The following is a 114,332-nucleotide window of genomic DNA, read 5'->3' as shown; positions in this document are numbered from 1 at the left end:
ATTAGTATTTTCATATTTAAATTTTATTTTTCTAGCTTTGCTATCGTGCTATGCACTTTCGTTAATTTTAAATTTCTTTACATAACTTTTTTTGAGAAACTCTGACCTGCTTATGAAGATCAACTTGACCTGTTTGTAAAGAATAACCTTGTCCTCCGCTGTCTCTTTTTTAGGCGATCCTATTATCTTATCTTATATGATAAGACGTTACTTAAAAAAAAAAAGATGATTACGTCATGCATTTAGTCATGCATATTAACCAATCACTTAAATTCTGCCAAGTCACTGGTTTTCCTGGCTAGCTCAGGCAACCCATTCCATGCTCTAATAGTTTCAGCTTGAGATAAGAATAGTACTTAAGAAATATTTCAGATAGTTCCTAAAACTGACAAAAACGAATGTTGATACACACTTTAATGACAGCTAATGATTTGTAGTATTATTAGTAGACATTTAATAGATATAAATATATATTGTTACGAATCTCACTATCCAGGCTCTCTGCAAACTGCACCATACACCACCAACCTAAAGAACTTGACAACTCAGGGCTCCAAAATAACGTAAAGGTTTAATGTCCATAAATAACAGCCAATACTGTACAATTGGCAGCACGTAGAACAGTACAAATAGCTCTGCGATAACAAATATCTCTCCGATAACACCGTTCCGCCGTATCAAATCTTGCACTGGTCTCTCCGTCTCGTTCCGGGCTTGCTCTGGGTTCATCAGTTCGGGACTGACTTCACACACTTGGGCTCGTTGTGTCGGACTCGATCACAGACCAAGATCAAGACGCCGTTCGTCTCAACTGTACTTGACAGTACTCCGCACTGAACCGTCGTAATGCTCCGTACAGGACCACACCGTTGAACTGTGCTGTAGTCGACCGTGTTCTGAACTCCTGTCGTAAACCCGCTTTATGAACCGTCTTGACTGCGTCGCCTCCGCTCTTATATAGGGTCCCTACTGGCCTTCTCGAACCGGACAGAACGCCGCTCGACGTTTCTAGGTGGTCAGATGACTACAACTCTCGTGACGCTCCTGAGCTCTGTTCACGACGTCGATCCTTCCCAGACCGCCGTCGATCCTTCCCGAACCGCGGTGTTGACACTCGTCTCGGCTGACCGTCGTAACTCGTCACGGTTGACCGCTCTTCTAGCGCTGGCCTGGGGCGATTTGCGTCGGCTGACTACACTCATACCACTACCCCCATCTGTGCTACCACCAGGTTTATAACAATATATATTTTACAAGATCAGCTGTCGTCATCGAGAAGTTCATAGAAGTCTAATTCATAAAGCGCTGGTTGTGAATGTGTATGTGTTTCGTGAGTGAATGTTGTTCGAATTTTTCATCCATATTGTTTTTGTAAAGTAGTTACTCTGAGGTTGTCAATTGTAGTCAAACTGAATTTACATTTGATTGGATCAATAAAATTATCTTATCTTATCTTATATTCAAGTAAAAAATCAAAAGTTCCCTTTTGTTTTAGACCTTGCGATCAATGCGGCAGATGATGTAAAGGTCATCTTTTTCTGTGGCCCACTGTTAAGTAGCGTGTCATGTGGCCAGCACAACGACCAACCGCATTTACGTTTCTTTCCCCCGCCAATGTCAGGTACCCATTAGAGCTGGATGAACCCAGAGGCGTCCAAAGATCTCGAAATTAAAAATCCCAGTCGTTAACAGGATTTATTCATTAGTCTACCTCAGTGGTTGAACTACAATGAGTCCTCGATCTTATTGCTTAGCGAGATGAAATGCAGGGAAATTGTTATGGTCGATACGATGTCGCCCTGTTTTCCCACGCCGCTGATGTGTCCGAAGAAACTGCAAAACTCCGATTACAGTGTGGGATCAGCGGCGTAGCAGGCTTTACCAGGTTGTAGCTCTGTTTGCCGCATGCTGCCTAAGAGTCTGGATTTTTCCTCAGGGTTGTCGGCCGATGTTGTTATCATGATTAGAGGAGTGCGCTTGAAAAAAAAAAGTTGTTTCTTTTTTTTTTCCGAGGTGATATAGACAATGCTAGCGAACTCTTGGTCTTCAAAGCTGACTGGTTTAGGCACGGCGAATATATATATATATACAGGGTGAGTCAAAAAAATGTATACACACTTTGAACTGTCTTAAACAATTTATTTCCCGTTCTACAATGCTAAATTTCTGGACATGGAAAGCTCAATGTCTGACTGGAAAAATAAATGTGATTAATGTGAGTAATGTTCAAACTGGTGGCAATTAGCATCAATATGATAGTGCGGCGGGGGGGGGGGCATCTTGTTTGAAATAAAACTCATCATCACCGTGTAATGCACGAATGGCTGGGAATATGGAATCAGCAAGACCACGTCTCCACTGTCTTCAAACCGCAGCTACATTCTCAAACTTCCAGTGCCACTTAATTATCTGCTTCCGCTCTTCAAAACTCAAACGCACGTCCTCCATGTTGCAGTTACTTCCCTTGCCACTGCTGCAACATGTTGAAGATACATAACATTACTTCCTCACAGAAATTTAGCATTGTAGAATGGAAAATTAATTGTCTATGGCAGTTCAAAGTGTGTATACATTTTTGACGCACCCTGTCTATCTATATATATATGCCCATGTCATGTATACAGACATAACTCCACCAGTGAGATAAACAGAGACCAATTGTTATAGTTGAACTCAACGTTGATGTGCGACGTCACAACCTGTGGGCAGTTTCGGTTATTAACTCGTTGCCAAGTGACAACCTCCGTTATCCTATGTCCCATATACTAATGACATTTGCGGTGTCAATGTATGTATTAGCAATGTTTGGGGCCTACTGACTGTCCCATATACTAATGACATTTGCGGCGTCAATGTATGCATTAGAAGTGTTTGGGGCCTACTGACTGGACTCTATTACTAATGTAACGTGGATGGTCCACGCGGATGATTTCAGGTCCGGAAAGAGCCATCCGCCAGTCACGACTGACCACAGCACAGCGTCACAAGACCAGTCTCAATCCAACGAAGATCGGACCACTACGTCGAACGAAGGTACAGTTTCCGAGTTGTCAATACCTACAGGTAATGATACTTTGCTTGCTTTTACTAACATCATTTTGTGGGTGTTAACTCTTTTCTCTCCGTAACTATTTTTCCACGATTTGACGGAATTATTCATTTTGCTCATTACTACTTCACTACCCCTGTTATGATTAAGCTTCAATAACTTTGTTGTTTGTTATCATAAAATGTTTTATTCAGTATAGAATTAAAGGGGAAAGCATGATCTTTTTTTACATGACAAAAAAATAAAGTTTATAAAATTAAACATTAATTTAATTTAATGAGGTCAAAAACAACGATGGTATCGTCAATTAGGAGAGAGATAGAGTTAAGAGTCGTGGTTGAGTGGAAGAGCTCAACGCTTCGAACAGAGCTGTCTTGAACTACAACACGGGTAAAGACTTGGTTTTGAGAATCGGGATCTTTAGGAAGCCCCACAGTTTATGCAACTGCAATGAATACTGAGACTGAACATAGGTTTGGGAAAGTCGGTCGTTGTGCTGGCCACATGACACCCTTGTTAACCCTCGTCCATAGAAACAGATGAGCTTTACATCATCTTCCTCAAAGATAACAAGATCTGAATGGGCACCTTTGTTTTTAGGTGTCTTTAGGGCCGGATTTACGATAGTGCATACAATGTGACCGCACAAGGCCTCATACATAAGGATGTCCACAAGCTTAAAAAAATATACTATCGAGGACATGGCAATATAATCATAAAGTTTCGTATTAGTCTGGCATATTTACACTAATTATATGCAATATTTTGTGAAAGATTTTATAATGAACAAAAAAAAAAAAATTTTATATAATATTTTTTTTTTTACCCAAATGGGCCTAAAGTTATTAAGTAATACTTCAAGGGTATTTTAGTTAAAGCTTTTGAAAGAAGGTCAAGGCCTCCACTTACCTACATCTGGCACTGGGTATATTCAGTGTACAATTGGCAGAATCAAACTGTTGAGCTTGTACAGCTAATCAATTTGGTCCGTACTGCCATTTTAAGTATAGTGCGCTTGAGATTGTTTATACTGTCTATTTATTTCAAAGTAACTTCTAACATTCTTTGTATTCTTAACTGACAATTTTTAACGTAAGTTTCCATTATATCGACCTCCACATTTAAACGCATCGCTTTCTCTTTTTTTTTTTTTTTTTTGCTCAAGTTTTGTAGTGTCCACAAGAGTCAACACCGTAATGTTCGAAAAGTTACGTCAAAGACTTTTGCTACTTCCGCCTCTCCCTAGCGGAATCCCAGGCAGAAGTGAATAGTCATAAAAACCAGCTTTAGCTTTCGGGCTAGCCGAGGCCGAAGGCCGACCACGGCGAGGCGAGTTCATCGTTATATTTGTCCAATTATCAAAATTAATGAGATTACTTTATAAACATAGAGGATCTACTGACGAGATTATCGAGCTAATTTCTTGAGGAGCATAGAGGACTTGGCTTATAAAAGTAGGGAGATTACAACATTTATTGTGTCTGGTTACAGTAGGAAATTAGTGTTGGCCTCCCTCTATCGTAGAGCAAATACGACTTATCGCGTAAAAAAAAACTTTTTTCATGTGATGTGGAGTCATATTCTCGATAGGCATTCTAGTCCATTCTAGTCCACATATAACGCAGGATAAGGTTGCATTCTTATTGGTGATAGTGGATCCAGGCGTTTTTTTTTCGCTGTTCATAGATTTCTTGATCACCATCTCTCTGAACACAGTGTGTTCTTCCCAGCAGTCAACTTCAATGTCCACTGCTTTGAGATCACGATTGATTACATCCGTGGTGGCGACGTCCAGTTGTTTTCTTAAACCTGTCACGAGTTGTCCAGAATGGACGACTTTTGGTACACGATTGTCCTCTATCCGGCGGACATGACCAAATCAACGCAGGCGGCGTTGTGTGAGTTTTGTAAAGGTTCTGGGAACACCCTTTTGAGCAAGTATCTTAATCCTTATTGCCAAGTGATTTTCAAGATCATTTCTCTCTTGCTTTGCGTAGCTATTCCATGACTCTCTTCCATACAGTGAAATTAAAAGGGTTTTAATGATGAAGTTCGTCGGGCTTGCTTTATAACATTAGAGGGCTTATTTATTAGTAGAATGACTTTATTTAAAAGCTATAGTCTATGTTGTTTGTTTTTTTTTCCATAGCATCTAATTCACAAATATTAATGTCGGCACAGGGAGCACAGACTGAATGACTAGCGCTTTTGTTTTAGATCTCGACTTCAGAAGTGTATGAAACATGTAAATTAACTGCTATGTTGTTGTTGTTTTAAATATGAAACATAAAATTACATGTAATCTTGAACTGTAGTTGTTTTTTTCTCTATTGTTCGTGTGTGACATTCTGTGTTGGGGTGAACTGGGGCATCTTCAATAATTGATTTATCAATTTTTATTAAGGCTGGTTAATAATAATAATCGATGAATTGTGTTTCTCTTTAAACGAAAATTGACCCTGGCAGCACCGCAGAATGAATACTCGTTCGTTTCTAACATAATAATAATACTATATAGATTGCAATATAAAACGGAGGGGATAATGACAAGTAACGTTTTTTTAAAGATATCTTCAAGACCCTTAACATTCCTAAGAAGATTCTCGATGTCTGTCATATGCTAACAGCATAGTGCATTACTATCCAGAAGTAGGCCAACTAATCCTGATCATAATATTGGCCTAACCCTAGGTGTAGTAATTTTAAGATTAAATGTGTAAAGTCTTACGAATTATATTCTAGACTATATATCTAGATTCTAGTTCTATTCTAGATTCTAGATCTAATCTGAATTTCTAGATTAAGTTATAAATCTTCATCTAGGCCTAGTCTAGATTCTAGAATAGACTTAGTCTAGATTCTAGATCTAGACCTAGTCTAGGTTCTAGATTTAGACCTAGTCTAGGTTCTAGATCTAGATCTAGTGTAGGCTCTAGATCTGGGCCTAGTCTAGATTCTAGATCTGGACCTAGCCTAATTCTAGGATCTAGACCTAGTCTTGATTCTAGAAATAGGTCTATACCTAGTCTAGATTCTAGGTCTGGACCTAATAAGTAGATAGAGTGATTATGATCAGGATTAGTTCGCATGGGAAACCGGTTAGTTGTGCGGGCTAATTTTTTTTAAAAATTTCCTAGCTCGTCTACTCCAATATATTAATCGACATTGTTGGGGAGAGGTACGCATCTGGGAGCAGTAGCGTCACTAGGGGGTGGAGGAGTGCGGTCGCACCGGGTGAAACCATTGTGGGGAGGACTACCAAGTTGAAAAATTATATCTTGACATAAGCACACCCATCGGAAAAGATAATTATATTAAAATATCTAGATATATGTCCAAACATGCCTAAACAAGTTTAGATGGTAGTTTAAGTTAAATGACAAAGCACAACGTGAAACCATTTCTGTCTTAAAGTATAACAAATGAAACCTGTTTCTAATTTTAATTAAATATTATTGTAAAATTTATTATAACATTTGAATAATTGTCATAAACAATGAGATTTTATAATAGAATTGACACTCATTTTATATTTGAGTAAAAATCAATAACAAAAAGAACTAATTAGTAATAGTGCTTATTGGAACATATTTGAAGAAAGTTGATCGGAAAGGGATGACTCCCTGGGCTATCGCACCAGGTTCCACCGACTTTGTCTGGGTGGTTTCAATTTTGTTTTTAGATGATCAGTAAAGACGAAAAGTTGTCATGTTTGCTTTTATGTAAAAAAAAAACGCCAAATGATTTTTTTTACAATATTACCCTTATTTATTTAAACGATCAAAACAATACTATGGCTTAAATATGCCTGGACCATTGGTCTATTGGTGACTTCGATGGGGGCCGCCTCTGAGTTTATGTGATAACACAAACTCTCTTTTAATCTTTGTTTTTTTTTTTTTTTTTTTTCTAGAATCTATTTAGCATTTTTATGGATGTTTGTCTCAAACAGCTGCCAAATGTTGTTTTTTGTTTTTGACAAAATAAAAAAAGGGAAGGGATAACAATGGTGGGGAGAAAAAGATAAATACTAAAATAATATGTATACGAATAAAGATGTAAGTCATATCGTCATATTGACTGCTGATGGTACAGATATGAGTGCTCTATTGTTGACTTAGACTTAGCTCTAATAGTCTTGCGTTCAGTTGTTGTCCTTTCAGAAGCTTATCCCCCCCTGTCTTGATGCTGTAGACTGTTCTAGTCAGTTAGGTTGACGATCAGCATTGGCAGGTGCCAGCTCCAGCTGAAAATTCAGACGAAATTAGAATGGTCCGCCGGTCGATGTTATGCGTCTTTGAAGTGTGAAGGACGCAGAGGTGGAGGGCCAAAATCAACGATGAAGAGGCACAATGCGAGGGCTGAGAATTGACTTCAGATGGTCGAGGTTGGGTTCGGTCAAAAATTCTGCCTCTGGGGCGCTAACAGGAATGACAGGAAAACATAAAGAGAACAGGAACAAGATCCAGTTTCAGGAACCAGTTAGGTGGCGCGGTGGCTTAGTGGTAAAGCGCTTGGCTTCCGAACCAGGGGTCCCGGGTTCGAATCCTGGTGAATACTGAAATTTTTAATTTCGGGACCTTTGGGCGCCTCTGAGTCCACCCAGCTCTAATGGGTACCTGACATTAGTTTGGGAAAAGTAAAGGCGGTTGGTCGTTCTGCTGGCCACATGACACCCTCGTTAACCGTAGGCCACAGAATCAGATGACCTTTACATCATCTACCCTATATACCACAAGGTCTGAAAGGGGAACTTTACTTTTACAGGAACCAGTTGGTGTCTCAAGCCATAATCAGGCTGAAATAAAACCCCACCTAACTTAATATTCTCATTATACAAAAGGGGCATTATGTTTTCCTAGGGCATCGCCGTCAATCAGAGAGTCACTTAAGTTCAATTTACACTTACACACAATGCGAGTCAATGAGAACAAGGGGAATGATCATAACACAGCAGGGAGATAATTATCAACATATGGATAGTGGTCAGCGCCCACGACGTCATTGTTTACTTACGGCCGTTGGCCATGAACAATGGACTGAAACTTAAATGTAGAGAGATCCCGTTCAAGGGGCGCAACTCTTATCCTAGCAATCATAGACAAGGGGAAATAATTCTTAATTACTTTCTAAACGCGATGTTATTACGTTAAAAAGATCATCAAGGCGTTCAGCCGAGATTAAAGAAATGAAAATAAAATGTACAAATATCTACAAGATTGCGTCGATGGTCAATCGAGCAATGTTGAAATAATAATGGCAACACATGGTGGACATAAGTCGATGCAATAAATAAATATGTACACATGGAATAATTATGTTTCTTACTTACATATCATATATATACAGTTTGAGATTAGTTGCGCCGCAGGATCTGCCAGGCTGTAGCACGGTGTGCCACAATCTGCCTAGGGGTCACCAGCTCCTAATTTTCCTCAGGGTTGTCTGTCGAAGCCCTTCCCGCGTTTGGGTATAGTCGCAAGGTAGCGAAGGTTTGGATTCACAGTTTTCCTTATCCTAGATGGGTAGTCAACCAAGGCTAACGAGCTCCTCCTCCCCAAAGACAATGGGTGCGCCCAGATGAGTCACTGGCTTTGGTTTCGTCTTGAGACGGGCCAAAAATCTGGAGTGACTGATCAAACCAATTCTGGATCGGCAGAATTTGCCACAGTACCTGCTTATATAAATGCATCTGTCCTACATATGTGTGTTGTGTGTGTGTGTTAAGATGAAATCAACTATTGAGCAAATGAGCCAATCACATTCAGTTTGTTTTAAATTTAAAGAAAAGGAAAATAGAAATCAACAAACTCCAGTGTGTGTATTGTGTATGCATTGTATTTTATGAATCACAAATACAAGGCTGTCTTTGTATTGCCATTTGCAACACGAGGGTAAAAATGTCACTCCCAAAGCGTCCTGTCAAGCCTATTTATTTCTCCTTAGTGACGATAAGGGTCAATCCAATATCTGACTTCTTAAAGCTCTATGCTGATTGAATTTTACACCTAAAAAAAAATTGCAAAATTATAATTTAAACGAGTTTATCTACTATATAACGCAAAGGTTAATATTCATTTCTTGTTCACAATGTTTGTTTATTAACTCAATCTGTCTGAGTGGTAAAAAATTGAACACGTCATTTCTCCAACATTCAATTTTGGATCAACTTGAAACTTGAAAATTAACCAATTAGTTAATGAACTGCTAATAATTAAATATCTTGTTTGATACCGACCATGTTAACATGGAAGCCAAAACGAGGAAAGCGCAAACAGGGACGTCCTCGTATTACCTGGCGACACACCTTCATGGAGGACCTCAGAACAGTGGACACCAGGTGGGAGGAGGCTTCAGACATTGCCAGTGACAGATCATTATGGAGACAGCTTGCCGCCCAATGCGCCGAACGGCGCGGGAGGACCTAAGTCTAAGTCTAAGTTGATACCAACAACAGAAATTCATTGTTCAGTATTCACAGGTATGGCTAAATATCTAGTGTTTGGTCACGTTATATAATTATTCTCATTATTTTTCCCACACCCATTTTCGGATCAAGTTGAAAGCTTAAGCAATATAGTGCATAAAAAAATAGGAATCAATAAAACCAAATTAACCAATTATATAAACAAAGTTACAAAGACAGTTTGTTTGGAAACACAAACTCAAAATTGTCCCCCGAAAAGGTCCGCTCAGACAGTGAAAAATGCAGGTTTTAATATTTTCACAATAAATAGCAGAAACTATGAACTACAAACTACAAAAAGATACAAAATAAGAGACGTGCTCGAAAATATAAGAGATACAGGATACAACAGATTTATTAATGTTATCATTATTACATTGTTAATATTCCTATGTATTCGATGAGCTGATGGTTATGAAGATATAGTTAAATCCAAGTGTCACTTACAAAAACCGCGTCACAAAAAAAAAAGAGATTCAAAAACAAAACAAGATGAATACAGCAAAGTGGACCTAACGATGACCTGCTAACCACGGTCAAGAAACGTAAAACTCAAACTATATGGTGACTTCACAAGGTCGTCAGGGCTCACAAAGGCCTTCCTTCAGGGAACAGTACCAGGAAGAAGATGAGGAGGAAAACAGAGAAAGCAATGGAAAGACAACATAAAAGAATGGACGGGCCTGTCAGTGAATGGAATTCTATCGAAGGTGAAGCTAAATGTGAACGTGGCCTAACTGATGTCATTGAATGATTATTTCATTGATCTAATTGTTTTGTAAAGGGCCAATCTCTTATTTTAAGCCTTAACAAATACAACTATTCCCTTTAGTTAAGTGCTTTAGATCCAGCGTGTAACGCTGTAGTTCACGTCTTTCATATGAAACTATATATCTCAATAATGTAGAAGCTATTTCCTTATTCGATATCAAACAAAAATAATTAATTAGCAGTAATCAAAAGCAATTAACCTGCGATAGATGTGGACGGGAATGTCTCTCCGAAAAAAGGCTCGAAAGTCGCAATAAAAAAAATATGTTCTAGATGAACTAATGTCGTAACGACATCAAAAATGTGTTCTAGATGAACTAATGTCGTAACGACATCAAAAATGTGTTCTAGATGAACTAATGTCGTAACGACATCAAAAATGTGTTCTAGATGAACTAATGTGGTAACGACATGAAAATGTGTTCTAGATGAACTAATGTCGTCACGACATGATAAATATGTTCTAGATGAACTAATGTCGTAACGACATCAAAAATGTGTTCTAGATGAACTAATGTCGTAACTACATGAAAAAATGTGTTCTACATGAACTAATGTCGTAACGACATGAAAAATGTGTTCTACATGAACTAATGTCGTAACGACATGGTAAATGTGTTCTAGATGAACTAATGTCGTAACGACATGAAAAAATGTGTTCTACATGAACTAATGTCGTAACGACATGATAAATAGGTTCAAGGAGATGAACCCTAGTCGTTACGACGGAAGGAGGCCAAAATAGTGTCATTCTTACCTGGAAATACAAATCTCCGAACTAAGATTCCTTCTCGCTCGTTTCTGTATTATCTGTTGACTTTGAGCTCGTCATCTGAGAATAGGTCTTTGTCCCTAACGTTGAAGACTTAGCGACTCTCTTGGTGGAACTTTTACCCGCCACGTATCTGGGACAATGTTGTTGTTTTTTTTAGAAAACAATTTTTAAAAAATAAGGTTACAGAGCTAGTCTGTGGAAAAAGGCAAACTCCAAATTAGCCCCCGAAGTGGTCTTCCCAGACAGGTAAAACGCAGACTTGAATATTTTCATCATGAATGTCAGAAGCTAACAGCTACAAACTATCAGATGGCTGCCTGGTCGTGCGGTTTGCGCGCTGGACTGTCGTTCGGATTTATCGACGGTCGAGGGTTCAAACCCTGCCCGCTCCCATCCCCCGTCGTCCTGCGGGAGGTTTGGACTAGGAAGTAAACTATCTTTCAACTCTGAAGGAACATCCGAAACATGTCAAACACTTTACAAACAAACAAACATCAACAACCATAACACAAAAGGAAGCGAGGTTTGCTTATTCCACTCCTCAAGTAATCTGGCGCTCTAACGCACTGTGTCTACGTCACAAGATACGAATCTATAAAACAAACGTTAAGTCGGTCCTTCTATACCAGCGGTTCTCAACCTTTTAAGCTCGGCGACCCCTTTTTACAATCCCCCACTCTGCCGCGACCCCCCCCCCCACACACACACATACGGCAATAGAAGAATAGACAATACCAATCCATATTTTCGATGGTCTTAGGCGACCCCTGGAAATGGTCAGTCGACCCTCAAGGGGGTCGTGACCCACACGTTGAGAACCCCTGTTCTATACGGTCCAGAGACATGGAGAGTCACTAAAACAAATTTGAAAAAGCTGCAGACCTTTGTTAACAGACGCCTTCGCCGGATATTAGGAATTAGGTGGCCAGAAAAGATAACTACTGACAACTTGTGGGAGAGAACTAGACAAAAGCCCATAGCCCAAGACATCAAACAGCAAAAGTGCAGCTGGATAGGACACATCCTGCGAAAACCAGCTACCAATGCGGCAAGGCAGACACTTAATTGAAATCAGCATGGAAAGAGGAAAGTTGGTAGAGCCAAGAAAACCAGTTGCAGTCCCTTTTTATCGAAACAAATAACTTTTGGCGCCTAATTCCCAATCGTTTCCTTACACCATACATAAAGACTATGTCTTAGCCAGTAATAACATTAGATTGTAATCGCGCATTTCAAGAAACAATAAAAAAAATGAAAGTATGTGGAACCTACCACACCTCAAGCACCAGAAAAGTGGCTGCACTAGTACGAAAACTTTAAAACCTTTTTATCTGTAGTTGGAAGCGTGGTCGAGAGGCCAAGTGCGCTTGAACTTGGCTTGGCTACCTAGAAGGGGGCTCGAGGTTCGACACCCGACTCGGGCAGAGTTGTGTTTACTGAGCGCCAAAAGGCAGCACGGAAAACTAACTCCTAGATACCCCCTCCCCCCCCCCCCCCCACTGGTCCACAAATGAGATTGAACCAAAGCGCTTTGAGCATGCTATAAGCATGAAAGTAGCGCTATATAAAAGCTTTAAATATAGGCAATACACTGTCGTTGTATAAGTTATACCGAAATTATTCTCTCTAAATAAAAATGAATGGGTCGGCGTCACCTTGTTTGGGCCGAACCCAGCACCCCTCTAGCAACGCCACTAATATATGGTCTAATTAAAATATATGGTCTAATTAAGTCTTTTAACATCATTTTTCAAAAAAACAATTGCTCTTTTTAGAATAATTTTAGCATTTTTATAGCATAATATAGCTTATTTTAGCAGAATTGTGGTATCATTTTGTTTAAAATAAATATTAAATAATATTAGCATTGTTTAAGTTTAAATCTAGCTTGCTTTTGTATTTCTTAGCATTCTTTTTAAACTAGCGTTGGTACTTACAGGCAGAAAAATGTGAGGAGAAACAATAAAATGACACCAACAGTCCCCATGATAATACTCTTCTCGTAGTCATATTCAGCTGTGACCAGGAGAAAAAACATAGATCTAGGTTTTTTTCAAACAAGCGAAATTTTAGAGAATAGAAAAATCTAGTTATGGTATCACCCTTTTATATATTATTTTTAAAAAATGCAAATAAGATAAGATAATATATTTAACTAATGTCAGGTACCCCATTAGAGCTGGGTGGACTCAGAGGTGCCCGAAGATCCCGAAATAAAAAATCACCAGGATTCGAACCCCGGTCCCCGGTTCGGAAGCCAAGAGCTTTACCGCTCAGCCACCGCGCCTCCTATAGACCACAAGGTCTGAAAGGGGAACTTTACTTTTTTTAAATATATTTAAAATGTGTAATTACCTTCTCTGTTGCGATAAATAGTCATTCGATTCCGAATCCAGTTTAAGCGACATTGCTCTCTAACGCAGTGGTTCTCAACCTGTGGATCGCGACCCCCTTGGGGGTCGATTGACGATTTGCCAGGGGTCGCCTAAGACCATCGAAACGGATTGTTATTGTCTATTCCTCTAATGCTGTATGTGTGTGTGGGGGGAGGGGGAGGGTCGCGGCAGAGTGGGGGATTGTAAAGAGGGGTCGCCGAGCCTAAAAGGTTGAGAACCGCTGCTCTAACGTATTTAAGATTTTCACGATAAATTAAACAATGTCATAGACACAAACCTGATTTTCACTAATGCCAACTATACAAGAAAAATATTCGAGCTATGATTCTAACAATATTTGAAGGAGTGATAAGTGATCAAGCCCAACAAACCAGCGGCTATTTTACCTATACAAACTTTAGCTTTACGCTACACAAGCAAATTTTGCTGACATGTGAAATATCTTGTTGGTAAGGCAACGTTGCGTCAAGACTGTTGAGTCGCTGGGAAAACATTTTTAAAAAGCATCAGAAACCACACGCACAACACTAACATATTTAAAGAACTTTTTGAACAAAAATGTCTCAGAAAAAAGCAACCTCTCTCTGTGTCTCTCTCTGTCTCTTTCTCTCTCTTTCTCTTTCTGTCTCTCTCTCTGTCTCTCTCTCTCCGTCTCTTTCTGTCTCTCTCTCCGTCTCTCTCTGTCTCTCTCTCTCTGTCTCTCTCTGTCTCTTTCTCTCTGTCTGTCTGTCTCTCTCTCTCCCTCTGTCTCTCTGTCTCTTTCTCTTTCTCTCTCTGTCTCTCTCTCTGTCTCTCTCTGTTTCTGTCTCTCTCTCTCTCTGTCTCTCTCTGTTTCTGTCTCTCTCTCTCTCTCTGTCTCTGTCTCTCTCTCTCTGTTTCTCCCTCTGTCTCTCTCTCTCTGTCTCTCTCTCTCTGTCTCTCTCTCTGTCTCTCTCTGTATCTCTCTGTCTCTCTCTGTTTTTCTCTCTCTCTCAGTATCTCTCTGTCTCTCTCTGTCTCTCCCTCTGTCTATCTCTGTCTCTCTCTCTCTGTCTTTCTCTGTCTCTGTCTCTCTCTCTGTCTCTCTGTATCTCTCTCTGTCTCTCTCTCTTTCTCTCTCACTCCCTCGAAACTATTCAAAGTCGTCGCTAATTGGGCGACATCTGTCTATCAAGAATAGAACCGAGCGGTACAAATATTCACTCGTTCCTTACTCGGTTAGACTATTTCAACGACTGTGTATGTTACCGTTGTGTTGTTTTAACAAATTTCCATAAGGATCAATTAATCAATCTTAGTCTTAGTCTATATTACCACTAGTTAGTTGCCCTTTAAATTATTAAGTAAATTTTGTTTCAGAGAGTGAAACTCCTAAAGCTCCTCCTTTCAGAACTTGTGGTCTACAGGGCAGATAATGTAAATGTCATCTGTTTCCATGACTTACGGTTAACGAGGGTGTCAAGTGGCCAGCACAACGACCAAGCGCCTTTACTTTTCCCCATCACAGCCGAGTAGACTCAGAGGTGCAAAGATCCCGAAATACAAAAAAAAAAAAAAAATGAAGCCCCCCACCACGATTTGAACCTGGGATCCTCGGTTCAGAAGCCAAGCGCATAACCGCTCAGCCAGGTTAGAACATAGGTTACTAACGTTTCCTTACTTTATACACCGGATACGCCAGGTATAAAAATCTTCAATTTTCTTGGTACCGAAAAAGACCTCAAAAGAACTAATACAAAGGCACACATGTGAGACCAAAAGTAAAGCCACAGACAAAGACAGGAAAAGTCTGCGAAACAAATAATGAAACCGACTCCTGGCAATCCCACCAGACGATATTTTATTTACATGTGCCACAAATTGTAGATAACAGCTGGGTCTGTTTATCCGCCCGGATTAACGAATTTTCATTATGCATTGTACACGTCTGATCATTAGTGAAGTTTTGAGCTCAAAACGAGTCTACGAATTTAGAGAGAATGACAATATTTTACTTACGTATACGTATACCGCTGACACGGTCTAAACAATCAGTGGGGCATATCGACCTACAGTTGCCCTCACAGTTAATGCCGTATTCGTACTGTTCACACTCTGTAGGGATGAAAGGGTTAATGACTCGTCTAGTCATGTCATAATAAAACTCTTTCTTGCTCTCTATCTATCTATCTATCTATCTATCTATCTATCTCTCTCTATCTATCTATCTATCTATCTGTCTGTCTGTCTGTCTGTCTGTCTGTCTGTCTGTCTATCTATCTATCTATCTATCTATCTATCTATCTATCTATCTATCTATCTATCTATCTATATGTCTGTCTGTCTATCTATCTATCTATCTGTCTATCTATCTATCTATCTATCTATCTATCTATCTATCTATCTATCTATTTATCTATCTATCTATCTGTCTGTCTGTCTGTCTGTCCGTCCGTCTGTCTTTCTATCTATCTATCTATCTATCTATCTATCTATCTATCTATCTATCTATCTATCTATCTATCTATCTATCTGTCTGTCTATCTATCTATCTATCTATCTATCTATCTATCTATCTATCTATCTATCTATCTATCTATCTGTCTGTCTGTCTGTCTGTCTGTCTATCTATTTATCTATCTATCTATCTATCTATCTATCTATCTGTCTGTCTGTCTGTCTGTCTGTCTGTCTGTCTGTCTATCTATCTATCTATCTATCTATCTATCTATCTATCTAATCTTTAATCTCCCATTGTTTTTCTTTACTTTTCTCACTTTCTCATCAGTAAACAATTAGACAAAAGTGAGACCTGGTTCCCTGTTTGACAAAAGTGAGACATGGTTACCTGTTTGACACGCCGTCGTAAAACCTTTGAAGCCAGGCTCGCAGCGGTAACAGTGGCCAGTGAATTTATCGCAGTCGTCCAAACATTTCTCGCATGACTGAGCACAATCTTCCCCCCATTGTTTGATAAGACAGTCTGGAATCAGGAGGCAAGATTAATTCGTAGTTTTACTCTATCCATAAATAAAATATGTTTGAACTGATTTGATTTGACTTATTCCTGTGGACACTCGGGGTAGCTTAGGTCCGCAACCACACTTTTCCACCGAACATGGTTCTGAGTTCTTCATTTGCTCTTATGTAATTCCTGTATCATCAGCTTCAGTCCTGAGTAACCTCTTCAAGATTTGTTTTGTGCATGCCCACTTTCCTCTTTCCTTGCAGTTTCTTATCAAGTGCCTGCCTTGCAACATTGGTAGCTGGTTTTCGCAGGGTGTGTCCCATCCAGCTCCACTTTCTCTTTTTAATATCTTGGGATATTGGTTTTTAGTTGATTCAATAGAGATCATTTCGGGCCGCACAACTCACATTCTCCGGCGTAGTAAACTGTAGGAGATGGTCTGGAGTTTTATATCAACTCAGTTCATCTGTTTGTTTGGTACTACTTTTGTACACGTTATTTCTCCCAATTTCCATTCAGAGCGGATATGTATGGTTATGTTTCACTTGCACACTGCATCACACACACACACACACACCCTCACACACTAGTTCTTATCACTAGACACAAGCAATAGAAAAAATAAAACTTAAAAAAAGCAAAGCTTATTTAAGGAAAGTAACCGCTAAGTACTGCCAGATCATCTCCCCCTCTCTCTCTCTCTCTCTCTCTCCTCTCTCTCGCTCTCCCTCTCTCCATCTCTCTCTCTCCCGCTAAGTACTGCCAGATCATCTCCCTCTCTCTCTCTCTCTCTCTCTCTCTCCTCTCTCTCGCTCTCCCTCTCTCCATCTCTCTCTCCCGCTAAGTACTGCCAGATCATTATCTCTCTCTCTCTCTCCCTCCCTCTCTCCATCCCTCTCTATCTCTCTCTCCCTCTCTGCATCTCTCTCTCCCCTCTCTCTCTCTCTCCCTCTTTACATCTCTCTCTCCCTCTCTCTCCCACCCCTCTCTCTCTTTCTCTCTCTCCCTCTCTCCCTCATTCTCCCTCTCTCTCCCTCTCCCTCTCTCCATCTCTCTCTCTCCCGCTCTCTCCATCTCTCTCCCCTCTAACTCTCTCTATATCTATCCCTCTCTCTCTCCCTCTCTCCCTCTCTCCATCTCTCTCTCCCTCTCTCTCCCTCTCTTTCCCTCTCCCTCTCTCTCTCTCTCCATCTCTCTCTCCATCTCTCTCTCTCACTCTCTCTCTTTCTTTCTCTCTTTCTCCCTCTCTCCATCTCTCTCTCTCCCTCCCCCCCTCTCTCTCTCTCTCTCTCTTAGACATTTACCTGTGGGACACCTCTTCATGTAACAGGAGTATGCTCTGGTCTCTTTTTCTGCATGCGCGTCATTGCAACTGCTTTCTTCCATTTTAGCCAGTGTCTCATTACACGTCCTGTGGGGACAGCCGTCAAAAGTCTAGTATACACATTGTTGTAATGGAGGAGGGGTGGCTACCGGTGGGGGGGGGACAAATACATGAGCAGATTTAAAGTGAGATTTAATTTTAAAAGATTCTACGACAATAACATCCAATTCGTAAATTATGATCATATATATTATAAATTATAACATGGCTGGCCATAGGCATAGGCAAACTAGGAAGCCGCCCAGTACCTCCGAGCGTTGGGGACTATATAGTTGTTACGACGATGGTTTTTATAATAGAAATAGCGAAACTTCTTAATGTTAAAGACATCACAAAACTACGTTTAAATAAATTGCATAATTTGATTTTTTTTTTTTTGTTTTTCATTTCATTTGGGACCACCATATTCACTTCACCTAGGGCCTCAAATGATATAAGGCCGGCCCTGATTATAACGCTATTGGTAGCCTTTAACTTACCTAGCTCTACTCTGCTGGTGTTCAGAGCAAGTTGGAACGCACTGCCACTTACTCCAAGGATTCATATATTTGTCTAGTGAATGAAATATACAGATGTGAATTCTCTTTCAGGCGTAGAACTCTAGACCGCTAAACTTAATTTTATCCTTTATGTATTTATGTATTTTTTTAGGGTAAATCATCCGTGAATTGAGCAATATAACTTTTTAATTAGCTTAGTATTCTTAGTACACTTGCGCTCAGAGTGTAATATACATTAATCAATTTCTTCAAGACATAACTTATTACATTTATTCATCATCATTAAAACTTGTTTAAATAACTATAAATAACCCACATATTCATAACAGACATTAACGGACAACGAACACGCATGCGCCACACAATACATACAAATGTATATGCAGGCCTATATCAAATATATAAAGTGGAAATTATCGCAGGCATGTATGTATATTTGTCAGAAACAAAAATTCAAACCACTTGACCAGCTTGAAAAGATTTGGCATAAATGTTCCGTAGATCAAAACGGAGACCGTAGTGTGTTCCTCCCACATCCGGAGGGCTCCAAAAATAGAATAAAAGTACTCAATAATCATATCTCTATTAAAGAACGAAACTTTTTAACAAATCGGGTAAACCCGTATTTATGTTGACTATAAATATGTCAGATGAACTGAAAAAACAAAACAATTTTTATACTCTACTTTTATTTTAGTAGCAAAGTAGAAAGGAAATGTAAAGGGAACATTCTTCAACTTTGACATAGATTTAAATTCAATCCAGTAGATCAGTAGTACACAAACTAAGACCGCAGGTCGCAGGCCATATCCAAATAGTTTATATATTATAAATACCAAAAAAGAAAAGTTTATATTTTGTATGTTAGCGTAATTCACATTTTGCACTAGATGTATATTGATCATAATCTCAGAAATTATTACTAAAGGGAAGTAATTATCTAAATCTCTACAGAAAATTAAAGGGTTGTAACTTTATGAATAATTAATAACCTCTCAGCATTTCTTTCTGTGATTCAGAGAACTGTACATTTGTTACATTTGTTTGTGCAAGCAGTTTTCTCAATGCAACTTTTTCAATGGGAAAGCGGCGCTGTTGGTGAAAGAGCAGAAATATCTACGATCAATAAGTTAAAGATAAAATACATACAAATTTCCTATAAACACATACATATAGACTGCACTAGAGTGTGGTGTAGCATGCTCATATCTATAGGAGACATACATGATACAATGGCACAAAATGTACCGATAGAGAGAGAGAGAGAGAGAGAGAGTAAGAAAGAAGAGAGGGAGAAGGTATAGAAAATAGAGAGTACGACATGGAGAAAAGGAGAAACAGGAACAAGGTGAAAAAGAGAAAGAGGGACAAGGTGAGCAAGATAAAGAGGGACAAGGTGAAAAAGAGAAAGAGGGACAAGGTGAGAAGAGAAAGGGGGACAAGGTGAGAAGAGAAAGAGGGACAATGTGAGAAGAGAAAGAGGGACAAGGTAAGAAAGAGAAAGAGGGACAAGGTGAAAAAGAGAAAGAGGGACAAGGTGAAAAAGAGAAAGAGGGACAAGGTGAGAAGAGAAAGAGGGACAAGGTGAGAAGAGAAAGAGGAACAAGGTGAGAAGAGAAAGAGGGACAATGTGAGAAGGATAAAGAGGGGAAAAGGTGAAAAGGAGAAAGAGAGACAAGGTGAAAAAGAGAAAGAGGGACAAGAGGAGAAAAGAAAGAGGGACAAGGTGAGAAGAGAAAGAGGGACAAGGTGAGAAGAGAAAGAGGGAGAAGGTAAGAAAGAGAAAGAGGGACAAGATGAAAAAGAGAAAGAGGGACAAGGTAAAAAAGAGAAAGAGGGACAAGGTGAGAAGAGAAAGAGGGACAAGATGAGAAGAGAAAGAGGAACAAGGTGAAAAAGAGAAAGAGGGACAAGGTGAAAAAGAGAAAGATGGACAAGAGGAGAAGAGAAAGAGGGACAAGGTGAGAAGAGAAAGAGGGAAAAGGTGTGAAAGATAAAGAGGGACAAGGTGAAAAATAGAAAGAGGGACAAGGTGAGAAGAGAAAGAGGGACAAGGTGAGAAGAGAAAGAGGGACAAGGTGAGAAGAGAAAGAGGGAAAAGGTAAGAAAGAGAAATAGGGACATGGTAAGAAAGAGAAAGAGGGACAAGGTGAGAAGAAAAAGAGGGACAAGGTGAGAAAGAGAATCAAAAGGAAGGGAAAGAAGGAGCAGAAGGGACAGAGCACGAGGAGGGTGATAGAGACAAGAGATTTTTACCAAGGAGAATGAGAAAGAATAGAGAAAGGTGAAACATGAAGAGCGAGACGCAGGAGAAAGAGGCAAAAACAGAAAGAGAAAAACATAGGTAAAGAAAGACAAGAGATAGGGGAGAGTAAGGAACATATTCCAAAGATGGTAAACTAAAAAAAAAAAAAGAATAAAAAAGAGAGAAGACAAAGAAAAATAAAAAAAAATAAGATTAAGAAAGAGAGAGAGAGAGAGAGGAAGAGAGAGAGAGAGAGAGAAGATAAAAAAAAGAAAAAAGCATTGGATGTGTGATTGTATTTCAGATGTTGTAATATAATAATACAAGAAATAAAAGGGAAAAGAGAAACGTGGAGCTAATGGGAGGTTTTAATAAAGAGAGTAGAAAGCAAACCACTAACGAGAGAATTGATTTTTGAAGAGGGTGGAAGCGTTGGTGAATGGAATTTAAAAAAAAAGAATAACTACAAATAGAGACAGAAAATAGTAGAGAAAATTGTTAGAGAGAGGGGAAAAGGAGAGAGAAATGTAGATAATAGAAAAAGCGAGAAAAGAAAAGAGAGAAAGAGGGAAAGAGAGAGATTACAGCAAAAAAATTAGAAAGCAAACTTGACGAAAATAAATTTAAAAAGAAAGAAAAGAAGTCAGAGAAGAAAAAAAAAGAGATAAAGAAATAGGAAGTAGACAGAAATATAAAGAAAAAAGTTCCCATTTCAGACCTTGCGATCTATAGGGCAGATGATTTATAGGTCATCAGTTTATATGACCCACACTTAATGAGGGTGTCATGTTGCCAGCACAACCTTTCCCCAACTACTATCAAGTACCCTTAAGAGCTGGATGTACTCAGATGCACCCTAAGGATCCCGAAATTAAAAATCCCAGTCTTCGCCAGGATTCGAACCCGGGACATCAGGTTCGGCAGCCACGCGCTTTACCACTCAGCCAACGTGCCTCGAAAAAAAAAAAGAGAGAGGATTAAAAATATAAAAAAAATATTTAAAAAAATGAAAGATGATTAGAAGAGAATAAAATATGGTTGAAGACTTTGTGGTAAAGGAATAAAAAAGAGATTAAAAAAAAAAAGTGACTTAACATTTCTAACACACCTCCATACATGCACACACACACTTAGCGATAAATACACACACCTTAACACGTAGAAAATAAAACAGACAGATACAGATGTCCACCATATTTACAGGGCCGGCCTTAGATAATTGGAGGCCTTGAGCAAAGGGAATTAGGTGGCGCCTCCCCCCCCCCCCAAAAAAAAAAAAAAAATTAAAATTACTCAATTTTAAAAAGAAACAAAGTGTACTCCAACAAAAACTAAGCTAATCGGAGGCCCTAGGCGGCTGCCTAATTTGCCTATGCCTAAGTCCGGCCCTGATCTTTAGTTTTAATATGCGAACTCTTACAGGAGCTATTTGAAAGCCAAGATGTGTTATATGTGAAGAATAGTTGCCTAGAAAGTGGATATAACAGCCAAACGGTTTCTCATCCCTTCGCTGTAATCTATAATCACTTTTGGCTTCGAAGTTCCGAATATAAACGATTCTCCAATTGGTTGAATTTAGAACCGGAAATGTATCAAAGCTGTGGGAACACAATGAAAACAATTTGTGAGGAGGCCCCCGAAATGGGAAAAATCGCTATTAGATAAATAAAAAAGTAGATAATTTAAAAAAAAAATAATCACTAGTTATATAAAAGACTATTTAAAAAGCACAATACCGCTATGTATGCAATATATATGCAATCATAATTATAAAACAAATTAAAAGAGGCCGAGCTTAATGTTATTCTTTAACAAGACTTCCAAAAGTCAAATTTCATTAACATCAATGCAGGGGCGTAGCTGGGAATTTTCCAAGGTTTGGGGGCCCGGGGGGGGGGGGGGACATCACCTCTTTGAGGGGGCCTTTATTTTGTGTAATATTTAATTTTTAATGTAAAAAAACACTCATTTGGGGCCCTCCTCAAGTGGGAGCCCGGGTTGATTTTCACATTCTCCCCCCCCCCTTCTCCCTCACCCTGGCTACGCCACTGCATCAATGTTTCCCAAACTGTCAACATCTGCGTACCTCACAATAATTTTCGTAACTTTGAGTACCCCTCGCCCCCCCCCCCTCCCAAAAAAAAAAAGAGAACCATTGGAAATAATAATTTTAAAAAATTCTTCATAAAAAAATATTAATAAATATTATAATATAAATAACATAAATTTGCATCAATAAGAAGGAGAAGCCTACTTAATGCGTACCCCCGTTCAAACTCTTCCCGTACCCCTGGGGTGTATGCAGCACCTTACTTTGGGAAACACTGAATTAGATAATAATTTAATCACAGTTTGGTAAGGCTCATATCGTCTTAACAATCAGTTCATTGAATATTTACGAATATTAGCAATGTAATAAACACTACTATCAACGTCTGCCGGTCAATACTCTAACGACGTCTGCAACACTTTGGCCCCGCACACATTATGAATGGAGGAAGTGTATTGATGTTATTGGTAGTTTGTACTAAATAGTTTCAAGGTGTCGTATTAAAAATATTGAAACCTGCCCTTTTTTTACCTGCTTTACTCATAAAACAGGTCTTCCATTGTTGGTCCGAGGCAAATCGTTAAAGGGGGGCCCTCAAAACTGACATGAGTCAAAACTGCCTGCAGGTTGCGATGTCGCAGGTCAGTGTTTAGGCGTTCTATGTCAGTCGGTGTTGGTTGGACCCTCCCCCATACACAAGTACTGCACAAACTCATGTTGTACTTTTGTTTGAGTTCGTTTTTGTCTAATGCTGCAACTCATCAGTCTAAATTGTGTATCACTTTTCAAAAGTAAAGTTCTAATAGATTTTTATATATAATGTGGTCTTTATGTATGTTTGTTTGCGTGACTTTGTGTGTTTGTGTGTGGCGGCCGAGCGGTAAAGCACCTGGATTCCAACCCGGGGGTCCCGTGTTCGAATCCTGGTGATGACTGGGCTATTTAATGTCGGGATCTTTAGAGCGCCCCTGAGTCTACCCGGCTCCCTCGGGGGGAAAGTAAGACTGTTGGTCGTTGTGCTAGAAGCATGACACCCTCGTTAACCATCGGCCACAGAAACAGTAGCCCTTTACATCGTCTGCGCTGTAGATAGCAATGTCTGAAAAGTGGCTTTACTTTACTAACATAGTTTTATTTCAAACATTAACTTGTTTTCCAACAAGCAGAGAGTGTAATATTTTTTACTCAGACCAGGACTTTTGAGGCCTTAAGGCGAAGTGACTTTGGTGGCCCCAAAATGAAAACTAAAAATAAACACCGAAAAACTGAAATCACGCTAGGTTTTGAAAACATACCTTAATCTATATAGAGATCAACCTATATGATTTAGACATGTTTTTTTATTGCTAAAAGATGATAATCATGTGCCTAGATCAGCGGTTCTCAATCTTTTAAGCTCGTCGACTCCTTTTTACAATCCCCCACTCTGCCACGACCCCCCCCCCTCACACATACAGCAATAGAAGAGTAGACAATAACGTTCCACCATTTTGATGGTCTTAGGCGACCCCTGGTAAATCGTCAATCGACCCCCAAAGGGGTCGCGACCCACAGGTTGAGAACCCCTGGCCTAGATCTTTTCATTCAAAGCCGACATGCTTAATCTCCTCTGCATCGTTTGAACCTGCATTTCCTTTTGATGCACCAGACTTTTAATAACATCTTCACATTTTTACCGAAACGTATTCTAACGTTGGTAGTCTAACAAATAAATCTAAACTTTCTTTAATAAACCTCGTGTCATGGGAAAAGCTTTGAGCTAGTTTAGCAGACATACAGCTATATGACTTTGCTATTTTAAAGATTTGATTCAAGTTTCACTGTTCTTTCTCTAACAATTTATTAGTCCGTTTCGAGGGTCCCCCCTTCCCAATAGAAGGCCCTATGTGGCTGCCTAGCTTGCCTATGCCTAATGCCGGCCATGCTCAGACCCTATTTTTTTATCTACTTTTTTTGTTACCCGTACGACTCAAAACAACGTTCAATCAATTACGAAACTGAATGCATTGTGATTAATATTGTTACGATTCTCTCTCCCAATCAGGCCTTCTGTAATCACTGCTAAACACAACACAAAACATCAAGAACTTGACAACAAGAGCTCCAAATAATTTGGTACTTTAATAAGGGTCAAATAAAACAGCCAATACGACACAATTGGCAACACAATCAATTGCTACAACGTTAGACCGTATATCACTGTACTAAACTCATAACTCTACTGTCTCTTCCCGGACTCGTACGTTTCACTGGAGGACTGCACCAGGACCGACTTCATGGCTGACTAACAGTCCCGTCTCAACGCTCTCCGGTCTTGAACTGCCGCTTTCCTACACACTGTCTCTGGTCTGCGCAGGCTTATAATCAGATGACCATAACACGGGCGCTATTCACGTGCAAAGTTTATGCCAGTACTGTCTCTGCCTTTCAATATAGCACGTTAAACTGTATTACTGGCCTGGGTCACATATGTCAGCTGATCACACACAGTTAACCCTTTTGCGTCGCGAATAGGGTTATAACAATATATAACAATTAATGAGATACAGATAGACAATAAAGGCAGCACAAGACTTAAACTTGTAATTATTTTTCCAACGTAATAAATCGTCCGTAAAATTCTGAATGACTACAATCACAAAATGTGATTTAGGACTTCTGAAAAAAATACAACAAATGTGTTTATATTAAATATGATAATAAGATATACTGAAAATAATAGGATGTGCTGCTCTTGTATAAATTTATTAACTAACTCATTATAATCTGGGAAATGAATTAATTTAATGCTTTAATTCATTAACAATGTTTATCATTAAAACTGGGATATTGAGTAGAAGGAAGAAAAATACCTCGTTTAGGGCAATATGGGACAAATCTGAGGCCTTAAAGGTGACAGTGCAACAGTGCCTGGTGATTACAAATGTCCAACCACCTTTCCTTAACCCAACTTAAATTAAGTTAGGGTTAGGGTTAGGGTTTGAGTTAGATGGACTCGGTGCAGTGGCCCGATCGAGCTTAGTAACTAGGGGAAAGATCCGATCGAGGTAAAGTACGCTTGGCGATACCTACCCTACACCTCTTTGACCTCATATTTAATTTTAACTAAGCCTAGTGATACATTAAATTTGATCTATCTTTATTGAAAATAGGACGAGGAATTCAGAGCTACCATCAGTTTTTTCATAGGTCAGACCGTTACGGTGCTATAAAATCCAAACGTGAAAATTGATACTAGCGGTCTTAATGAGATCGAACTTCGCACTTTACTCGAAAAAATGTGTATTGCACTTTACTCGAAAAAATGTGTATTGCACTTTACCGAGCACGTAAAATTGACAACTTTACCTCCAAGTGTAGGTGTGATAGAAGAGTCGGTTAGGGAGGATACTGGTAATGGACGGCGCCCCATTCTCATAGTCAGACTCTGGACAACACTTGGTATACATAGCCAGAACGACCTGGATGGGGTCGCTAGAGTTCATGTACGTTGACCTTGTCAGGTTAACCTGAAAGTGTTCCGTTCAGCTCAGTCAAAAACTATTTAGGTGAACCAGTGTTTTCTTTGTTGGGTATTTTAACCAAGATCTCATCAGCGTTAATAAAATTTTATTTCAATAACATACAATTAAAACAAGAAAAAAAAACTACTTTAAAAAAAAAGCTTATTTTAAGTGTAATTGTATTAATTAGTTTAGATCAGTCATGTGTTTAATATTGTAATAGATCTAGAACCTTTACCATTAGAAATATTTTAGCCAATTTTTTATCGCAATTTCATGCTCTAAGCTTTCTCAATGTGATATGATAATATCACTTGTAAGGAACAATTGGGACAAAAAGCTGTCTGGAAGAGAATGGGATATTTATGTGAATGTTGCCGTGATCACATTTTAAATGCGTTTAAAAAGTTGCACAACTTAAATTGAACTCAATGGTGCAAGCCTTTTCAAGGGAACTAATTCAACTTATAACCACCGCATTTGTAAAGTACAATTTCTTTCCGTTGCTCAATGTCAAACTAAATATTTAATTACAAATAAATAATTAATAAATTGGTTAATTGTTTATTGATTCTTGTTTTGTTTTTCGGGTAGAAGAAATAAAAAATGTAAAATTTCAATTGCATGCGAGTTTGGGTGTGAGAGAAATAACGTGTACAAAATTTTTACTAGACAGACAGACAGAGTGAGTTGATATAATCTTTGGAAATACAAAAAAACATAGTATGAGTACTTTGAACGCTGTGTATGTATAAGATACAAGGCGTTCTATATATGTGAACAACTTGAAGAAACATGAAGAAAGGAAGATATACAATTGTACTAACAGTTTCGCCAACAATTTCTTTACCGACTTCCACACACTGGAGTCGTCCATGAACATCTTTGTAAACGGACTCATTAAAGTGATCACAGTTTTGTTTCTCTCTGCAACGAACCACAACTCTTTGTAAGGCAGCAGCAGAAATAAGAGAAACTCTGTCCCATAGTGATCGTTTGGCAATGGAGAATCTAAAGCAGGGATAAATATAGGCGTGTCTATGTATTGGATACACAAAACGGAATCCTATCTATCTATCTATCTATCTATCTATCTATCTATCTATCTATCTATCTGTCTATCTATCTGCCTGTCTGTCTGTCTGTCTGTCTATCTGTCTATCTATCGATCTATCTATCTATCTATCTATTTATTTCTAGTACTTTCCAATGGCTATATCAGCTACAGATCTATCGCATACTCTAATCGTTAACCAACAATTTCCTGATAAAACGCCCAGTTGCTTTGTACCAACAATTTTACTTCCTAAAAATGATCATTTAAAAAAAAGTAGATCAACATTCTTAATTGAATATCTTTTCAAAATTAATGTTGTTGTTTTTTTTTAATGAATAGGTATGTACACTGCTTCTTCTGTAAAGGAAAACAATGGATGCGCTCAGATGATTCTCAGAAGTAGCATCCGAAAAATCTCAAACATTTTACAAACATTGTTACTAGATTTTTTGAATGATAAGTTAAGAATAGTCATAATTATCATACTTCTTAAAAGCAAGTAGAATGTGTCATTACTTTCGTATGTAATAGAAAAGAGAAGATAAAAGAATGAAGCTGTTTGTAGGTTTGGTATAGGCGCTTCTGATACCTGTTAATGATCTCATTTCGTTCAACTTTGACGCTTCACAGTGTTCTATAGAAAATGATTGATCTCTGTAATACGTAAGTAAAATCATCAATAGTACAAAGTTAAGAAGATTAAAGATACAAGCAAAAGAAGCTTATATAAGGATTGATACTGCAATATATCAAATGTTGCAAGGTATATCTCCCCTTTTTTCCATCTAAAAAAGATTTAATTAATTTTATTTAACTGATCAAGTAATCGGCAACTTTTTTAAATTACTTCATGTCATGTCATCCATTATGAATAATTGTTATCAATTTCAGTTTATTCCGAGAATGGGAAGTGGGAGGAGAAACGTGTAACAGAATCCGCCTAGGCAGACAAACAAACAGGCAGAGAGAATGATTTGGTATAAGCTTTGTAAAAATATGCTTTAACATCGGGGAATTCCTATTGCATAGAACAGAACGTTTTTAGTTGCCGTTTCCTTGATGTTGCCCCTTTTTTTTAACAGACTCATAGAATTTGCCCCACTTCAATACTCTATTCACAAACTATATCACTACATAGTGATAATAATTAAGGTCATTATTGAATTAATTATAATAACTCCCTAATGAAACGTTGTATATATTCACCCGAACAATTCATCAATTATATTCTACAAATATAATCTAGCAAAACAAGCTGTGAAGTACAATACTTACCTTTGAAGATTAAATTGTAAAGTATCGCCCTCTGAGTACCACTTGCCCATATAGGTTATTTTTACCTCTTTCGGTTGTTCGATCATAAATTTGACGGTTATATCATTGTCGTTCTTACTAGAAGAAATCTGTAATGATGGGTTCACACTGAAGCGAAAATAATATTTGTAATGGCGGTTTGACACTGAAGCGAAAATAATATTTGTAATTGCGGTTTGACACTGAAGCGAAAATAGTATGTGTAATGGTGGTTTGACACTGAAGCGAAAATAGTATGTGTAATGGTGGTTTGACACTGAAGCGAAAATAGTATGTGTAATGGTGGTTTGACACTGAAGCGAAAATAGTATGTGTAATGGTGGTTTGACACTGAAGCGAAAATAGTATGTGTAATGGTGGTTTGACACAAGAGCAAAAATGATATTTGTAATGAAGGTTTGACACTGGAGCGAAAAAAATATTAGAAATGCTGGTTTGACACTAGAGAAAAAATAATATTTGAAATGGTGGTTTGACACTGGACAAAGGAGATTAATCCATTAGTATTTACACACATACGGATAAATATGTATGGTTTCGTCCTTTTGATAATTGAACATGTTATTTCTCTCATATTCATTCTTGGATCAAGTTGAAACTTAAAAACAATTATTTTCTTTTTACCTAACAAAACATGAATCAATTTTTAAAGTTCACCAATTAGTCAATTAATATTATTGATAATTAAACTTTTTTTTTATCGAATAAGGGAAATAACTTTTACATTATGAGAGATATAGTTGTAAGAACTGAGTCCTTTCTCTTAAATAAGGTTTGGGTTGTTTTTTTCTCTTATAAGGATCTTTTATATTTTGCTGGTTGTCTCTCAAATCACGTGACCTACGTTGGCAGTTCTAAGTTAAAATAAATTAGATCTAATCTGTCTCTATGAGTGACGGTGTCAGTGAATAAGCTCAAACTGTCTATAACTCTGTATTAAATAGCACGTGAGTCATATAGCCTTGGACAACAAGTTTGGTCGTTATCAGGGCTGGGTTCAATGTGAGGGTTCAATTTTAAAATCATAAAGAAATCTATTTTAAGTTATAAAATGGTTTAATTTAATAATTATACACCTTGAATTAGCGCGGGTCCTATGAAAGTGCGGGTCCTGTGAAAGTGCGGGGCCCGATGCGGTCGCATAGGTTGCAGTGGCATAAGGCCGGCCCTGCAAAATAGCGGCGTATGCTACGCCGCCGGTCGACTAGTTTTATATAAAGAGACACAGTCGATTGTCGTCTTTTCAGTGTATAGTTTCACTATCAAAAACGCACTTACTTGGCGGTCACTGCGTAATATTTGTCGCCCCAACTGCTGACTGGGAGCAGCTTGAAGGAAGATATTGACAAGTCAGTACTGAGGAACGCCACGACCTCAACTGGTGTCTCTGACGTTAAGATATAACTTCTCCTGACTCCTACCGCAGAGTCGTATCTGTGAATAATAACAGATCCCATTACTTCCCCTGTTTTAAGCCATTATGTATAACTGATGTTCTAATTTGCGACGCGGTGTTTGAGTGAGAAGGCGCTTGGCTTCCGAACCTGGGGTCCTGGGTTCGAATCGTGGTGAAGACTGGGATTTTGAATTTCGGGATTTTTAGGGCGCCCCTGAGTCCATACAACTCTAATTGTTACGTGACTTGAGTTGGGGAAAGTAAAAGCGGTTGGTTGTTGACCTGGCCACATGACACCCTGCTCGTTAATTGTTACGCAAAGAAACAAATGAAATTGACGTCATCTGCCCTGTAGATGACAAGGTCTGAAAGGGGAACTTGACTTTATTTGAGCCAATTGTTTTTAGCAATTTGTAGTAACAAGCAAAACATAAAAATCATTAAAAAAATTATATAGGGGAAAGAACCGCAGCTATATCTTGCAATAATTTATAAGTTATTTCCCATATTTTATGGGGAAAATGATTAATAAATTGGTTAATTTTTAATTTGATTGATGCTTTGTTAGGTACAATAAATATTATTTTTAAATTTCCACTTGATCGCTGAATAGGTTGTGGTAGAAATAACGACTGGTCATTGGTCTCGTTCTAACTTGAGATAACTTGAATTAATATACTCGCAAATGAAGTACAGTCAAGTTATCTATTAGACCTTATAATCTAAATAGATTAATTGATTTAAATGTCATCAGTTTCTTTGGCCGACAATTAACAAGGATGACATGTGGCTAACACAACGACCAACCTCTTTTATGCTCTCTAACTAAAAGTCAGACACCCATTAGAGTTGGCTAGACTGAGGGGATTCCTAAAAATCCTCACTTCTTAATCCCAGCCTTCACCGAGATTCGAACTCGTGATCCCTCTGTTCAGAGGTCAGGCGCTTTACCACTCAACCACAATGCCACCTTGAATACGGTACAAGAAAAATGACCGCAACAAACGAAACTAGTTTAAAAGTATTACTTTTTTATTTTTTTAAGTTTACTAACTTGTCCCGGACGATTTCCTCCATGCTGAAAGTTTCATTGGCCTTGATGCTGTGCGTTTGTAAACTTCCTTGAGGAGGCTCGTATCTAAGACTAAACTAAAACAAAACGGAGACATTGCCGATCAGAAGATCAAACCAAAGTTTACACAGACTCAAGTTACACTGCAGTAGAGTTAAGATAAAGAGGAATGTATTAGATCAACAATCTTTACGAAAATGATTTTTCTCTCCACCATTAGAAAAATTTTAATTTGTAAAGCAGGGTAATTTGTACATATTGTGTATAGCTTTTTTCTCGCATACGTATTCTCGGACCTTGTGGAAACTTTACATAATTATTTGTTGTACTTGACAAAACATAAACTTAACAAACAATTAATCAATTAATTATTAGTAATTAATTATTTTGTTTGTATCGATCAAGGGCAAAAAATGCTACTTAATTAGATGTGGCTGTATATATGGATTAATAACCCTTTTTACCTTGATTAACTAATTATTCTCCGTCTTCCGCTTTTGGATCAAGTTGAAATTGAGTACAATTATTGCAGTCGATTAAAATACATGAAGTAATAATAAATGGAATAATTAGTTCATTAATATTTGGTAATTACTTTGGTTTTAAGTAGAAGAAAAGGGAGATTATATATTCAGTATTAAAATATATACCAGTTATTTTTTGTTTTCTTAAAATATTGCTTTTTGTTGGAAGACGGATCTTTCAATATGTCGTCCTATTATTTAATTTGTCTATTTTGTTCAAGATCTCTCCCAATCTTTTTATTTTCGCCTTTAATGTTATCTTTTATGGGTCACTAATATTTCCACCACATTTCTTTATATTGCCTTCTCATTCTAACTTACTTAATTATACTGTTACAAGGATTAATACAAAATCTTTAGAATTTTTGAAACGAAAATGCAAACCAGGAGCAGAGAACTGTCATTAACTTTTGGTGTTGAAATCAACCAACAAGGTGGGAAGTAGAAACGAGGCGGGTCTTACCGTGGTGTTTCTGTAGGAGGTAAGGCACAAGGTCAAGACTGGGTCGCCATGGAGCAACCGTGGGAGAGAAAACACGAACCTCTTGCCCATTGATGTGAACTCTATATCATGAAAACATTGAAAAGTACACAGCCAAACTTACTATCTTATCTTATCGTGTCTTATCTTATCTTATGTACTCTACATCATTCACAGAGCTTCCGTTTCAAATTCAAATGGTCATCTTTCAGACCTTGCTATCTATAGGGCGCATGGAGTGAAGATCATCTCTTTTTACGGTGGACGTTTAGCAAGAGTGTCATGTGGCCAGCACAAGGACCAACAGACTTTGTTTTCGCCTACTCATGTCATTTTTCAGGGTTAGGGGCTACGGGCTTGTTAGTTTAAAAAAAATATTTAAAAAAAACAGAGCATGCTGACGAGTGTAGAGATCGTGTGTGTGTGTGTTTTTGTGTGAATATTATATGTGTTCTATTTACCTTCTTTCGATAAAGTTCCAGTCACCAAAAGAAAGTAAATTTTTAGCATTTTCTTTCTTTTCATTTTATTTATCCGGTTTTCACTCAAAAAATAGTCACCAAGCTCTAGTTCTCGTTCGAAACGAGACTTGATGAGCTCTTCCTATAGACAAGTTAAATAACTGTTGCTAGCGTCACAAGACATTGTCCTGAGTTACCGTTTCAAACGTTGTGGTCTTTAGGACAGATGATGGCCCACGGCTAACGAGGGTGTCATGTGGCCAGCACAACGACCAATCGCCTTTGCTTTTCCCCCAAGAAGAGCAGAGGCGCCCGAAAATCCCGAAATTAAAAAATCCGAGTCTTCACCAGGATTCGAACCCCGGACCTCGGTTCGGAAACCAAGCGATTTACCACTTAGCCACTGCGCCTTGTAATAATTCTGAGGTAGGACATAAAAAACGCACTCTACTACGGTAGGACATAAACATAAAGACGCACTGTACTACAGTAGAGCTATCGGGATTCTATAGGGCAGTGACGTCCAAACGTATATCTGCGGGTCATATTCCAACCGTCGTGAGATGTGATTCGGCGTTCCCACAGTGCAAAGCTTTGCTTCTTTCTTAATGCGACCCTTGCCGAAAATGTCAAAATGGTCACATGGCTGAAAACAAACTAATAAGCGCAACTCTTAAATAATGTTAGTTATATGTTTATATGGACCGCGTTTTTAATCTAATGAATTAATACAACAAAGTTTACCAACATTTAATTATACTGACTCTTTAAAGTGTGATACCAGAGCATGCTGATGAGTGTAGAGGTCGGTGTGTGTGTGTTTGTGTGAATATTATGTGTATATTATTATGTATTTACCTTCTTTATCATTGGCTTTCGATAAAGTTCCAGTCACCAAAAGAAAGTAAATTTTTAGCATTTTCTTTCTTTGCATTTTATTCAAGAATCCAGTCACCTGTTATGCTAGAGGAACAATTTATTGTTACATAATTGTTAGTATTAGCACACATATGTCAATAGACACACATATTATACTTAAAAAAAAAAGCTAATACGAAGAGTAATATTATCAATTAGTTTGAATCAGTCATGTAATTAAATTTGTATTAGATCTCTACCAACATCAATAAATCTGTGCGATTATAATTATTTTACAAACTGAATTTGTTTAGCGCTATTCCATGCTTTAAGCTTTCTCACTACGCTGTGATCCTATCACTTGTCTGGACCAGTTGGGAAAAATGGGGACGGGGGAAAAGAAAAGGATATCTGGTAGAATATTTTACCGTATTCACTTTTTAAAAGCATTTATTTAAAAAGGGGAGATCGACCTGCATTTGAACTAATAACTCATGCCTCTTTTAAGCCGACATACTGACCACTCTGCGAGGTGCATATGTGACAAACTTACTTTAAAGGGGCGATTTTTAAAGGGAACTAATTCAGACAGCCAAGTGCAATTTCTTTTCGTTATTCGAGACATTAAACAAAATAGTTAATTACCAATAGTTAATTAACTAATTGCTGAATGAATTTTTAAAATGGTGCTTTGTGTTGAGAGGTCAAAGAAATAATTGTGCAAAATTTCAGCTGGAACAAAAAAAAACGTTAACATACTTTTAAAAAGACAGACAGACAGACAGACAGAGCGAGTTGATACAATCTTTGTAAAAATAGTGTCATCTATTGTTTCAACCAATAAAAGGTAAGTGCACATCTATCCCTCCATTTATCCCCTCAATCCACGTGCTAGATCAATAATTTAACAGCTAACCTAGGCACATACCAAAACTATCCCATTTGACAACCTCAGATGATATAGAGAAATGTGTTTGAATTATGACACGCAATTGCATTGCCTGCTTTGCTATCTGCTAAATATCTAGGTCAAAGCAGGGTCTGTTCTAGCTTTAAGCAATGTGAACTTCCACTGTCCATCTTCGGACTTCAAGACACGCTTTACTTAATACCCTATTGAAAATAATCTAGATCTAATGCTCGATACGACGATAGTCACAGTGTCGATAGACCTGGTCTGGAGATTATCTCTAAATCAACACATTTGTCGATAGACCTGGGCTGGAAATTGATCTCTAAATCAGTACCCGTCAGAAAATCACTTTATTTAACATATATATATATATATATAGATATATATAGATATATATATATATATATAGATATATAGATCTATATGGATGGCTGCCTGGTCGTGCGGTTTGCGCGCTAGACTGTCGTTCGGATTTATCGACGGTCGAGGGTTCAAACCCTGCCCGCTCCCATCCCCCGTCGTCCTGCGGGAGGTTTGGACTAGGAAGTAAACCATCTTCAACTCTGAAGGAACATCCGAAATATGTAAAACATTTTACAAAACATTTTACAAAACATTGGCCACCTTCAGTCGTAGAACGACTATGGTTCATCTCGAACACTTTTTCTTGTGTCTGCCTGTGAAGCTTTATTTTGGAGAGACATATATTCTTATCTTATATAATACAGACGTTACTTCAAAAAAGAAGATGATTACGTCCTACGCGTAATGCCTCTTATCATGTATGTTAACCAATGACTTAAATTCAGCTAAGTCACTAGTTTTCCTGGCTAGCTCAGGCAACCCATTCCATGCTCTAATAGCACTAGGGAAGAAGGAGTATTTGTACACATTTGTCCTAGCATATTACTGCAGTATATACAAACTTGTAATTAGCATTGAACTATTTTTAATAACCTGCTTTTGTCTCTTTAGAAATAATGTATATTCTACCTCTTTATTTTGTTGAAATTGTAATGCCACTTTGTTTTCCAATACCTTATTATACAACCTTTCAAAGATAGTGCATTTCGGTGCGTAGTTAAAGTTAGTAAGGAAAAATGGTGATTAGAATCAGCATGGAATTATACTAAAGAATCAAGAGAAACATAAACAAAATATTGTAAAAAACGACAATACCTAATTTGTAAAACTTATCGAGCGATTGATTTTCTCTTAATAACTAATAAATGTTAGGTTTAAAAATAGAAATGTTTGACCCCGCCAACCTATTTCCCTTATGTCCAGTTATTTCTCTCGATCCCAGTCATCTTAGTTACGCCCAGTCGTCTCTCTCACGCCCAATCATCTCCTTTACGCACATTCATCTTCTTTACGCCCAGTCATCTCATTCACGCCCAGTCGTCTCTCTTACGCTCATTCATCTCTTTTACACCCTGTCACCTAACTCATGCCCAGACATCTCTTTTGCGCCCTGTCGCCTAACTCATGGCCAGTCATCTCTATTACGCCCAGTCTCCTAACTCATGCCCAGACATCTCTTTTGCGCCCTGTCGCCTAACTCATGGCCAGTCATCTCTATTACGCCCAGTCGCCTAACTCATGCCCAGTCATCTCTTTTACACCCTGTCGCCTAATCCATGCCCAGTCATCTCTTACGCACAGTCGCCTAACACATTCCCAGTCATCTAATTTACGCCCATTCGCATAACTCATTCCCAGTCATCTCTTTTACGCCCAGTTGCCTAACTCATGTCCAGTCATCTCTTTTACTCCCAGTTGCCTAACTCATGCCCAGTCATCTCTTTTACGCCCAGTTGCCTAACTCATGCCCAGTCATCTTCTTTTACTTCCAGTCGCCTAACTCATGCCCAGTCATCTCTTTACTCCCAGTCGCCTAACTCATGCCCAGACATCTCTTTTACGCCCAGTCGCCTAACTCATGCCCAGTCATCTAATTTACGCCCAGTCGCCTAACTCATGCCCAGTCATCTAATTTACGCCCAGTCGCCTAACTCATGCCCAGACATCTCTTTTACGCCCAGTTGCCTAACTCATGCCCAGTCATCTAATTTACGCCCAGTCGCCTAACTCATGCCCAGTCATCTAATTTACGCCCAGTCGCCTAACTCATGCCCAGTCATCTAATTTACGCTTAGTCTTCGCTCTCATCTCCAGTCATTGAGTTTATTTTGTCACGTGACTACGTTGACTCAGCGGTCAACACGAGTGTGAAGTGAGCGTACAGATGTGGACGTGTTGGGATAGGAAGTATCTGGATGCTTAGTTTTGGCTTATTTGTAAAAACAAAATATTGAATTTCAATAACACTGTTAAATTTAAAATTCTCAAAAACGGAGCAATATAAAAATAAATACACAAAAGTGTGCGGCTGATTTAGAAATACACACAGGCGTTTTGTTTTCTTCAACCATCTCTTATGAAAAAGCGGCATTCACATACTTCCTGTTCCGCTAAGGGAAACAACTTATATACAACATTACGTCACATATTGATACACTTTTTAAAACCGAAACAAAAACGTTACATGATATTCAGTGTTGTAGACATGGCTATGAAGCCCACCAGCCCACTCGCATTGAAGCCCACAAGCCCACTCTGGGACAAGGACTGAATGAACTGTAAGTGACCGTTTAACAAAATAGTTTAGTAGACAAACTAGATCTAACACCTAGTGCTAGTTATACTAACAGACTAAATCGGATGTGTTCAATCGTACTCTACAACACTAGTTGTAATGTTCAGCTAGATTAGAGAGTCTAGACTAGTCTATAGTCTAGTTCATTGATACCCAAGCTTATTTATCCTGGAGAGGGTGGGGGGAGAGATTTAGATGTCCGGCACTCGTGTCACAAGCCACATCAGCGAAACAAAAGGTCAAGGTCAATGAAACGTAGCGTGTCTAGCTTTATTTAGCACAGTGGTCAAGAGTATTGAGAGTATGACGAAGTGGACCAGCAGTCTTTAGAATGGACATCGCTGATCTATATATTTGTCAATTTAAAAAAAACAAAAAAACAACAACAATATATGCATGTAGATCAACGTTTCAGTTGATCGAGTTTCGACGTAAGCCTACGTTTCAGTTGATCGAGTTTCGACGTAGGCCTACGTTTCAGATGATCGAGTGTTGATGTAGACCTACGTTTTAGTTGTCCGATTTTATTTTTTTTTTTGTTAAATGTACGTTCCAGTTGACCAAGCTGCGATGAAGGCCTACGTATACGTTTCTATACTTAGCTTACATAGATCTGTGTTTCAGTGTGTTAAATTCGTGTTAGGCCTACGTATCAGTACATAAAGTCAGATGTACGCTTGTGTTTCATTTCATCAAGTTTCTATGCAGACCTACGTTTGTTTGTTTGTTTTTTTACAAAGTTGTGATAGGTATACAGTTCCACGTCTTATAGATTTTGAAAGTTTATTTATTTATTGACTTAATCCTTTTTTTTTTACCTTTACATATCCCTTAGTCCGTTGGGGCACCATGCAAGACTTGTCGACCGTCTTTCTCCATTCCTCCCTTTTTTTTTTGCCTTGTTTAGAACCTCTCTCCATGACAGGCCCGTCCATTCTTTAATGTTGTCCTCCCATCGCTTTCTCTGTCTGCCTCTTCTTCTTTTACCTGGCACTGTTCCCTGAAGGAAGGTCTTTTCGAGCCCCGTAGATCCTGTAGGTTTTAAGCTTTCGTCTTTTTAGAATAGTTAGCAGGTCTTCATGGGCTCCTATCGCTGCAGTTACCCTGTCTCTGATTTCTTGGTTTGTGATGCGGTCTTTGAATGTGATGCCTAGGATCCTTCTGTAGCATCTCAATTCCATTGCTAGGATCCTCCTCTCCAGCTCTGCATTCAACGTCTACGACTCGCAAGCATATAAAAATGTGGCCATGACCAGGGAGCGCATCAGTCTGATTTTGGTGCCGAGGGCTAAGCCCTTGTCTTTCCATATTATTATAATCCTACGTTTCAGTAAAGATAAGTCGAGGTCGATTAGTCTTTATCCAAAGTCTAGAAGAAAGAACTTGATCGGCTTTGAACGGGCAGTTCTTAGACACAAGTTACTAGGAGACTGCTAGCCAGCATTAAAAGATATATATTTGTATCCTAAATTCTATCAACTGGTAGGCTGTTATGTTTTATATGTTTTTATTGTGATTCTATGTTCATTTTACAATTCTATTCAGCTCCAAATTCTTCATGGGAACTGGAGCCTGGACATGGAACTCTAAACGAATCTTTCAAAATATAATCTTCTAAACTTAAATTTGGTCTAGACAATCTTTACCTTGAACACATATAGCGAGTAATAAATGTTGTTATGCTGTATAAAGAAGGAATTATTTTTCGTTGTTAACTTTTTGTATGTTCTTTCTTTATTCTCAAGTCTTTCTTGAAAAAGCAGGAGTAAAAGAATGATTATTGCATGGATTGGTCTTGTCTTATGTCAGTTCACACCAGAGACTTTCTCGACCAGAGGTAATATAGAAATTAATGCATGACAAACAACAAAAACAACAACAAAAACAGCATCAGTAACACAAAAAAACCATTACAATTAACTACAGCAAAAGCAACAACAATAACAATAGCATAAAACAACAACAACAGCAACAGCAGCTATAAAATCATCAACAGAAACAACCACAACAGCGGCGACAATAACAACGATGACAACATCAGTAACAACAACAGCAGAAGAAACAACAAGATTGACAGACTTGAATTGAATGCTAGAGACATTGCCCAGATGGTCAAGCTGGCAAATGTTTTGTGAAGAATGAAAGGAAGAAAGGAAGGCTGTGGGAAATATACTAGGCTCACACCTTTTCACGGCCACTAATATGGCACACCTTTTGCAAGCCTGCAGCCAACATAAAAAGGCAAGCCCTAACCCGGAACCCCCAAGGAAAGAAGAATAGGGGACGGCCCAGGAATACATGGCGCAGCGATTTTGAAGCAGAGCCCAAGCAGATGGGCAAGAAGTGGGGACAGTTGGAGAGACTCGCCCAGAACCGAGATGCCTGGAAGAAGCTGGTTGATGGCCTATGTCCCAGATGGGACCACATGCATAGACGAGATGGGATGAGATGGATATGGAAAAAAACAATTTTTTTAATAAAAAAAATAATTTCTGTGTGATTTATGAGGTCGATTGTTTTGGCTCAGCGTACGGACCCCCAACCCTCCCCTTTTCTCTCGTCATCAACTTTTAGGCAAATAGTTGTTATATTATATAACAAAACCTTTACCTATCCCTTAGTCTGTTGGACCGTTGGGGCACCTGGGAAGATTTGTCGACCGTCTTTCTCCATTCTTCCCTGTCTTTTGCCTTGTTTAAAACCTCTTTCAATGGTAGGCCCGTCTATTCTTTTATGTTGTCCTCCCATCGCTTTCTCTGTCTGCCTCTTCTTCTTTTTCCTGGTACTGTTCACTGGAGGAAGGTATTTGCGAACCCCGTGGATCTTGTAATGTAGCTAAAGGTTTTAAGCTTGCGTTTTTGTTTACGATAGTTAGCAGGTCATTGTGGGGTCCCATCGCTGCAGTAATCCTGTCTCTAATCTCTTGGTATGTGATGCGGTCTTTGAAAGTGTTGCCTAGGATCCTTCTGCAGCAAAACAAAACACTATATTTTAAATAACCGTCTCGACTGACGGGCCGAACCAGGTGAGGGTCAGCCAGAGCTAGACATCTGATGAAACTATGGTCTCTGTCCACCGCCAGCATGTGAAGTCTAGTTGCGGCTGCATGGCGCTCAAGTCGAATTGGACTACCAGGGCCATCAGGTGTCACCTAGCAAACGCCGTGGAACGTTTTGGAGCACTGTGGGCCATGTAGAGCACACTGGTCATCCACTGCACTCCAAACCAACACCAGTTGTCTGCAGTGGCGTAGCTAGGGTGGGGGGAGGAGGGGGGAGAATTTGAAAATCCCCCAGGGCCCCCACTTAAGGGGGCCCCCAAATGAGTATTTTTTACATTAGAAATAAATAATTACGCAAAAAGTAGGGGCCCTCCCAAAAAGGTCAATCCCCCCCGGGCCCCTAAGCAATGGAAAATTCCTAGCTACGCCTCTGGTTGTCTGGACTCTGTTCTGCCACTGGATTCAGTTGGTAAGGGGCAAGAGAGTGAGAGTGGCGCAGCGCTAATCTCTTCACTTTCATAAACTTTCATCGTGCAAGCCTCATTCTCATCTCCCACTTGTTAAGCAGCTCAAAGTTAATTGTGTGTGTGTGTGTTTTTTTAACAGTCAATATCACGGCACTAAGCACTGAGTTCTTACTGGCCTTCCCAAGACTTCAATACACGAAAATCAATCTTCTCATGTATACAAGAGCCGATGTGATTAAGGTAAGCGAAATTTGATTTTTTTTTTAAAAGTGCATCTGGATTTGCGTGTGATTAAATGACATACATTTATTGTAGATGTTGTGTTTAAAGCTACCAGAAAACTTCATCCCAAAAGCGGACAAAATGAAGGATAAAATGCTGACTAAGCCTGACGAAGTAGAACGAAATGCAGGACAGTCGGACAAAGGAGTAAAATAAGATAAGATAATTTTTACTGATCCAATCAAATGGAAATTCAGTTTGACTGTAATTGACAACCTTAGCGTAGCTACTGTACAATGCGGGCAAATCCTAACAAAAAAACCCGGAGGACTAAGAGGCGGACAATCTGACAAAGGAGAACAAATGGAGGATAGGAGAGGGACTAAAAAGGAGGACAGGAAAACAAAGCCTTACAAAGGAGGACGAACAATGACAAGAAAAAACTGTAACCTCTGCTTACAATCAATTTGATAAATGATGTCAGTGATAAGACTAAACTACCATTGTAAGTAACCCATTTCTCAGATTAAGTGACTTTTCACAGTAGCTTATCACTAGCGCAAATAAACTTGTATGTTTTGTGTCTTTAGAGAATACATTCTTATGTTTGTGTCTACAATATGTTACTCTCCGAAGTAATGTTTGATAAATTCCAGTAGGCAGTCGGCGACGTAGAAGCCAGTATCCCATTGATCGTTTAGAAAGGCTTTTATCCAGCGACCAGGGTTGGACCCGGAGCTCTTCCCCCCAAGTCCTGCCTGAAGGCTACAACAGTAAACGACAAAAACCGAGCATGGGATCCGTACCGCGTACACCGCGCACCTCGCCCCGGAACGGGCCTGCTCGCTATAAGCACAGCATTGTGGAACGGTGTGGCGGTTTTTTGGACTGGGTTACCGGGCTACTAGATCCAACCCCACGCCGAGTGAGATAAAAAAAAAAAAATCTCACCCAAGGTAGTCCGGAAGGGGCCTTGATTGCTTCCCGTTCTTAGCTATCTAGTTCCACTACTAGACGTTTCCAAGGAGGCGACGGTTTCTAAATTCTCCGTAGTAATAGAACAGCGAACTTCAATGTACATTTTATTCACATGGTACTTTGTGAGAAGAAAACATCTTACAGGTGTCTGTTGTATTTATGTATATTTTTCTGTTGTGTTGTCTGTAAATGAGAAAAGAGTCCTTGTAATCACAACAAATTTCCGTAAGGATCAATAAAGCGGTCTTAATCTTAGTCTTAAAGAGTACACATCTCTCTTTTGTCTCCTCTGCGTTGGAAGGGGAGAACAGGCTTTCGACATATTCTGTGGAATGCAAGCAAGAAATGTCGAGATCTTAAAGACCGCCAAGTAACTAGTTTTGTTTCTCATCAGACTTTTCAAAATTTCTGCTACTGACTGCTACTGTATGTGACCCAAAAGTTTAAATGATTTGTATTCGAAGCTTTAAAGTAAAAGTAAATGTCTTTTTTTTTCAGACCTTGCAATTTATATATATTTATAGCTTTTATATAGCGCTACTTTCATGCTTATAGCATGCTCAGAGCGCTTTGGTTCAATCTCAGTTGTGGACCAGAGGGGGGAGGGGGTATCTAGAAGAAGGATTTTCTGTGCTGCCTTCATGCGAACTGTAAACACAACTCTGCCCGAGTCGGGTGTCGAACCTCGAGCACCCATCATTGGTAGCCAAGCCAAGCCAAGTTAAAGCGCACTTAGCCTCTCGACCACGCTTCCCATGTAGCCGGCACACCGATCAACCGCCTCTATTTCACCAACGTAGGTCCGGTCCCCATTAGAGTTGGGTGAGGTCAGGGGCGTCCTGAAAAGTTAAATGGGTCAGTACAAGATCAGAGCGCAGAGAGAATGCTCTAGAACAGGGGTGGGCAACTTTTTTTGTATCGAGGGCCACATTAAGAAAAATTTGGGAATGGGGGGCCGCAGATAAATATATTTAAGTACTTACAACTTTGAAAATACGCTAACTGTGTATAATGTCTTTTAATTCATATTTATACCGTTACGGTGTTATACATTCACTTTTCATTTTTCACACTCCCAATTAAGGAATTACAACGTATTTTACGATTTAAAAAAATAGCTATTGTCTTTTTATATCACAACATTTCACCACAAATGCACCGCTGTACACAATGTGAAGTATTTAACTGTTTACACTAGTGCGTAACGTTTCCGAACAGTGAAACAAGCTTACTAGTTGTGATCCTTGTGACTGCCTTCATGCGCTCTGTCAGCATCGACCTGTGATTACACTTGCTTAGTTTCCACAAGAAAGTACATGTTCACACATGTGTATTTGTACCCAAATAATGTGAACGTTTAACTGCAAAGCTTTTTAAGTGTGGAAATACAGTTTCTGGCATTCTAAAGCACTTGCCTGTGCAGTCACTCGACTTGTATGGTAGCTATGAGGCACTACGCCGGACGGCTAAGTTTCTTGCCAGAGCACTACGGGAGGACTAGTCCTTCCTGCTCTGATTTTTCAATAGGAGTTCATCTCAGGCATTCTAAAACTCCCGCGGAAGAAATGACTGGAACTTCTCTTTCAGGTCATAATTTGCTTGGAGTTGTGTCTCCTGGAGCTGATGGTATTGAAAACTGGTTGTTGATATCTTTACATTTGCTTTTATAAATTACACAATTAAAGAATCTAAAGTAGTCTTGTAGTCTCAAACATTTCACTAGATATAGTTTTTCTAGCTTACAAGGGCGGCGGGATACAAGTTTGAGACCAAAAGAAAAATCCGCTGCTGATGACAAGCGTAGACGGCGAAAAGAAAATCTAAATCGACCACCTTCGGACAATGGTTATACTTGCGACAGTTGAGATAAAATATGTAGTTCGCCGCTGGGTCTGCGTAACCAAAGGAAGGACTGCTTTTACTGGCTTGTCTTGAGAAATAGGAAAGCTTTGTTTAAAAGGATTTAACATGCACTACATTTTAGGCAGAGAAATACTTTGTTTCTATCTCTTCAAGTACTTTACAGATCTGCATATGGTTAATTCCCTCAACTTCATTTCATTATGCCCAATGTGTTATGTTGAAATGTTAGTCATCTTTGTGCAAACTTTCCTGTTTAAAGTTTACGGTTGGGATATTCTTTATTTTAAAAAAATGTTTTTCTCAGTCAAAGATCGAGCTCCATCGGTTGTTACACTTGCCACCTGAGACTGAGTGTATTGAAGTATAGCCAATGAGAATAATCTTCGTTTACATGAAACTTTTTATAATTAGAAAGTTACTATAATTTTTAGAGAATATTTAGAAATATGTTAATATATTTGCATTTGTATATGTGTATACTGTGGTCACACCTAATTTCTGAAGGTGTTCGCGGGCCGCATAAAACACTCCGGCTGGCTGCATGTGGCCCGCGGGCCGTAATTAGCCCACCCCTGCTCCAGAAGAACGGAAACGCGTTATACACAAAATGCTATTTAAAAACAATATATTTTGATTGGTCTATGTTTAAGGTAAACGTATACTTAACAAACCCAGGAAGCTCTAACCATAGCAAGCTCAACGAGGTTTTAGTACAGGGATCAATGCCAGTTCAATATCATCAAAGCACGACCGAATTGTAAGTCTCTGTTGTTAGAATTTGTTTTCAACAAAAATTGTGTGGCTACTAAAATACTACATATTCCGCCTCATTTGTTGTAATAACGCTGTCTAAGCAGTATCCATAAGGTGCGTTGGTCCGACCACATACAAGACACAGAAATCTTAAAGCTGTCTGTGACATAATGGGGAAATAACTATTTTTGATTATTTGTAAAGACAGGAGTGATTCCCCTTATGTAGTTTATAAAAGGCCTTGCAAGCTGGTAACTCAGGAGCAAGTGGCAACTAAGCACAGTTTGCAAGGCCTTTTATAAACTACATAAGGGGAATCACTCCTGTCTTTACAAGTAATCAAAAATAGTTATTTTCCCATTATGTCACACTGTCCAACATGAGCAGTGTCAATGCGACAGTGAAAAGGTCCCAACTTCGATGGGCGGGACATGTAGCCCGCATGTCAGACAATCGCCTTCCAAAGCGACTTCTGTACGGGGAGTTGTGTGCAGGAAAGTGCTCCCAGGGAGGTCGATACAAGCGCTATAAAGACACTCTCAAGAGCTCCTTCAAGAAATGCGATATCGACATTCACGGCTTGGAAGCACTAGCTCTTGATCGCTCCCCAAGGCGTGAATCTGTCAGTCTCAGAGTCTCGAGATTTGAAGCAAGAGGAGTGGCCAGAGAGAGAAATATGTATATATATATATAGAGAGAGAGATGGTTATTGTTTTATAACAGAAGTACGTGGTTAGCTGTGTACAGTGTATATATATAAGCAGTGCACATAGTTTAGACCTTTAACATTTTTAAAGTGAACTAGCATATAATTTGTTTTTCATTTAAGATCTAAACCAGTATAGAAATAAATATAAACAAAATACTGTAACGAAAGAATTTTCGAACAGAATCAACATTGTTTATTACTGTTTAAAGAGAAAGGAACTGCAAGTATGTAATTAATAAATTTAAATGTTGGCTTTAAAAAACATAGTGTGCTGAATTTGCGAAAAAAATACATTTTTGGTGAATTTGACCGCTGCGATTTTCATCGTGAAAATGTGTTGTTGTTTTTTTTGCTCTAGTGTTGTGTTAAGACATTAGTGACCAGTGAGTCCATCATCAGAACTTTGAGATATTTTGTTAGTGACCAGTGAGTCCATCATCAGACCTTTGAGATATTTTGTTAGTGACCAGTGAGTCAATCATCAGAACTTTGAGATATTTTGTTAGTGACCAGTGTGTCCATCATCAGAACTTTGAGATGTTTTGAGAACGTTAAGTTATTTGTTACTATTACAAGCGATGGTCTTCTGTTCCGAAAATTCAGAAAGATCTTGTGTTTTATTTTGTTATTCTCTCATATCTGATGGAAAAGCCCCCTAGGTAATGAGCCCTAAACCTTATGGGATCTCACTTGTGACACTTTTGATTTCACTATTGACCGCCCTTTTCTCTTACTTAGCCTGTACGCTATTACCCATACTCAGGGCGACGTGGCCGAGTGGTTAAGCGCCTAGCTTCCAAACCTGGGGTCCTGAGTTCAAATCTCAATGAAGATTGGTTTTAAAAATTTGGGATTTTTAGGGCGCCCCTGAGTCCACCCAACTCTAATGGGTACCTGACATTAGTTGGGGATAATAAAGGCTGTTGATCGCTATGCTGACCACGTGCCACTCTACTCTTTATCCGCTGACCAAAAGAAACAGATGACCTTAACATCATCTGCCCTATAGATCGTAAGGTCTGAAAATGGTACTTTTTTTTTATACTTTTCATCCAAACGCACTCTGAAGCTAGTAATCTGGTCGTCTCATTTCTATGATGCAATCATCCTGCATTTTTGACCAGAGATATGCCATTGAAGGAATACAGTCACCTCAAGTGCTTGCTGCTGACCAGTGACCAACCGTTCGGCGTTTTTGTCCACTTGTATGATGGAAACGATTTTTTGAGCAGCTTCATGGCGCTTCCAGTTCAGGCTTTTGGGAAAGTTTATATGGTCATCACTCACCTGTAAGTACTGACCTAACACTCCTTTTTCATTGGTGCCATGTGGTGACCAATACTTGTAGTTTTTATTGAATCAACCGAATTATTTAATCTATTTTTCAAGATAAAAAGATGCTAAGGATGTCTATATCTTTTGTTTTTATTAAATTAACCGAATCATTCAATCTCTGTTTTAAGATAGGAAGATGCTTAGGATGGCTATATATTTTGTTGTAGTTTTCGTTGAGATTAAAGTTATTGCTCTTAAGCTAGTGCTACTGTTGTTTGAAAATGGAGTTTTTGTAAGTATGGATTTACTGCATTTAGGCCAGTGCTATTATTTAGAATGGAGTTATCACCTTTAGCTTAGTATTTCACAATTTCTTTTAAAAATGTGTATGTACCCCTTTTATAATTCTTTCAATTCTATAAACCCCCCACTTTAAAAAAATGGATTCATTCAACAATAAAATATATTTTTGTTCTCTTTTTGTTTTGTTAGTACTGACACAAAATAATAATAAATGAATGCTACGATAATGACATATTTCACCTAACGAATAAATCGATTTAAAAATTAACCAATTTTCACATCATTATTTCTAATGAATTATTTTATTTTAGTTCGAAACAAAAAATGAAATAAAATCTTCATAAATGATTATGTAGTTGACTAATTGTACATTGGAGTTCCCAGATATTTTTTAAAAAGTATTTTTATAATTTGCTTGTTACAATCTAACTTTTTAATTTCGTATTCCATTAGTAAAAGTTTTAATAACTTTTTGTTACGGAAGCTCATAAAATATAAGCAATCGGTACAATGCAAAAATAACATCGGTATTTATTATATTGTAATTTTGATATAGGAGGCGCAGTGGCTGAGCGGTAAAGCGCTTGGCTTCTGAATTGGGGGTCTCAAGTTCGAATCCTAGGATTTTAAATTACGGGATCTTTGGGCGCCTCTGGAGTCCACCCAGCTTTAATGGGTACCTGATATTAGTTGGGGAAAAAGTAAAGGCGGTTGGTCGTTGTGCTGGCTACATGACACCTTCGTTACCCGTAGGCCAGTGAAACATCTGCCGTATAGAACACAAGGTCTGAAAGGGGGACGTAATTATATATAACTGACATAATGCATGCCTGTTTCCAGGAAACGACCATTTCTCATAGTCATGGCTCAGCGGAAAACGAAACTCTTTGTCTCACTCAGTATCGATCCCGTCCATGATCTAGTGGTGGACGGGGAAATCCATCCAGTCGGCACCCATAACTGGAGAACAATACAGCTGGACAGGTATGCTGATATCTTCATTGGAATATTTCTTGGGTGATTGTTATTTGTTAACACTTGTAGGAAGTCTCTCTTTTGGATTGGGATTTCATTTTCGTTTACGATAGTCGAATGCTTAATTTTGCATGTTTTAACAAGACTCGTTGGTCTCTTAGTTATTGTTTGTTTGTAGACATACAGCCGAACTGAGACATTTAGCCAAGCTGAGACATTCAGCCAAACTGAGACATTCAGCCGAACTGAGACATTCAGCCAAACTGAGACATTCAGCCAAACTGAGACATTCAGCCAAACTGAAACATTCAGCCAAACTGAGACATTCAGCCAAACTGAGACATTCAGCCAAACTGAGACATTCAGCCAAACTGAGACTGTATTGATGCAATCGCCCCCAACCCACCAAATCGGCCTACACACTAGAGGGAATGGGTGACATAGCTAGGGCGTAGCCAGGGTGTGTGGAGGAGGGGGAGAATTTGAAAATCCCCCCCCCGGGCTACCACTTGTTGGGGGCCCCCAAATGAGTGTTTTTTTTTACATTTAAAATTAAATATTACTCAAAATGCAGAAGCCCCTAAGAGGTCAGGCCCCCAGGCCCCCAAACGATGGGAAATTCCTAGCTACGCCCCTGGCGACATAACTCAACCATAGGTTAAACTATAAATCATTGGTATATATTATTAATGTAAATAAAGAATTCGAATATAGATTGTGTGATTTCTCTACTATAATTCACCCTCCCCCCTCTTTAGGGGGGTCGATTGAGTGGTGAGAGCGATCCCCCCCCCACTCGATCCGCCGGTTTAGCAGAGTGGTTGCTGAATTGGTTTGATAAACCTGGGCCATGAGTTCGAATTCAAGTAGTCACTTTGTTTTAATTTTTTAAACACTTCTTATATTGTTTGTCTTGATCTATTACAAATTGAATGACATAACTGATCCAAACTAATTGATACAACTAAGCTTAATATTAGTTAGCTTTTTTTGTGTTTTTATTTAAAGTACTTTTGTTAAAATATTTTCTTGTTTACTTCATATGTTTACTTTTTTGTGACTTGAAAGAAAACAAAAAAGTCATTCTTACCATAAGGTATACAATGTGTTAAGTGTGGCTGAGTGACAAAAGTCGCTTGGCTATTTATCAAAGTATTTATCACGTGGGCTCGAGTTTAAATCCCGGACTCAAAAGGGGTGGTGTTTGCTGAGCGCTTAAAGGCAGCACGGAAACCTGCTTCCAGATAGACCCTCCCTAAGACTTTCCACCAGAAACAGTTGACCAGAGTGATTGCTCTAAGCGTACACATTGTGGTGACAGGTGACACTAAGTATGTGAAGCCTCAGGCTAATCTGTAAGGATCTCAGAGGATGTTTTGCACCAAAAAAGAAGCAATACATATATATATATATATATATATATATATATATTTATATTTCATGTTATTTTAAGATGTATAATGGACGTATTGTCTTAAGAAAAAAAAAACACAATTTTCTTTTTCATGTTTTACATTGTTTCTACTTTTTTTCTTTTTCTTTTTTTTTTTTTGTATTTTTCTATCTTTCCATTATTTTTTTTTAAAACTTTTTTCGTATGTTTTCCCTGAACCTAGCTACCAAGCTTTCTCTTTATCAAAGTGTCTTGACGAAAGTCTTTATCCAAATATCTCACTAACAGGTATGTATATACATTCCTGGGTTGGGGGGGGGGGTTAATATATTAGCCAGTAGGATGGCTGCCTGGTCGTGCGGTTTGCGCGCTGGACTGTCGTTCACATTTATCGATGGTCGAGGGTTCAAACCCTGCCCGCTCCCATCCCCCGTCGTCCTGCGGGAGGTTTGGACTAGGAAGTAATTATCTTCAACTCTGAAGGAACATCCGAAACATGTAAAACATTTTACAAAACATTTTACAGTACTAATCCTGTCTATCGTAGGAAAGCTTGCACAATATTTAAGGAAAAAAAAAAAAGCTAGCAACAGAGAGCGAGATGTGTTGTGTCAGCACAGTAAAACAGGGGACACTCTTTATGCAGAAAAAAGGCAGTCAAGAATGAGGCACATTGAAACTTGTATAAAATAGAAAAAAAAAAGGAACACACAGCAATGTTAGTATAGAAATATAGATCTATTTAAATAATAAATAAACAGAGAGATTGTCGAATTGAGACAATAACATGTACAATATAAAAAATAAAATCATTAAAAAACAAAGCTTGGCTATAGGGAAAGAAAAGTATAAAGCGACGTTATTTAATACTTGATTCAACATCGGACGATATTATACCAATCAAGCACAGAACAATTTTGAATTGTTAAAAAAAAATGTATTATTTTTCTGAATTAGATACCGACTCTATATGACCATGTACAACTCGTTAGAGGAACTGTCAATTAAAGGATCACAGTCGTCAAAATATCAAGGTTAAAATATAGTTTGTGTGGAAACACAAGCTCAGAATCAGCCACCAGGGGTAGTTCGCTTAGTTAGGTAAAAAGGCAGTTTTCAATATTTTCAGAAAGAATATCAGAAACAATGAACTACAAACTGTCAACAACTTACAATCCTATCTCCGTCGATACAAAAAGAAGAGACGTGCTCGTGTCGAAAGTGTTGACAATATTTCTGTATTGTTAGTTTAACTAACGACTTGATACCACAAGATACAGAAATTTATTTTTATTATAAATTTCATTACATTGTTAATATCCATATGTATTCAATGAGCTGATAGTTATGAAGATATAATTAAATGGGTGACCGGTCATTTCATCCCCCGGTCACTTCATCCCACCGTTCACTTCATCCCCCCGTCATTTCATTCCCCGGTCATTACACCCCCAATTAAATATTTTTCTTTTTTCATTGTTTAATTGTGCTGTTAAGGCTTTGACTTTAAGCCCTCATTTCATCTACTATATAAATATGATTATGTCGAATGCTTTTTGATATTTTTTGACATGTTACTAATGCGTTTATAGTGTTTCCTCTTCCACTTTGCATTCTTAATCAGAAATCTTATAATATATTGTTATAGAGAATTGTACCTTAAAATTAAATCTTTGTAACAGTGGCGTAGCTAGCTATGTGTGTGTGGTGAGGACCACACGGGGCATCAAGTGGTAAGGGGCTTTATACTCAGTAGAAACTAAACACATTTTTTATTTTGTCAATCTCCTATATTTTTTCTTAAATTAAATTAAACGTAAGTTGTAGACCAGGTCGAATCATATTAACTCAATGTGTTTACACTTTCAAGTGAAGCATATGGTACATGCTTAAATTTGGCTTTAGGCAAAAAAAGCTTTACCAAACGTTAATCAAGAATTACTTGTATTTAACGATGACCCGTTTACTACTCACTGTAGGCATCACATGATAAAGAATCAGTGGAAAAAACTGATTTCGATAAAACTATTGTTAGTTTGCAAGCAATAAAACATGTAAATTCATGTTCAGTATATTCTTGTAAATTTAGATTTTAAAAAAATTGCATTACTGTAACAATAAATGCACATTATTTTATGACGACAGTCTTTGCGCTTTACAAGGAGCTGCCGCACGGAGCATCAAGTACCCTAGCCACGCCACTGCCTGTTTTGCTTTGACCCTACTTCCTGCTGCGGAGATTATGGCTACTATAACAATCTTTTAAAAACTGTAGCGTATAAGCTTTTCTTTAAGCATAAGAACGGCTGAGTTAAGATTCGATGGATCACAGAATTAAAGTGTATGCGATATTTCTAAAAGCGACTATTATAAATATTTGTGACATTATTGAAGAGAGTAAGCCCTCCAAAGAGCAGACTTGTCTATACTTTTGGCCTACAAACAAGCTACAAAATTGAAATCAGTAAAAATATAGAGTGAGCCATTTCTAAAACAAAAATGTAGCCAGCGAAACTTGTTACATTGTACCAAGAAAGACGGCTTTATGAAGACAACGACTTGATTGCTTAGCATTATTCTATGTAAACACATCCCCTTGAATTTATACGAAGTGTTCACCTCTTTACAGGAAGTAGAATTGAGAGTACCCATCCTATTGGCGTCATTTCCGGCAGTTGCAGCTCAACTCAAGACAATTGTAAAGAGGACGACTATGCTATGCCTGACCTAAGCTCAGGTACTTTGTGTATGTGTGTGTGTCGCAATTTATTATTTAGTTGTTCTAGGAACAATGGATGCGTGAATAGAAATCATATTTTAAAATCTCTAATTTTCCCCAGAAATGCTCCTGCCCGAGAGGATGTACGGGCTGAGATTTGTCATAGTGTACTCCCATCAGAGAACGGATAAGGACCTTGCTTGGGTTACGCCTTCTGAATCGAACACCACCGTCCTCTACTACTACAAGACGTCGATAAATAGATTTCATGTAAAAGAACTTGTTGTAATGAGGGTAAGTGTTAAGATCTCAAAATAAAAATGAAGCGACTGAAAATTTGACCTAAAGTTACTTCTTGCTTTACCCCTGACCTTAATTTTAAACTCTACTTCTGACCCTAATTTTAAACTCTACTTCCAAACTTAATTTTAAACTCTACTTCCAAACTTAATTTTAAACTATATCCAACCTTAATTCAAACTCTACTCCTAACCCTAATTTTAAACTCTACTTCCGACCTTTATGCCAACTCTACATCTGACCTTAGTTCTTAACTCTACTTCAGTCGGTAATCTTGAGACCCATTTGCCATTACCTTCTATTAAATGTTCACGTTGTTATTAGTTTTAAGATGTCGCCGATCTCGTCTTGTCTGACAGCTCAATTTCTTTAACCTGAATGGCTATGCTGTCAGCGATAAGCCTGTCGCCATGTACCTGTATATTAATACTACATGTCAGTACCACCAAGATAAAGGCGGCCCCTCAATTTCAGTGGTAATACCGAATGAGCTTTTCTTCAACTTCTACGCGTGGGTGTAAGTATTAGGTTATATTTAAGTCTTTCTTTTACAACGTACATTTATTTTACCTACCTGTCTGTCGTTACTGTCCGTCCAGCGTGTTTTGTAAAAAAAAAACATAACGAGACTAGATCACTTGTTAGCGATAGGATAGTGTGAATAGTGCAAGATAAGCGTCATGTTGGGAAGCGAGGTCGAGAGACCAAGTGCGCTTGAACTTGGCTTGGCTTGGTTACCTAGAAGGGGGCTCGAGGTTCGACACCCGACTCGGGCAGAGATGTGTTTACAGAGCGCATGAAGGCAGCACGGAAAACCAACTCCTAGATACCCCCCCCCCCCCAACTGGTCCACAAATGAGATTGGACCAAAAGCGCTCTGAGCATGCTATAAGCATGAAAGTAGCGCTATATAAAAGCTATAATAATAATGGTCGTAAGCTGTCTTGGGTACGAGAGACGACTCCAGGATACCAGAGTCTATGGACGTGTTTTTAACTATTTAAAATATTTTTTTTATTCATATCATCTCAAGTTGACTGCGTTGTTACAAAAGTTTTTTATTTAGTTTCGTAAATAAAGAACGCATTCACGATATTTCAAAGTTTAAACATACTACGCCTACATCGGTTTGATTCTCTACAGACAGTTTGGTGCTACAAGTCAACGGCCTTCAATAACACTGTGTTCATTGAAACCCACGCCTTTGACGCCAGAGAAAAATTCGTTCGGGCATCGACCACTAAGGCTGTATGGCAGCGGTTCTCAACCTTTTAAGCTCGGCGACCCCTTTTTACAATGCCCCACTCTGCCGCGACCCCCACACACACACACTTTTGCTCACATACACAGCAATAGAAGAATAGACAAAACAATCCATTTTTTCGATAGTCATTGGCGACCCCTGGCAAATCGTCAATCGACCCCCTTGGGGTATCTAGGAGAAGGTTTATCCGTGCTGCCTTCAGGCGCTCAGTAAACACAACTCTTCCCGAGTCGGGTGAGGAACCCCCTTCATAGGTTAGCCAAGTTTAAGCTCACTTAGCCTCTCGACCACGCTTCCCACCAGTTTGCAAGACAATTCTAAGCCAATTGTTCATTAGAAATAGTTCTTCACAAAGCAGTCGAATTTTGGCGCTGAATGTCAAGCGTTTAGGTGTTTTGTTTTGTTTTTATATCTTCATAAATTCATAAATTCAATTCTAATTGCGTCCAGACTACATTTAAAAGTCAAGAGCGGTGAATATATATTTCAAGTATAACAAGTGGAAAGGGACAGAATACACTTTTTGTTGTTGTTTACAATCCTAGCTGATAAAATGCATTTTCTGGCGTCAAAATGAATTGTATAAAAATAAAGGTCAAACCAAGGTTGTTTTGTAGGATGGGCTTGTTTATAGCGGACCACTATAAATAAAATTAAATAAGTCATAGAAATAAAGTTTAGTGACAGGATATGTACAAAGGTTAATGAATAGTGATAATAATAATAATAATAGTAAGTTTAGAAAATAAGCGACCGTGAAAGCTATCCTGAAGCCTCAGTACCGCAAGGAAGCGGGGGTTTGAAGTCAGAGTACCACTCTCCTAGATGAACTGCCTTACTAGGCTGACGAGGCTCCATATGCCCGAAGCTCCCGGTTTTGTGGCGCCAGGTATCCGCCTTCACCCCTTCACCTGAGATGAACTCCTATTGAAAAATCAGAGCAGGAAGGACTAGTCCTCCCGTAGTGCTCTGGCAAGAAACTTAGCCGTCCGGCGTAGTGCCTCATAGCTACCATACAAGTCGAGTGACTGCACAGGCAAGTCCCCCCTTAGCTCGCGGAGCTGGGGACACTCGTACAAGACATGCGACACTGTTTCGACGCTCTCTCCACAGTGACGGCATCGGGAGTCAAAGTTAGTGCGGAACCGGGCAAAGTATGCCCCAATAGGACAATGTTCCGTCCTGCACTGCGCAACTATTGACTGCTCTGACCTCCTCAGTCGCCACCATGGATCGTCGCGATCTGGGTGACGCATGCGCTGCCAGACACCACGTGCTCTGTCGGATTCCTCCCAGGACTTTAACCACTTCTCATGAATGAGTGCTCGGATTTGTGCCGTTGCTTGTAAGTACGTGCTTGGTGCTTCGAGGTGTGTGGCTGCCATTGCACCCTCCCTTGCGAGGGCGTCTGCCGTTTCATTGCCCCTCACGCCGCAATGTGATCACCCCTTCACCTGTTAGTAAGAGCAGTTTCGCCGGGCTTAATATCTAAGCCACACGAGCAGGCCAGGTGCTGGACTTAGTTGTTAGAGGCTATTTGAGACACATGCCATTAGGAGTATTTTATAGACAATGGGAGCTTATTCGCGTTGACACCCCTGGCCATGACAACCTTTGAAACCAATGGAAGCTATCTAAAATAACAATGCACCACATTGAAATTTCAACCAAGGAGAGGATGACAACTGACCTCGTGAAGGCTTAAGCATTGCTAAGAGGCTCCTTATTACGTGTCAAAGGGCAGTACTGCTGCAGAGTGCTGACCTGCCACATCATCAGAACATTTCTCAGTGGACATTGCTGGAGATTGAAAATTAACTCATTTACAAATTAAAAATAATAGTAATTAAAAAAAAATAATAATAATACAGATCAAGCCTTGTCTAGGTGTAGACCAGTGGTTCCCAAACTTTTTTGTCTCGTAGACCCCTTACCATGTTTTCTGGTTTTCGGTAGACCCCCATGTGTAACTTGCAAATTTTTTCAAATTCATCAATATTTTTTAAAAAGTAATTTCTATCCGTAGTGAGTTGAAAAGTGAAAAAGTAATTTAAAACTACATACTAAGTTCTATAGATCTATCTTTTTTTATTGATAAAATTCAAATTGAAACCAATTAAAATAAAAATTAATATGTATTGCTGGAATCACCAACCACACTGGAAATGTCATTTTGCAGATTTATGATCCGTTGCTATGGATGTGATAATGTAATAAATGTAATAAATGATCCCTGTAATAATTTTTGCTAAACATTACTTACAAAATTAAATTATTTAAATAATTATTGAAATTAAATAGAATAATTTTTCATTTGAATAGCAGTATAAATATTTCAAGGATTAACTAAGATACTATTCATATATTAGTGTATGATAGACGTGCTTATAATGATATCTATTATCGTAGACCCCCTTGGACATCTCATAGACCCCCAATTTGTTTTTTCACTTTCGTAGACCCCTTGAAAGTCTTTGTAGACCCATGGGGGTCTATATAGACCACTTTGGGAATCACTGGTCTAGACTATAGTGTTTCCTAACGCTTTATTTGTCCTGCTTTTGTTTCATTCAGAATTCCCCCAATGGACGATATCGTAAACTTCATAAGCCTTGTTATACCAGTCTATTACACATTTGAGTATATGCTCTGGAACGGTGGCCCCATTCCCTATATGTGAGTATATGTAGTTTAGTTTCGAGTTTTTCGGGCGTTCCGTTTAAATTTCGGATGGCTGCCTGGTCGTGCGGTATGCGCACTGAACTGCCGTTCGTTCGTCTAAATGGTCCAGGGTGCATACCCTGCCCGCTGCTGTCACCCGTCGTCCTACGATTATAGTCTTCTTCTTCTTCTAGCCAGCTTTATTGCTGCTGAGCTGTCAGCGCGTTTGCAGACTGTGCCAAGGAAAAAATAGTGTGCTGTTTTCTTCAGTTGTTCGGCACTGCCGTACATGATATTGGTTATGTTGGGCTGTAGTGCTAGTGGGATCTGCCTATGGTGGATTAGGAAGGGGCATTCAAAGAGGATATGGTTTACGGTTTCATAAGGGTAGGCGCAGTGTCTACAAAGGGGGAGTTGTGTGAAATGTATTTTGTTCAGATGGTAAGATTATTTTCAAACAAACAAACAAACATTACGTGCTAGACGTTAAGATATATTATACTTACAGGTTTGCATCGTCTGCCGTTATTATAAGTTATTTGTTTTCTTTAAATATACAGAAAAAGTTCGTTTATTATTATGCTAAATACAATATCAAACAAGGGAATAGAAAAATATTTTAAATAAAGTGCGTGTAAGGAATAGAACTTAACACTTCACCGTGACTAACCTGTGACCGTGAATAACCTGTGCTCGTGACTAACCTGTGACCGTGACTAACCTGTGCTCGTGACTAACCTGTGACCGTGAATAACCTGTGCTCGTGACTAACCTGTGCTCGTGACTAACCTGTGCTCGTGACTAACCTGTGACCGTGAATAACCTGTGCTCGTGACTAACCTGTGCTCGTGACTAACCTGTGCTCGTGACTAAACTGTGCTCGTGAATAACCTGTGACCGTGAATAACCTGTGACCGTGACTAACCTGTGACCGTGAATAACCTGTGCTCGTGACTAACCTGTGACCGTGAATAACCTGTGCTCGTGACTAACCTGTGATCGTGAATAACCTGTGCTAGTGACTAACCTGTGACGGTGAATAACCTGTGACCGTGACTAACCTGTGACCGTGAATAACCTGTGCTCGTGACTAACCTGTGACCGTGACAAACCTGTGCTCGTGACTAAACTGTGACCGTGAATAACCTGTGCTTGTGACTAACCTGTGACCGTGACTAACCTGTGCTCGTGACTAACCTGTGCTCGTGACTAACCTGTGCTCGTGACTAACCTGTGCTCGTGACTAACCTGTGCTTGTGAATAACCTGTGCTTGTGAATAACCTGTGACCGTGACTAACCTGTGCTCGTGACTAACCTGTGCTTGTGAATAACCTGTGCTTGTGAATAACCTGTGACCGTGACTAACCTGTGCTCGTGACTAACTTGTGACCGTGACTAACCTGTGATAGTGATTGCGTATCTAAGTTCTGTGTGAAAAATAACAAAAAATGGGAAATTTTTGTATGAAATATAGAAAGTGAAAATCTTTTCAAATATTAAATCTATAGTCCGTCCAGAAAGATACCTGATCTTGAAGATCCTGTGTTAGATACTATACTTAACTAAATCCAAATTATCTCCTAAGTCCTAAATCATGGCTCAGATCTGTTGTTTTTTTAAACTTGTGCAAGTCTAGGTGCTGAAAGCAGCTGATGATACATACATATTAAACATAAATGAACAACAGCACCAGGGACCAAGTTTTTGAATGAGAGAAAGTTGTGAATTAAATGCGACGAAAAAAAAGGGACTGCGCCTACCAAGGCTCGAACCAGTGACTCTGGTAACGACAACACCGGCTAGCGATAACGCACTAAGTGAACTTAACCTCTAGACCAGGGGTGGGCAACCTTTTTGTATCGAGGGCCGCATTAACAAAATTTTGGGAATGGGGGGGGGGCGCATACATGTATGTGTGTGTGTGTGTGTGTGTATGTATACTTACAACTTAGAAAAATACGCTAGTTAACTGTATAATGTCTTTTAATTCATATTTATACTGTATCATTGTCAATGAACGTTGAATGGTGTAATACTGCAGAATGCGAATGTCGTGTAATACTGAGTTCTTGCTTCCTGAAGTACTCTAGACACGTGACAAGACAAACACTATACGACTGACTCAAGTCCGTTCAGCAGACAACATGAAGTTTATTTTACTAAAATAATAATATACTGCACTCCTTGTTAGTGCTACAAGTCAAGGAATGATAACAATCCTATCCGCATAACAGCGGTATCAAAAGTATCCAATACATGTCAGTTACTAATCAATCACGTCCGCATCTCAGCGGGTAACAATAAGAACAATTACTACTAGTGACACTGGAGCTTCAACTATAGATATCCATTGAAATACGAATAATACTTTAATATTCAATAAGCACGTAATGAAATCAACTCTCAAATATTATTAATCAACAATCACTAGTCCATCGACTTTCATGCTATATACATATATATACACCAGTCCAGGAAACAACGTCCAACCTTCCTGGACCGGGAGCAAGACCTTACTGACTTGACTTGACTGACCTCAAAGTCAACTTTATTCATTCTACTTCCTGTTTTCTACATCAGGAATTTAGATCATGCAATGTCAACTAAGACTGTGACAATCATACATTCACTTTTCCTTTTTTTCACATTCCAAATTGAGGAATTACTAGAGTTAGCAATTTCTGAAACCAATTTAACAATTTTTTTTTTAATTTGCTATTGTCTTTTCATATTACATTTCACCACAAATGTACAGTTGTACTTAATGTGAGAAATTTAACTATTTACACTCGTGCGTAATGTTCCTGAATTGTGGAGCTAGCTTTCTAGTTGTTATACTTGTGACTGCTGTCAAATTATAGTCATTCACCATCGACCTGTGATTACACTTGTTTATTTTCCACAAGAAAAAATACTTGTTCACATATGTATGTGTACCAAAATAATGTTAAAACTTAGCTGCAAAGTTTTTTTAAAGTGTGGAAATACAGCTTCTGGCATCCATTAAGCTACCGTGGAAGTACTGACTTGAACTTCTCTTACAGGTTATAATTTGCATGGCGTTAAGTTCTCTGGAGCTGAATCAGCTTCTGCACTAAATGGTGAGCTGATGGTATTGAAAACTGGTTCTTGACGTCTTAAAATTTGCCTTAAAAAATTTCATAATTAAGGAATCCAAATAAGTCTGGTAATATTAACCATTTCACTAGAAATATTTTCACCTTTCAACAAAGGAAAAACAAAACCTATTTTCCCCTGCTGGCCTGGAGAAATTGGAAAGCCTTGTTTGAAAAAATTAACATGCATTACACAAGCAAGCAGCCCATTGCAATAGCTACCATGAAAAACATAAAGTATCTTCCACTCTTCATTAGAAATATTAGTTTCAAAGTCACAGTCCTTCTAAGAATATGGACATTTCTACTTAGAGAAGTTATATTCTTCTCATTACCTTGCCCATGCTAAGCCAGCGGATGCATCGGAATATTTAGTTTATATATCTACAAGTACTTTTCTATACTGCCTGTGGTTATGACCATAAGTCCGATGTTTTTATTGATGTTGCTGCTTTCGAACGCTATGAAGAGAATTCAGGCAGCTTTGTGCAAACTTTTCTGTTTAGAGTTTATGGTTGGGATATTCTTTAAAAAAAAAGTTTTTCTCAGTCAAAGATCGAGCTCCATCAGTTGTTACACTTGCCATCTTGTTTCAAGCATACCCAACATTCAACACAGTTCTTCAAAGCATTGAAGAAATACTGGCCTGAGATTGTGTCTTTGACTTTATATAATGAGAGAGTTTCGATAATTTGTAGGGAAATTTAGAATTCTTTTTAATAGATTAGCATTTTTATATGTATATACTGTGGGTACACATGATTTCTGTAGGTATTCGCGGGCCGCATAAAACACTTCAGCGGGCCGCATGTGGCCCGCGGGCCATAATTTGCCCACCCCTGCTCTAGACCATCGAGTGTCCAAAAATCATTCTTCTGGTTCAGAGTCATTTCACTCGTATGCAAATTACCACACTGTTTATTTATGTTTAATATGTATGTATTTGACTAAAGCAGCATGGGTTAAAAAATAATCTTATTCACTTCGTAAACAGAAAAATCTCGACAAAAGGCTTCTAGCTCCCCATCTTGTGTTTTAAACCTTCGAAACATTTTCTAGCCACGCTCCTTGAGTTTTCAAACTTAGACCTTACTTCACGATCAGACTTTCTTTTAGTGGTCAGATTTTTACTATACCATTAACATTGTCAGGACGCTAAAAGGAACTTCTAAATTGCCAACTAAATAAAAACCACAAACAGATGAGTTTAAAATATGTGGTTCTTTAGTACTAAACTGCGCCAAAAGAAAAAATTATCTAGCTTTTAAAAAGCATAGCTTCGCAGCACTTCCTTTAGTTCGTACACCAGAGACACCAAATAGCTTGCTATTTATAGGCTTTCCTCATGCATACAAATCTTCAATAACCTAGATCAGATTTAAAATTATTTTTTTTTAAATATATTTCCAGTTTATTTTGTATGAATGAGATGTAGGCAGACCTCATTTCTGTAGGTGTCCGCGGGCCGCATAAAACACTCCGGCTTGTGGCCCGCGGGTCGTCATTTTGCGCACCTCTGAATCCAGATGTATGGACGTTAAAACTATTTGTGTTTAACTATTCTAGAAATGTGACTAAGGATGAAGGTTTGGTTAACTTCAGCTACTACATAGTGACCCTTGAGTTGAGGTCCAATACTACCGATGGAGTTCTGGACACCTACTATTACTTTGGATGCTATTTTTCTGGATTTAGCAAAGGATCTTTCTTCCAAGCGGCTGGGTTTAACTATGTAGATGAAAAGGTAACTCATTAGGTCGGATTGTTTATCATCATCATCATCATCATCATCATCATCATCATTTCTTTGGTTTCCTCATGGAACATAGGGCCTCGACAAAAACACGCCACTCTCCACGGGCTCGTGTGCTAGTTTTTTATGGCTTCCCAGCTCTTCCCGGTCTTCTCTGCTTCTTTAAGTACACTGCGTCGCATGTTCTTTTTGGTCTTCCTCTGCGTCTTGTTCCCTGGGGGTTAAACTCTAAGGCCTGCCTAGCTCTTCTCTGCTTCTTCAAGTACACTGCGTCGCCATGTTCTTTTTGGTCTTCCTCTGCGTCTTGTTCCATGGGGGTTCCACTCTTAGGCCTGCCTAGCTCTGTTGCTGGTATATTTTCTAAGGTTGTGACCAGTCCATCTCCACTTCCTATCTAAGATCTGCACTTCTATATTTTTCTGCCCACTCATCTCCCACAGTTTGGTGTTTTCTACTTTGTCATACCAGTGTATTTTTAGGATATTTCTCAGGCATCTGTTGATGAAGGTCTGTACTTTTTTTTGTTGTCGCTTCAGTTGTTCTCCATGTTTCAGAACCATACAGTAGGACAGCCGTGACATTAGAGTTAAAGATTCTTAGTTTAGTCTTGCTTGAGATGTAAGGAGATTTCCAGGTTGGTTTTAGCTGTGTAAATGTCTGACGCGCTAGATTTATATGGCGCTTGATGTCTTCATCTGTTCCACCTGATATACTGACTACACTCATGGTTTGTCCTAAAGTTTCCTTGTTCAGTCATTGTTTTAGTTTACAATTTACACCTACCTTTACATGAAAAAGTGTACAAATGTAAAATGTGTACAAATTGTGTACGTTTTTAGCGGACTTTGAATAAATTATAACATGCTTTAAATCGTACATATTCTGTCCATTTGTCCGTCTGTCCGTGTGTTCGTTCATCAATCACAATTAGATGGCAAAAAGTATTTCAAATCCGATTCCCCGTATTCTGTGAAGTTTTAACAACAGATGCAGCAGCTTCTTGTATCTTCTAATATCAAAATCTCTCCTTTTTCTCTTAAGTGTTAGTCATTCAGTCCAATCAGTGGCGTCACTAGGGGGGGTGCGGTCCGCACCGGGTGACACCCACCCTAGTGACGCCACTGAGTTTAATCCAGATTTATTTCCACGTTTTAATGGATTAGTTGCCGGAGTTCTGGCTTTCAATTTTTCCATTCTGGATTGAAACTCAGTGACGTTTGTAATTTTAAAAATCTGCATCAGGAAGTCTGATCGCCCTCTGTAATCTCCTTAGATCCAAATGACTGTGTCTTATTATAATCTCTCTCCGCAGACAGTCGTTGGCCGAAAGCATTTTACCTCTAGTCCTGTCAGAATAGAGTTTGGGTCCTACCATTTATGTAATACTTACGACCGGGCTTTGTCCGTTTTTTTTTGTTTGTTTGTAAGCTTATATCAAGTCACTCTGTCTGTCTGTCTAGGGAAAACTGTGTACACGTAATTTCTCCCAAGACCATTCTCAGATCAAATTGCAACTTTGCACAATTATACATTGGTGTAGATGAGACATGGTTGTGAGGTTTGCGCGATGGACTGTCGTTCGGACTTATCGATGGTCCTGGTTTCAAACCCTGACCATTTCCGTCCCCCATCGTCCTGCGGGATGTTTGGATTAGGAAGTACATTTTATCTTTAACTCTGAAGGAACATCCGAAACATGTAAAACATTTCACAAACAAAACATTTCAAAAACATTAAAAACCAAGTAGTCAATTAAATAATGGCAATTATTTTTTTCCCACACGCATCCCCTGATCCCCTGATCAAGTTGATACTTTAAACAATATTTATTGTACCTAACAAAACATAAATGAATAAAAAAAATTTACCAAATATGCAATTAATTTTTGGTATTTAATTATTTCGTTTAACTTCCACATTATTGATCGATATAATTGTAAGGGAGGAGTTCTTCCTCTTATATAATAGGCTTTGTTTTTTTTTAAGGAGTTAAAAAATTTTTTGCTACTTAATGATAAATTTATTCATACATACATACGCCTTACTTTGTACTTTATATATTAGATTTCACAGTAAACACAGTCACTAAAATTCTAACTTGTAGATTGCAGAGACTATATACAATGGGGCATTAAAGGTGTAGATTACAGAAAAAATAAGCCAATGGATGGCCCTGGCCTGCTGTAGCACATCTTACAATTCTGATCTATCCTGGGCTTTACGTCTCCATGCCGGGACTTTTAGCTGTTCCAAGTTCTGGAATAAAAGTCTTGTATGTATTTGATAGGGTCTGTTTAAACTAATACTTTAACTCTTTTTCTCTGTAATTATTTTCCTCGTTCCGGTAGTATTATTCGTTTAGCTCATCATTTGTATTTCACTCTCCTGTTAGGGTTAAACTTCAATAACTTTTTTGTTTCTCATCAGAAAATGTTATATTTGGTATTAAAGTGTTGGGAAAAAAGCATGCTCTTTTTACACAACACAAATTAATGTTCACAAATCCAAAAAAAAAAAAAAAAAAACAATTTATTTTAATTTCAATTCAACGTTGGCATCGTCGATTAGGAGAGAAAGAGTTAAATTTTTACGATGTTTGTTGAGTGATTAGGCTGTGTTTTGATTACATACCTATGTAGACTTGAAACATCACAAGTTTAACTACAACAATCTATGCCATAGCATTGTATGATCACAAACCTTTAGATTTATAATAACTGTAAAGTTGTGTAAAGGAGTTATTGCCTTTTTTTTAAAAATCTTTTTTTTTTCTTGTGTTCAGTTTAATTGTAGCCCTTCTGACGACTTTAATGGGGACACAAGAGACAACGACTGTGATGGAATTTACGATGAGGAAATTAAAAATGGATTAGGTAAGAGAAAGCCAAAGAGTAGCGCAGGTTCAGGGGTTCTAGCTTTTTTTTTTTTTTCATTTTTACCGATACTACTTTAAATTTTAGAGTTAGCAACACTATCTATATTTGGGGTCCGGAGACATAGAAAAACGATTAGTCAGCTAATTACAGTAAAGCCTGACAGTTTACATTTTAGGTTACTAAAATTTGAATAATTTTATTTTTAAATATAAAGTGTGATTTTAGATATTATTTCTTTTAGCAATAAATGTATTTGTATCAAAGATTTTGAAAATATGTAAGGGCCTCCTTAAAAATTCTAACACGTGCTTAAATCCGGCCATAAATAATAATAATAATAAATTAAAGCTTTTATATAGCGCCACTTTCATGCGTGGTCAGCGCGCTATGGTCCGATCTCATTTGTGGACCAGTGGGAGGGAGGGGGGTATCTGGGAGAACGTTTTCCATGCTGCCTTTGAGCACTCTGCTTGAGTCGGGTGTCGAACCTCCAGCCCCTTTCTTAGGTAGACAAGCCAAGTCTCTCGACCACGCTTCCAACAACTTTTATCAGAAAAATGTTTATGTACGTCACAATCACAGACCTATATATATATATAATAACGCTACAAAAGTGTCGTGAAAATGTTTTTTTTTTAAAGATGAAACAAGACGTTGTTTTGTAAAGTTGTTATAAAAAGAATTTTTTTTTTGTAACCCTAACCTATGTTTATTGTTTAGATCTAGATCTAGTAATTGAACATCGAAAAAGAGCACTCTCGTCTCATAATAATAATTTTTAAATTTTTAAAATACATAATCTAAAAAGATCTGGGTAATCAATATAATTTCATATGCATAAGATGACTAAATATCTAGGATTCTTCAGTGTCCTCTTGAAGGAAACTAACAGGAAATGGTTTTATTTTATGAATTTGCCTGAATATATAGGTCTGCGATTAATACGTAATAATCTCTATATATAGGTCTGTGATTTGAACAATCACGGATAAGAATTAGTTTCCGTTTTCCAGTCTAGATATAATAAATATATATATGTCTATGTCTATGGTCACACATTTATTTTGTACCGGAAGGGAAATAAATCGCGTGCTCCATTCATGCACCCGGAAGTGACATCAGCTGAATTTAAGGAAGCTACTTTCACTTTCATATCCTTCCTTTTTTGTACAAAGTTATCTGGAAATTGAATGTATCAAACAAACTAGAATTCCATTGAGAACAGAGACATTAGTTTCTATTTCAATATGATCCTCAGACGACGACGGAGATGGTCTTATAGACGAGGACACGTACAATGTTTCAGGTATTTTCTCGTTTTACTGAATATGGTGCTGTATGAATGTAACATTGCCCCTTCCCCTAATCCATATTATTGTAAATGTCTTACGGTTTTGTTGTTATGTAATATTCAGTATAGTTTACAGAGTAAAAAAAAATCGAAAAAAATCTTGGAAGACAACGGCCACCCGCTCCATCAGAACTACGTCAGGTCGTCGCGAAGTGGGCGACTGCTGTCAATCAAAACAAGAACGGAGCGGTACAAAAACTCGTTCCTACCTCAATCGGTCAGACTCTATCACCGCCACTTATTGATCAGGGAACATGAAATGCACCAAGATACCTGTGTGTAGTCGCTGAATGAACTCTTTATGTTGTCTGTCGTATGTATGTGTATTTTTCTGTTGTGTTGTCTTTATATGAGAAACGAGTCCTTGTAATCGCAACAAATTTCCGTCAGGATCAATAAAGCAGCCTTAGTCTTAGTAGTTATTAAAGCTATTTGAACCTCTATTACTTAATGATATATTACGCCTACATTGATTTAGCTGTCTACCAGTAGTCTGGTACTACAAGTCCACCACGGTGAACTAACAATGCCGCTTTCTGATCGACCAGGATGCTCGATGTTCGGCAGGTGGGGACGACATTGCTTGTACGGCTGCTCAGACTATTGCAGAGAGGACTGCGACAAGGACTATGGCGTGTGTTTAGACTGCGTGGATGGGCGAATGATGCCAACAAATATGTGCTTAGAAGGTAGGACTTCTCCGCTGTCTTCTTAGCTCATTATTGAAGCCAAGTCACAACTTTGAGATGTGAGGTTGAGTGGCGTGGATGGGCCAATGATGCCAACAAATATGTGCTTAGAAGGTAGGACTTCTCCGCTGTCTTCTTAGCTCATTATTGAAGCCAAGTCACAACTTTGAGATGTGAGGTTGAGTTGCGTGGATGGGCGAATGATGCCAACAAATATGTGCTTAGAAGGTAGGACTTCTCCGCTGTCTTCTTTGTTCATTATTGAAGCCAAGTCACAACTTTGAGATGTGAGGGATTGAATCTTATTTCGATCTGAGCTGAGCGCCCAAAGACATCAAGGATACCTAATCAAAGATACTCTCTAATCCCACGTCCTCACAAAAGAGACTGGGTCCTAGTATACTGACAATGCTATAGTCTATAGTCCCATCTGTCACAAACCGCTGTGTGCCCACACCCGTTTGTGTGTGTGGAGCAGAACAACAACAGTCCACTAGAGGCCTGGATATGGAATGTTGACCTAACTGACCCCTTACCCGCCATCATGGCCTTAGTTATTGTGGAATGTTTTATTATTTTTTTTTACTGTTATTTCTATTTTAAATAATATTCAATGATTTATGTTTTTAGTATATTTTATTTAATTGAATTACATTTATTTTAGTATTGGGAACGGAAATAAGTGCATGTATACTTTTAATATTTATTTCATTGTCACGTGACCAGGTGACCTGGTCTTAAACTAGGCAGGGTGACCTGTGGACTTAAGGGGGACAAAGAGGCAGTGAGCGTGAGTTTCTTGAAAGCTGAGGGTCGCATATACCGCCTCTTGTTGTTTTAACATTTTCAACTACACTTGGATTTTTAGGAATACTATATTTACACCATAAGTTCACAGTCTTTTAGTTTTTTTTAGTTTATTGATCAGTTTTCATTGATATAACCGTATATTCGTGGAGGATTCTATCTTTTAATAAATGTCTATGTTATTTGCTGTTAACTATTATTCTGATGTCCAGTGTTATATGTGAGTTGTATACACAAACACCAATACCAGCTAAATCGCGACAGGGCTAAAACCACGAAATACACAGTTCCAGCGTCAACAGTCGGGCCCCCATAATCGCCCTAGACAACGACCAGTCGAAGCAGGCGCCTTGTGACACCCATCTCCCCCTCAATTAAATAAGTTAGTGACTCTCCAAAAGTGTGTGTTAATTCTATTGGTTCCTTTGGTATTTCTCAAGTTTCGCGTCCTTTAGTAAGTCAAAAGTTTCCCCTTTCAGACCTCGTGATCTATGGGGCAGAAGATGTAAAGGTCATCTGTTTTTTTGTGGTCTACGGTTAACGAGAGTGTCATGTGACCAGCAAGAGGACCTTTACTATTCCCCAAACAATTAGAATCGGGTGGACCCAGCGGCGCCCAAAAGATCCCGAAATTAAATATCCCAGTCTTCACCAGGATTCGAACCCCTGGTTCAGAAGCCAAACGCTTTACCGCTCAGCCACCGCGCCTCCGCTTCCTTTTTACCTATATTGCTTCCTTTGGTATTTCTTATGTATGGGTTCCTTAATTAGTTCGTATGTATTGTGTCCTTTGGTATTTTTAGCGTATAGCTTTCTTTTTGCATTTCTCATATATTGCTTCTTTTTGTATTTCTCATATAGTGCTTCTTTTTGCATTTCTCATGTATTGCTTCTTTTTGTATTTCTCATATAGTGCTTCTTTTTGCATTTCTCATGTAAAGAAAAAAAAAAGGTCCCCTTTCAGACCTTGCGATCTACAGGGCAAATGATGTTTAGGTCTTCAGATTTTTCGGCCAACGGTTAACAAGCAGGGTGTCTTGTGGCCAGCAAAACGACAAACCGCCTTTACTTTCCCCAACTAAAGTCAGGTACCCTTTAGAGTTGGGTGGACTCGGGGGCCATAAAACTCCTGAAATTCAAAGTCAAAGTCTTCCCGCGACATTCAAACCAAGTTTACCCAGGTCCCCAGGTTTAGAAGCCAAGCGCTTAATCACTCAGCTACCGCGCCCCATATGTTGCTTCCTTTTAGTATCTGCATGTATAGCTACCTTTGGTTTTGTCATTAATTGTTTAGTATTAGATGTGTGTTGCTACCTTTAGTATTTGTCATGTATTGCTACCTTTGGCATTTGTCGTGTATTGCTTCCTTTGGTATTTTTCGTGTGTTGCTACCTTTAGTATTTGTCGTGTATTGCTACCTTTGGTATTTTTCGTGTGTTGCTACCTTTAGTATTTGTCGTGTATTGATTCCTTTAGTATTTGTCGTGTATTGCTACCTTTGGTATTTGTCGTGTATTTCTACCTTTGATATGTACCGTGTATTGCTACCTTTAGTATTTGTCGTGTATTGCTACCTTTGGTATTTGTCGTGTATTGTTACCTTTGGTATTTGTCGTGTATTGCTTCCTTTAGTATCTGTCGTGTATTGCTACCTTTGGTATTTGCCGTGTATTGCTACCTTTAGTATTTGTCGTGTATTGCTACCTTTAGTAATTGTAATGTATTGCTTCTTTTAGTATTTTCATGTGTTGCTACCTTTAGTATTTGTCGTGTATTGCTACCTTTGATATGTGTCGTGTATTGCTACCTTTGATATGTGTCGTGTACTACTTCCTTTGGTATTAGTCGTGTATTGCTTTCTATGGTATTTTCGTGTGTTGCTACCTTTAGTATTTGTCGTGTATTGATACTTGTAGCACTTGTCGTGTCCTACTTCCTTTGGTAATTTTCGTGTTTTGCTACCTTTAGTATTTGTCGCGTATTGCTACTTGTAGCACTTGTCGTGTCTTGCTTCCTTTGGTAATTGTCGTGTATTGCCTTCTTTGGTATTAATACTCTAAGAAATCTAAGGCATGTTGTGTGCTCTACACTTATCAATAGTCCAATTTAGAATTTATTGTGGAGACAATGCAAATTAAGTTTCTCTTTTTTTCACATGTCACTTTATGTTTGTTGTTTTTTTAAAGTCTGTCCTGAATTTACTTACGGGAATCACTGCCAAGAAAACTGTTCAATCAAATGTAATGGTAAAGACTGCTTAGAACGTTATACGGGAGAATGTGAACGTAAGTTATGTATTTTTCTACGTATCTTTAACATAAGTCTGGGGTTCTTCCTGAGGTGTTTTCCTTGGAAAGCCATATCTACCCGGAACACTAGATCTCGTGATTAAATCTAGATTTTAAAAAACGGAACGCGTTAATAGTCACTTGAGTCTTAAATAATTGATGATCTAGGAGTTGCAGAGTTAAGCTAGTCACTACGGTACAGCCATTTCTGCAAGTCCGACTAGAGTTACCCCACGTAACTTTGGCGGCGACAGAGAGAGGGGCTCAGAAAAAAAAGAGGGAGGGGGGGTGAGAACAAGAAATCTTCTCTGTATTCACCCGTCACTAATTATCGGGCGTATGCTACGCCGCGGGTCGACTAGTATAACTTTTTTATAGTTGTTGCAGTAATGAACCAGATTCACTTAAAACATATATCACTTGTACAAACCATATAAGGATAACTTAACTGAATACAAATATTACACTTAAACAAATCATAGTGAACAATGCATAGCCATAGGATAGCTGCCTGGTCGTGCGGTTTGTGCGCTAGGCTGTCTTTCAGACTTATCGATTATCCCGGGTTCAAACCCTGCCCGCTTAAATCCCCCGTCGTCCTGCGGGTGGTTAGGACTAGGAAGTAAATTATCTTCAACACTAAAAGAACATCCGAAACATGTCAAACAAGTACTGACTGACCACATATCTACCTAATATCCTGCTTCGTTTGTCATTTCTCAACATCAGAATTCTATCAGATATTTTAAAAATCCTTTTCTTTATACGGCAATTACTCTTTTTATAAATCTGCATGACTTTATAGGTGTCTAGACCTCCAGACCGAGTAAATGACTCTATAGGCGTCCAGACCTCCAGACAAAGTAAATGACTCTATAGGTGTCTAGACCTCCAGACCAAGTAAATGACTCTATAGGGGTCTAGACCTCCAGACCAAGTAAATGACTCTATAGGTGTCTAGACCTCCAGACCAAGTAAATGACTCTATGTGTCTAGACCTCCAGACCAAGTAAATGACTCTATAGGTGTCTAGACCTCCAGACCAAGTAAATGACTCTATGTGTCTAGACCTCCAGACCAAGTAAATGACTCTATAGGTGTCTAGACCTCCAGACCAAGTAAATGACTCTATAGGTGTCTAGACCTCCAGACAAAGTAAATGACTCAATAGGTGTCTAGACCTCCAGATCAAGTAAATGACTCTATAGGTGTCCAGACCTCCAGACAAAGTAAATGACTCTATAGGTGTCTAGACCTCCAGACCAAGTAAATGACTCTATAGGTGTCTAGACCTCCAGACAAAGTAAATGACTCAATAGGTGTCTAGACCTCCAGACCAAGTAAATGACTCTATAGGTGTCTAGACCTCCAGACCAAGTAAATGACTCTATAGGTGTCTAGACCTCCAGACCAAGTAAATGACTCTATAGGTGTCTAGACCTCCAGACCAAGTTTAATGTTAAGAAGATTTAATTTTTGAAAAATTATAACGGTAAAACCAGAGTTTCCCTGTGGGTGTGTGAGAGAGAGAAAGAGAGAGCAAGAGAATGAAAGGGTAGAATATTGAAAAGAGAGAGAGAGAAAGAGAGAGAGTTGTTTTTAAGATCCGTGTCTCGGTTTCAGGTTTTTGCCTTTTTTGTTTGTTTGTTTGTTCCGATGAAGAATTTGTCAGCTGATAGGAGAAAGCATAAAAAAAATGACATAAATAAGTCATTCAGAACGAGACAGCTGGAAGTCACATAAGTCGCGAGATACACATTTGAGACCTAAAAAAAATGCGGTGCCGAGGTCAGACTCAGACGGCGAAAAGAAAATTTAAATCAACTACCTGCAAACAACGGTTATGTCTGCGCTAGGTGTGGCAAAATATATAGGTCACAGCTGGGGCTGCGTAGCCACGGAAAATACTGAATTTCTCATTAATCTTTCAACTCGAGGACAAGCCTTATCATGTCATTCTTTAATTTTCCGCACACCATATGCCTTTTTGGGTGACCCAACTATTTATTTAATGCAAAAATATGTTAAACAACTTTCAGGTTTCGGTCTAACTGCATATAAAAAAAAAAGTCCACATCTGGAATTCTAAGCCTGAACTCCCGAAATCGAAAGTGGTCTCTGTGTACTGTCGAGATTGATAATGTAATAAATATTTAAATTATACTATACTAGTCGACCCGCGGCGTAGCCGTTATTTTGCAGGGCCGACCTTAGGCCAATGCAACCTATGCAACAACGGTGGGCCCCACACTGGGGTGTCATTCAAAATAGAAATCGCCTATCCTAGCTTGTATACACCCCAGAGGCGTAGTGATTGGGGTGGGGAGAAATGTGGGCATGATGCCCATTTGGGTCAATATTTCTAAAGTTATTTGTATTGTATTAATATTATTATTAAATACGTTTTATTTATAAGCCTAAATTTCGGTGTGATGATCATGGAAAATGTATGGGGGGTGCGCCAATAATGTTTCTTTACCCAGGCGCAGGTTTTGTTCACTACGCCTCTGTGTTGGTCTGTCTGGTCAGAAGTGTAAACACGGTGTTTCTCCCAGGCCCATTCTCGGATCAAGTTGAAACTTTGCACCATTAATTTTTTATACCTATCGTAACTCGATTCAATTAAAAAAAAACAATTAATTTAATAAGTATTGGTAATTAATTATTATTAATTTTGTTGATATCGAAAAAAAAAAGTGCGAAGTTGTTCCCCTTAGATAAGCTTTGTTTTTTTTTTTTTGAAAGAATTTTTTTTTTTTTAAAGAATTTTTTTTTTCAAAGAATTTTTTTTTTTGAAAGAATTTTTTTTTTTTTTTTTTTTGAAAGAATTTTTTTTTTTTTTTTTGAAAGAATTTTTTTTTTTTTGAAAGAACTTTTTTTTTTTCTAAAGAATTTTTTTTTTTTTAAAGAATTTTTTTTCATTTTTCATTTTATCAATAAACGTCCACAAGGCTTAAAATAGTTTTCTCCATGGCGTCACATTTCAGCACTGGGGATAGAAGTCACAGTTCCTTGGGCAACAGCGGAACTGAACGGCACAACAGTTATGCCCCAACCCACGAGAATGCCTGACACAGTTAAACCGTTTGCTACAACGACGCCGTCTAACACAAGGAAAGTGACCACCACAAAACTGGCCGAAACAACGCAGCCGGAAGAGCATGAAAATACGAGCGTTTTTTCCAAACTGTTTGTGGCGCTGGTTGTGATATCAACTGTCATTGGAGCCTCGGGAGTCATTTACTACAGGTGAGGAGAGAGAGGGGGAGGGTTAGAGAGTAAGGGAAAGGATGAGAGGGTGTTATAATGCGAAGAGAGAGAGAGAGAGATAAAGAGAGCGACAAAAAGTGTGAGGGTGGAAGGGAGACAAAGAGAGAGAGAGAGAGAGAGATAAAGAGAGCGACAAAAAGTGTGAGGGTGAAAGGGAGACAAAGAGAGAGAGAGATAGAGACAAAAAGTGTGAGGGTGGAAGGGAGACAAAGAGAGAGAGAGAGAGAGAGAGAGAAATATTGCATGACTGAATGCATGACGCGTAGGACGTAATCATCTTCTTTTTTTGAAATAAACTTAATAGAATCCTCAATGCTGTTGGCAAAATCATGGCAAAAAACAAACCCCATTTGGGCAGTTGTTTGAGACAAACATCTATAAAAAAGCTAACAAGATCCTTGAAATAAAGAATCACTCTTTGTGTCAGGATTTTGTGATTTTACCATCACAAAAGAGATACAAGACACCGATAGCAAAGACAAACAGACACAAACACTCTTTTGTTCCCCTGACAATCAAATCATTAAATAAGAACAATCTGATATAAACCTTGTCACATGTAAATTATGAGTGAGTCTGGTGTGAATGTACACTTTGGTTTCTTATAGTTATAATGTTTTTTGTTTGGTAATGCACAAATTGTAAGACAAATTTCCTTACGGATAATAAAGATTATTATTATTATTATTATTATTATTATTATTATATAAGATAAGAAGATAAGACACACTATGCTTCTCTTATTTTGTGTATTAGGTAAGGAAAGTCTCTGCAACTCTTAAGGTGTCACATTTACTGACATATATTTCACGCAACTCAGCTCGTTGTGAATTTAATTCTTCTTCTCTTTCTTCTGCATGATTGTTCATTAGTGACTTGACATTTTTCATTAATACCTGACGAATTCCTGGAATACTTTTTTAAAACTAATGTTAAGTCTGGAGACGCGTTGGCCAAGTGGTAAAGCGCTAGGCTTCCGAACCGGGGGTCCTGGGTTCGAATCTCGGTAAAATTTTCAATTTCAGGATCTTTAGGGCGCCTCTGAGTCAACCCAATTCTAATGGGTACCGTACTGGCCACACGACATCTTCGTTAACCGTGGGCCACAGAAACAGATGACCTTTTCATCGTCTGCTCTGCTGTATAGATCGCAAGGTTTGAAACTGTGTCATTTACATTTAATGTCAGGGTTGGTTATAATTTTTTTTTCTCATTTCGACTCTTTCTAGAATAAAAACTCAGCCATCTGTAGAAGAGATAGCTGCGGCACTTGAAGCGAAGCCGCTGGCGAAGGAGGAAGAGAAAGTGGCTTCTCCAGAGAAAAAGACTATGTCGAAAGATCAAGTGCCTGAAACCCGGAAGAAGTCGATTGAGTCGATTAACGTAAAGAAGTTATCGGTGTCGTCTGAAGCCACGACTACATGGGTTTAAGTTGTCGATGTCGTCTGAAGCTACGAGTACATGGGTTTAAGTTGTCGATGTCGTCTGAAGCCACGAGTACATGGGTTTAAGTTGTCGATGTCGTCTGAAGCCACGAGTACATAGGTTTAAGTTGTCGATGTCGTCTGAAGCCACGAGTACATGGGTTTAAGTTGTCGATGTCGTCTGAAGCCACGAGTACATGGGTTTAAGTTGTCGATGTCGTCTGAAGCCACGAGTACATGGGTTTAAGTTGTCGATGTCGTCTGAAGCCACGAGTACATGGGTTTAAGTTGTCGATGTCGTCTGAAGCCACGAGTACATGGGTTTAAGTTGTCGATGTCGTCTGAAGCCACGAGTACATGGGTTTAAGTTGTCGATGTCGTCTGAAGCCACGAGTACATGGGTTTAAGTTGTCGATGTCGTCTGAAGCCACGAGTACATGGGTTTAAGTTGTCGATGTCGTCTGAAGCCACGAGTACATGGGTTTAGGAGACTGACATCCAAAAAAAAGCAAAGTCCGTAGGAGAAGACAACAGACGAGATTATTAAGTGTTATTGTTTTATTACGCCCCTGGAATTATTGCAAGGCCAGACTTAAGAGGTCAAGGACGACAATGTACCATAAGAGACGAGAAGAAAGAGTACTGACTCAGTTTTTTTTTTTTTAGTGTTTTTTTCTATTTTTAAAATACCCAAATAAACTTGATAATTAAATTAAACTAATTATTTTTAATTATTATCGAAAGAGTCCATTGATTTTTTTTTGTTCGTGACAGAGACTGTCTTAATATAATAGCAAAAAATAAATAAATAAATATATAAAGTATTGGTTTCAATGCATTGAAAAGGTCAACAAAGTAAGCAATCAAAGAAAGAAATTAACAATTATCCAAGCTTAACCATCGAGTAACAAAATGGGGTAAAAAGGGACAATTAAACAATCAGGACACATGCTCCCCCATGGTACAAAATCTTTTAAAATGCAATGGGAATTGATATTTGGGGGGGGGGGGGGGTTACCCGTTTATGGCTAGAACCAGCAAATTTAGACGGGACAGTTTTCACAATGACACCATGAAGGAAACGACTTATGGATGCCAACGATTAAAAAAACGAGTAATGGAAAAAAAGAATACTTAAAAAACCATAGCTTATATAATGGAAAGAACCGCTAATTACTGCAATTATTTACTGAAAATTACAAGGTTTAGCTCCCTTTCTGCTATAAATCAAACTTAATTAATGAATTAGTACAAAATGATTAAATAAATGATTAATATTTAGATTGATTCGAGTTTTGTCATAGACTATGAATAATTATCCGAAAGTGGGGAGTGGGAGAAACTACGTTTCAAAACGTAATAAGGGGATTAAATCCATACATACATCCACAGCTTTCATTAGGTAGCATTTATTCCCATTATTTCGATATCAAACAAAGTAATAAATCACTAATAATTAATTAACTAATTTGTTGTTTTTTTTTTTTTATTGATTAACAATCTTGTCAGGTTCAATAATTAATTGTGCAAATTTTTCAAATTGATCCACGAATAAGGGGATGAGATTAAAAAAAAACAACATGTTCACATTTGTACCTGACAGAGTGAGTTGATAGAAGCTTCGAAAAGAACGATTTCAAACCCGAATTTTCAAGGGGTAGAAAGACTCAAGTGACCCAGGAGGTCAACTTGAAAACGATCTATAGTACGTGTGTAGATTATGTTTCTACATCATATGAGTTTAATTGCAGTAAAAGCAGTATGATAATTAAGCTTTTTATTTATTTTATTTTTTTTTAAACGATAACCTCCCTTGAATTTTTCTTTCATGTATTGTGTCGCTGATAGCGATGTTTTGAAAAAAAACTTATAGTTTTTAAAGTATAATAATCGATTCCTCGTTAATGTTATTAAATAGATACGATAATCCATTATTTAAACGTTAAAATTATCTTATCTTATCTTAGCAGAGGTTAGGTAACAATGGTTAATGAGTGTAAAATAAGATAAGCCCCGAGGAGGACTCGAACTACGGAAACCGATCCGGCCCCCTTTTGCAAGGACCAGTTATCAATTTAACATCTTCTTAGACCACCCTGATCTAAGAAAAAAAGTATACGGCTATATATCATATATAGACCTAATATTGTTATCTCCAGGGCAAGCATAACCATTACGCTTGTCCTGGATGTGGCAAAATATGTAGGTCACAGCTGGGCCTGCGCAGCCACGGGTATTACTGTATTTCTCACTAATCTTCGGACTCGAAGACAAGCCTTACATTGTTATCTGATCTCCGAATCGCTATCAAAAGTCACGTGATTTAGCGCCTTTCCAAAAAGCCTGCCCACATCTCTGTTTATAATCGACTTCACAAATAATTTTGAATTCAGAGTCAACACAGATTGGAGTCCGAGACTACATCAAAAGACAAACAAAGACCCTAATTTAAATGGTATTTTTTTTGTTAATTACAATGCATGGTGAAGGTAAGATGTGCTAAAGCGCTTGGCTACTGGCACGATAAGTCCCATAACCGAATCTTGGAGAAAATTGGGATTTTTAATTTCGGGATTTTAGAGGCTCCCCTAAGTCCACCCAGGTCTAATGGATACCTGACGATACAACAATCTATTATTTAAACGATAAAATTCTTATCTTCAGGAAAATAAAGCCTATGGTCGTTATGCTGAACACATAATACTCTCGTTAACCGTCGAACCAGGTGAACTTTATGTCATCTGTCCTATAGATCACAAGGTCTGAAAGGGGAACTTTATGTCATCTGTCCTATAGATCGCAAGGTCTGAAAGGGGAACTTTAAATCATCTGTCCTATAGATCGCAAGGTCTGAAAGGGGAACTTTATATCATCTGTCCTATAGATCGCAAGGTCTGAAAGGGGAACTTTATGTCATCTGTCCTATAGATCGCAAGGTCTGAAAGGGGAACTTTATATCATCTGTCCTATACATCGCAAGGTCTGAAAGGGGAACTTTATATCATCTGTCCTATACATCGCAAGGTCTGAAAGGGGAACTTTATATCATGTGTCCTATAGATGGCAAGGTCTGAAAGGGGAACTTTATATCATGTGCCCTATAGATCGCAAGGTCTGAAAGGGGAACTTTATATCATGTGCCCTATAGATCGCAAGGTCTGAAAGGGGAACTTTATGTCATCTGTCCTATAGATCGCAAGGTCTGAAAGGGGAACTTTATATCATCTGTCCTATAGATCTCAAGGTCTGAAAGGGGAACTTTATGTCATCTATCCTATAGATCGCAAGGTCTGAAAGGGGAACTTTATGTCATCTAACTTATAGATCGCAAGGTCTGAAAGGGGAACTTTATGTCATCTGTCCTATAGATAGCAAGGTCTAAAAGGGGAACTTTATGTCATCTGTCCTATAGATCACAAGGTCTGAAAGGGGAACTTTATATCATCTGTCCTATAGATCGCAAGGTCTGAAAGGGGAACTTTACATTACATTGCATAATGCGTAGAAATCATGAGAAATCACGGCAGAAAATCGTCTGCCCTTTGATTTTGTTAAAATCTCCAAGCTAAAGAGAATTCAAACCGTAGGTTAGGGTTGAAAAAATAACCTTTACTTCTTTTTAACTACTATACAAAACAACGCCATGATCCAACTTTCTAAAAAATTTTCACGACATTTGTTGTAGTGTTAAAAAGTCTCCATGTCCAGTCTAGATATAGTATATATAAGTCTATGATTCAAACCTTCATTTGAAAAATATGGCTATAAAAGAAATGGAATAAACCAGAAACAGTGACTTTATTCGTTTTTCGAGATTTCCTTTTGGGGTTCCTATTATAAAGAAGCATACCATTGCGTTTTCCGAAGTCAACGAACTGTACGGAAATGTCTTAGAACTAAACAAATGTGCGCGAGTTTTAAACGGAAGTAACAAGATACAAATATAGATCTATATTCGTTTCTTTGTGAAGTGAAAATATTTAATCGCAAATTAACAACTCCATTAAATGTGGACATCTATTCTTTTTAAATACAATGAAACAAAAGCGAGAAATACAGTAAAAAAACAAAACAAACTTAAATATAAGTAGAAATACATAGACCACAAGGCCATTCAACATACCTAAATGTTGTGTTTTTTTAGCGTTATCCTTATATTAATATTACTCCATCTTTTACAATCAACCAACTATAAACACATAATTCCTAATCCGTTAAGGGGAATAACTCTTATGCACTATTATTGACACAACACGAAGAAGAAGTCAGTATTTAGAAGCTAAAAGAAGTTATTTTGTTTACGCTCGCAAGTAAGTCCACTGACAATTAAACCCACAAGCCCACTCACAATTAAACCCACAAGCCCACTCAGGACATGAATATACTCAAAAGTAAATGAACATATGACGTCAGATTTAAGCAGATTTACTAGATGTTAGGTATTCTCTTCATTACGATTTGATGTAGGCCTATGTTTCTGCTTATAAAGTTTTGATGTAGGCCTATGTTTCTGCTTATAAAGTTTTGATGTAGGCCTATGTTTCTGCTTATAAAGTTTTGATGTAGACGTTTTAAGCATTGATCAAGTTCTTTATCATTAGATGTTTGCCCATTATGAGGTTTATAAAGTTGAGAACTAGATCTTGTCACAGTCTAAATTCTGCAATGACCAAATATTATATCTAATGTCTCCGTTACCATCACCCACCACATTTTTCATCCAGAACTAGTCACTAGGTCTGTACCAGTGGCGTAGCATCCATGGCGCGAAGAGGTTTTAATGAACCCGGGCCCACGGGTACCTTGCTACGCCACTGCTCTATGCTACATGTTTTCAATTGCGGCCTTTAGGGCTGGCCAGTGGAACATCAAGATTGTTCCCTGCGAATGATAGTCCCCCCGATAGATTCTTTGTCTCCCCTTTTGCAGATATGCGTGTCTTCCGACACACATTGTATAGTATCAACTCTTCATAGTCGGAGCATCGAAATGACGAATCTCTACCCAATCATTTCTCACAAACCAATACTTGATGCCATGGGCGTAGCCAGGAGTTTTGGGGTTCAAACCTCCCCGAAATAAATCCTGGCTACCCCCATGCTTGATGCTTAATGTCTTAAAGCTTGCCCAAACAACCCGAAATAATACAAAAAAATCCCAGTCTTCTCCAGGATTTAAACCCGAGACATCCGATTTGGAAGCCAACTCTCCAGCTAGTATTAAAAAATTTGTAAAATAAAAAGTAAATTTTTGTATTGCATTATGTCAAGTAACATGTTGTTGTTTTTTTAATGTAACAGATCTTTCCATTTGTAAACTCTCTCCAGAAGGACATGATTACAAGAATGGTAACTGCATGGATTGGTCTTATCTTATGTCAACTTTTGATACAAGGGAATTTCTCGCAGAAAGGTAAAATGTGTAAAATATAGCAAAGTTAGAGATTGCATAACGTTACGGATATATTTGAACTATATATATATATATATTAGCTGAAGTAACAAATTAAGGCATATATACAATAAATACATTTTCAAAAAGATTATCATTAATAATTTTAATTCGATGCCAGAAAATCGTCTTCCTAAGCGACTTCTTCATGGGGAGCCGTGTGCTACTGTATATCTTCAGAAGGTGGGTCAACACAAGTGTTACAAAGTGTTACAAGTGCTACACCCTTATGGGCTCCACTAAGGAGTGCGATATTGACATTTACAGCTTTGAAACTCTTTTAATTCTCGATAGTTCCTCCTGGCGTGAAGCCGTGAGTGTCGAAGTGTTGAGATTCGAGCCAAGGAGAGCGCCCAGCGTGATTGAGCGCTGAACCAACAAAAAGCTTAGGAAAAAGAAGCAGTCCTGTCTGCAGTAGACTCAAGCTAGTCATGCAAACGTATGCGGGCGGCCTTTTAAAGCAAAGATTGGACTTTACAGTCATCTTCATACAAAATGAGAAATGTGCTCATCATAAACTACGAAGGAGGAGCTTATACTTGGGTTTTTCATTAGGGGATTGGCTTGACATTGTCCTATTTCTTCTTGGTAAACGAACTTATGCTAACTATTTGACTCTCTTGTTAACTTGAAGAGGAACATAAACGATTTTTTTAAAATTTACCAACACATGTAGCAGAGATTAGAGACATGGTTACTGCAGTGATTGGAAACCATGAGCCCCTGCTATCGTAAAAAACGCAAGCTAAAATCTGTGGCCGTTTTACAACATCTTCGGGGCTTGCAAAGACATTCCTTCAGGGAACAGTACCAGGAAGAAGAAGAAGAGGCCTACAAAGAAAGTGATGGGAGGACAACATAATAGAATAAACGGGCCTGCCATTGAAAGAGGTTCTAACTAACAAAAAAAAAGACTGAGAGGAATGGAGAAAGACGGTCGGCGAATCGTGCATGAGGCCCCAAGGGTCCAAAGCACTAAGGGATAGGTAAAGGTAAACCTAGTAAAGGGTAAAGGTAGCAGGCAACAGATCTGTAAGGAAAACGTTATCCATTCTCCCCCCTCCCTCTCTTCGCGGCTTCAACAACCCATGCACAAATAAATACATGTAATATATTCAAACATCTATATTTTGACGCATTATAAATTTATAATTGTGTTGTTTATTTTTACAGTTAATGTGACGGAATTAAATCGGCAATTCTTACTGGCGTTCCCGAAACTTCAAAACCCTAACATCTATTTACTAATTTACACAATGACTAAAGAGATTACGGTAGGTTGTAAAAGTATAAAATTTCATCTCATCTATGGTCCTATCTGGGGCATAGGCCACCAACCAGCGTCATCCACGCGTCTCGGTTTGGTGTGAGAGTCAAACTACCCGCACGGGTTGTCCATCTGCTTGGCATCTGCTTCAAAATCTTTGCGCCATGTATTCCTGAGCCGTCCCCTCTGTTTCTATTATTTGATCTTTCTAAAGAGTTTCAGCTGAGAGTGCTATTATATGCAAGTTTCTATAATGCCATATTGTAGTGGCTTTGTGTTATAGCATCATTATCATCATTCCTTTGCGCTCCTCGTGGAACATAAGAGTCTCAGTAAAAACACGCCACTCTCCACGGTCTCTTGCTAGTTTTTTTATTGGCTTTCAAACTCGTTTCTGTCCGCTCAGCTTCATCTACTACACTGCGTCGCCACTTTCATTTTTGGTCTTAATCTACTTATTCGATCGACCTTCCCTGCACAGCTTCATAAGTCTCCTTTGTGGAGTTCTACTCTCGCCTCTGACTGAGATTAGTGTTTGTGTTTTTTGCTATGGTTTCTGAAATAGTTTGTTTTTTTTCCATGGAGAGGTTGTTAACATATCGCACAACCCGTATGTCCTTGGGAGAGTGGTGCACCTATTGTCTGGTCTCTTTCTTTATTTTCTAACGGACCTGTCCCCTTGGAAGTACCTGCCAGGAGTGATGACCTCCCGCTCCTGAGGGTCATTTAGGCACTTAAGCTGTAACGCCGCGGCAAGGAATGTGCAGCAGGTGACAGCTTGTGGTTTCATCGCCGACATACAGATATACATTGTAAATGTTGAGAATTGGTTATAAGAAACCTTTCTTCACATAGGAGGACAAAAAGAAGGAAAAAAAAGCCCGACAAAGGAGGGGGGATAACAAAAAAACCCCTTAAAAAGCAGGCTTACGATATCTATATTATATTTGTAACAGAGGCACCATCACGGTAACGCTAGACTAGCTTGAGCACCAACTTGCCTTAGCTGAGCACCTGAGCCTCGGAGCAAGACAGCTGGAGGTCGCTCACAAAGGTCGCGGGATACACATTTGAGACCGAAAGAAATTCCGCTGCCGAGGACGGACGCATACGGCGAAAAGAAAATCTTAATTGACTACGGGCAGACAATGGTCATGCTTCCCCTCCATGTGGCAAAATATGTAGGTCACAGCCTGGGCTGAGTTGCCACGGGAAATACTGCATTCCTCATTAATCTTCGGACTCAAAGACAAACCTTATTTAAGAGATCTCATTTACTGTCGTACAGATTGGTATGAACTTTCTTACATAGATTTATTTTACCTGTTAGGAGCTTGCCAAAACGTGGTTTAGACAGATACGCAGCCGAAACACCGTAAAAAACCGAATACTTTCTATCCAACTTTTGAATTTCATTTTCGGTATTCCCCCCCCCCCCCCCCGCCCCATTACCAAAAGGCCGCATATTTGTTAAAGATTGACCTTCAACCCTAATGCTAAACAACTGATTTATTAATTGTGGGCGAAGCCGAAAAGGGGCTGTTAAACTTCTACCGAAATAAACCCACAATCCCGGTCCGAAATATTTTGACGCTCTGAACTGTTTTTCAAACCTATCGCTGGGTTTCATTAACATCTATTTTTACTATAATTAAGCCTTTTAAAACATCTATAATGGTTAACCCTGAGAACATTACGGATGTACAGACACCTAGAACTTCTAATATATCAATATCTATCTATCTATCTATCTATCTATCTATCTATCTACTTATCTATCTATCTATCTATCTATCTATCTATCTATTTATCTATCTATCTATTTATCTATCTATATATCTATTTATCTATCTATCTATTTATCTATATATATCTATCTATCTATTTATCTATCTATCTATCTATCTATCTATCTATCTATCTATCTATCTATCTATCTATCTATTTATCTATTTATCTATCTATCTATTTGTTTATCTATCTATCTATTTATCTATCTATCTATCTATCTATCTATCTATCTATCTATCTATTTATCTATCTATCTATCTATCTATCTATCTTTTTATCTATCTATCTATCTATCTATCAATCTATCTATCTATCTATCTATCTATCTATCTATCTATCTATCTATCTATCTATCTATTTATTTATCTATCTATCTATCTATCTATCTATCTATTTATCTATCTATCTATTTATCTATCTATCTATCTATCTATCTATCTATTTATCTATCTATCTATCTATCTATCTATCTATCTATATATATATATATATATAATTGCAATATTCGATTCCGGAGATTAAGGATGAGTTACGTGTTGCATGAAAACCCTGGTGCGACCTGCAGATTTTTTCACAGATGCAGACAAAGCTCTTGTATATTAAAGTATAATAGTAAAGGATTTTCTGCTATAATATTCATTTAAAATAAAATAAGATTTACTATTATAATTTTTTCCGTTTTTCTCTAAGGTAACTGTATCGTTAACCAATCCAGGCTCCTTTGATCATGTAATGATCGCTCAGTTAAAAGTAAAGAGGTTAAAGTCTATTCACTATCGTCTGGACAAAGGCAACATGTAAGCGGCATAAGCTAGAATTGATCATTTGCATTGTACCAAGTGGAATCCATCCCCAGCTTTGACCTACATAGTTCGTCATACGTTGTATATAAGGGGGGTGTGGGTCATTTAGATCTTTCTTTTTATCACCTGGTGTGTTGCGTTCTTCTAGATTTGTGCGTGTGACGAGCTGATTTGCCGAGCGATTGTATTAATAAGTTGATAAATTCATATGAAGTGAAGAAAGAAACATCTCTCTGTATTTTCTTAAAACTTCTTTAATAATACTTCTTCACCTTTCACAACAAATTAACTTCTCAATTCAATAACAACTTGACTTGATACTTCATAAATAAAACTTAAAGATACATGAAACTTCACTTAGTATAACTTCAACTTCAACTTATAAAACTTTAACTAATGGACCCGCTAATATCACAAAACTTATAACTATTACTAATCGAGGACTGAGCGAGGACCATCGCTCTATAAGAACTACTACTATGCGAGGACCCCGTCTAACTGACTTTCCCCTAATTTATACTTTCTTTGATCGTACGTTCCAGAATCATGGAACCTTCTCAGATAATTATTTTAGTAACTTTGACCTTCTAAAAGCTGACGTGTGTTTTTTTTTCCTTAACCTCTTTCTTTGATTGGATACCTAAAATTAACTTGTTTACGCTGGACACTTGCACTGGTTTGAACTCGCTTCTAGAAGCTAAATAAATGACGGGCCCGACTCGTGACAGTGCTCACTGTCCTTTTCATTTTTAAGGTATTAACATTAAAACGCTGATAGGTTTTATGAATTATTTAACTTTTAAATATAGATAGCTACCAAGAATAGAAAGATGACATTTATTAGACACATGGGCGTAGCCAGGATTTTTTTAGGGGGGGGGGGAGGTTTTAAATATATAGCCCTCTGGAGGAGGGGGGGGGGTAAAATTCAAAACCCCTCTTGGCTACGCTCATAGAATTTTGAGTGTGTAATTTGCTTTTTTTATATTGAACAGATGTATTTTTTAGCTGCAAACCCTATTTAACGGGTGTTTTTAACACAAAACTCCTCTTGGCTACGCTCATAGAATCTGGTGACTGATGTATGGTTTAGTCTTATATTGACTAGGGGGTTTTATCGTTAATTTCGGAGGGCGTTTTAAAATGAACATCTTCCTTACCTATGCTTTTGTAATTTTGGGATTGTCTTTCGCATTATTTTTTTGTTTCCTGTTTTGTTATATAGAAGAAGGGTCTTTAACCGCAAAACACCTAGGTATGGGGTTTTAAACTCGAAACCCTCTTGGCTGCGCTGGGTAAAGTGCAGGTTTAGTATTATAATCTCTACTAAAATAAACAAAATCAAAGCAAAAAATCAATCAATAAATTCCGACCCGATTTCATTTCGGGGGGGGGGGGGGGAGTTGACCCACAACCCCCCCCCCATCCCTGGGTAGGCTCATGAGTAGACACATATCCTTGCATTTATACACAACAAGGCTTAAGACAATTATACATAACACTTCTCAATAGCGAGTATTAACATTTTAGGAAAGCTAGGACGGATAAACTTGCCGAAGACCTAGAAGCCATACAAGAAACACACTGACAAACGACAAAATAGTCGCTATAAAAATACTTAATAAAACATCTTGCAAAAAAAAAACAAAAAAAAAACACCTCAATGTCATTAACAGTTGTTCACGGAGACACGTTGACTGAGTGGTAAAGCACTTGGTTTACGAACCGAGGGTCCCGGGTTCGAATCCAAGTGAACACTTTGATTTTTTTTTTAAATTTCGGGATCTTTAGGAGGCCCTCTGATGAGTACCTGACATTAGTTGGGGAAAAAATAAAGGCAGTAGGTCGCTGTGCCTGGCAACATGGCACCCTCGTTAACCGTGGGTAACAGCTGCCAAATACATTCAACAGTCGAGCGATACTACACTTTATACTTTTAAAAAAAATATTTACAGAGTTTCAAGTTGATTAAAGAGCAGTTTCATAAATTTACATTTCTTTAAAAAATAAAATCATATTTAACTCTATCGCTCCTAACTGACGATACCAGCGTTGATTCCAACAGAATGTGGTAAATAATTACGGAGAGAAAGAGTTAAATGTTCTTTATACAAAAGACCACCTATTTATACCATTTCAGATTCTCGGATTTGGGTGTTGTACTTGCTATTTCTCCTCAGGGCCGCCCCTAACAATTGTGGGGCCCTATGCGAACGGATAATGCGAGGCCCAGTCAGGGTAGAAATAGGAATTATTAGTGAAAATTAATATTTGCAAATGGAAAAATAAATTCGTCTTTGAATTACATTTTTATGAAATAAAATCTGACAATGCCTTTTTTTAAGCGTAGGATTGGCTTTTCCCATATTTAATAAACCACAAAAAGACAATTTTGTTTTTCATGAGATTTTAATAATTTCAGAAGATTTCCAGGGAATCAGCAGGCCACAAAACCCCAGTTATAAGTTATAATGATTTAATAGTTATTTACACCTAAAAATAGCGCGGCGCCTTTGAGAGTGCAGGCCCACTGCAGCCGCATAGGTTGAGATAAGGGAAATAACGTCTACATTATTATTATATATAGTTGTCAGTGCGGAGTTATTTCCCTTAGATAAGCTTTTCTTTTTTTTTTTTAAAGGACTTTTTTTATATTTTCAATAAACACCGATTATCATTCATTTTGAGCTAGACCTTCGCCACTGAAGGAGTATAGTCACCACAGGTGTCTGGTCCTAGACAGTTATCATTCTTTTGGTGTCCACGTCCACATGTACGACGGAACACATTCGCTGAGCAGTTTCATGGCTGTTCCAGTTCAGGCTTTTGGGAGGACCTATGTGGTCATTACTCATGAGTAAGTTTCGACCTCTCACCCCCCCCCAACCTAATTAAGGTTCTCTGAAACCATGTGGTCTCTTTTGTCAGTAGGAGAAGCTAATTAGTTATAAAGCTTATATCAACTCTCTCTGTCTGTCTATATGTCTGTCCATCTGTCTGTCTGTCTGGTAAAAGGTTTCAACATGTTTTGTTTTTTTCTCTCCAATTTCCTACTCTGGGATCAAGTTAAAACTTTGCACTATGTTTTATTGTAACTGACTTGACATGAATCAGTTTAACAAAAAATTAACAAGTTAGTTAATAAATTATTGTTGATTATTAAACAAAAATAAAAGACTATTCTAGCTTCAACCTTATACCTAGTGCTGAGAGACATTCCTTTCGACTTTCATTGCTTTTTAGAGGACCTTTTATGGGCTGCCTAAGGTTTTGTGTAAAACAACCCCCCTTTAGTAATTTATCTATAACAAAGCGTATTTCAGCTCTCTGTCTGTCTGTCTGTCTCGACAAATGTGTGTGCAAGTTATTTCTCCGACACCCAATCTCGGATGAAGCTAAAAAGTTGCACAATTATTTGTTTATCTGAAGAATCGCAAGAATCAATAAAAAGAAATAACAATAACCAATTAGCTTAACTATCGGTAATGAATTACTTTGTTTTGGTTTCTCAAACAATGGAAATAAATAGTACTTGACTGCTGGTATAAGGTGAAATAGCTCCCTTTTTTAGCTTGTAGTCTGAGTGAACAAAAAAATGAAATAGAAACAATAGATAACTTATCAATCTTCAATGTTCATAGACTCTTCGATCGCAGAGTGGTTTCCGTATTCACTTCACTAGCCTGAAACGGCTTTAGTCCACACGTTTTATTTCAGGTCATTCCCTTTTTTATATTAAAAAAAATACATTTAAAAAGCGATCACCTAGATACCCCGTTTTTCTCCCCCTACCCCTGTCTTCCCAACTGGTCCAGACAAGTGATAGGGTCATAGCGTAGTGAGAACGCTAAAGGCATAACATTTTGCACTAAACAAGAACAATTGTTAGAAAAGAAATATTTCTAATCGCACAAAATGTATTATTGTAAGTCTATATCTATTACAAGTTAAATTACATGACTGACCCATTTTGCCTTTGTTATCAATTCTTTCTAGATCTATTACAAATTAAATTACATGACTGACCCATACTAAAAAAATAATTTTTGTATTTGCGTAGTCTTTTAATTTGGTTTGTCTTTGACAGAAGCAAAGATACCCTTGTTTTAGAGACTTACAAATGGAAGCTACGGGTACAATGGTATTTAATGCATTATGTATTTTTTTCGTATTTTTATACAAGTGACTTAATGCACACCTGGTTTTAGGATGCGATCCTTTTACACCGTGTTGGCCCAGCGGAGAACGAAGGTATTTGTCTCACTCTTGATCTATCCCCCCCATGAGCTGGTGGTGGACGGGGCGCTCCGACCTGTCGGCATTCACAACTGGAGAACTGTGGAGTTACAGAAGTAAACAGAAAGCTTGGGTTTTTCTTGATTCTGAGAACAGTTTCTTAATTGGTGTCATTCTCGTTTAATATAGTGTGATTTTTTTATTTCATTATAATTTATGTTTAAAGAAAGTTTTGTTTTGTTTTGTTTTTTTTAGTTTTCTTCTTTTTTTTTTTTTTTTTGGTTTGCTTAAATAATGCCGAACTGAGAAATTATCTTATCTTATATAATGTTATGCGCTGTAGATGAGCGGTAAAGCGCTTGGCTTCTGAAACGGGGTCCCGGGTTGGAATCCTGGTGAAGACTGGGATTTTTAATTTTGGAATCTTTGGGCTCCTGAGTCCACCCAGCTCTAAAGGGTACCTGACATTAGTTGGGGAAAAGTAAAGGCTGTTGCTCGTTGTGCTGGTCACATGACACTCTCGTTAACCGTAGGTCACAGAATCAGATGACCTTTACATCATCTGCCCTATAGACCACAAGGTGAGGAAGACATGTCTTGAAGCTAGGCTTTATTGAACAAGAATGACAAAACAGTTCACAATTACACAGTACACACACACACACACACACACAAGCTGACCTGGACACCATGACATTTTGACACACTAGAGAACAGATCAGTTCACAACACACAACAAGAAACACAAATACACAACACTTAACTTTTTATTTCTTGTATGTAACAGACGTTACTTCAAAAAAAGATGACGATTACGTCCTACGTCCTATGTCAATCTAGTTATGCGCGTTAATCGATGATAATCGATGACTCTACCAAGTCATAGGCAACCCATTCCATGCTCTAATATTGCACCAAGGAAGAAGGAGCGCTTGTAGGAATTTGTCCTGGCATATGTTCATCTTTTGCTTATGTTCCTTTTTTCTTACTTTCTATCATGTTATTTTGCCTTTGTTATCAATTCTTTCTATTTTATTTTTCCTGTCACGTATCTTCTTTATTTCTTTATTCATTTCTTTGTTTCCTAATTAGTTTTTCTTCCCTTTTTTTTTTTCTTTCCTATCATTCCTTTATTTTTGTAATCTTTATCTTGCGTTTATCTTTCTTTTTTTTTCCTCATCTTAGTTACCAGGCTTTCTCGCTAATGAAATGTGCTGAGAAAAGCCTTCTTTCTAATATCTCGTTAACAGGTAAGTATTGACTTATTAAACATAACGAGAGAGCATATACCTTTGCCGAGTAGAGAGGCTGGGCGGGGGGGGGGGACTATCGGTCAGTTCCTATGTCGTCAATCATTGGATGAACAAAAGCTTGTCTGAATCCTTCAAAGAAAACTAAGGGCAAGACGTGGCTTAAATAGTGCCGATGTGACATAAAATCAAACCAGGTTCTCGTAATGCCTAAACGAAGGAGGTGGGAAGCGTGGGGCGGGTTCAGCGCAATCGCTCATGCAGGTAAAAGCGGAAGGGTTCTTTATAGGGAGATCTCGTATAAAATGTAGCGGTTTTTTCTTAGGGTGACGTTTTTATCTAGTGTGCATGTTAGTCATTCCCGACGTAAAATTAGTAACACAATTTGTAAACGTAACCTGAGATTAGTGAAACAGTGATGAAGCAAGGAGGAATTATTATTATAAAAGGGAAACTTGAATGTTAAAAAACGGAAAGCAACTACAGTAAAGAAACGCTTTATCCTCCGGATAGACGTACCTTCAATGAAGTCCAGTAGGGCGTCGGCGCCGAAGGCGCCATTATCCCGTTGATGGTTAGAAAGGCTTTTATCCAACCACCAGGCCTGGACATGGGGCTCTTCACCCCTGTCCTGTCTGAGGGCACCCAACGGTAGGCGGCCATATCGGTTGACTGGGCAAAACCGGGCCGTGCCGTGTACACAGCGCACCGTCCCCGCTCTCAAACCACCCGCTATAAGTGGCCGAGGACAGTGCTAACTGCGGGGAGCTTGTCTCATATTCCTATACTGTAACCGCCACTGTTCCGTGCAGGGACTGCCACTCCAGCCAACGGGTCACTGATGACGGCCCCCTTTGTGGAACGGCGTGGCGGATTTTTAGGACTGGGTTCCGGGCGTTCTTTCCATCCCAACCCCGAATGAGAGAAAAAAAAAAAAAAAAAAAAGCTCACCCAGGGAAGCCCGGCCGGGCCTGGTTCGCTACTCGTACTTAGCCTATCTAGTCTCCACCCACTAGACGTTTCCAGCGGAGGGCCACGCTGAGGCGACGGGTAGCCGGAATTCCTCCGGGGAGAGACGTACCAGAAGACCGGACCGCTCTATACCTATACGGTTGTAGCGAGCCGAATATGGCATTAATTTAAAAAACAAAAAAAAAAAAACAAAACAAAAAACCTCATCGTTTGATCTAGAGGTTGATCACAAAAAATAAAACATATCTAGTGAGTCGTGTAGCCAACGACACTGTTAAATTATACCCAGCATGAGATGTTACAGTCTTTTCACAAAAACGTCTGTATTAAGTCTTCAAACATTTGTTTTGTCACCAGGAAGTAGAATCGAGAGCATTCGTCCTATAGGGGTCATTTCCGGTAGCTGCAGCTTCATCTACTTCGAATGTAAATATCTTGATATTTTACTCACTTACCCCGATATGGCTTCAGGTATTATTTAGCGTCACAATTTACAAATTTTTTTTTTCTTAGTACAAAAAAAAATAATGTAAAGTTCCATTTTTCAGACCTTTAGAATGATGAAAAGATTTTTTATTTTGTCCACCGTTTGTTCTACAATACAGTTCACTATCTCTGATGTTCCACAGAAATGCTTCTTCCGGTGAAAATGTTCGGTCAAAACTTTGTCATTGTTTACTCGCATAAAAGGGCGAACAATGACTCCATCATCATAACTACTTCTGAATCGAACACAGCCGCGATATTCTACTCCAAGAATTCTACAAGTAAACTTTCTTTGAAACATAGTCGTATAAACAAAGTAAGCTGGCTTCTCAGAATGACGTCGCTCTTAATTAATACGTTTTATTATACTTCTGATTTTTTTTTGGGTTTTTTTTTTTTAAATTTAATGTAAGGATTTCTCAGTAGAGTAAACGTAGATAAGATAGATTCCTCTTGTTTTTTTTTGACTTGGGTAACACCTTTCTTAGAGTCTTTCTGTATCCGCCTCTTCTTCTTTTTCCTGGTACTGTTCCCTAAAAGAAGATCTCGTAATATGGCCATACAGCTTTAATTGTTTTTTTTTTTTTTTTACAATTGTTGGTAGATTATTGCAGTGTCCACTCTCTGGAAGTGAATATTCACTATTTTCACTTATTAGTTGGTCTGTCTTTAAACACATTTTTGGTCACGAGGAATATACATATAAAACGTTGATAATTACTGTATTTGCAGAAAAACTCTAACCATCGATTTGCTTTGCCCTGTAAATGGATATTCTACAATTTAACATATACTACGAAGCCAGCTTTGTTTTCCTTTTTTTTTTAAGTGAGATAAAAGAATGTTATGGTGAGGGTTGGGGCAGAGCTGGTCTTAGATACTTGGAGGCCCAAAGGGAAGAGGCCACAAGTGAAATTTAAAAAAAGTAAAGTTCCCCTTTCAGACCTTGTGGTCTATAGGGCAGATTATGTAATGGACATCTGTTTCTGTGGCCTACTGTTAACGAGGGTGTCATGTGGCCAGCTCAACGACCAAAAGCCTTTACGAAAACAATTTTCCCCTACTAATTCAGACTCAGAGGCGCCCACAGATCCTGAAATTTAAAAAATACGTCTGCAACAGGATTCGAACCCGGGACCTCTGGTTCGGAAGCCAAGCGCTTTACCACTCATCCACCTCGCCTCCCCAAGTGAAATAGAAAAAAAAACAATAATTTAAGAACATTGAGTTAAAAACCTTCCTTTACCGATATCAAAATCAATAAAAAAAAGTTAAATTCATATAGCGCCTATAGCAAGAACGTGCATGGTGGACTATTCATGATGACAAGACCAGAAATGACATTTCTCCTAAAGGAAGAAACTATGGACCTCTAACATACGTAGTCTTACTAGGAGTATGGTTCTAAACATTGGTGATTAGATATGTCATTAGAAAACTAGGCTAGTAAACATAGCCGTAAAGTTCTGAAATATTTGAGATTAAATCCATGTATCGTATTTTGTTCTCTTTGAGTCCTTTTCGAGCCCCCAGCCCACCAATTGGAGGCCATAGGCGGCTGCCTACTTTAGCCTATTCCTAAGACCGGGTTATATATATATATATATATATATATATATATATATATATATATATATATACTGGCTTGGCTACCTACGAAGGTATATATATATATATATATATATATATATATATATACATATATATATATATATATATATATATATATATGGCCTCCTTCAGTCGCGAAGTGACTATGGGTCATCTCACCATCAGTCGCGAAGTGACTATGGGTCATCTCATGGAAATGAAATGAATGCCTGGGCATTAGCTGTGATCGAAACGATGTCGCCCATACATCAGTTTCCCCCTCTCAACCCAGCTGATGTAAAATAAATTATATATGGCTAACGACCCCCCCTCCAGCCCGACTAGTTTAAGCGCCAGTTACTCGCCTTTGCCCCTTCTCCTGTTAGTGAGAACAGTTCCGCCGGACTCCATATCTGAGCCACACGTGAAGGCCAGGAGTTGGACTGGTTGTCAGGGGCTATTTGAGACGCATGCCATTTGGAAGCATTTTATAGATAGTGGAGTGCTTACATTCATTAGCACTTCCGGCAACCTTGCGGAACACACACACACACACACACACACTCACATATATATTTATACATACATACATCGCCAAAGAAAAAGACAATAAAGTACATGTAAAATTAGTTGTCTTTATTATATACCTCCTGTTTTTTCTCACTTGCAGTGCAAATCGTAATTTCTTTTTTTTTGTTTTTTTTGTTTTGACATTAATTAGCTCTCATTCAATTTGAGGTATTGTAATCAAACTACAAGTTGAGACTCCCTGATCTCTTCTGATAGTTTAGACTCTCGAAGCCTGAATGTTATGTTGTCAGCAACAAGCCTGTCGCCATCTACTATTATGCTACCTCCATATGTAGTGATACCCCATCAGAAGGCGGCCCCTCAATTATGATGATAATGCCGAATGAGCTTTTCTACAATGTCTATGTATGGGTGTAAGTCATTTTAGATAGATATTTTGTTCTTTTGTAACACTTGTTTATAGGGTACTCTATACAGCAGGGGTTCTCAACCTGTCATTTTTAGATATATATTTTTTTCTTTTGTAACACTTGTTTATAGGGTACTCTATACAGCAGGGGTTCTCAACCTGTCATTTTTAGATATATATTTTTTTTCTTTTGTAACACTTGTTTATAGGGTACTCTATAAAGCAGTGGTTCTCAACCTGTCATTTTTAGATATGTATTTTTTCTTTTGTAACACTTGTTTATAGGGTACTCTATACACCTGGGGTTCTCAACCTGTCATTTTTAAATATATATTTTTTTTTCTTTTGTAACACTTTTTATATGGTACTCTATACAGCTGGGGTTCTCAACCTGTCATTTTTAAATATATATTTTTTTTTTCTTTTGTAACACTTGTTTATAGGGTACTCTATACAGCAGGGGTTCTCAACCTGTCATTTTTAAATATATATATTTTTTTTCTTTTGTAACAATTGTTTATAGGGTACTCTATACAGCTGGGGTTCTCAACCTGTCATTTTTAAATATATATATTTTTTTCTTTTGTAACACTTGTTTATAGGGTACTCTATACACCTGGGGTTCTCAACCTGTCATTTTTAGATATATATTTTTTTCTTTTGTAACACTTGTTTATAGGGTACTCTATACAGCAGGGGTTCTCAACCTGTCATTTTTAGATATATATTTTTTTCTTTTGTAACACTTTTTATATGGTACTCTATACAGCTGGGGTTCTCAACCTGTCATTTTTAGATATATTTTTTTTCTTTTGTAACACTTTTTATATGGTACTCTATACAGCTGGGGTTCTCAACCAGTCATTTTTAGAGATATATTTTTTCTTTTGTAACACTTGTTTATACGGTACTCTATACAGCTGGGGTTCTCAACCTGTCATTTTTAGATATATATTTTTTTTCTTTTGTAACACTTGTTTATAGGGTACTATATACAGCAGGGGTTCTCAACCTGTCATTTTTAGATATATTTTTTTTTCTTTTGTAACACTTGTTTATATGGTACTCTATACAGCAGGGGTTCTCAACCTGTCATTTTTAGATATATATTTTTTTCTTTTGTAACACTTGTTTATAGGGTACTCTATACAGCAGGGGTTCTCAACCTGTCATTTTTAGATATATTTTTTTCTTTTGTAACACTTGTTTATAGGGTACTCTATACAGGCTGTTAAAGGTGTCTTCGCTGCAAAATAAGCCCAAATAAGATGTAATGCATATCCCTGTATTTCTAAGATTAAGGGTAGCCCTAAATTTCCCCAAGTCCATTTTTCATAAGATTCGATTATGTGACCCCCTCGGTCCAAAAGCCAAGGGATTCACCACTCAGCCAACAAGATGCCATGTTGTGAATATCTACACTGGCAACGGAGTTAAGAAAGGGCAAGGGCGTCCAGCATTTCCCTGCATTACTAAGCTTTATAAACTTTTTTTGTTTCTTGGGTGTCCGATGCATTATTTCTTTCAGCAAGAAAATCGCAGGTTAAACAAGCAAAATCTACAAAATATTTCTTTTATCAAAGTTTCAAATGAGTTAGGGGATAGCACCAGTCAATGACTGTCATTATTTTAATTACTGAATGTGTGATCTCCCCTTTTAATTAGGCCTAAATCATGAATTTTTTTTTTATTGATTCAAGAATTGTTATCAGCATATAATATACAGTTCCACTTTAAGACCTTGATGTAAAGGTCATCTATTTCTGTGGTCCGCTGTTAACGAGGGTGTCATGTCACGTGACCAGCACAACGTCCAACCGCCCTTATTTTTCCCCAACTAATGTCAGGTACCCATTAGAGCTGGGTGATCTCAGAGGTGCCCCTAAAGATACCGAATTTTTAATAAATTCTAGTCTCACCAGGATTTGAACCCGGGACCCAGTTCAGCCACCACGACTCCAGCATATAATATAATCATTGTTTAAAGTTTCAAACTGGATCCTAGAATAGAAAGTGTGAGGGGGAAAAAAAAGTAAAAGAATCCAATCAAACAGATGCAGTGGAACTATAGAATGATCAAGTCATTTAAGGTAGTAAAACTTGTATGTTTGTAAAGTACTTAATCCAGGGGCGTAGCTAGGAATTTTCCATCGTTCGGAAGCCCGAGAAGGGGGAGGGGGGGCTTGATCTCTCTGGGGCCCCTGCATTTTGCGTAATATTTAGTTCTTAGTGTAAAAAAAACCCAGTCATTTTGCCCCCCCCCCCCCAAGTAGGGATCCGGGAGGATTATTGAATTCTTATGTCAGTACCCCTCACTCTAGATACGCCACTGGCCTAATCCTCAAGTTTAGGAAATCATATTGCCTGTTCTATTCACGCAAAAGTTCTTAGGCTGTTTGACACAGATCTAAATCCAATGTACTAAATCAGTAAAGACCCTTGGGCAGCGAATCATATTAATTAAAAATATAGGTCTAGAGTCTAGATCCATATATTGAACGTGATTAAGTGAGTTTGGGTAAGATTGGCCAGAGGCATAGGTAGTCTCCCTTTTGCCAAAAGGCGTAACCGAATCAGACTCCCAGTGTTAGTCCTAAGTAGTATCCGTTCTTTATTAGCTTTTATAGCTTTTTTATTTTTTATATAGCGCTACTTTCATGCTTATACCATGCTCAGAGCGCTTTGGTCCAATTTCATTTGTGGACCAGTTGGGGGGGGGGGGAGGGGTATCTAGGAGAAGGTTTTGCCGTGCTGCCTTCAGCCGCCCAGTAAACACAATTCTGTCCGAGTCGGGTGTCGAACCATGTTAGCCATGCCAAGTTCAAGCGCACTTAGCCTCTCGACCACGCTTCCTAGCCAAATTCGACAGTCTTGTGTTAGGATGCTTTTGTGGTTACTCATACATTATACTAGCTGTACACACCGGCTACGCCCGTTAATCTGTTCCAACGCTTATATCGTTCATACGGCTGGGACATCCCGTTCTTCTGCCTTTACATTTCAATAAACGTGACACATTTTAACGCTTACATTTTTTTATCGCCCTGTGGCAAGTTGTTTCTCTCTCTCTCATCACACAATATCTGATAGTGCAAGGTCTACCATCTACCATCTTGTAGACCAAAAAATCTTTTCATCATAAAATTGTATTGTCCTTGCTTTGTGCTCTCCCGCAGGGATCCCCCAGAAGAGGAGGCTTTATGTGTCATTAGCCTCGTCATACCAGTAACGACAAGCATCGAGAAAGTCTTTTGGAACGGTGGCTCCATTCCTTATGTGTGAGTGTATATGTGGTTTAGGTTTATACGCTTAGGAGTTCTTTGAAACCCTGGGAAGGTACTGGGCTTTATCCGGGAAGTGGGGTTGTCTACGAAGATCTGATTTATGAATTTGTGAACATGTACTATTAACATTAGATTTTTACCAAATTATTACATTTTTACTACATTTACTATTTTAACTGTGAATAGACCTTGATTTTAATGATTTAACTGTATAGAATTTAGCCCTTGTTATGTAGAGAGAGAGAAGTCCTTAAGGGAATGCAGGCACGACATGGCCTAAATTGTGCCGATGTGCCTAAAATCAAAATCAAATCAAATCAATCTTTGAAACTTAAGGCTATTAAGTTTTAGGTTCTAAGTTCTAAGATCTAGTTTCTAGGATATAGGTTCTAGGTACTGAGATCTAGGTTCTAAGATCTAGGTTCTAAGATCTAAGCTCTATGATCTAGGTTCTATGATAAAGGTACTAGGATCTAGATCTATGTATTATGTTCTAGGATTGAGGTTCTAAAATCTAGGTTTTAAGTTCTTGAATCTAGGTCCTAGGATCTAACTTCTAGGTTCCAAGTTCTTGAAATCTAGGTTCTAGAATCAAGGTTCTAGGATCTAAGTTTAATCTAGGTTCTATGATCTAGGTTCCAAGCTATACGCTCTAGGATCTAGGTTTTATGATCTAATTTCTAGGATCTAGGTTCTATGATCTAGGTTCCAAGCTATACACTCTACGATCTAGGTTCTATGATATACGATCCAACCTAAAGCTCCTGCACTTCATATGTATTTGTAAAAATTTTTTTTTTTTTTAAAACGCTTCTAGAAAAATATAGAAAATTAATTTTAATTACAGGGCTTATTACATGTTAATTAAAACACGATCAATAGAACATTAAAATATACACACATGTAAAAGGCGAAGGAGTCTCGTGATTGTTTTGTGAACGGTCGTTGAATTATAACACTAAACTGCTGGTAGACGACTCAGTCCCTGTAGGAGCATTATATCTTGACTAATTAAGCTTGAAATAACTTCTTTGTAAAGAGTATTATTATATGGCTCCTTTTGTCTCGAAAGGCAATGGATGCGCCCAAATGAGTCACTGGTTTTGGCTTAATCTTGAGACGGGGCAGAATCTGGTGTGGCTAATCAAGCCAATTCTAGAACGGCAGACTTTGCCACAATTCGTACATGTGTATGCCTCTGATTTAGGGCTAGCAGACAGGGCAGCTTTCTTTTTATCCCTCTTGATTAAAGCCGCTTCAATTCTTTTGTTCTCAGCAAGAGTTGTCCCAGCACGCACAGTCTGTCTCCATGCACTCCGGTCTTTGGCTATGTTTTCCCACATACTTTCGCTGATGCCTGAGGCTCTCATGTCTCGCTTGCAGACATCTCTATATGTTAGTCTTGGGCGGCCCAAAGAGTATTATATATATAGCTCTTATTGCGATATATACAAAATTAGCTTATGACAAAAAATAAATGGAGTAGACTTTAGTCTTAATATAACATGGGCTTCTGAACAAAAAACTCTGTTCTACAAAAGACGTCATTTCACTCTGGAAATCTTGAGTCGTCTGACGACAATGGCGGTTATCTTGCATCTTCTTACCTTGAAACACACACACACACACACTACATAACAGTGATTACAAATGCGTAACCTGTGACAGCTGATCTGTGTCTATGTCTAATCTTTGTAATCAGGATTGAAGAAGGAAAGACACTACCGTGGTGTTAAAAAAATGACCACAGACTGAAAAATCCAGCATTCTTCGGGAAGAAAAAAAAATATATATATATATATATATATATGTATGTATATAATTCTCTTCAAGCCTCAAGAGTTTGGACACCAAGTAATGGAAAGATCACTCCTTTATTTTTGCGAGTCGAACGGACTAGAGTTACCCCACGTAATTTTAGAGGCGAAAAAAAAAAGACCGGGGGGGGGGGGGTAAGAACAAGTAGTATTCACCCGTCACTAAATAGCAGGGCCGGACTTAACCATTGTGACCAAGAAGTCATGGAAAGAGAACAAGTAATCTACGCTGTATTCACCCGTCACTAAATAGCAGGGCCGGACTTTGGGGCCCTATGCGAAACGGATTTCGGGGAGCCAAGTTTGGGTAGTGATGAGGTTAATAAGTGAAAATTAATTTTGTATTAGAAAATAAATTCGCCTTTGCATTTTATTCATTCTTTACTACATACAGAATTATTTTCCGAGACTTGCATTTAGCAAAGTCATACAGTATATCATAATAACTCTGTTTCCTACATAGATCACGCTCAATAGCAAGAATTACCAAATGTTTCAATCTATCTACAAGAATTGTTGACCTCAAGTAAACTTCATTAGTTTGAGGCGCGAGAAGCTTCTTTTTACTAGATCTCACAATTAAGAGTATTGCAAACTGCCGGGTTTTTTTTTTATCGCGCGTAGGATTGGCGTTTTCCATATTGAATGACATCCGAAATTGGCAATTTTCGTCTTTATATTTAGGAGATTTGTATGTTTTCTAAAGATTTTAATAATTCCCGGATATTTCCAGGACTTTTTCGTATACTCAGCAATTTAAGGAGATTTCAAGGATCTCCTGGTAAATCGACAGGAGGCCTCGGGAAATCTGTTATAAGTTATACAATGGTTTAATTAATAATTTATACACCTAGAAATAGAAGGGGTCATACGAAAGTGAGGGTCCTATGAAAGTGCGGGGCCTACTGCGGTCACTTAGGTTTCAGTGGCCTAAGGCCGCCTTGCATAATAGCGGCGTATGCTACGCCGCGGGTCGACTAGTACGAAATAAAGTTGTAAAATGTTGGTGAAGTAAAGAAAATGCTTGTAAAATTATGGATTTATGCCCTGTCATAAAAAAAAAGCCCTATACTGTTGGGCCCTGTGTCCAATCATATCCTTGCCTAAATCCTAAAGATATCCAAGATAATGACAATGATTCTTTCATAGACCTGACAACAAAACAGCCTATTTTGAATTACTTTTACAAACAATACGATGTTAAAGCGATACTAGCAAAAGCTCTAGACCAGGGGTTCTCAACCTGTGGATCGCGACCTCCTTGGGGGTCGATTGACGATTTGCCAGGGGTCGCCTAAGACCATCGGAAAATATGGATTGTTATTGTCTATTCTTCTTTTGCTGTGTGGGTGGGGGTCGCCGAGCAAAAAAGGTTGAGAACCGCTGCTCTAGATCCACAAGGTGTATTCTATTTTCTATGATTTCTTTTTTTAGTCAACCTATTACACAAGCCCCTGAGGACATGATATGTATTTTCTATTTACTTTTCCAGAAATAAACAGGTGGAGAAAGGTGTGATCATGTCCAACCACTTCATAGTGACGCTTGAATTGTGGTTCAATAGTACTGAAGCATCTCTGGAGGCCTCCTTTAACTTTGGATGTTACTTCTCTGGATTTAACATAGGATCTTTCTTCCAAGCGGCTGGGTTTCTCTACCAAGACGAAAAAGTAAACTGTTAGGTCACATTCATGTCAGCAGTTCGTCTCATCTGTCGTGGTTTTTTTATTTTTTATTATTTTTTTTTTTTTGCATTTTGTTTTTTTACAGTAACAAATTCATTTTCAGGATAAAAATGTCTGTAAGGTAAAATAACATTTGTAAGGTTTAGCAGATTTGGACTTGGGAAAAGCCGTTATGGTCTTATATAATTAGTCCAATCAATTCAATTTCCGTCTGTCAGTCTGTCTGTTCAACTTAATGGATATAACTGGACATTTTTTTAAATTGATTCATGTTTTTTGTGGGAAGCGTGATCGAGAGGCCAAGTGCGCTTGAGCTTGGCTTGGCTTGGCTACCTAAAGGGGGGCTCGAGGTTCGACACCCGACTCGGGCAGAGTTGTGTTTACTGAACGCCTAAAGGCAGCACGGAAACCAACTCCACCCCCACTGGTCCACAAATGAGATTGGACCCAAAGCGCTCTGAGCATGCTATAAGCATGGAAGTAGCGCTATATAAAGCCTATAATAATAATACAATAATAAGAATTGACAATGAATAATTGTGCAAGGTTTCAGCTTGATACGAGACTGGAAAGTGGGGGGGGGGGAATATTGTGTACAAGTTTTGTGCCATAAGGACTTAGCTGCTATAAGCTTTAAAATAATATATATATATATGTATATACATTCAGAGGTATTCACCATGTGGCTATTTTGTCCATGTTGATGATGACGGGAAAGACAATGATTGTGATAACCTTGTCGACGAGGAGTTACGAAATGGTGTAGGTAAGACAAAGGTAAACATTAGTGGAGTTTCATACGGTAACCTCCCGTAGGAACAATCTCAACTCAGTTGGGAAAAAAATTAATCACAATTGGAAGTCATATAAAAACCACGTTTTGATTAGTTTAATAACATTAACAATAGTTCTAAACTTGGTTTGTGCGATTACTAATATTATTACCAATTGTTTTTATTTAGCGCTATTTCATGCTTTTAGCTTTCTCAAATACGCTTTGTTCCTATCACTGGTCTGGACCAGTTGGGAAAGAATTAGCGTCTATAGGTGTGAATGTTACCGCGATCGCTTTTTAGGTGCATAAAATAGAACTTGTTCACATAGGGTTCAAGCCTTCTGAAGGGGACTAATTCAATTATATTATCATATCTGTCAAGTACGATTTCTATGCCTTGTTTAATACCAAACAAAATATTTTAATTATCGATAGTTATTTAACTGTTTAACATATTCTGTTTGACTGCCCCAGACTTGATGATCGTCCGCCTCGACAGGTCTGGGAAACCCAAAATTTCTCGACCTGTATGATGACGAGTATGCACTACGCCAGACAGCAGGGCTTCTGTCCAGGGCTTTTGCAAGAGAGGATTTAAGCCTCTCAAGCCCTCACTCAAATGGAGTTTGATGATGATGTTGATGATAAGTTCTTTAACTTATTGGCTATTTTTTTTTATTGATTCCTGTTTTGTCAGGTACAAGAAATAACTGTGCAAAATTTCAACATGTTCCGAGGAAATGTGTGAGAGAGGTAGTGTGTGCAGTCCCTCTAGTATACAGACAGACAAAGTGAGTTGATATAAGCTTTGTAATCAATACATATTCGCTATACATCTGACTACATATTAAATATTTTTGTGAAAGAAGTACGGTTCTTTTTAAGAGGAGACCCATATACATTTCATTCTCACAGAACCCCCCAAAAATGTTTTAAAATTCTTTATTGGAATGTTTGTAAAATGTTTTACAAGTGTCGGATGTCCCTTCTGAGTTGAAGATATTTTACTTCCTAGTCCATACCTGCCGTAGGACGATGGGGTATGTGAGCGTGCAGGGTTTGAACCCGAGACCATCGATAAGTCCGAACGACAGTCCAGCGCGCAAACCGCCCGACCAGGAAGCTTGCATTCTCTGACGACTAGACCTTGCGCAAATGCGACTAAATTTCTTAAGCTCAAAGGGAGACAATCAACATCAGGAGAGAGCTTTGACAGTGATGACTTTACCATCGTCTGCCCTATAGACCGCCTGGTCCCTCATAGACTATATATATATTCATGTATAGTTCGTTCATCTTGGTTTGATGTTGACCCCTTTTGCCTCCCGGCGTTTGAATAGTTTTTTGTTTTTTTTTCGTTTTGGGGTGGGGGGTGGGGGGGGGGAATGACAAAGTGACTTACGCTGAAAATTTGATTGAAGAAAGAAAACTATATGGAGAGCTCCCTGATTTGGAAACCACTGCGCAGTTCATCTCATGTATTGGTCTAGTCATATGAACATAACAATGAGAACGATGAAGAAGAAGAAGAAGAAGAAGATTGAAGTAAGGAGGATTCCCAAAAAAAAAAAAAACTTTCACCTCACTCTCTTCCCCTGAAGCCCACCCTTTTCCAAAATTTGGTGAAGACGGTTGGAGACTAGTTTGGTATTTGTAGATTATAACGTCTTGAAGTCAAAAGCTATATATATCTATTTCTCGAGTGTTTAAAACCACAAGCTAACGGATGCTGTACATTTGGATTTCCGTTATTATTGGATCAAAGAATTGCTGGATGTTTTCAACTATATCTACATTTCTCGAACACTAAACGAAAAACAAATAGTTTACTTGTACAGTGAAATGTTTTAAACTTGAGAATTTCCAAACGCTAAATCCACATCAACAGCAACGGACATCAGCATTTAACGTAGTCTGCTCTTTTTTGGTCACGATTTTGAATCAGGCGGTGAAAGTTGTTTCATCAAAATGGTAAGTTTTGGCTTAGCAACAGTGACGCAACTACTAAAACAAGGCTTGGATTTTGGATGTATCAAATGTAAAAACAGATTACTCTTGGTGGCTTTAGAGAGAGGTCGACTTTAGTTTCAGGAGTAGATATTTAACTTAGCGACATTCGGCGGTTCCCTTTATTTGCGACTTAAACTTCTTGTTTAACATCGATCAGCAGCGTCGACTATTTTCTGCATTGTTGGCCTTTCGACTGTGTTGTTTGATTTGGTTATTCGACTTTTACCGCCGCTTAGACGTATCTCACCAGACAGCGCGGAGGCGACTAACATCTCTCTCTTTCTTTCAATCTTTCTTTGAATTAGTGTCTTTCTGTCTGTCAGTCTCTCTCTCACTCTGACACCATCCTCTGTTTAAGGGCATTTGTTTTTGAAAAGAAATATTTCTCATCTTTCTACAAATTCATGTAAATAGGCACAATGCTAGAAAAACGTATATATGTAGACATTTTACTTTTGTACCGGAAGTAAGATCACGACAGGAAGTTAAATCCCCTCGTTAAGACCCGCTGCTTTCACTTTCCTGCCATCACTACTTTGCATTAACTCTTTCTCTCCTAAATGACGATACCAATGTTGATTTCACCAGAATGTGGTAAATAATTACGGAGAGAAAGAGTTAAGTTGTAAGAGAGTGCTAGCTTATCAAAGTACTGATAACCCATTGAGAGCTAATACACTACTTTCTATTTCAATATGATCCTCAGACGACGACGGGGATGGACTCATAGACGAAGATACGTATAAAGTTTCAGGTATTTCTCTTTTAATTTACGTGGTATTGTATCAATCTATTTATTCACGCACCCCCCAAAATATTTTTTTAATTGTACGTCTTATAAAAGCCTATTGTTGTAGTCTCGGCGTTATATCAAACCGTATCACGCTTAATGTAGTCCCCATTTTTAGTATGTATGTTTCGTGGCTACCTTGAAATGTCGCATTGTGAAAACTGTGACTCATCAGTCTCAATATAGCTGTCTCAGTATTGTTGTCTCAGCCAGAGGGGGCAAAGGGGTGCACGATTCCCCGGCACCAACCTCAGGGGGGGGGGCGCCACACGCAAGTTAACTAGGGTAGAGTTAATTGGAGTGGACTACTATCGTTAAAGTCTATACAACGAACTACAGTGGACTTGAACCGTTACAGTACAGTCGATGTAAGACGTGTACGGCTCTGATTCGGTAAAGTTGAGTACGGCTCGGAAAAGCCGAGTAGGGTGGAATACGGCTCGATGCAAGTTGAGAAGAGATGAATAGCAACGAAGTGAAGAGATGAATAGCAACGAAGTGAAGAAATGAATTGCAACGAAGTGAAGAGATGAATAGCAACGAAGTTTATCTACCAGATATTGTACAGTCTTCTACGCTACATGTTACAGTGTCGAGTTGCTAGAGTTAATAGTCAATAAAGTTATATGAAACTGAAAGTTTAGTCGTCAAGTTCTTTGCAGTGTTTTTATTTGTGTGCCTACTAGTACATTTAGCCAGAAGATTCAGAAATACGTAACAATATACATATGATTGTACCCCCCTGGAATAGGTTCTCCCTGGAGTTTGTGTAAAAATTGTACACACCCTGCCCTTGACAGCAAGGGGTTCTGGGGGAGCGCTGTGAGCTTCCCCAGCGGGATTCAGGGCGGAACCCCATCGGCTAAGAACTATCTCCGGTAGTTAAAGCCAAAAAAATGCATATTCTGAGGTATCTAGAGTACATTATTCTGCTATTAAAACGTTTTAGTTCAAAAACCCAATCTGCTATTCTTACTTACTTAAGGACTTAGATATCCTCCCGCGCCGTTTGGCACATTGGGCGGCAAGATGTCTCCACAAAAATATGTCACTGGCAATGTCTAAAGCCTCTTCCCATCTGGTGTCCATTGCTATGAGGACCTCCATGAAAGTGTGGCCCCAGCACAACTCTTGGTGTGCGTAATTCATTTTGTCGGAGAACATGTCCCGCAAACCTCATGCGAAGCTCTGTCACAACCTTACTAAGGGGTCGCCTCCCAGTTAGGCATATTATTTCCTTGATTGAGACCCGATCTCTATAACTGACTCATAAAATACTTCTTAGCCATCTTTGTTATAGCCTCATGTAGCCTTTTTCTTTTCAATTTCGGCTGACGACTATTCACTGCACTTTATTAATGGAGCCCATCGGCTGGTAGAAATTGGTAACTTCTGTTGGCTACTCTCTTGGAATTCGATGAATGTAGTTTTCTTTAGATTTTATATCGAAAAGGGAAGTTTTATCGTCAAAATCATCTCTGAAGTTGTTTTTTTTTTTAACAAATCAAAAATTCCCTTAGCCGCCCTCATAGAATTTGGTGACAGTAGTTTGCTTTAGACTAATATTGAACAGAAGGGTTTTCCTCCTCAAAACAATCATTTGGGGGATTTTAAACTCAAAACCATCTGAATGGGTTTTAAACTTAAAGCGTTCTGGAGGAGGGAAATTCTACTCAAAACCCCCCTTGGCTATGCTCATAGAATTTTGAGTGTGTAGTTTGCTCTTTTTTATATTGAAGAGGTGGTTTTTAGCTTCAAACCCCGCTGCAGGGGGGGGGGGGGGGTTCAAGCACAAAACCCCTCTTGGCTACGCTCATAGAATCTGTTTACCGATGTTTGTTTTAGTCTTATATTAAAGACTGTTTTTTTTATTTTTTGATCAAGTTAAAACTTAAAACAATTATACACTAAAAAAGTCAAAACATGAATCAATAAATTTTACCGATTTATTTATAAATTACTGGGTAATTAATTAATAAATTACTGTTAATTAATTAATTTTTGCTGAATATAGTAAATGGAGATAAATCTCTTTGTATTGTTTCTGTAACATATGACAACTAATGTGCGGTTTTTCTTGTATACAAAATGTGTTTTTTCTTTTTTTTTTTTCCGATGATAAAAATAAATATTCTACATGACCCATAAAGCTGGTCTGCTTCATTCCATTTGTCCAGATTGCGATAAGGCCGGAAGGTGGGCGAAAGGTTGCCTTCAAGCCTGCTCGGACTTTTGCTTTTCTAAATGTGACAAATATAATGGTACTTGTTCGAGCTGCGTGAATGGCCGAACTAATCCGCAGAACTTTTGCTTAGATGGTAAGACTTATCAGGTATTTTATTAGCTAGTAAAATCGAAGAACTTATTGAATAGGGTAATGAATAAACTTAGCTTTTGATTGCATTACTGGTAAAAACTGTGTGCGTAATTCTAGTTGGCTTATTACATGTTAAATTAATTAATCTAAGAGTTATAAGATATGTAAATCTATCTATTTATCTAGCTATTTAAATCTATCTATCTATCTATCTATCTATCTATCTATCTATCTATCTATCTATCTATCAATCTATCTATCTATCTATCTATCTATCTATCTATCTATCTATCTATCTAATCTAATCTAATCTAATCTTATTTAATCTATCATTTCTTTCATCTATCTTATCAGCTCTAATGTAATCTAATCTAATCTAATCTACCTATCTATCTATCTTTCAATCTATCTATCTATCTATCTATCTATCTATCTATCTATCTATCTAATCTAATCTAATCTAATCTTATTTAATCTATCATTTCTTTCATCTATCTTATCAGCTCTAATGTAATCTAATCTAATCTAATCTAATCTAATCTATCTATCTATCTATCTATCTATCTATCTATCTATCTATCTATCTATCTAATCTAATCTAATCTAATCTAATCTAAACTAATCTTGAATCTATCATCTATTCTATCTAACTTATTAGCTCTAATGTAATCTAATCTAATCTACGTATCATCTATCTCTCTATTCTACCTAAATAATCTTTTCAAATCTAATCTAATCTATCATCTATTCTATCTAACATATTAGCTCTAATGTAATCTAATCTAATCTACGTATCATCTATCTCTCTATTCTGCCTAAATAATCTTTTCAAATCTAATCTAATCTATCTATCATCTATCGATCTATTCTATCTATCTAATCTGTTTTAATGTATACTGATATAATCTATCTATCTATCTATCTATCTATCTTTTTTATCTATCTATCTATCTATCTATCTATCTATCTATCTATCTATAATCCCTGTCTGATACTGAGCCACTCTTCATTTTACACAGTAGTATAGGCTTTAATCAGATACTCGGTTTACTTCCCCTGGCTTTACAAATGCTATTTTTAACACATCTAAACTTGACGCTATACAAACCAAAATCTTAGTGATTTTCAATACGAAATATAACCTCCTGATATATATATATATATATAATGTATATATATATATATATATATATATATATATATATATATATATATATATATATAATATATATATATATATATATAATGTATATATATATATATATATATATATATATATATATATATATATATATATATATATATATAATATATATATATGTATAATATATATATATATATATATATATATATATATATATATATATATATATATTGGTTTGGTTATTCTTTTAGAATGTCCAAAGTATACTTACGGAAAAAACTGCAAAGGGAATTGTTCTGAGAAATGTAATGGCAGAGACTGTATCGAACGTAGTCAAGGACAATGTTTACGTACGTTATTTTTCCCTCTTTCTATGTTTTGGATAAAAAAAAACATCTTGGGTCTTCTTCGGGTGTTCACACTAGGAAGATTTCTTTATCTAACCAGATTTTCGCTGCTCAGTTGTATGCTCTTATGAACTCTCTGCCAAGGGGATAATAAAAAAAGCGCTGACTCTTTCTGTGCCATAGTTCGTTTATGTTGGACAGCAGTGGTACTAGGGATTGCCTATGGTGGATTAATATGTGACTTTCAAATAAGATATAATGTATCATAGATGACATGTGTACTTGAAAGAATTATGTTCGTGTTTTAATATAGCTCTACACAATAACAGACGTTTATAGCTAATTAAGATTGTAATGTCTGAGGACCTAACTGTTGAACAGTGGACCTAGCTGTGGTGGGTCTTGGTGCGACACAGCCGATGGTCATAGCACTGGTCAGCCTGGCATTGCTATTCACAGAAAGAAAACGTTTTCCAAGTTTAGAAGACCATACTTTCTCAATGCTATGTTTTGTACATGTTTGTGTAGCTTTATACATAAAAGAAACTGTAAACATATACTTTTGTGTATATTGAAGATAAAGTATTAGTGGGATGTTTGGCTAACTAGCATCCTGTCAAGTGGACTCGAACTCAATTCAAATGCATTTAAGAATGCCAACAAGAATGGAAAGTGTTATAAAGATACCTGTACATTACGTGAAAAGGAATAACCCCACATTTACAGACACACCTCTCAATAAGTATCATTAATAATTTCTGTTTCGAACCCGATCAAAATAACAAGGGGGCGCGGTGTCTGAGTGGTTAAGCGCTTGGCCATCCATTCCATAATAATAATAAGGCTTGTCCTCGAGTCCGTGGCTGCGCAGCCCCAGCTGTGATCTACATATTTTGCCACATCCAGGTCAAGCATCCATTCCCTACGCCTAGGTTAATCTACTTATTTCTGCTACTACATTAACCAGTGGAAGCACTACTTGTTCAGTTGCTACTTAGAAGTTAATTGATTTATTGGTGCGAAAAAATGGCTGCTCAGAATCCATGGGAGTGCAAATGCACCCCCTTGCACCCCCATGAGGGCGCCCATGCACGTATGTCAACAGTTTCGTGTACAAAGCAATATTGGCTTTCTATATTAAAATATAATATAAGGAAATATTATAATGTAAACTAAACTGGATAAAGTGTAACAGATTGTGTATTTTATTCATAACACACATAGAAAGAGATTAGACGAACGAAGAATATACACATTCACAATAAATCTGAAGTAATTAAACACACATTGTGAGACTTTTTTAAAAACGTATAAATTTGTCTTTAAGTCCGACGATATGTGAAGAGTTCTACAGTTTACACGGTCACGCAGCCTCGATACAATCTACATATTTTGACATATGAAGAGCAGACATAAACACATTCTCTTTCAGCCTTCTGCAAACACCATTCTGTGATATAAATCAAAGTTCTCCTTTCAGACTTTACAATCAATAGTCTCTACTATTTCTGTGGCCCACGGTTAACAAGAGTATCATATCGCAAGCACAACGACTAACTGTACCCAAGTTTGTACTCAGAGGTGCCAAAGATCTAGAAGTTAAAAATCCATGTCTTCACCAGGATTCAAACCCGGGACCTTGGTTCGGAAGCCTAGCGCTTTAGTCAGTGATACAATTAACAAGATGTCAATAACGGGAAGTTTCGCAACGTTAAGAGTCTAGTGTCGAGAAATTCTAATTAATTAGTCGACCCACGGCGTAGCATACCCCGCTAGTTTACAGGGCCGCCATAAGCCACTGCAACCTATGCGACAGTTGTGGGCCCCGCACTTTCATAGGACTTTCATAGTTCTAGGTGTAAATTATTAAATGAAACCATTTTATAACTTATAACAGATTTCTCGCGGCCTCCTCATTTACCAGAAGCTCCTGGAAATATATTGAAATTGCAAAAAATACGAAAAAGTCCTGGAAATTTCCGGAAAATATTAAAATCTTTTGAAAACTCTTAAAAATCTCCTTAAATATATTGACGAAAATTGACATTTTTCGGGTGTTATTCAATATGGAAAAGGCCAATCCTACTCGCGATTAAAAAAAAAACAACAACAGCATTATGCAATAGCCGTAATTGTGACACAAGATTATCGCACCTCAAACTAATGAAGAATTACTTGAGGTCAACAATTATCGAAGATAGATTGAAACATTTTGGTATTGTTGCTATTAAGCGTGATCTACGTAGGAAATAGAATGTGTATGATATACTGTATGACTTCGCTACACGGAAGGCTCGTAAAGTAATTCAGTACTTAGTAAAGAAATAATAAAATGCAAAGACGAATTTATTTTCTAATACAAACTATTAATTTTCACTTATTAACCATATCCCCAACCCAATTGGGCCCTGCGAAATCCGTTTTGCATAGAGCTCCAAAATGGTTAAGAGCGGCCCTGCTATTTAGTGACGGGTAAATACTATTTGTTTCCCCCCGCCTTCTTTTTTTTTTTTTTCGCCGCCAAAGTTACGTAGGGTAACTCTACTTCGACTTGCAGAAAAAGAGAGTGATCTTTCCATGACTTCTTGGTGGTGTCAGGAATGGTTGAGCCATATATATATTGTAACCCCCAAATAAACGTGACAATACGACAGCCGCCATATTGATCCTTGTCCACTGCCTTCTTTGTCTAGCTGGACGTCTAAGCTTACACGTGAATATATTCGTTTCTGAAGCAACGACTAAGATATATAATTTTAAGTTATCTAACTACGTCCTGTTTCAGCACTGGACATTACGTCGACTCAGGTTCCTGTGATCACAGAAAAACTGTCCATGGCATCCAAACTTCCCGCCACAACACCACTGACCGTAACAACACAAACACCGGAAACAGTGGCAGTGTTTAATACAACAGTTATTCCCGTCACGTACACAACAATGCTGCCCCATGGGGAGAAGACAGAACCAAAACAAGACTCGAAATTTATTACGATAGGGGTAGTGATTCTGACACCAATTCTTATTGGAGTCTTGGGTAGCATTTGCTTGAAGTAAGTTGCGTAACACTAAAACGTATGTCTTTTAATTGATAACGCAGTACTTCTTATAACCTCTTATAAAGACCTACCAAGTTTTTAATATCAACTCTCTTGTTCCAAAAAACATATTGACCACTTATATAGACCTATTAAGCCTACAATGTCCCCCTCTCCTTGCTAAAGGACATATTAACCACATATATAGACCTACCATACTTTCAAGCTCCCCTCTGTTTATAATTTTATACTTTGCTTAATATTTGTTTAGTAACTCTCACTTTTGTAGTATACGCCGCTATTTTGTTGCGGGTGAACACTTCCTGAAAGACACAGATGTCCAAATGTGGGAGCGAGTGAGGGCGCGGGTGAGGGCGGGAGGGGCCATGGTTGGACGACGTAGATAATAATATATACAGCAGATTACATGTTTCCCCCCCCCCCTTTTTTTTTTCTGAGCCGCGCTCTCTGTCGCCGCGAAAAATACGTGGGGTAACTCTTGTCCGACTTTCAGAAAATAAAAAAGTTATCTTCCCATGAGTTTTTCACCGAGGGCGTGCGTGCGTGGTTTCCCGCATGGTTGGGCAAAAGGAGAATAATATATACAGATTTTCCCGATAATGTAAACAAATGTCTAAGACGTTAAAATGAAATTCAATGTTTTTAACTGAAATGAAATAAACTATAAACATTTATATAATATATAATATAATTAAACTATATTTATAAGTATATCTATAAGTCTCCTTTATAATTGCTAATTCGTTGCCCAATTGTTTTTAAATAGGTTTGAAGTCCTTGAGAGAAAGCATTTCGCGCTTAAAACGGAAGAATTTAGATAATTTTATTTTACAGTTCTAAAATGTGCCCCCAAAAATGATCACATAATACAGGGGTTCTCAACCTGTGGGTCGCGACCCCCTTGGGGGTCGATTGAGAATTTGCCAGGGGGTCTCCTAAGACCATCGAAAACATGGATTGTTTTCGTCTATTCTTCTATTGCTGTATGTGTGTGTGTGTGAGGGGGGGTCGCGGCAGAGTGGGGGATTGTAAAAAGTGGGTCGACGAGCTTAAAGGGTTGAGGACCGCTGACATAAAATCTCCCACATTTTTCTTATTGTTTTTAACTGTCGTTGGCTTGCAGCACCAAACTCTGGAGAAATCTAAACCGATGTAAAAGTTTTCAAAAAAAGTTCCTCTTTCAGACCTTGTGGTCTACATGCTTATTCCTAACCCCTAGCCTGTAACAAGCAAGCTCACGTTTGCAAACTTCAGTGCCTGGGGGCTGCTTATAAGTAAAAATAGGTTATATAGTTGTTTATTTGCAAACTTCTTTTTTTCTACAAACAATAAAGGGGACTAATTCAGCTTATACCATTTTATCAGTCAAGTAAAATTTCTTTCCCTTGTTCGAGATATCAAACAAAAATAACAATAGCTAGGGAACTAATTGGTTATTATTTTATTATATTGATTATTGTGTTTGAATGCAAACGAACTAATTGTGCAAAATTTCAGCTTGATTTAAGATTGGGTGTGAACGAGATGACGTGTGCAAAGTGTCTAGATTGATTTGATATAAGCTTTGTAAAAAGCTTGAAATAACTCTCACTACCACGCTGTGAACTGTACTAAATACACCTTTCATTAAAATATAGACGAATTCAAATTGAGATGAAATACATTTAATAGACTTTTGTCATAATATAAAAATGATATTTACAACAAAATCTTAACTCACTAGAAAAACACGTCTTTTCACTCTGGCATCCTGGAGTCGTCTCACGTACTTAACACAGCTGACGACATTGCCGCTTATCTTGCATCATTCACTCTGCCTAGCCACCAACCAATCGTTAACTACTTCTCACCGTCACCATAGAAACTAACACACACACACACACACCAGTTATTGCACTCCATTTTTTAATCTTATAACTATTGAAACCATTTCTCCACGACTGTAATTTTTTAAAAGTCTGATTTCAACTTCTTTTCTTTGTTATCTCGCTCTAGCATAATAGGCAAACGTCGTAGGTCGAGTAAAACAGCCAGTGAATGATGAAGATCAAGAGCCAGCTGTTAAGAACGCGAAGTCGGATCCGGACGAAAAGAAGGGAGCATTAATTTAGGCGATGGGCTGCTCCTCTGATGCAGATGAATGAACTAGAAACACATTTCTAAGTTTATTTCTCAAATATTGAATACACTGGAAGCTAACAGAATGACAATTTCCCAAAACGGAAAGCATTAGGCGGAAATTTTTTTTATTCTCAGGAATTTTAAAACATCAACTTGATTATCAGGATAATATTTCCTTTGATACATTTTTTATGTATTATGTCTGGTACTTTTTATAAAAACTACTCTTTGTTTTCTTTTTTTTTGTGGAATAATAAATTCAATGTCAACTAAGTCTTGTGTCAATATTACTTGGATCAGGGGAGTTGGTTTGAACATTAGCGATTTTTGCTTAAGGTTCTTAAGTTTTTTTCTGCCATAGTAAAAACTTATTGTCACAAAGATAGAGAAACAGATAAAAAAATAAAGAAATGCTTTTCTTTTCAGACAATAACTCTTTTATACAACTTATTGAGTAATTATTTTGCTCTATAATAACAAATAGATGTTTGATTTCAAATTTAAAAAAAAAAATTACCAGCCCCATTCCTACCCACGAGAAAAAAAGCTCATTTAGCGAATGAATAAATCTACTTTATATTATGTTTTGCTGAGCTAAAAGGTAGTCGAAGTAACAGAGGTGCCCCCCCGGAAACGCTTTAATGACCAGCTTAGGCGCCAGATCGCCTTAGCTGACACAGAAGAGAGCACCTGGTTGCATGGGTCTCAGAAAGAGACATAACAAAGGCCGCGCGATACACATGAGACCAACAAAAAAAACCTCTCTGCCGAGGACATAACGCAGATAGCAAAAAGAAAATCTTAATCCACAATCGGCGGACAATGGTTACATCAGCCTTCATTGTGGCAAAATATGTAGGTCACAGCTGGGGCTGCGTAGCGCTGGAAGATACTGCATTCCTCATAAATCTTTGGACTCGAAGACAAGCCTTATTATTTATATTCTAATGATTAACTCATCCTATCTATCTATCTTTCTATCTATCTATTTATCTATCTATCTATCTATCTATCTATCTATCTATCTATCTATCTATCTATCTATCTATCTATCTATTTATCTATCTATCTATCTATCTATCTATCTATCTATCTATCTATCTATCTATCTATCTATCTATCTGTCTGTCTATCTATCTATCTATCTATCTATCTATCTATCTACCTAGAAGAAAGGGTGAGCTTACTTTGACTCAAAATCGCCTTTGTCGTTTGGCGTATTGGGTGACAAGCTATCTTCATCAAGATCAATCACTGGCTGGCAATGTCTGAAATCTCTTCCCATTTAGTGTCCACTTCTCTGATGTCCTCCATGGAAGTGTGGCGCCAAATTATGCGAGCAAAAGCCTGGTTGCGCTATTATCGTATTGACCTATATGTCATTGCAACTCTAAGCATCCCTAATTTATTCTGTCGGAGGACATGTCCTGCAAATCTCATGCCACGCTCGGTTCAAAACCTCATAAAGCGGGTCGAGTCCCATTTCAGCATTTCTGCAAATCTCTCTAACTGACTCCTAAAATCCGTCTTAGCAATTTTCGTTGAGTCACATATAGCCTTATCTCAAATTGGGGCAGATGACTTCCACGTCTCGCATGCATATGTTGCTGTTGGGATGACGATTGTGTTAAGCAGATGGATGTTTGTCTCAAGTCCAATAGCTTGACTTGTGGCACGTCAACCTTAGGGGTTTATGATGGAGGGAAGCAATGAGAGGAGAATCATCTCTACCTCCCCTCCCCTTGAACCCTGTGATGTCTATATTATATAATGACTCAGGAGTCATTTTTTCCACACATTCTCATGATTGTCATTTTTCCCCATTTTGTCAGCTTTTCTTTAGTTAGAATCGTTTGGTTCGATAGCCCATAGTCTAAGGATAAAATATACGTTAACATTTTTTTTTCAAAATTAAGGTCACTAATTAAAGAGTGACTAATTATCCGGTGCCTAATTTTTCGATTTGTCAAAAAGTGCCTAATTATCCGGTGCCTAAATTTCCTAGTGCCTAAATATCCAGGTGCCTAAATTTCCGAGTGCCTAAGTATCCGGTGCCTAAATATCCGTAAATATGCGGTGCCTAAATATCCGGTGCCTAAATTCCCTGAATTCATGCCAGAGATACTTAATCAGCTCTTAACAAACTTGATGGCTTGTGTGTCCAAGGAAAGTGGACAGACATATTATTGCTTAGTGAATGTCTGACAATAGAAGCAATACGAAATTACTTTTAAAATTAATTATTGCTAGGACGTGACCTTAGAGAGAGTGCACTTTGTTCTATGAAATCTAAGGCTCCATTGCAGTGTCTGCACAAGGAAGGTCTTTATGGACACTTGGATGGCTGCCTGGTCGTGAGGTATATGGGCCGTCATTGGGTTTGTCTCTAGTTTAAACCCTCCCCCCCCCCCACCCTGCCACAACACCGTCAAGAGGTTTGGTGTAGGATGTAATAGTCTTTAATACTGAAGGAACACACCAAAAACATGTAAAACAAACAAAGCCTATAGGAAGATATGAGGGTAACTTCATGTTGAGCAGAGACAATGAATAAATGACTAGGGCTAACATTCCCCTTGGCACAGATTGAACTTTTAGAACCATTCCGTAAATACTGTTGAACTGAGGCCGATCCTTTCTACTTTGTACCCTTGATACTTTGGCACGGATTGAACTTTTAGAACCATTCCGTAAATACTGTTGAACTGAGGCCGATCCTTTTTACTTTGTACCCTTGATACTTTGGCACGGATTGAACTTTTAGAACCATTCCGTAAATACTGATGAACTGAGGCCGATCCTTTTTACTTTGTACCCTTGATACTTTGGCACGGATTGAACTTTTAGAACCATTCCGTAAATACTGATGAACTGAGGCCGATCCTTTCTACTTTGTACCCTTGATACTTTGGCACGGATTGAACTTTTAGAACCATTCC

General features: G+C 38.1%; 5 protein-coding genes across 7 annotated transcripts in view; 3 read left to right on the top strand and 2 right to left on the bottom strand.

Moving 5' to 3' along the window:
• Positions 1 to 5,305, top strand: part of LOC106053393 (uncharacterized) — a 49,681-nt gene extending 44,376 nt beyond the window's left edge. The window contains exons 15-16 of the mRNA XM_056016652.1: positions 2,936 to 3,063; positions 5,199 to 5,305. Coding sequence (XP_055872627.1) covers positions 2,936 to 3,063; positions 5,199 to 5,248 — 178 coding nt within the window. The 3' untranslated portion in view covers positions 5,249 to 5,305. The remainder of the gene's footprint in view (positions 1 to 2,935; positions 3,064 to 5,198) is intronic.
• A 7,689-nt stretch (positions 5,306 to 12,994) lies between these two features.
• On the bottom strand, positions 12,995 to 18,514 carry LOC129924044 (spondin-1-like). Its single transcript, XM_056017663.1, has 4 exons — positions 18,247 to 18,514; positions 17,688 to 17,794; positions 16,264 to 16,398; positions 12,995 to 13,077 (listed from the first exon to the last, which is right to left on the bottom strand). The coding sequence occupies exons 1-4, from the start codon at positions 18,309 to 18,311 to the stop codon at positions 12,995 to 12,997; spliced, it is 390 nt and encodes a 129-aa protein (XP_055873638.1). The 5' UTR covers positions 18,312 to 18,514.
• An 11,196-nt stretch (positions 18,515 to 29,710) lies between these two features.
• Positions 29,711 to 33,304, bottom strand: LOC129924043 (uncharacterized). The gene is made up of 4 exons (XM_056017662.1): positions 33,229 to 33,304; positions 31,892 to 31,992; positions 30,887 to 30,981; positions 29,711 to 29,870 (listed from the first exon to the last, which is right to left on the bottom strand). The coding sequence occupies exons 1-4, from the start codon at positions 33,302 to 33,304 to the stop codon at positions 29,711 to 29,713; spliced, it is 432 nt and encodes a 143-aa protein (XP_055873637.1).
• A 3,347-nt stretch (positions 33,305 to 36,651) lies between these two features.
• On the top strand, positions 36,652 to 73,995 carry LOC106064449 (uncharacterized). Its single transcript, XM_056017582.1, has 18 exons — positions 36,652 to 36,783; positions 38,564 to 38,637; positions 40,408 to 40,508; positions 43,982 to 44,088; positions 45,918 to 46,082; positions 47,212 to 47,355; positions 48,963 to 49,027; positions 51,369 to 51,476; positions 51,580 to 51,752; positions 52,118 to 52,275; positions 55,597 to 55,698; positions 60,367 to 60,544; positions 63,336 to 63,426; positions 64,688 to 64,735; positions 65,329 to 65,469; positions 68,463 to 68,561; positions 71,552 to 71,813; positions 73,064 to 73,995. Exons 2-18 carry the CDS (start codon positions 38,574 to 38,576, stop codon positions 73,263 to 73,265), a joined length of 2,208 nt encoding a protein of 735 aa, XP_055873557.1. The 5' UTR covers positions 36,652 to 36,783; positions 38,564 to 38,573; the 3' UTR covers positions 73,266 to 73,995.
• Positions 73,996 to 77,462: 3,467 nt separating this feature from the next.
• Positions 77,463 to 111,660, top strand: LOC106076202 (uncharacterized). Of its 3 annotated transcripts, none has more exons than XM_056017583.1 (18): positions 77,463 to 77,568; positions 78,559 to 78,670; positions 79,883 to 79,983; positions 82,458 to 82,564; positions 85,263 to 85,427; positions 86,779 to 86,922; positions 87,992 to 88,056; positions 89,386 to 89,499; positions 89,658 to 89,830; positions 91,891 to 92,048; positions 95,221 to 95,322; positions 98,638 to 98,815; positions 99,500 to 99,596; positions 102,322 to 102,369; positions 104,583 to 104,723; positions 106,118 to 106,216; positions 108,999 to 109,266; positions 111,268 to 111,660. In XM_056017583.1, the coding sequence occupies exons 2-18, from the start codon at positions 78,592 to 78,594 to the stop codon at positions 111,311 to 111,313; spliced, it is 2,085 nt and encodes a 694-aa protein (XP_055873558.1). In that variant the 5' UTR covers positions 77,463 to 77,568; positions 78,559 to 78,591; the 3' UTR covers positions 111,314 to 111,660. The 3 variants fall into 3 exon arrangements, with proteins under 3 accessions (XP_055873558.1, XP_055873559.1, XP_055873560.1); XM_056017584.1 differs by having other exon boundaries at positions 77,496 to 77,568; positions 78,586 to 78,670; XM_056017585.1 differs by lacking the exon at positions 106,118 to 106,216 and having other exon boundaries at positions 77,515 to 77,568.
• The last annotated feature ends 2,672 nt before the right edge of the window (positions 111,661 to 114,332 follow it).

Source organism: Biomphalaria glabrata, chromosome 18 (assembly GCF_947242115.1).
Source record: "Biomphalaria glabrata chromosome 18, xgBioGlab47.1, whole genome shotgun sequence".
Classification (NCBI taxonomy): domain Eukaryota; kingdom Metazoa; phylum Mollusca; class Gastropoda; family Planorbidae; genus Biomphalaria; species Biomphalaria glabrata.
This window is presented reverse-complemented; position numbering and strand designations above follow the sequence as displayed.

What these genes read in the sequence shown, in the direction of transcription:
- LOC129924043 (XM_056017662.1), bottom strand. Translation starts at nt 33,304, where the DNA reads ATGCAAAGAAAGAAAATGCTAAAAATTTACTTTCTTTTGGTGACTGGA. An exon ending in GAAAGCCAATGATAAAGAAG is followed by an intron (nt 31,993 to 33,228) that starts GTAAATACATAA and finishes TTCATGATATAG; the next exon opens with AGTTCACATCAATGGGCAAG. An exon ending in GAGGAAATCGTCCGGGACAA is followed by an intron (nt 29,871 to 30,886) that starts GTTAGTAAACTT and finishes TATTATTCACAG; the next exon opens with ATACGACTCTGCGGTAGGAG.
- LOC129924044 (XM_056017663.1), bottom strand. Translation starts at nt 18,311, where the DNA reads ATGAATCCTTGGAGTAAGTGGCAGTGCGTTCCAACTTGCTCTGAACAC. An exon ending in CACCAGCAGAGTAGAGCTAG is followed by an intron (nt 17,795 to 18,246) that starts GTAAGTTAAAGG and finishes CTGTCCCCACAG; the next exon opens with GACGTGTAATGAGACACTGG. An exon ending in TACGACGGCGTGTCAAACAG is followed by an intron (nt 13,078 to 16,263) that starts GTAACCATGTCT and finishes TCCTGGTCACAG; the next exon opens with CTGAATATGACTACGAGAAG.
- LOC106064449 (XM_056017582.1), top strand. Translation starts at nt 38,574, where the DNA reads ATGATTATTGCATGGATTGGTCTTGTCTTATGTCAGTTCACACCAGAG. An exon ending in AGAGACTTTCTCGACCAGAG is followed by an intron (nt 38,638 to 40,407) that starts GTAATATAGAAA and finishes TTTTTTTAACAG; the next exon opens with TCAATATCACGGCACTAAGC. An exon ending in TTAACTATGTAGATGAAAAG is followed by an intron (nt 60,545 to 63,335) that starts GTAACTCATTAG and finishes TCTTGTGTTCAG; the next exon opens with TTTAATTGTAGCCCTTCTGA.
- LOC106076202 (XM_056017583.1), top strand. Translation starts at nt 78,592, where the DNA reads ATGATTACAAGAATGGTAACTGCATGGATTGGTCTTATCTTATGTCAA. An exon ending in CAATGACTAAAGAGATTACG is followed by an intron (nt 79,984 to 82,457) that starts GTAGGTTGTAAA and finishes TTTTTCTCTAAG; the next exon opens with GTAACTGTATCGTTAACCAA. An exon ending in GGTGGCTCCATTCCTTATGT is followed by an intron (nt 95,323 to 98,637) that starts GTGAGTGTATAT and finishes TTACTTTTCCAG; the next exon opens with AAATAAACAGGTGGAGAAAG.